Here is a 121874-nt window from a genome sequence, read left to right on the forward strand (position 1 = left end):
TCTAGTCACAGCACCTGTTAGGCTCAATCAATCTCTGATTCTACAGCAGTTTTGCAAATTTAAAGTGGCTTTCAGAATGACAAGTCCTGAGGCATTGGGGTATGTTCAAACACCAAACATTTCCTATTATGTTCACTATCCTGTGCTTTCTAAAGACTAAAAAGAGAACTGATGTAGACTAGAAATATTTTCAATAGAGTGGAAAGAAAAGAGTTTTCTGGGTAAGTTTCAATTTGTCAAAAATTCAGTTAACAGGAAACTTCTTATCCCCCTAAAAATCATGACAAATCTGTTATGATTAGAAGCTGAAATTGTTCTTATTATTAAATTTCCTGCAGATTCGCTGCTTAATTTTCTTTAGTCTCTGAACAAGTCTATGACCAATTGAACTCTGAACAGTTTTTCTAAAATAGTATTTATCTAGGTACTGCACATCCAAGAACTGTTTCTGGAATTACTTGGAAAAATTCAGAAGACAAAAGTTGCGCAAATTCAGCACATTCCTTGGACAAGTCAGATAGTGCTGGCTACCAGTTCTGATGTGGTTACATTTCTAGTTAAACCAGAAATTCAAAGTTCAGCTACTCGTTCTTAAAATCTGACATAGTTATTATAATGCTACTTGATGGTTATAGAGATAGAAAATATTGCACTTATAACAAATTCTCAGTTAATAAAATGAACATAAAATAATTACTTGATTATTAAACCAGCTAACTCTGCCTTTAGTGCACGGAATTTTGCACAACCTCATTACACATTCTCATTCCTAAAGTGCTTTTAAAATTCCAGTTTGGGACTTTTATATATCAGCTGACAAGCAAATACTTTGAGCCAAAGCTTGGTGGAGCTGTGTGCCAACCAACAGTTCAATTTTTTCAGTTTCTCCATCTTGCATATTGTTCTTTTCTTTTAACTTTACAACAGGTTTTTATTTTTTCTTTATTTATATTACAGTGTTTGAAACCTAAAGAAATACATTTTCTCTTTGAATTTGATGTGTATATAAATATCATTTGTCTGAACTCAGCACACTTTCTTGGCCTATGTCTGCTCTGAAATCAAGCTTTGTTGTCTACCCAGGGGCCCCGAGAACATAGAAAATAGCCAGAGTTTACAGTTCTTGGAAAATGAAAAGCAAATGAATTTGGAAAGGAAAACCAGTGAGAAAAAGGGTTCGATTCACCTTTGCAGGGTCTGTACTGAGAACCCAAACTGCTTTTGAAGGACATCTGGTTTGTCTTGGGTGGCTGGGACCTCACATCACCTTCGCTTCTGTAGTGGCTCATTCAAAGGCAGTTTCCACAAAAGTTGGCTAAAAGAGTCAATATCCAACTACAGGGCTTGAAGATTCTCATAGAGGTGGACTCTTGAAGGCGATCCTCTGAGCCAGAGGTTCCCAGTCTCAGGATCTGACGTTTGACTTCCTTCACTACCCCCAGCGCATGGCAAGATGTTCTGTCCTAAAACCCAGGGGCTGAAAATCTGACCTACACAGGTGAGCAGGGCCTTAGCATTTAGCAGAGGGGTTCAGGTATGTTCTAATGTAAATATCAGCAGTCCGGCTGGCCCAGAAATAGTGAGGTAGGCCCAAACTACACACTACCCAAACCTTTATAACACTACACAAACCTTTCTCCTGTGGTGTTCGGAGCCCAAAATTTAATGCTGCAAATAGCCCAGGCCTGGGGCAAAATGCCTCCGGAGGAAATATAACAGCTTTAATTCAGACTTGGTTAGTGCTGACCTCAAATTCTTCTCTTGCTATGGTCTTAATCTGGGGCTGGAGGATAGACAAAAGGATTACTGAATCATTTATGAAGGCCTTGGCCAAAGAGCAGCTAGTGCCTATGACATGAATCCCCACAGGGTCAAAATTTCAGCTTGTTGGTTTAACAAAAGAATCCAAAAGTTAAGACACAGAAAGAATACTAGCCAAGATTGGTCTAGAATCCTAAAACGGCTATGGAGGAAACTTACTCTGAGCAATTTCTCAGGCTCACACTCACTTCTAGGAAGATGATGCTACTGGTTATGAGCATTTTCCTGTGGTTCAGTGCATTGGGCGTTGCACCCTTCCCCAGCCTGCCAGGGAGGCAGGCAGTCACACACATTCCCGAGGTCCTCAGCCAGCCTGTTTACCCTACAGGTCCCTGTAGGGCCTATAAGGACCTGGGGAATCTGGCTTCCTGCCTTCAGTTGAGAATCCAGAATCTGAGTCCACAAGACGAATCTACACAGGAATACCCAAGATGATGGACACCAAGCTGAGTGAGTCTTGGGAGAGATGTAGCCCCAACATATGAGCTGAAGCATTCAAAGAGGGGTATGTGGTATGAGGAGGGAAGTACTGCCAGGCATTCATCTTCCCTTCTAGTATGCTAGAAACAGGAGTAACTCTAGGATGTAGGGGGAAGGCAGGCAGACACGAGAAAATGGAAATCCATTTCATTCTGTAGACCGTTTTTCCTTTTAAGCTGGTTTGGCTTAAGAGAAAAAGTCTGTGCCGGAGAGCCTGCTTTTGCTCTTTCTTGACTAATTATAGTAGCAGCTATAATCTGTGCAGTTCAGCTCCAAAAAATTGGGCTTCTGGAAAGTAGCTTCCAGGGCAAGGAGAATAAGTAGGAGGAGGTAGACCTAAGGGTCCTAAATAAAGGGGAACACCAAGAGCTCCTGAAAGCAGAAGTCGTTAACACCTGCTCCTTGGAATGGCCATTTTGTACCCAATGATCTAAGTAACCAGGCTGGCCAGCTGAGGTGGAATCCATGTGGTTCTATCAGAAGGTGCAGCCAACACCCAGGCCAGGTAGTCACTGGGATACCTTAGAAATGTGGGCAGGCTTCTAGGACAAGAGGCCCTGTTAGTACTGGAAGATGAATTGGGGGTGGGATGCCCAGAAGGGCTGGCAATAAAGAAAAGCTGGCACTGTTCAAAACAGTATTTGAATCCTTTAGCTAAGAAAAAGGATCCTTATTCCCTTAATCCACACCTAGAATTGCATATTGTTCTTATTTCATAAGAATATGAGTAAGCGAAAAAATGAAAATGCAGATTCTAGAGATAAATTGAGATTCACAAACTTAATACAATTGAGAAAAATGTAGAAATAAGATAAGTTGTTGGTCACAGCTTTATAAATGTTCCATACGTTTCTCTCAAAAGCAAAAATTTAGGTTCTTCCTTTCTGATCCACCATCTGTGGTGGAGTCACTGCCAAGATGTAGATTTTCGTGAAAACCCTCACGGGAAAGACCACTCTCAAGGTTGAACCTTCGGATACGATAGAAAATGTAAAGGCCAAGATCCAGGATACCAGGATAAGGAAGGAATTCCTCCTGATCAGCAAAGACTGATCTTTGCTGGGAAGTAATTGGAAGATGGACGTACTTTGCCTGACTACAACATTCAGTCTACTCTTCATCTTGTGTTGAGACTTCGTGGTGGTGCTAAGAAAAGGAAGAAGTCTTACACCACTCCCAAGAAGAATAAGCATAAGAGAGAGGTTAAGCTGGCTGTCCTGAAATACTACAAAGTGGATGAGAATGGCAGAATTAGTTGTCTTCGTCGGGAGTGCCCTTCAGATGAATGTGGTGCTGGAGTTTTTATGGCCAGCCACTTTGACAGACATTATTGTGGCAAGTGTTGTCTGACCTATTGCTTCAACAAACCAGAAGACAAGTAATTGTATTTGGGTTAATAAAAGACACAAACTAACATTTGATTGTTGAATTTTATTCCAGTGAATTTTTTTAAGCATCAAAAGTTGATGAATCAAATTAATAAACTATACGTTGGCAGAATAATTCCATTATATTTAATATCAGCTGTCTAGATAATAAACCAGATTGTGTTTCTGTCAAAAAAAAGCAAAAAAAAAAAGCAAAACTTTAGCTTCAAAAATGAGAATGGTGAAATTTCTCTCTCAGAAGGCAAAATGTTTTGCTTTCTTATTGCTACTAACCAAGCCATTTTAAGACAAATGTCAAGTATGGCTGGTGTATTTGTTTCCCAGAGGTGTTGTAACGAAGTACCACAAACAGTGGCTTAAAAGAACAGAAATTCATTCTCTTACTGTTCTGGAGGCCAAAAGCCCAAAATCAAGGTGTCAGTGGGGCCCTCTTCCCGCTGAAGGCTAAAGGAAAGATCCCTTCCTTGCGTCTGGTGCTTGCTGGTAGTCCTTGGTGTGCTTTGGCTTGCAACTCCATCACTCCAAGCTCTAACTCCGTTTTCACAGGCCTTCTTCCCTGCATGTCTTCTTATAAGGACACCAGTCATTGATTTAGGGCCCACCCTCAGTAGGACTCCATTTTAACTAATTACATCTGCAAAGACCCAGATAAGGTCACATCTGGAGGCTCCAGATGGACATGAATTTGGAGGGCACTATTCATCCCAGTAAAGCTGGGCTCATGGGTCATGGGTGAGATTTCATGAACTCCAATTGTTAACTCTAAACCAGGTCATTTGGAGGTTAAACTTCAGAAATTTGCTCAGATTAGCTCAAGTAAAAGGGATTTTTAGTGTAAGGACATAATTATGTGGAGTCCAAGGAAAACTGAACATTCAAGACAAAAATTAGGGCAACTCAAGTTTCCTCAGCATATACATATGTAGAGAGTTAAAGGTCTTTACCATTTTGCACTGTTATAATTCAGCTAAAAGTTCCATCTGTTGTTGAGTCTTCGTTCCCAGACAGCCTCTCTCATGATATTTTGTTTGGCTCAGCTCAGCCTGTGAATGGCATTTTCCTGCTTCAGGTATCACTGCAGGCTCAGTCAGCTCTGTGCGTGTGTGTGCGTGTGTGTGTTTGTGTGTGTGTGTGGCAGGGGGGTAGGGGGGGAGAGGGAGAGAGAGAGAGAGAGAGAGAGAGAGAGAGAGAGAGAGAGAGAGAGAGAGAGAATATATACATACAGTAAAGGGCTGGGATAGGAACAACTCCCTTAAAAGAGTTTGCAGGCCCTGGCTAGGCACAACCAATGAAAAAATAAACAAGTGGAACAACAAATCAATCTCTCTCTCTCTCATATCAGTAAATAATTTTTTTGTTGTTAATCCTCACCAGAGGAGATTTTTCCATTGCTTTTTAGAGAGAGTGGAAGGGGAGACACAGAGAGAGAAACAGCAATGTGTTGGTTGCCTTCTGCATGGGTCAGGACCAGGACCGGGGAGCCAGCCTACAACCAAGGTTATGTGCCCTTGACTGGAATCTGACCCAGAATCCTTCAGTCCACAGGCTGATGCTCTATCTACTAAATCAAACCAGGTAGGGCCAGTAAATAAAAATTTTTATAAAAAGAGTTTGCAGAGGGGAGACAATGATTATCCTCTCTAGTACATTTTGATAAATGAATCTCTTTTGCATTTAATGTAATATTTGTCATGTTTTACTTTCTTAATTAGTTTAATCATATAAAATAGGTTGACACCCCAAGCTTTATAATAAAAATACACTATAATGTGATTATTCAAAGTTTAATTACCCTGAAAATTCTTTCAGTCCTATGACTATTTATTGTCCTAACACTGGCAACTTGAGAAAGGGATGCAAAGTGGCATCCATATAAAATATAACTCCAAATAATTTCTCACTTTGCTAACACAATTAGAAAAAAATATATCGGAAGACTTTGGGGGATATTACTTCAAAAATATTAAAGTCTAATTTTTTTGGAAAATTTTGAGTTTGTCTTATTATTGTTTTTTCTCTTCTGGACCTCAGGTGCCCTTAATTGGATTAATTATAATCCTTAGGTTATAATGAACATATGAGAAGTCACTACTCTGCCCCAAAATAAAGCTTTAATAAGACTATATCAGCCGAGGCCGGTTTGGCTCAGTGGATAGAGCGTCGGCCTGCGGACTGAGGGGTCCCGGGTTCGATTCCGGTCAAGGGCATGTACCTTGGTTGCGGGCACATCCCCAGTGGGAGGTGTGCAGAAGGCAGCTGATCGATGTTTCTCTCTCATCGATGTTTCTAGCTCTCTATCCTTCTCCCTTCCTCTCTGTAAAATATCAATAAAATATATTTAAAAAAAAAAAAAAAAAAAGACTATATCAGCCCAGCTGGCATGGCTCAGTAGTTTGAATCCAGGTGAGGGCTCGATCCCCAGTAGGGGGCATGCAGGAGGCAGCCAATCAATGATTCTCTCTCATTGATGTTTCTATCTCTCCCTCTTCCTTCCTCTCTGAAATCAATAAAAATATATTTAAGCCGAAACCGGTTTGGCTCAGTGGATAGAGCGTCAGCCTGTGGACTGAAAGGTCCCAGGTTCGATTCCGGTCAAGGGCACATACCTTGGTTGTGGGCACATCCCCAGTAGGAGGTGTGCAGGAGGCAGCTGATCGATGTTTCTCTCTCATCGATGTTTCTAACTCTCTATCTCTCTCCCTTCCTCTATGTAAAAAAATCAATAAAATATATTAAAAAAAAAATATATATATATATATATATATTTAAAAAATATATAACTATCTACCCATGGCCCTGGCAGGGTAGTTTAGCTGGTTAGAGCAGTGGTCGGCAAACCGCGGCTCGCGAGCCACATGTGGCTCATGAGCCGCGGTTTGCCGCTCTGTTGACTAATGAGTTTGCCGACCACTGTCATATACTACCCTTTACCTCTTCGCACACAATATGCCACAATTGCCTAATGCTCACAGCTTCCAACTACACGGTAACATTTAGTCTAGTCCAGTGGTCAGCAAACTCACTAGTCAACAGAGCGGCAAACCGAAGTGGCTCGCGAGCCGCAGTTTGCCGACCACTGGGTTAGAGCATCATCCCGATATACCAAGATTGTAGGTTCAACCCCTGGTCAGTGCACATACAAGAATCAACTAATGGATGCATAAATAGGTGGAACAACAAATCAATGTTTCCATCTTTCTCTTTCTCTCTCTCCCTTCCTCTCTCTAAAGGATTATATTTACCCATGTATTCAGTTTCTTATCTTGTCCCCCTGTGTTTCCTGTTCCCCCTTGTACTTCAGGGTTAACCACAACCCTGAGCCTTGCTTTTGGATTTTACTATAAGCAGGTTATCATATTATGTCACTAAGATTTACCCATGTTGCTTGTACCTGTAGTTTCTTTCATATTTGAAAATATTTAGTTTTAGTTTGCTGCCCTTGCTTGTTAAATAATACTTAGCTTTGATTGAATAACTCTAAGAAAGTTAATATAACTAATAAAATATTTCAGACTTCACACTTTAAAGTGAAGAAAGATGGCTCCATTGGTTGGAGCATCATCTCATGCACCCAAAAGGTGGTAAGTTCAATTCCCAATCAGGCACCCAGGTTTCGGGTTCGATTCCCAGTTGGGGCACATGTATTGATGTTTGTCTCATTCACATCAATGTTTCTCTCTCCCTCCCTCCCTTCCTCTCTCTAAGATCAATTTTTTAAAAATTAATTAAAAAATAAATAAAGCCCTAGCCAGCTTGGCTCAGTGGATAGAGCGTCTGCCTGCAGACTGAAGTATCTCGGGTTCAATTCCGGTCAAGGGCACATGCCTGGGTTGCAGGCTCATTTCCCAGTGGGGGCCGTGCAGGGGGCAGCAGATCAATGATTCTCTCTCATCATTGATGTTTCTATCTCTCTCTCCCTTCCTCTCTGAAATCAATAAAAATATATATTTAAAATAAATAAATAAATTGAAGAGATATTCATGGAGACCAGGATATTAAACAGAATTCAAATAAAATCTTTAAATTACTATGACAAACAAGTTAATCATTAACATCTTAGTCACACTAGACCAAAATGATTCAGACTTTTTTTTTCTTTACCAATCATGTCATTTCATTCAATACAGATAGATATGTTATTATCATATGCCTAAATATATTTAAGTTTTAACAAATGTAAGCCAAGATGTCCGTGATATCTGGAACAACATTAAAATTAAAGTATAGCCGAAACCGGTTTGGCTCAGTGGATAGAGCGTCGGCCTGCGGACTGGAAGGTCCCAGGTTCGATTCCGGTCAAGGGCATGTACCTGGGTTGCAGGCAAATCCCCAGTGGGGGTTGTGCAGGAGGCAGCTGATCGATGTTTCTCTCTCATCGATGTTTCTAACTCTCTGTCCCTCTCCCTTCCTCTCTGTAAAAAATATCAATAAAATATATTTTAAAAAAAATTAAAGTATAATTTTTTTAGTTTCATAGTGAATATGACATATTGTTAAAATTTCTCTGTGACCAGAGTTACATGGATAATTCATATTTATAGTTTGTAAAATTATTCAGGATAGATTTAGCAAGTTACATTTCAAACTGAAAATCAAGTAAGTAATTTCAGAAAAATAGAATAAACACATTTTTTAAAATTGCTTTCAATATCTTAAATATTTTTGCAATTTTACCTGTTTGGTTATATTTTTACCTTAGTTTGCTTTCACTATAAGTCACTTTAGTCTCCTAGTACCCCAATTCAGCTTTTTAACCTATCACTGTGCTCAGTATCTATAGCATTCAATATGAACACAATTTATCTTCTACCTTTATCTTCTCTCAGTCACTACTATAAACTCTATACCCTAGAACTGCACTGTTCAATGCAGTAGCCACTAGCCACATATGGCTGTTTAGATTTTAAAACTTAAATTAAATTAAAACTTCAGTAGCCACTTTTCAAGTATTACAGAGTCACATGTGGCTAGTGGCTATTGTACTGGACAATGCAGGTATGGAACATTCCCATTGTTCCAACAATTTCTATTGGACAGAACTGCCCTAGAGTTTGGATCTAGAATTTCTATATGGTTAGAATTTGTGGTTAGCAGTATGGTTGAAACATGGGTTTAGGGATTTATTCTGAAACTGCATTAGATGTCATTCTGTACATAAATTGTATGTTTGGATGTGTGAATATGGGAGGGGGGCTGTTAGTAATTATGTGGGGGTATAATAAGGCTCACAAAGCCATTCCTTTATTCAATCATTGTTCTAACCACACCTAACTCCACACCGCCCCCACCTCTCGAAAATATTGCGCTTAATTTCCTCCAAGCCTTTGTTCACCTTGTGGTTATTTCCATTACCTATTGCCCTTCCCACAACAACTACTCACCAAAATAATTCACCATTCAAGGCCCAGCCTCAAATGATCCTTCCTTTGGGAAGCTACCATAGCATTTCTTTTCTAGGCTCACAGACAATGTAGTTCAAAACTCTATTATCTATCTATCTATCTATCTATATATATATATATATATAAAAGCCTAAGCGATAATTACAACCAAAGGACCGGTCAACTGGTTGCCATGATGCACACTGACCACCAGGGGCCAGACGCTCAAAGCAGGAGCTTCCCCTGGTGGTCAGTGAGCTCCCACAGCCAACTTCCCATGGTCCCTCCCCCAGCAGGCCGGCCCAATTGGTCCCAATAGGGACTGGGCAAGACAGCCTTGATCGGCTCTGATCGGTGGCCAGGCCAAGGGACCCCACCTGTGCACGAATTCGTGCACTGGGCCTATAGCAGAATATATTACAGCCTTGCCTCATTGTATGTGATTCCTCCTATAGATCCCAATCCTGTCAAGAGCAGGGACTTCATCTTTGTTTTTTAAATATTTCCCCAGTACAATGCTTTACCCCTTGCAGGAGCTCAGCAACTGTTCGTTAAATTAATTTTAAATAGCTTGGATGTCTAAAAGATATCCTAACACAAAATCTGCTGCAAGCATAGTCCTCCTCCTCTCAGTGGTTACTTTATCTTAGTTACTCAGGTCTAAACTTTCTAGGCACTTTACAAATGTTAACTTTTTCATTCCTCATAATGGCCCTCTGAAATAAAAACTTTCACAGATGAGAAAAATGAGGTACAGAAAGATGAAGAAATTTGTGCAAGGCTGTCTTAGCTCATAGAACCTAAATCATATCATGTCTCTTCTCCGTTTGAAACACTCCAATAATTCCTCATTTCAGTCACAGTCCAAGCCAAAGGCTTAAAAGGCTATATGTGATCTGCATCCCCCCTGCTCTATTTTCCTCCATAGCAATTTATTTATTTATTTACTTTATCTCTCCCCAAACAAATTAAGCTCCATCAAAGCAGATAGGGATTTTTGTCCCCTTCCCCATTGCAGATTTTTTTTCTCAGTGCCCAAAACAATGCCTTGAATACTAGGCCCTCTTAAAATAATTGTTGCACAAATTATTCTATTTCATTTACTGTAAGAGAAAACAAATGTTTAAGAAAAGAAGTAAAAACAGGAATCTCAAAATTCCTGAATTTTAGAATGATACAAATTTATGTGCTGTAATTCTTGGGGATTACTATCTTTTGAGTTCATAAAGTCAAACAATATTAACAAAAACAGTAAGTTGTATAAAATTAAAATTTGTGTGCCTGGTTGGTGTGACTCAGTGGTTGAGCATGGGCCCATGAATCAGGAGGTCACCGTTTGATTCCTGGTCAGAGCACCTGCCCAGGTTGCCGGATGGATCCCCAGTAGGGGTTGTGCAGGAGGCAGCTGATGGGTGTTTCTCATCAATATTTCTATCTCTCTATCGCTCCCTCTTCCTCTCTCCAAAATCAATAAAAATATATTTTAAACAATAATAATAAAATTTGTGTACATATACAAACTCCATTTAATGGGTAAATTACTTACTCCAGGAATGAAAATGAAAAGCATCACTCTTTTCTTAAATATATTTTTATTGACTTCAGAGAAAGAGGGAGAGGGAGTAATAGAAACATCAATGATGAGAGAGAATCACTGATCAGCTGCCTCCTGCATGCCCCCTATGGGGATCAAGCCCGAAACCCCGGCATATGCCCTTGACCAGAATCAAACCCAGGACCCTTCAGTCCGCAGGCCAAATCTATCCACTGAACCAAACCAGCTACGGCAAAGCATCACTCTTTATTAGCACCCCGCTGGTTAACCAACTGAGCTTAACCGACCACCCAACAAAAACATCACTCTAGTTATTTAAATTACATTAAAAAAAACACAACACAGTGAAAGGGACAGGCTAAAAAGAGTAGGTTTTGGGCAATTTAATAGTTTGGATAAAAACAATCTTGAATGGATTCTGCCTGCTACTCTATCTAAATGCCCAAGAACAAAGCACAGACTTTTAGGCAGAATTCTAGCAAATCAGCAACTGTATCAAGATCACTGTAATCTCCCTTGTGTAATACCGGAAAAACAATTCAGTGAGTGCAGTACCTTTAACATTTAAGATCCAGTAAAGGATGTGGGAAAGCCCAATGGATATCCATCCATAATAATTTAAATAAATAATCGCGTATCATTTTAAACTATGGCCGATGTCAGTTTCAAGAGCTGAAAGCTATTTCATCTTACTGTGGTTTTTCAAGACTGTCTTTTGAAATTATGTGCTGCTCAGGTTCATTTGCTCAACTTTTTACATTGAATTGCTCAAAGCCACTGCATTGGGTTTTCCTCTGGATGGAAGAAAAGGTTATTCTTTGGCATATTTATAACATTTTTTTAAAATGAATTTTTCCATATTCACGAGAACCATCTAGCTAACTTGTAAACCTGCACATGTCTGGGTTCTAAGGTTTGGGAGTGGAGCCCAGGAACCTACGTTTCAGACCATTCTTTGAGAACCACTCGACTCTGATATTTTTATATTTTACAGCTTTCAAAATATTACATTTAGAAATCTAAAGAGGAGAGGGCTAAACTCCCTTGGTTGTCAGAAGGCACAAGAATGAGCAGCCCACGTTGTACCGAGTTGCAAAACTTTTCCTCGGTTTGCAGACCTTCTGTCCCTAGGGAGAAAAGCAGTTTTTTCACCGAGTAATTAACCGTTTTCAACCAGTTCCGTCCACGTCCCTTAGGACGACCCCCAAAAGTCATGAACTCTTTTCCGCGCCCCAAGTTACAGCCCTGTCCGTCCTGCACGCCCTCACACGGCCGCGAGGACCCGGCGCTTCCCGCCACCGGGCTCGTCTGCTCGCCCTCTGGGCCGCGTCTTCCCCGAGGCGCTCGGCGCGGCAGGTCTTGGCGCCAACCGGGTGGCGGCGCTGTCCGCCCCACGCGTGGCGCCCGGGCCCGAGGGAGGCGGGGGCTCGGCGGGCGGAGGAAGGGGCGGGAGCGAGCGCGCGCCCTGCTCTCGCGTGCTCTCGTGACCGGCCGGCGTGTGTGCGCGGCGTCGGCTCCGGGGGCTCGGGCGGCCGGGCGCGCGCCGCTGCGAGGGGCGTCCGGGACCCGGTCCGGGTCGGCGGGCCCGGCCGGCACGAGGGGCGGGCGGGCGCGCCGCGGGGGTTCCGGGCGGACACACGCGCACACGGTCCCGGAGGAGCCTTCTCCGAGGCTGCTCTTCCCCGGCCGGACGGAGAGCGGCAGTGTCTCCCCGCCCAGCGCACACTCGCCCCGCGTCTCCCCCCGCGGCGGCGGCTCCTCCTCGGCACCGCCAGCCCCAGCGCCGCTCCGGGGCGGGAGGCGGCGGCGGCGGCGGGACCCACGGAGCCGCTTTGTGTGCAGCCCGACGAGGGGCGGCGGCGCAACCACCTGACAGAGGCCCGGGCGCTCGATGCACCTTCCGCCCGCATGAGGAGGAGGAGGTAAAGGCGGCGGCGCGGCTCCCGCCCTAGGCTGGTGGAGGGAGGGGACGGAAGGGGAGATCGGAGGGGGGGCGCGGGACCGAGGCCCGGCGGGGCCCCCCGGAGGTGCCGGTGAGGCCTTGGCGGCGCGGGACGGCGCTCAGGGGCCGGGGTCGACCGAAGCCTCTGGGGTCCCTTAGCCTAAGTTGAAGGAACAAAATGTGAAGTGCGGGGCCGCGTCAGCCTCTTCCCTGCGTGGGGCTCGGGGTGGAGGGCGGCTTGTTTTCCCCTCCCGCGGGGGTGGGGAGCGGGGCAGGGGAGAGGCAGCAGCGCGGCGGGGGCGCCGGCGGTCCGGAAGCGCGGCCCGGCGAGGGCGATCGTCCCCGGGAGCCGCCGCTGCGTGCGGGTCCGGTCGGGTCCCTAGTTTTGCGGCCTAAGCCGAGCCCTATAGGCCTCGCGTCTCCTTTCCCGAAGGCGACCGGCTGTGCGGGGACTCCGCGTTCCTCTCCGGTGGAGCCGGGGCCTCGGGGGCCTCGCCGGACTCCCGAGGCCGCCAAACTTCGGACCTCGGTGCTTGGAGATGGATTTCATTGTGAAAAAAGGAATGGGAAACTCCAGGCGCTGCTCGGCGCTCCCCCGGCCGCAGCGGCGGCTGCCGGGGAGCCCCGTGGGCCCGGGGCTAGGGGGCCCGCGTGGGTGGGGGTGGCGGGGCGGTCGCCGCGCTTCCAGCCCGGGGAAGGAGCGGGTGGCGGGGCTGCCGCCGCGTCCCGGCCTCCCGAGAGAGAGGGCCCTTTGCAGATTAGAGATTTTTGAAATGAAAAAAGAGGTTACAAAGTCGCCCCTTTCCCGCTGAACTTTTGTTTTCTGACCGATAGAGGCCGGTAGAGGACTGTGAGAGAAAAGTTGTCCCCCAGGATGGACTTCGCGGCGCAGCCCAAGCCTGCCACTGCCCTCTGCGGCGTGGGGAGTGCCGACGGGAAGATTGCTTACCCTCCGGGGGTCAAGGAGATCACCGACAAGATCACCACGGACGAAATGATCAAGCGCCTGAAGGTAAGCGTCTGGGCGGCGTGTCCACCTTCCTAGCAGTGAGGTGGGAAGTGCCCTCGCCGTGGTGTCCCCGCTGCTAGGCCTGCCTTAGTTTCACCTACCAGGTGCTTTTCTAGATAGTTTATCGCCTTCTTACCCGCCTCTCCAAGGTATTGTTCCCTCTTGGCTTATCTTCGTTTTAATGTTTTTGATTTTTTTGGCTTATCTTTGAATAATAAGTTGGGTGGGGGGACATAACCATTATGGGAAATTAAAAGGAGTGATATGGGTGTGTTTTTTAATCTTATTGTTTTTTTAAGCATAAGAATTCAACTTTAAAAAATTTTCCCCCCTAGGAATATTTATGAGAATACTGTTCAAAGTAGCTTGCAACCTTAAATGTAGGTAATAATTACTCTAAGAAGTCCCATTTTCATCAACTTCTGAAGAGACTTGATTTAGGTACGAAAGGTATTTTTTTAAATTGTCACAATTTTCTAATTACCACAAACTTAAGTGTGTATATAGTATGGTTAAACTTTGACAGAAGGTACTGACTTCAAAATTCAGGCTTGAAGTAAGGTGATGTTTTAGGTCCATATCTTCAAAGGGGTTGTAAGAAAAAGTATTATGGCTCCTTTTATAAAGAACTATTTTTATTTAGTTTAGCAAGGGGAAGGGAAGACCTTTTTCCCTCCCGAGGGCCATTTGGGTATTTATAACATCATTCGTGGGCCATACAAAATTATCAACTTAAAGATTAGCCTGCTATATTTGCTCAGATGTTTAATTAACTCACCGCCAGTGCCTTGGCAGGGCCAGACCACATGACTTCTCTGGCCAGATGTTCTCCACCCCTGGTTTAAAGCTTGGTGGTCTTAAGGTCCAGGGTGTAAGTTTCAGCTTTATGTTGGTCACTTTTTTGCTGTGTTGCATGGCTAGATTGTGGCCTCAGCCTTACAAAATAAGTTCCATTCTTGTTAAGGGATCAGCTTGATGCAGTAGTTCTCAACCAGGGCATCTTTGACCACGGGAGGACATTTGCCAATACTGAAAACATTTTGGTTGTCAAAATTGGGGCTAGATTGAAGCAGAGAATCCAGCTAGGAAACTGTTAATAGTAGTCTAGGTCCGTGGTTGGCAAACTGCGGCTCGTGAGCCACATGCGGCTCTTTGGCCCCTTGAGTGTGGCTCTTCCACAAAATACCGCGGCCTGGGCAAGTCTATTTTGAAGAAGTGGCGTTAGAAGAAGTTTAAGTTTAAAAAATTTGGCTCTCAAAAGAAATTTCAATCGTCGTACTGCTGATATTTGGCTCTGTTAACTAATGAGTTTGCCGACCACTGGTCTAGGTGAAAGGTATTGAAATCTTGAAGTAGGGCTATGATAGTGGGAATAAAGAAGTAGGAAATGATCCAAGAGACAATTCATAGTTAGAATCAGACTTGGTGGGAGGCGAGGAGAAGAAACACTATTGATAGTGTTTCTACCTTGAGCAACTTGGTGAAATGTATTTTTAAGGAATGATCTTGCCCCTTTGCTCTTAGAGCAGTGGTTCTCAACCTTTCTAATGCCGCGACCCTTTAATACAGTTCCTCATGTTGTGGTGACCCCCAACCATAAAATTATTTTCGTTGCTACTTCATGACTGTAATTTTGCTACTGTTATGAATCGTAACGTAAATATCTGTGTTTCCGATGGTCTTAGGCTCTACAGCAGCGCCGGCCTAAGACCATCGGAAACACAGATAATTACGTTACGATTCATAACAGTAGCAAAATTACAGTCATGAAGTAGCAACGAAAATAATTTTATGGTTGGGGGTCACCACAACATGAGGAACTGTATTAAAGGGTCGCGGCATTAGAAAGGTTGAGAACCACTGTCTTAGAGCTTAGTATAGTGCCTAGTAAATGTTTACAATGTTGTGAGTGTTGAATGAATACTTTAAGTATTCTTTTAGTTCATGTTTAAAATCTAATGATTTGTTACCTTTTTGGAAGGAATGGACACAATACCTTCCATTAAAACAACTCTTCCCTGGCCGAAACCGGTTTGGCTCAGTGGATAGAGCGTCGTCGGCCTGCGGACTGAAGAGTCCCGGCTTCGATTCCGGTCAAGGGCATGTACCTTGGTTGCGGGCACATCCTCAGTGGGAGATGTGCAGGAGGCAGCTCATCGATGTTTTTCTCTCATCGATGTTTCTAGCTCTCTACCCCTCTCCCTTCCTCTCTGTGAAATATCAATAAAATATATTTTAAGAAAAAATAAAAAATAAAAATAAAAAAATAAATAAAACAACTCTTCCCTGATCAGGTAGCTCAGTTGGTTAGAGCATGGTCCTGAATGCCAAAATTATGGGTTTGATCCCTGGTCAGGGCACATATAAGAATCAACTAGTGAATGAATTAATAAGTAGAATAACAAATCTCTCTCTCTCCCTCCCTTCATCCCTCTCTAAAAGTCAATAAATAAAAATTAAAAATATAAGTAAATAATGATACTAAAGATTATATATGAAGGTCTTATTTGATGTTTCTTTTTGCAAAACAAGTTATTTTAATGAAAAAAATGCAGTAGTTAGCGATTGGAAGTTATTTCCCCAATAAAATACTACATACCATAAAAGTAATGGACCATTTTCCTGCAAATGAAAGTGAAGGTCTTATTAGTTACTGAAACCACACATTATTGGGTTCCAACTTCATTTTAATTGATGTTTCTTAAGGTTATATTGAGTGTTTTGAGATGCTGAAAAATTATGAAATATAAAACTTAAGTAAAAAATGTGTGGACTTTTATTAAGAATAATAAAACTCATATTAAGAATATTAAAACTTGAAGTCTAGTGATGAATAATCTGGTTTAAAAGTTACAACTATATATTTTCCACTTGAAAATAGATTAAATATCAGAAATACTGTTAACCACAAATGGATATAGAATCAAGTCTAGAATGAGCATTGGGTTAGAATATCCATTATGAGTTATTTTGGAAGTTAAAATTGACATATATATTAACTAATTTGAATGTCCTATGCTAAAATTTTGCTTTTCTCAAGAATTCTTGCCCTGGCCAGTATGGCTCAGTGTAGAGTGTTAGCCTGCACACCAAAAGGTCACGGATTCGATTCCCAGTTGAGAGCACATACATGGATTGAGAGTTCACTTTCCATGGGGAGGCAACCAATCGATGTGTCTCTTTCACATTGATGTTTCTCTCTCTTCCTCTCTTTGAAAAAGCAATGGTAAAAATATCCTCAAGTGAAGATTAACAAAACAAAAAAAAGAATTCTGAAAATTTTGTTTTCCTCCCACTTTTCTAAGTGTATTTTGTTTTAGCACTATTTTGAGTTTTTAGGGATCCTTGTTTTGTTAAAGTGTTACTGTCTCATTTGAAGTGTGGATTTTTAAATAGTATTTAAGTGTGTTTTTGATAATTTGTGTTTGTTAGACCCTTAGTCATGAGCAAATGTTATAAATTCAGTAATTATTACATAGCAACAATGTCCAAATGCTAAATAAATACAAAGAGGGCTTAAAAACAAGTAAAATCATGGTCAATGCAATTCAGAGATATTTGGTCTAATTCTCTTCAGTTTAAAGAATAGAACAAGCATATTTATAGTGAAAACATAATTTTAGAGTAAGAAGGATCTTAAAAGAAATTCTGTAACTCCCCTGTTTTACAGAGGACAAAAAGGCCCAAAGTGGCCTAGTAACATTTACCAAGATCAATAGTCATAAGACAGTTTAGTGGCACAGCCAGGGCAATAGCATTATGTTTATTTTTATTCTTATAGCTGCCTTTGTCTAAGAAATCTAAGTAGAACTAAGAAGTTGTGGTTTTTATACCCTGGCTGGATGGCTCTGTTGGTTGGAGCGTTGTCTTGTACACCAAAAGGTTTGGGGTTTAATTCCTGGTCAGAGCACATACCTAGATTGCATATGGGAGGTAACCATCAACGTTTCTCTCACATCCATGTTTCTCTCTCTCCCTTCCTCTCTAAAAATCAATAAAAACATATCCTTGGGTGATGATTAAAAAAAAAAAGAAAGAAATTGTACTTTTTATTATGCCGTTGAACACACTAAAATGAAAAGAAAGGAAATCAATGAGAGTTACTTTGGTCTTTTGCAGGGAGATATAGCACAGCATTTTTTTTAACATTAGAAGAGAAACTATTGTGATGCTTTGAAGCTTCCTTGAAAATAACTCTTAGAGTGTGCCTTTGAAAAGCTAAGCTATCCTTTCATATATTGGAAGTTTTAATTTCTAAGGAAGGATTGTTCTGTCCAATCACATTGGCCTTCTGTCAGTTCCTTGAACATGCCATGTTTATTTCTGCCTAGATACATTCCACATTATGTAGGCCATATGTATCATTCCTCTCAGTTCATTTGTCATTTATTTGTTCTTTTTTGGTTAATCCTCACCCGAGAATTTTTTCCATTGATTTATAGAGAGTGGAAGGGAGAGGGAGAAACAGAGAGAAACATTGATGTGAGAAAGATATATTGATTGGTTGCCTCCTGCATACACCCTGACCAGGGCAGATACATGCCCTTGACTGAAATCGAACCTGGATCCTTCAGTCCATGGGCCAATGCTCTATCCACTGAGCCAAACCAACTAGGGCTATTTGTTCTTCCTAAGAGAAGTCTCTTAGATTTTCCATTATATACTCTTTTACCCCCTTCATATCACTTATAGTTGTGATATTACACTTATGCAAATGTTTGATTTGTTTCCCCAACTTCTCTGTAAGCTTCGTGAATACAGGTACCATATCTATACTTATTTTTGTATCCTCCCAGTGCCATGTTTAATGCTTGGTACATAATCAGGTGCTCAACAAGTATTAGTTAAATGAACAAATTAATACTTTGTATTAATACTGGATTAAATAAATATTTTTATTATTGAAAATGAAAGATAATTTGAAAATATTTTGAATTGCAGCTAAGTACCTTATCTGTAAATCAGAGATGATAACATACATACTTAAAATTTAGAACTAAAAGGTAGCTTAGAGTTTATTGGGTTTTGTTCTAATTTTCCACATGAAGAAACTGAGTCTGGGAGGCTGTGACCAACCCTAGTCACATAAAGCTGAAAACTGTCATTTACAGTTTTGTTATTTAGATAAGTTACAATTATATATTAATTAGAGTCCCAGTGCACGAAATTCATGCACGGGTAGGGTCCCTAGTGGCTGCTGGCTGCCGGACGGGGCCTCCCTTCCCACGGTTGGCCAGCCGGCCCCGCCAGTCACACTCCTGTTCGAGGGGACAATCTGCATATTAGGCTTTTATTGTATAGGATTGACAGAAATAACCATACTAAAATTTGTTGGCTGTTTGGAAGGACAGCAGACCATTTGCTACCAATGTTAGATTAAGTGTGAAGATCTATAGTTCACAAATAGCCTCCCTTTTATATAGTTAAGGATTCTGAAACTAATGTAGAGGTCATGTCTGATAGGTTTTGTAACATTCAAAATATACCTATAAACAGTGTGGTACAAAGTTCGATTAAGTAATTCTGCCCATAGTTTGTTATACACAGTCTATTTCTGATCATGTGCTATTTCAGAGCTATATGCCACACACATTCTTGTTCCTTCCATTCTTGCTGTTTCGGAGATGGGAGGCCCTTGATAAGCCTTGGTTTTTAGAGGGAGGGATGGACAGGGTGAAATTTGTTTCTGATATACATTTCTTATTACCTGGTTTCCGTTCAGTGCCCTAGACAGTTCTCTAGCCATAACTTCATGCCTAAATCAGCCGTATTTGTTCTGTAGGAGAATCAAATCAAAATAATTAGTACCTTGGTGCTAAGAATTAGGAAAGATAAAATAATAGGGTTTTATTTTTCTGAAAATGTCCTCCATTTTTCTCCTACCACATAGTGTGGTTTTTTGCATTTGTCTGTAATCTTTCCCTTTGTGTCAGCCATTCTTCCTTTTCCCCACATTCTCACTTTTGCTTTCTATAGTCTGGCCTGTTTGATAGTTTAATAGGAATTAGGATATGATGGGCTTGATTTTAAGGTAGAACATTCCCCTTTTCTCATCAAACCTAGGCTGGGAGAGGGGAGGAATAGGTTAGGGGCAAGAAGGCCATGAATTCTTTCCCTTTCCTTTCCTCCAGATGGACCCCAGAAATACTTAATTTGGTTGTAATTATTTTCACATTCATAAATGATTTTTATTTATTGCCAATGCAGTATGTTAATTTTACATAAAATTCAGTATGTAATTTCAACTCTGAATTCTGCTCATATCTATATATAAAAGCCTAAGTTACCGAACAACCGGTTGACTGATTGCTATGATGCACACTGACCACCAGGGGGCAGATGCTCAGCAGCTGCCCCCTGGTGGTCAGTGGGCTCCCACAGCCAACCTCCTGCAGCTGGCCAACCTCCCGTGGTCCCTCCCCCCAGCCAGCCGGCCCCAATTGGCCCCGATTGGCCCTATCGCCGGCCAGGCTGAGGGACCCTACCTGTGCATGAATTTGTGCACTGGCCCTCTAGTATTTTTTTTTTTTTTAAATATATTTTTATTGATTTTTTACAGAGTGGAAGGAAGAGGGATAGAGAGAGAGTTAGAAACATCGATGAGAGAGAAACATCGATCAGCTGCCTCCTGCACACCCCCCACTGGGGATGTGCCCGCAACCAAGCTACGTGCCCTTGACCGGAATCGAACCCGGGACCCCCCAGTCCGCAGGCCGACGCTCTATCCACTGAGCCAAACCGGTTTTGGCTGGCCCTCTAGTATTTTAATATTTGTATTAATGCAGAAGATTCTGCTAAGAATTGAGAAATTGAGAGGCAAGATTTCTTAAAATAAAACCCTAAAATATAGCCAGTTTATACATATGTAATACCTTAATCAATAAAGAAATTTATATATATATATATATATACATATATATATATATATATATAACCAGTTTGTGTTTGTGCAGTAATACTTAGTGCAGCATAGTTCTTACTTTAGACATCCATTTGTGTAGAACTGTTCTGGTTTTCAGTTGTTGCATAACTATTCCCCAAATACAGTAGTTTAAAACAGCAACTTTTTAATTTAAATTTTTATTTGTTGCTTTGAGAGAGGAAGGTGGAGAGAGAGAAACATTGATTTGTTGAGCCTCATATTTATGTATTCACTGGTTGATTCTTGTATGTGCCCTGACCGGGGATCAGTCCCAAAACCTTGGTGTATCGGGACAACACTCTAACCAACTGAGCCAGGGCAACAGCAACTTTTTTTGTCTGTGGTAAATAAAAAATATATATATATACTTAAATATATAGAAATATTTATTAAACGTAATAAATATATATTTAAGTATATATATATTTATTAAATATACTATCCTATATAATAAAGAGGTAAAATGCAAATTGACCCTCATGCCTTCACAAGATGGCTGCCTACGACCAGGCCAGCAGAGCGGGTTAATGAGGGATGACCAAACAACTGAACAAGCAGGCTGCATGGGGCGACCAGGCTGGTGGGGCGGGGGCAGTTAGGGGCGATCACTCTGGCACACAGAGGCAGTGAGGGGCGATCAGGCCAGCCGGGGGGTGGGGGCAGTTAGGGGCGGGGCGACCAGGCAGGCAGGCAGGTGAGCAGTTAGGAGCCAGTGGTCCAGGATTGTGAGAGGGATGTCCGACCACCAGTTTAGGCCTATCCTAAACCGGCGGTTGGACATCCCCTGAGGGGCCCCCCACCCCGTGCATGAATTTCATGCACCGGGCATCTAGTATTATATATAGTAAAATTTACCATTTCAATCATTTTTAAGTGTGCAGTCTGTGGCATTCACATTGTTGTACAACCATCACCGCTATTCTCCTCCAGAACTTTTTCATATTTCCTATCTGAAACTTTGTACCCACTAAACAATAACTTTGTGTTGTAGTCTTAGAGCTTCTTTACATGATCTCTCCAGTAGGGTAGTTGGATTCAGGGCTCTAAGACAGTATGGAGGAAGTTGCCAGTTCTTTTAATGGCTTGGTTCAGAATTGGCAGTGTCACTTCTAACTTACTCTACTAGTTAAAGTAGTCATAGCCCAAAAAAGTTTTAAAAAGACAAAAACAAGCAAAAATAGTCATAGCCCATCCCACCTTCAAGGGAAGAAAAATTAACCCTACTTCTTAATCTAACAGGTAGGAAAGAATTTGTAGCCATCTTTTATCTACCATTGGAACTCTCATGTCAAGTCAAAGTATACCTTTTTGTAGAATACTTAAAAACTTGAAAAACATTTAATTTCCAAAACAACAGTATAGCCTGGCCGGTGTGGTTGAGCGTCAACCCAATGAACCAAGAGATCCCTGGTTCAATTCTCCCGTCAGGGCACATGCCCGGGTTTTAGGTTTGGTCCCCAATATGGGGCGTGCAGGAGGCAGCCAATCTATGTCTCTCTCTCATCCATGTTTCTATCTCTCTATCTCTTTCCCTACCCCTCTCTCTAAAGTCAATAAAAACATTTAAAAAAACCAATATATATTTGCAACCAACTGGCTAGATTTGTAAAATTTATTTTAAAAACTGTAAGAAAAACATTGTAATACTTTTTTTATGTGCTAGTTAGGAAAAATTATGGGGGAGGCTTATGATTTGATCTCAGAATTGTTTCTTACAGTTGAATTTTTATTGAAAATTATTACTGGCTGATTATAATTACGATTTTTTTCATCCCTTTTTTAAAAAAATTGTTACTCTCTCAGCTTTTTATTTTTGAGACTTTTTTCACCTCTAGAAAAATTGGAAAAATTTTACCTTTAAACACTCATATCCTTTTACTCAGATAACATTTGTCAAGTTTGCTTGCTTTTATGTTTCTACACACACACACACACCATACTTTTTTGTTTGAGAGATACTTGAAGACAATCAGGACATTTCACCTCAGAATGCTTCAGCATTCTTCTTAGAACCAAGGATATTCTACTTGGTCACCATCATCATTATCACACTCAAGAAATTTAACATTGATTCAGTGGCATCTATTATACTGTCTATAATAAAATTCTCCCAGTTGTCCTTAAAAAAGTTGTCTTCCAGCATAGGATCACATGCTTTTATCATGTCACTTTAGTCTTCTCAATCTAGAAAGTCTTTTCACTTTTTGGGGGGTGGATGCGGGTTGTTCATAGCATGATATTTTGAAGCATTTGTCTTATAGGAGTTCCATAATCCTTTATTTTTTTATTTATTTTTGGTCTCATTTGCGTATGCTTAGATTCAGGTTGAACTTTTATGGGGGCAAGTATACTATGCAAGTCGTGGTGTATAATTTGTTTCCTTTGCATTATATCATGAGGCACATAATGTTATTTTGTCCAATTGGTTACGCTAAGTTTTATCACTTGGTTACAGTTGGCCTGTACTTTCCATTGTAAAGGTACCTTTTCCCCTTTGCAATTAATAAGTAATGCTTAAGGTGACAGTTTGTAAAAATAACTTGTTTTTAAACAATTCATAATTAACCATTTTAACATCCACTCTAATGATTATAAAATGTTGACTTTGTTTATTCTATCATTCCTTCTACATGTACTAGCTGACATCCTGTAAAGAAGAGCCTGCCCCACGTCCTTGCTGGTTTGGCTCAGTGGATAGAGCATCAGCCTGTGGACTGAAAGGTCCCGGGTTCAATTCCAATCAATGGCACATGCCCTGATTGCCCTCTGGATCCCCAGTAGGGGGCTTTTTGAAACCACCCAAAGACTGAAGGCTAGTTGCTAATAGAACCATCAATGGGCAATGATTTAATCAATCATGACTGTGTAGCAGAGCCTCCATAAATACCCAGGAGAATGGAGTTCAGAGAGCTTCTGGGTTGGTGAATACATTGGAGATTCACCAAAATATCATGGGGCATGCAGGAGCTGGCTGATCAATGATTCTCTCATCATTGATGTTTCTATCTCTCTTTCCCTGTGCCTTCCCCTATGAAGTCAATAAAATAAAAGAAAAAAAAAGAAGAAGAGCCTGCCCCCATTTAAAAAGAAATTACTCGTGGATTCTTCATTCAGTGTATTATTATCCACTACTGTCTTTTGAGAGTCATATTGCACCAAATGAGCATGCTGGGTTTGGGTGTCTTTTTGAAACTTCTTATATCTTTTTGATGTGTCTCTCTGAGTCTTTGAGTATTTCTTTGTTTTCTGGTACAAAATGGTCACATCATACTTCCCTGCCCCAGATTTGGATAGGTGATTTTCTCCAAAGAGCCCTAGTTCCATTTTAGTAGGGAGTGGTGTTTATAAACCAAGATCTAGGCATGGACATTGTGTTCACATTGTCACTAGGATGTGATTTCTTCAGGCCCTTTCAGTATATAGAGCTAGGAAATACACGTATATACTTTAAATCATGAGTTCGTTCTGTTACCTTCAATTGAAATCTAGCACCACAAAGTTTATCCTAAACTTCTTCCATTCCATATTTGTATTCTCCTTCTCTTACAGTGTAAACCCTGTTTATTTTTAACTTTGACAAATTTATTTATTTGTACAACCTACTCTCACGTACAAAAAAATTCAGACCTACTATACCAGTATCCCTTGCAAGATTTTTTTGTAGTTCTTTCTGTTTCATTAAGGTTATACAGAGCAGTGGTCGCCAACCTTTCGGATCTCACGGACCACCAGTGGTCCGCAGACCACCGGTTGGCAACCACTGCTCCAAAGGTTTCCTTAAAACCAACAGTCACCAACCTTTGGGACCTCACAGACCACTAGTTGGCGACCACTGATACAGAGTACCATGTTTGTTAGTTACTTGAATTTGAATTCTTTTGTCTGAGTGGCTATGTCATTAATTTATATGCAATTTATTTCTTTCTGTTTGTATTCTATCAACTCTTTATTTCCACTGACAAATATAATCCTTGATATTTTTATTGTAAAAACACATAATATAAAATTTATCACAGCCATTTTTAAGTGTACAGTATAGTAGTGTTTTCAGAGGGGTAAAAAGTCTATTTAGATTTTCCTAAAAACTCAAAAGAAATTGAGTGATTTTTTTTTTTTTTTTTCAGTTTAACAAAATGAGGGGGTGGAGATGGAGACAAAATGTTAGTAACATATGATGTTGAAATCATCAAGCCTCACCGAGGGTCTTAATTCAAGACCTTGAGTTGAATAGAAATTAGGTGAGGGCTTACTAAAAATAATATCTATATATATATATAAAAAGCCAGCGACCATAAAGACTGGTCGCTATGACGCCCACTGTGGCCAGTGAATCGCCTGATGGGGGGGTGGGACCGGCCAGCCAACCTCGCAGCCCCTCTCCCCTGCTGGCCTGCCCCTGATCAGACTCTCCCACCCCGATCAAGAGCGGGGCGGCCAGCCAAACACCCCCACACTTCCTCCCTCAACCCCCGCCAGCCCCACCACAATAGGCCCGCAGCCCCTCCCCCCAGCCGTCCGGCCCCTGATCACACCCCCCACCCCAATAGGGGGCGGGGCTGGCCAGCCAACCTCCTGAAGCCCCTCCCCCCAACCAACCACGCCCCTGATGGGCCCCCACCACCCTGATCAGCCCTCAGCCCTTTCCCCTGGCCAGCCCTGCCCCTGATCACCACTCCACTCCAATAGGGGGCAGGGTCGGCCAGCCCACTTCCCACAGCCCCTCCCCCTGGCTGGCCCCACCCCTAATCGGCCCCCACCCCAATAGGGGACGGGGCCAGTTGGCCAATCTTCTGCAGCCCCTCCCCCTGCCCGGCCCCAACCCAGATCGGCACCCCCCTCCATTCAGGGGCAGGGCCGGCCGGCCCACCGACCACAGCCCCTCCCCATGGCCAGCCCCAGCCCCAGTCGGCCCCCAACCCCAATCGGGAGCGGGGTCCCGCTGTCCAATCACCCGCAGCCCCTTCTCCAAGCCAGCCCAGCCCTGATCGGGGCCCGCCATCTCCTCCTCCTGACAGGCCCAGCCCCGATCCACCCCGATTGGGGCCAGGCCGGCCGGATCCTACCCGTGTACGAATTCGTGCACTGGGCCTCTAGTATGAAATAAGTAACATTGGCACGTAGAACACCAATAACATGATTTATTTTCCCTATATCAGAAATCTGTAGTTGTCCAAGGAAAAACTGACTGGTGCTCACACTAGGACAGTGGTCAGCAAACTCATTAGTCAACAGAGCCAAATATCAACAGTACAACGATGGAAATTTCTTTTGAGAGCCAAATTTTTTAAACCTAAACTTCTTCTAGTGCCACTTCTTCAAAATAGACTCGCCCAGGCCGTGGTATTTTGTGGAAGAGCCACACTCAAGGGGCCAAAGAGCCGCATGTGGCTCGCGAGCCACAGTTTGCCGACCACGGCACTAGGAGAACAGATTTAAGGACATTAATGAATTTTATTCTATTATCTTCTATTTTCAGAATTAATTGTTTAAGTTAAACACTACTTGAGCTGAGGTTGTTGGCACCTGGAAGTATGTCTAGTTGAATTCTCTGCTCAGAAAGATAAAATGAGTGGAGTTTACACATTATATGAAAACCTAACAAGTTTTTATTTGCTGAAGACAACAAATCAGGAAGTTTCTAGATAACAGTTTCAATGGAAGACCAAACAATCATAACAAAGCAATTTACTAAATTTCTTTTTCTTGCTGTTGGTGTTTGGTCTTTTACATTAAAGCAGAGCTCTTCCCAACTGGTGTGCTTCTACATAGTTATAGGTATGCCTAAATACAGAAACCCTCAGCCTTTGGAGGTTACAGATATATCATTTTTTGAATATCACATGGTAGTTTAAAAGTTGGGAACTTCCATATTTGTTGGTGTGTGTGTGTGTGCTTTATTGTTGTTTTTCATGTTATAAAATTATTTTTATACAATAACATTTAAAACTCTACTATAGTAGGGATACTATAAATGGTACTAATAAAGACAACTTTTATTTTTATTTATTTTTTATATTTTTATTGATTTCAGAGAGGAAGGGAGAAGGAGAGAGAAACATCAATGATAAGAGAGAATCATTGATTGGCTGCCTCCTGCGCAGTCCCCACACTGGGGATCCAGCCCGCAACCTAGGCATGTGCCCAGACCAGAAATTGAACTGTGACCTCCTGGGTCATAGGTAGATGCTCAACCACTGTCATGCGGCCAGGCTAAGACAATTTTTAAATAGCATTTTTAAAATAGTTTATCAGGGGAAACTGGATTTATACTAGATTAGCACTGAAATGGATTTCCATTTATATGAAGAATGTTTGAAATTATGTAAGTTAAATGCCAATTATGTGCTAATATTGCATCTGTTTCTTTGGATAAACAAATGCTAAGAATTTTGATGGTCAAGAAAAGTTTCATGGAGAAGATGACAGCTGGACTGGGATTTGAAGGCTCAGACTTTGATAGGCAAATGGGTAATAAAGCAGTCCAGACAGATGAATAGCAAGACAAAGATCGATAGGCCATAGCAGCTTGGTGTTTGAAGAAAATGAATAGAACAGTTTTGCTAAAACATCTTAAAAGAGAGTAGTTTGGGAGGAAAAAAGAGGATAGTACCTATGATACTAAAGTCTTTAAATGTCAAAGAAAGAAATTCAAATTTTAAAAAATCTCTCAGGTATTTGAACTGAAGAGTAACGTGTCTAAGCGTGACCATGCAGTTTCTTAAGCACATGAATAAACCGCTTTCTTTGTGGTTAATTTGTGGAGTCTTTTTATCCTTATGTCTAGACCAGATAGCATCTTCGGTTGAACAGTAATCCATTTCTAAAGGATACGGTGTGAAGAGTTTCATCACATGACACTAGCCTTGAAGGCTGCAGATGCATAAAATTTAAAAACGTGGTTAGCCCAGCCAGCATGGCTCAGTGGTTGAGTATCGACCTATGAACCAGGAGGTCATGGTTCGATTCCTGGTCAGGGCACATTCTTGGGTTGTGGGCTTGATCCCCAGTGTGGGTCATGCAGGAGGCAACCAATCAACGATTCTCTCTTATCTGACTAGAGGCCCAGTGCATGAAAATTCATGCACTGGGCGGGGGGGTGGGGGGGTCTCTCAGCCCAGCCTGCCCCCTCTCATAGTCCAGGAGCCCTCAGAGGCAGGGGGCGGGAGGCGACCCGGCAATCAGGGGAAGGCGACGCCCCATCACACCTCTGCTGCTGCCTCTGCCAGCAGCACAAGCCTCGGCTAGCCCTGGTTACCTGAGCCTTAGGTGGCCCTGGGCAGCTGGGCAGCTGCCATCTGAGGCTTGCCTGCACCTTGGGCTGGCCCTGGGCAGCTGGGGGGCTGGGGCCCTGGGGGCGGGCCTGGCCTTGCCGTGCTGGCGGGGCTGAGGGGACTGGGTGCCGCCATCTTGTGGCCGTGGGCACCACCATTTTGAGGGCGTGGCAGTAAATTAGCATATTCCCTCCTTATTGGCTGTGGGTGCCACCATCTTTGCAATGGCGTGAGGGTCAATTAGCATATTCCCTCTCTATTATAGATAGGCTGTTTCTATCTCTTCCTCTCCCTTCCTCTCGGAAATCAATAAAAACATATTTTTTAAAAAAGTCAGTTTGGATTCCGATGAGGATTGCATTGAGTATGTATGTCAGCTTGTGGATTTTTGCCGACTTTTAAAAATATGTGTTTATTGATTTTTAGAGAGAGAGGAAGGGAGAGGGAGAGAGAGAAACATCGATGTGAGACAGAAACACAGATCGGTTGCCTTCCATATGCACCCTGACTGGGGGTTGAACCTGAAACCCTGGCATGTGCCCTGATCAGGCATCCAACCAACAACCCTTTGGTGCATGGGATGAGGCTCAGCCAACTGAGCCACACCAGCCAGGGTGGGACTGTTGCCATCATAACAATGCTAAGTCTTTTGGTCCAGGAAGATGGGATTTTTTTTCCATTTATGTAGATCTTCTTTTGTTTCTTTCAACAGTGTTTTGTAGTTTTCAGAGTATAAGTTTTGTACTTATTTTGTTAAATATATTCCTAATTTATTCTTGGATGCTATTGTAAATTGAATTGTTTTCTTAATTTCATTTTCAGATTGTTCATTCCAAGTATTTAGAAATTTGATTGAGTTTTTGTATATTGATCTTGTATCCTGTAACTTTCCTAACTTATTTATCATTAATTCTAATTGGTTTTAATGGATTTCTTAGGAGTTTTTATATGTAAGATCATGTAATCTATGAATAGAGGTAACTCTTTTCTAATCTGGATGCCTTTTATGTCTTTAATATGCCTAATTGCCCTGGCTAGAACCTTCAGTATAACATTAAATAGAAGTGGTGAAAGCAGATATCCTTGTCTTGTTTCTGATCTTAGTGGAAAAGCAACCAATTTTCCACCATTAAGTATTATGTTGGCTGTGGGTTTTTCACAAATGCCCTTGAACATGTTGAGAAATTTTCCTTCTAGTCCTAGTTTCTTTTTTTGTTTTGTTTTGTTTGTTTTTTAATTCCTTATTGTTGAAAGTATTGCATATGTCCCCTTTTCCCCCATTGACCCCCCTCCAGCCTGCCCCAACCCCAGGCCTTCAGCATCCTATTGTCTGTGTCCATGGGGTATGCATATATGCAGACAAGGTATTTGCTTAATTACCTCCCACCCTCCCCCGCCTACCCTCCAAGATTCCACAGTCTGTTCCATGCTTCCATGTCTCTGGATCCACTCTGTTCATCAGTTTATTTTGTTACTTACATTCCACATATGAATGTAATTATGTGATACTTATCTTTTCTCTGACTGGCTTATTTCACTTAGCATGATACTCTCCAGGTCCCTCCATGCTATATCAAGGGGTAATAGATTCTTCTTTTTTACTGCTGATAGTATTCCATGGTATAAATGTACCACAGCTTTTTTATCCACTCATCTACTGATGGGCTCTTGGGCTGTTTCCAGATCTTAGCTATTGTAAATTGTGCTGCTATGAACATAGGGGTGCATACATTCTTTCTAATTGGTGCTTTGGGTTTCTTAGGATATATTCCTAGAAGTGGGATCACTGGGTCAAATGGCAGTTCCATATTTAATTTTTTGAGGAAACTCCATATTGTTTTCCATAATGGTTGCACCAGTCTGCATTCCCACCAGCAGTGTAGTAGGGTTCCCTTTTCTCCACATCTGGGCCAGCACTTATCATTTGTTGATTTGTTGATGGTAGCCATTCTGACAGGTGTGAGGTGATACCTCCTTGTCATTTTAATTTGCATCCCTCTAATGTAGTCCTAGTTTCTTGAGTATTTTTTATGGGCCCTGCCAGTGTGGCATATTGGTTGAGTGTCGACCTATGAACCAGGAAGTCATGGTTCAATTTCTGGTCAGGGCACATACCCTGGTTACAGGCTTGATCCCCATTGTAGGGTGTACAGGAGGCAGCTGGTCAATGATTCTCTCTCATCATTGATGTTTCTATATCTCTCCCTCTCCCTTCCTCTCTGAAATCAATAAAAAAAAATTTTTTTAAAGGGGCTGTTGGATTTTGTGAAATGCTTTTTCTGCACCTATTAAGATCATGTGGTTTTAGTTTTTTATTTATATGTATTACATTGATTGATTTTGAATGTTAAACCAACCTTGCATTCTTGACATAAATCCCATTTGGTCATAGTATCTAATTATTTCTATATGTTCCTAGATTTGGTTTGTTAATATTTATTGAAGATTTTTGCATCTATATACGTAAGAGATATTAGTCTATAATTTTTTTTTATTGTGGTATCTTAGTCTAGTATTGGAAACTGGTTAATACTGAACTCATAGAATGAATTGGAAGTGTTTTACCATCTTTTATTTTTTGGAAGAGTTTCGGGAAAATTGGTATTCTTGAAATGTTCAATAGGATTCAGCAGTGAATCTGAATTAAATCTGGGCCTACGTTTTTCTTTGTGTATAGTTTTCCTTTATAATTCTTTTTAGTAAGGTCAGTAATATCCCCTCTTTCATTTATTAATCTGGTCATTTGAGTCCTCTCTTTTTTCTTGGTCAACCTAGCTAAAGATTTATTTATTTTGTTGATGTTTTCAGAGAAGCTGCTTTTGATAGTTCCTTTCTCTAGCAGTCTTCAAGTTCTTCTGGGCAAAGGTATTTTCTGGCAATTGATACAGGGAACCTTTGCCCAGTTTCACTTCTCTGTGGCTGTCTACTCTTTCCCACCATTCCCTTTTCATCTTGCCCTTAGGGAATTTCCCTGGACTTACTTTTGCTTATCCTCTGGCTCTCACTGCTTTTGTACCATAATTAATTCCATCTGTGTTTCCCCCCACACATATATACACTTGTCTGCTTGAACCCCATTTTTCCTTTCCTTCTTTCTTCCTAATCCTAATTTAACCTCAAGAAAAAACAAAAAAGAAAAGCCAACTGCTTTTCATTGCATTTTTTAGTAAAGTAAAAAGACATTAAGTAATAAAGATAGATCATTTTAAGAGTAGGGCAAATGATCCACCTTTATCAAGAAAAAGGAAAGCTAGAACACTTAGCTAAATTAATATATTTAAAGGCATCTACAGGGTGTCCAAAAAACATGTATACACATTTTAACAGCTGATAGCTCAGTTATGTTTCTTTCTTCTCAGCTAGATTAAGCTTTGAACAAGGGAAATTCACCCTAAAACATTACCAGAAGTTTAAAAATGCAGTTGAAGTACAGACACTGCCTTTATAATTATTCAAAGTGTGTATACATTTTTTTGAGACACAGTGTCCCAAAAACAATATACACTCTTTAACAGCTAATAACTCACTTAATTTTTACTTCTTTTCAGATTTAACTGATTTGAAATAATGGATGAAAGCAGACTAAGCTTTCAACAAAGAAAATTTATACATTAGACTTTTTTATGGGGATACATAGAAGATAAAGTTTATGATACAACACTGGCAGTGGTCAACAAATTGAACATGGATGACCACGTAATAGTTACAGCACTTAAAAGTTATAGTACTATATAATATATAGCTCTATATATTTCTTATTATTTTTTTCTAGTCATTTTGCATTACCCCTTGTCCTACTATACTACACTATATATAATACAGGTTAAGAGTGGTAAAAGTAGAAAAGAGTAGTTATCACATCACCTGGATTTGATTTTTTATGCCTGTGAGTAATCTGCTTAGCCTCAGTTTCCTCATCTATTAAATGGGGCTGGTAATAATCGTCCCACAAGGAATCATTGTATTAGATGAATTAACAGTACATTTAAATTACTTGAAATATGTGTGGAACACAGGAAGAGCTCAAATGATATTATTATAAAAAGTTCTATTATAAATATTTCACCTATACAAAATATGGTTTCTGAATTGAAAGTTTTTTCTACAATATAAGGGTCAAAATGTAGAATTAATTCATTGTTTTACTTTGTCAAAGTTGCCTTCACTCGTTTTATCCTTCTACCTCACTAATACCCAAGTTAGAGAATATCTAAGGTTATGTTAAAACCAAAGTCAAAACCTCTGAAGCCTCAATGAAAGTGTTAGAATTTATAAAGCTTTAAGGCTACTCATAATTTTATGACCTCAGAAATTTCCCTTGAAGCTAAAAATAGCTTTTATGATGACTGTCTCTGTTGTGAGCAGTATTAACGTTATTTTTAGAACACCAATAGTACTGGTTATCTCTAAGGTAGAAACAAATGTGGTAAAACATATCCTCTAATTTAGAAACTTTCAGGAATTATTAAAATTATAGTTTTGTAGCACATACTTATTGAATGGTTTGGGGCTAATAGAATTGGGTTTGGAGTTCAGAAAGCTGATAGTGAATGTGTAACATCTAACTTTTCCATACCACACAACTTAGATAGGAAATAATAAACTTGCTTCATTAAAGAATACTAAACTTGACTATGTTAGTAGCGAAAGAAATTATATGTTCAGGTAGTCTCTAGTGGTTTATTAGAAAAATAGATTATTGAATTTCACCCAAAAATAATTTAATTTGTTGAAATGGAATGAAATAACTGTATTGAAGCTTTGCTGTTGTTTACTTGTTCCTCCTGTTCAGGTGCAGTGTTTCTTTGTTTCTTTTTGAAAATTATAAAATTTTTAATTTATTTAAACAGAAAAACAACCCATAAATAGTTTATTCATTTCTCCCACCCCTCACCCTCTGCCTCTATCAACCACCAATCTGTTCGCTGTATCTATGAGCTTGGTTTTTTGTTTTTAAGATTCCACATATAAGAAAGATCATACAGTATTTGTCTTTCTCTGTCTGGATTATTTCACTTAGTATAATGTCCTCAAGGTCTATCCATGTTACTACAAGTAGCAAGATTTTATTAATTTTTACAGCTGAGTAATAATTCAGTGTGTGTATATTCACTGTGTGTGTGTCTGTCTGTGTGTGTACTGTGTGTGTAAAGAAATACATCATTTCTTTCTCTTTTTTTTAATATATTTTATTGCTTTTTTACAGAGAGGAAAGGAGAGGGATAGAGAGTTAGAAACATCGATGAGAGAGAAACATCCATCAGCTGCCTCCTGCACACCCCCTACTGGGGATGTGCCCGCAACCAATGTACATGCCCCTGACAGGAATCGAACCTGGGACCCTTGAGTCCGCAGGCTGACGCTCTATCCACTGAGCCAAACCAGTTAGGGCGAAATACATCATTTCTTTACCCATTTATCTGTCAATGGAAACTTCAGTGTGTGTTTATATATTCAGTGTGTATACACACACACACACACCACAATTTCTTTATTCATTTATCTGTCCATGGACACTTAAAGAGTTACTTGGAAGTACTTTATTTGATTTTGAGAATTAAGGAAACTAAAATCAGGTCTGAGGTTAAAAGGGCCTAAACCAGGTGTGATGATAATGCAATGTAAGTTTTATCAGTTGTATTCAGTATGGAGCTAACTCACTTGAAATTAGCAGTCTGGGCCCTTAAGAATATTGGGGTTTTCTTTTTAAAAATTTACAATCTAGGTGCAGCAAAAAGACAATACTAATATTATTTATTTGGTCAGCAAGTCGCTTTATCTTTGAGCTGTAGGTCCAAAAATTGCTCTAATGTGTTGAACTCCAAAATTAGAATGTTTATTGGGTAGAGTTTTAAATTTTGTAATTTTAATGGCATATGCATTAACTGCCCCTGCTTCATCTGCTTCTCTTAGATTTCACCTCAAATGTATATTAGATAAAATAATTTGTTACAAATAATTATATGAAACTAGCAAGGATTATGTTTTGGCAAATAGTTCAGTGCTCATTCTTATCTGGCAGTCCATATGTATATACTTACCAGGTGTACTGGTTAATAATGCGGATTTTTTTCAATAGATGGAGTTACACATATGTTGATATATATGCAATTTGATATGTATGCTATTTTGTTGTATTGACAACAAGCTTCAAAACTTCATATGTCAAAATTTCTGAAGGTGTTAACATCATAGATATTTTTATGTAAAAATACCAAATTTCATCCCCAAAAAAGAGCATTTGCAGGAAGTTTTAATTCATTACTTTATTTTGAAGAAAAGTGCTGCTGAAAGTTACCGTGTACTTCGGGAAGCTTATGGTGAACATGCTCCATCTCAAGATACTTGTGAACGCTGGTTTAAACGCTTTAAAAGTGATTATTTCTATGTGAAAGACAAAAGAACATCCAGGTCAACCGAAAAGTTTGAAGACCAACAATTACAAGCATGATTGGATGAAGATGGGTGTCAAACTCAAACACAACTTGCAAAAAGATTAAATGTTGTTCAGCAAACAATTTCCGATCGTTTACAAACAATGGGAAAGGTTTTAAAGGAAGGAAAATGGGTGCCACATCAACTAAACGAAAGACAAATGGAAAACCGAAAAGTCATCAGTAAAATGTTGCTCTGCATTTGGTGGGATCAGGAAGGTATGGTGTATTATGAGCTTTTAAAACCAGTTGAAACCATTAATACTGATCACTAACAACAACAAATAATCAATTTGAGCCATGCTTAGATCATGAAACAACCAGAATGTTCCAGAAGACACAGCAAAGTAATTTTGCATCATGATAATGCACCATCACACACACTTCAAAACCAGTTAAAGACACTTGCCTGTGAAGTATTAACCCACCTGCTGTATTCAGACCTTGCTCCTTCAGATTACCACTTGTTCTGATCAGTGGCACACACACTTTCTGAGCAGCACTTCAAAACATACAAAGACATCAGGAGAAACCAAGATGGCGGCATAGGTAAGCACCTAAACTGCTGCCTCGCACAACAATTTCAAAACTACAGCTAAAAGACAGAACGGACACCATCCAGAACCACAGGAAAGCTGGCTGAGTGGAAATTCTACAACTAGAAGGAAAGAGGAAAGCTCACAGAGAATTGGAGGTACGGCAAAGGGTCTTTGTGTGCACAGACAGGAAGGGCGGAGGAGAGCCTGGCTGACTTTCTCTGGCGGGAGGGGGAAGGAAGGCCCCGACTGCACTAAACCCCAGTTCCGACTGCACTGAACCCCAGTTCCAGGCGAAACCCCGTGGACCCAGGCTCATACAGAGGGAGTCTGGATTGTCAGATAGAGAGAAAGGCACCTGGAGACTCGGAGACCCGGGGGAGCCCCGGCGGGCAGGGGTCTGGAGGTGCGTGCACCAGTGTGCACAAAGGCTGCGGAGGTTGCCACAGGCTTTCCCTAGCAGAAGGGAGTCGGAAGCTCCTGACTGCACTGAACCCCAGTTCTGACTGCACTGAACCCCAACTCCAGGCGAGCCCCTGGGGACCCACACTCTTGTGGGGGGAATCTGGACTCATGGGCGGAGACTCGGGAGCCGGGGAAGGCAGAGGTCTAGAGGCGCGCGCGCAAGGGCAAGGGCAAGGCTGACAGGAAGCCAAGACTGAGACTCCACCCCATCCAAGCTGAGCACAGAGGCTTTTGCAATTTGGCAAGTCTAATCCTATAAGGCTGTCTACAGCACCGAACTTCTCCCAGCGTAGACACAGCTGATCCTCACAGCCAACTGGCCTCGAGGTCAATTCCTCCCAGTGATACCAACAACAATCAAGACTAAACTACAACAAGGCTGTTCACACAGTTCACAAAGGGGTGCACCAAGAGTGTCCACCTCAGGTTAACTGGGGAGGCCGACCCACTGGGCCATATAGGAAACCTAGCACACAAAGCTACCCTACCAACTCAGGGAAGCAGTGAAAATGTGGTGACAAAGAAACAGATCACAAACGAAAGAAATGGAGGAAAACAAATGACTGGATATGGAATTCAAAACCACGGTTATAAGGCTTTTCAAGAATATCCTAGAAAAGGCCGATAAATATAATGAGACCCTCGAAGATATGAAAAAGGACCAACTAGAAATTAAACATACACTGACTGAAATAAAAAATATACAGAGACCCAACAACAGACTAGAGCAGGGGTGGGCAAACTTTTTGACTCGAGGGCCACAATGGGTTCTTAAACTGGACCAGAGGGCCAGAACAAAAGCATGGATGGAGTGTTTGTGTGAACTAATATAAATTCAAAGTAAAGGAGCAGAGGGGAGAGCAAGAGAACCCTCCTCTCTTTCGGCTCCGTGGGCCGGATAGAACAGTTGAACGGGCCGGATCTGGCCCGCGGGCCGTAGTTTGCCCACGGCTGGACTAGAGGAACACAAGAATCAAGTCAAAGAATTGAAATACAAAGAAGCAAAAAACACTCAACCGAAAAAGAAAAAAGAATCCAAAAATATGAAGATAGTGTAAGAAGCCTCTGGGACAACTTCAAGCATACCAACATCAGAATTATGGGGGTGCCAGAAGAAGAGAGAGAGCAAGATACTGAAAACCTATTGGAAGAAATAATGACAGAAAACTTCCCCCACCTGGTGAAAGAAATAGACTTACAAGTCCAGGAAGTTTACAGAGCCCCAAACAAAAGGAATCCAAAGAGGACCACACCAAGACACATCATAATTAAAATGCCAAGAGCAAAAGACAAAGAGAGAATCTTAAAAGCAGTAAGAGAAAAACAGTTAATTACCTACAAGGGAGCACCCATATGATTGTCAGCTGATTTCTCAACAGAAACTATGCAGGCCAGATGGAGTGGCAAGAAATTTTCAAAGTGATGAATAGCAAGAACCTACAACCAAGATTACTCTACCCAGCAAAGCTATCATTCAGAATTGAAGGGCAGATAAAGAGCTTCACAGGTAAGAAAAAGCTAAAGGAGTTCATCACCACCAAACCAATATTATATGAAATGCTGAAAGGTATTCTTTAAGAAGAGGAAGAAGAAAAAAGTAAAGATAAAAATTATGAACAACAAATACATATCTATCAACAAGTGAACCTAAAAATCAAGTGAATTAAAAACCTGAGGAACAGAATAATCTGGTGAATATAATAGAATCGGGGGCATAGAAAGGGAGTGGACTGATAATTCTCGGGGAAAGGGGAATGGGGGGGGCGTTCAGGAAGAGACTGGACAAAAATCATACACCTATGGATGAGGACAGTGGGGGGGAGGTAAGGGGAGAAGGTGGGGTGGGAACCGGGTGGAGGGGAGCTATGGGGGGAGAAACAATTGTAATAATCTGAATAAAGATTTTTTTTTTTTTAAAAAAAACATACAAAGACGTGGAAAATTGAGTCTCTGAATGGTTTGCCTCAAAACAAGAAAAGTTCTATTGGGACGGTATCCACAAATTACCTGAAAGATGGGGGAAATGTGTAGCTAGCGATGGACATTACTTTGAATAAAGCACTTTTGATGTTTCTCTTAAAATTATCATGTTTTCTTTGATTTTAAAATCCGCATTATTAACCAGTACACCTTGTAGTGAGTGAACCATCACTTAATATAAAAATTGTAAGGCTTATTAAACTCCAAAATTTACATGATTTCACCCCACATGGGCAGATTGTGTTGTTGTAGAAAGATTAGTGAACATTTAGAGATTGTCTGAAGTCGTTATTTCATTCATAATTCAATGATTCAAGCCTTCAGATGACTATAACCTTGACTAATTATACAATTTCATGAGAGATTCCAATCTAAACCCCCTTGCTAAGCCACTCTCCAATTCCTTTTCCACATAAACTGTGTGATAAATAAATACTTATTATTGTTTACTAGAGGCCTGGTGCACGAAATTCGTGCATTGGGGGGTCCACTCAGCCCAGCCTGCATCCTCTCCAATCCGGGACCCCTCGGGGGATGTCCAACTGCCGGTTTAGGCCTGATCCTGGGGATTGGGCCTAAACCAGCAGTTGCATATCCCTCTCACGATCTGGGACCAAGGGCTCCTAACTGCTCACCTGCCTGCCTGCCTGATTACCCCTAAGTACCCCTGCTGCCAGCCTAATCACCCCTAACCACCTCTGCCTGCCGGCCTGATCACTCCTAACTGCCCTCCCTGCTGGCTTGGTTGCCGCCAACTGCCCCCTCTGCCTGCCTGGTCGCCCCTCACTGCCCCCCCTGCTGGCCTGGTTGCCCCGCGCAGCCTGCTCTTCAGTTGTTACTGTGAGGGAGTCCTGACCAATTTGCATATTACTCTTTTATTAGTATAGATTATTGTTTGGAGGTGTTTTGTCACAAAGCAATAAATGACAAATACACATCTTTCGTCTTTTTAACTGACCAAAAAACCTTTTTTATGACTCTCTTATCCTTTGTAATCTTATTTAAAGCTCCTTTGTTGTAGCATTTAGTAGTACCATTTGCCTGTTTCACTTCATCTCTCACTTCTCTTACTCTGACTGCTTCAGAATACTTGGTTAGATGTCTCTAATGACTTGAAAGTCTTGCCAAATTACCGTTCATGGATCTATTAACCTTGTGAATGAGGCATTCCTTTATTGGCTACCTCTTAGCGGAAGATTAATTTTCATGAAATGCAAATCTGACCATATTATGGTATTGCTTAATAACAATTAAGTGGCTCTTTCTTATGAAATAAGGGCCAAATATCTCGGTTTGTGTGCTCTCCCCTTTTACTTTTGTCAACTTGCATCAGGATTTAAACTGATTCTTAGTTTACTCATCTGTAAATGTGAGTTTTGTTGGTTGAGGTTAGGTGAATTATGTCTGAGTAGAAGGGTTCTATATAAGATGATTTCAGGTGGCCTTGCTAGTCCTACCAAAGTGAATGTAATGATTATCTTTGATCTCTAAGAATTCCTAAGTTTCAGGTACTTATCTTCTATATCATTCTCTTTCTTTTTTTTTAACTTTTTAAAAAATATATTTTTACTGATTTCTGAGAAGGGAAAGGGGGGAGAGAGAGAGAGAAACATCTATGAATAGAGAGAATCATTGTTTAGCTGCCTCCTGCATGTCCCCTACTGGGGTTCAAGCCCACAATCCAGGCATGTGTCCTTGACTGGAATCGAACTGGGGACCCTTCAGTCTGCAAGCTGATGCTCTATTCACTGAACCAAACCAGCTAGGTCTCTTCTATATCATTCTTAATTCCAACTAGATAACAATCTCTACTAAAATGTTAATAGATAACCAAAATGTAAGGCTTACTAGCTATTAAATCTCACAGGGATGTTTGTAACTTAAAAGCAGACTCTCACAAACTGTGACTATGTAACTAAACCGAGATATGAAGCTACAACAGCAGAATGTCAGGGGAAGGCTTGATATTACTGATATTTCTATCTCCCTCTCCCTTCCTCTCTGAAATCAATAAAAACGTACTTTTAAAGAAATTTAAAATCATGAGGCAATGATCATGATTTGAGAAATGAAGAATTATGGGATGGTTATTTGCATCTTTACAGAGAAAACAAACCAGCATAAAATACACAAAAAATGTTAATATCTGTTATTTTCTGAGGCAGAGAAATTATGGATTTTTACAGTTATACTTTTTTGGCTTTTTAGAGTAATTCTAAAATGTGAATTTGTTAAGTTTTGTAACCGTAAGTAACAGCAGAGGTTTTTTTATAATTAAAGCTTTTAGTCAGAAGTACAACTACATAAAAATATTTAAACATGGCTTTCTATTGTGAATTGCAAAACTCTTTAAAGTGTGAAATAAAAGAGCAGTTTTAAGGAGCCTAAATGAAGGCAGCTTTGATAATAAAAGAAACATCAATAATATTGCAAAATATCAAATGAATTTGTTTGTGCACATGAGGCCCAAAACATTTTACCTGCACTAGATATAAAATGAATAATGAGAATCTTATATTCTTCATGAATCTGGTGCAAATGCAGATAATGTGTCTGTGTGTAATCCAAAAGTTGATACTTGTTCATGCTTTACCCAAATTCTTAAGTGGATATTTACAAAATGTGATTTTGAATACTCTGATACTAATTGATTATTCGATTCGTTTGTGTTGTAATGATAATTTTTTAAAAATATATTTTTATTTATTTTAGAAGGAGAGAGAGACACATCAGTGATAAGAGAGAGACTCATCAATCGGGTTCCCCCTTCCCAACCCCCACCCTGTATATGCGCTGACTGGGAATGGTACTGTGACTTCCTGGTTCATGGGTCAATGCTCAACCACTGGCTGGGCATACTTATAATTTTTTAAAAAGGTATGTCCACCACTGATTTCTAAATATAAGATGTTGATTATATTTTTCTTTTTTACATTTTTACAGATGGTAGTAAAAACTTTTATGGATATGGATCAGGACTCAGAAGATGAAAAACAGCAGTATCTCCCACTAGCCTTGCATCTTGCATCTGAATTTTTCCTCAGGAATCCCAATAAAGATGTGCGTCTCCTTGTAGCATGTTGTTTGGCTGACATCTTTCGAATCTATGCCCCAGAAGCTCCATATACTTCCCATGATAAACTTAAGGTAAATAAAATCTTTACAGAATTGGTTTACTTTTATAGTTTATCTTACCTTTAGGAACATAACTTTAATATTTTTCATCTTGTCAGAGTAAGATTATGTCATAAGCCCTCACCGGGTTGCTCAGTTGGTTTGAGGATCGTCCCAATACACCAAGGTTGCAGGTTCGTTCCCTGGTCAGGGCACATAAAAGAATTAACTGATGAGTGCATGGATGAGTGGAACAACAAATCAGTTTTTCTCTCTAAAAAAAATTAATTGAAAAAATTAAAAAACAAATATATTTTGTAAGTTGCAAAACAAGCTTTTAATTCAGTTACTTTTCATTGAATATCTATAAAAATGCCTGGCATTTTTGTGAGATGTTGAAAACATCAAAGCTAGTCCATGTTTGCTCATATCTAACCTTCAAGATTACCCATCACAAAGCCCAGATGGCTGAATTGAAGGGATAATAATGTATTAATGACACTTTTTAAAACAATAGTATAGCCCTACCCGCTTTGGCTCAGTGGATAGAGCCTTGACCTGGGGACAGAAGGGTCCCAGGTTCGATTCTGGTCAAGGGCACATGCCTGGGTTGTAGGCTGGATCCCTAGTAGGGGCGTGCAGGAGACAGCTGATCAATGATTCTCATCATTGATGTTTCAATCTCTCTCTTCCTCTCCCTTCTTCTCTAAAATAAAAACGAAAAAACACGCATACTAGTAATTAAAAAAACAACAATAATAGTATAACAGAACTTGCACATTCAAATGATTATTTTCCCTGCAAGTTATTCTACATGCAAAACTGTTCATCTTGGTGGTTCTGCCTTTGTTTGAAATGTTTGAGGAGCTCCTTTTTTGAATTAATCTTGAGCTGATTTCATGTTTTGAATAATTTTATTCTTGGCAAATTTTAATCCTCACTGCTTTCTTTGTGTGTGCGTGTGTGTGTGTGTGTGTGTGTGTGTGTGTATACACACACACATATTTCTTGATTTCGGAGAGGAAGGGAGAGGGGGAGAGAGATAAAAACATCAGTGTTGAGAGAGAATCATTGATCAGCTGCCTCCTGCACGCCCCCTACTGGGGATTGAGCCCACAACCCGGACATGTGCCCTTGACCGGAATCGAACCCAGGACCCTTCAGTCCACAAGCTGATGCTCTATCCACTGAGCCAAACTAGCTAGGGCCTGACTACTTTCTTTTAAGTAGTCCTAAAATGGGTTTTGTCCCATATTAATATTATTTTGGCTTAAAACTTCTAAAGAAAGCTTATTAAATAATGAAGCACTATCCTGAAAAGAACAACCTTTGGACCAATCTATTACTGCTTTTGTTCCACATAACTTTGAAGTCACACGTCAAATTCAAAAGTAGGTACTGAAAATTATTATTTACATGTAGGAAATAACGGACAGACTTGTGTCCAGATCCTCAAAGTGAAAAATAATTGTTTGCCATCATGCACACTACAGATAGTAAAATGGAAGTTCTGTTGTAGAAGAAGGGTAACAACACATAAACCTATGGTTCTGTCAGAATGAGAAAGCCTAAAAATTTGTAGTGGTAATAATATTTAATTTTTGCTTCTATTGAGAACAATATTTTTATTAGTCATTTTTGTTTACAACTTAAATTCTGGGATTTCAGAATTAACATTCTTGCCTGTGAGCTTATAGACACCAGAAAAAGTTTCAACCTTGTGCTCCACATTGTTCTGCTGGGCTTTATCCAAATGAACCTTTAATGAGCCAGCTGCCATCCAGTTTCATGCGAATTCTCTTGCCCACAATTTCACTTGGGAAAACCAAGTCCTCCAGGATCGCATCATGCATGGCTGTCAAGAGTGCAGCTCCTGGGATGTTTCTGCTTATTCTTTGTTCAGCTTTTTCGAGTTGGCTTAGGCAGAATTCTCCTCTGAGTGATAAAGACAGTGTGCTTCCCACTGAACTTTATCTCCAACTCTCATACCAGCTGGACTTGGACTTTTTGGAAAGACTTCAGTTGAGGAACCAGAACAAAGATTATAGCTTTCCAACTGCCACCAACTTCAACATCCTTACTCACTGTGATGTTCAGCTCCCATAGCTGGTCCTTGAGGTCCAAGTTTATCTCCAGCCTTAGCAGAGCTTGGGAGCTGCTGGACATGAACTCTTCTGGTTTATTGCCATTGGGCTTCATGATCTTGGTGCTCACACTGAACATGGCCTTCTCCCTCAGTGAGCTCTGGCTTGAGAAGAGGCCTACATCTCACGAGTTTATCAAATATGCTCTTTGTTTTTGCTTTTAAAGGATGTAATTTTACATGATTTGCTCTTTTCCAGTTATTTTGAATAGGCTAGTCTCAAGTCATTTGGCCAAAGGGGAGTTTTCTTTTATTGTAGTTTGTAAGAGAGAATAAACACACACACACACACACACACACACACACACACACACACAGTGTATTGTGAAAGAATGATATGTATTTGTGTCTAAATTAATATATTTTATTATTTTTTTAACAGGACATATTTTTGTTTATTACCAGACAATTAAAAGGTTTGGAGGATACAAAGAGTCCGCAGTTTAATAGATACTTTTATTTATTAGAGGTAAAAAAAAATTTTTATTTTAAAAATGTCACCCTGTTTCACATAGTAGAACATTTTTAATAATAATTTTGTAATGTTAAGTGAATCTTTGTTTTATACCAAGCTCACTTAATAAAATGTCTTTTATTTTATTTTTTTGTTCCTCATGTCCTGAAAAGATAAAGTAAATTCCACTGGGAAAACTGTTATATTATTTGAGACTTTATTTTCATACTTCTCTATTTATTTTTTTCTAATCCAAAAAGTGATTAAGTTGAATTAATTTTCACTGTTTTTTATATTTTGTATGTTATATATGTTTTAACAATTTAGTATTTTTCAATTAGAGAAGGTTAATGCCAAGGTTAATGTCTTTTTAAAAGTCAGAGTACATGACGACTTTAACAGTTGTAATTTTGTATGTTGGACTTTTATAAGCTTTAAATAGATTTTTAATTCTAAAAATTAAGTTTTATTAACGAGTTTGCTTTTGTGTAGCTTTTGTATGTGTAAATAATTTTTATTTCTTTATTTAAGAATTTAGCTTGGGTTAAATCATATAACATCTGCTTTGAATTGGAAGATTGCAATGAGATTTTTATTCAGCTTTTTAGGACTCTCTTCTCAGTGATCAAGTAAGTTATTTTTTAAGCATTTCTGTTTGACTTTTTTCTTGCTGTGCTTATACACTAAGATCTTTTAGAGTTACAAGGAAATGTTTTTCTTGGAAGACTTAACGTGAAAATATTTGGAAGGACATGCAAAAGGGGTGTCTTTCTGAAAGTTATAGAAAACTGTATCTAATGACATGACAAATTTTCCACCAACATTTAAATTTTTCATCTGTACATTTTACCACTAAATGCACAGGATGTCTATTATACATTATTTCAAATTAAATTTTTTTTAATTATAGATGAGAAATACATAAATTATATTAAAATTTAATTTGGCCTTTTTTTAGATATTTTTATTGATTTCAAAGAGGAAGGAAGGGAGAGGGAGAGAGAGATAGAAACATCAATGATGAGAGAAATCATTGATCACTGCCTTCTGCACGCCCCACACTGGGGACCCAGCTCACAAGGTTGACACTCAACCACTGAGCCACACCGGCCAGACTAACTTAGTCTTGATTTAAATTTTCCTGTATCTATAGCGGTATAACTAAATTATAACATTTCTCTTGATTTGTCTTTGCATATATATTTTGACAAGTGTGAAAATGGACAGGTCAAGTCTTTAGTTAAGATGCAGACATAAGGAGAGGTCTAGATGTTCTGCTAGTTAAAACATTTTTTTAGTCAGTCTATTTAGGTAAGCTTGTATCAGCAGTAGGCATATTTATTGAGGACTAGTTGACTCTTCAACTGGTTAAGGAAGCAGGACCAAAACTGATTCTTGGTTTTATACCTTGTTGATTTTTTTTGATTGTTTGAAATTCTTTGAGAGATACCAGGATGACATTTTTAGAACCTTCTAGTCTATGTTCCCATAAGCATTTTATATCAACTTTCAATTTTCATTATTGGTGAACTAAAACTTCCAGTGGCAAATGTATACAGCACAACTTACTTGCATGTAGTTTATGACTTAGACTTTTTTGTGTGTTTATTGTTTTATTTTGGGGAATGTATTAAGATCTAAAAGGATGAAAAGCTCTGCCTTCATTATCTTGTAATATTTTTGTTTTCATACTTAAAAATTTTTTAATCTGGAGCCATGTAAACATAGGTGGTCTTTTTTTTCAAGTTGACATTTTTGTTTTATGAATTTAACTCACTGTTTGAATCCTAATTGTGTAAGGACTTAAATTCATCTTAAAGTTCTTTGTTTCTATAAAATGCTTTACAATAACTTAGGACTATTGTAATAATCAACAGAAGGAGAAAGTATATAGAGCAGCCAAAATTCCTTTGCCAATATTGGCATGGTTCCTTCAACTGAAAATTCTTATCTATCTGACACAGTTGTTTTAAATTGGGAAGTTTTAATTTTCTTTTTGTATGCTTGGATTTTTTATCTTTTGTTTCTTCCTCTTTGTTAGCAATAGCCACAATAAGAAGGTACAAATGCACATGCTAGACTTGATGAGTTCTATCATCATGGAAGGTGATGGAGTTACTCAAGAATTATTGGACTCCATTCTTATTAACCTCATTCCTGCACATAAGGTCTGTATATATGAAAATATTAAAGGTTAATATTTAAAGGTAGTACTACCCATAAAACAATTATTTTCACCATTTGCCATCCCACGAAATTATCTCTACTATCATTATCTAGCCCAAATAAAATGGAGTGACACATATCAGTCTTGGAGCTATTATTGTTTTTAGAAGATACATTGATTAACATATTTTCACTCAGTTTAAGTGCTACCTATTTTCTTGAAAATTAAAAATGTTTCAAATTCACTACTCACATCTAATCTGGGAATTATAAGGGGTTAGAGTACTGTCTTGGTTAGTTTGTTGTTGTTTTTTAAGAAAGAAAATGTATTTTCTCCTTTGTAACGTAGGTGTGGAGCATAGGAATTTGTATTTTTTCTTAGAACCTATACCCTACATTTTTCTTAGGCACTTGCAGAAAAAGATTTGGGCAGAAGCAGGAACTATGGATAATGTTAATTATCGTTATTAACATTAGTGGGGGGATGTTTTTTGTTGTAGTAGTAGTTGTTGTTGTTTTTAATATATTTTTATTGCTTTCAGAGAGGAAGGGAGGAGAGAGAGATAGAAACATCAATGATGAGCCCTGGCCAGTTTGCCTCAGTGGATAGAGAGTTGGCCTGCGGACCAAAGGGTCCCAGGTTCGATTCTGGTCAAGGGCACATACCTTGATTGCAGGTTCCTCCTGGCTTAGACCCTGGTCAGAGCTTGTGCAGGAGGCAACCAATCGATGTGCTTCTCGCACATCAATTTTTCTCTGTCTCCCTCTCTCTTCCACTCTCCCTAAAAATCAGTGGAAACATATCCACAGGCAAGGATTAACAAAAATAAATAAATATACAAACAAACGAACCTGATGATGATGACGATGATAGACAATTATTGATCTGCTGCCTTCTGCATGTCCCACACTGGGGATCCAGCCCGCAACCCAGGCATGTGCCCTTGACAGAATCAAACTGTGACCTGGTTCATAGGTCGATGCTCAACCACTGAGCCACACCAGTTCGGCTTAACATTAGTTATTAACATTAACTGTAGATAATGTTAAGGAGAAAGGATGATTCACAGGTGTGTATTCCTCCCTGTTTCCTTTTTTGGTTTCTCTCTGTTAGGTCCTCCTAAGGAATTGAAGAATTTAGTCCCCACAAGCTCCACCACTGGGCTATACTTAGGCCTACCCTACTAATGATATTTACCCTCCTACTTTTTTCTCTAATGGTTCACTTAACTATAATCAGATGTTAGATGTAATTCATTATAAATTCTTTCTCTCTTGACTCTCTGATTCTCTAAATATCATTTGCATTTTATTGATTTAAATGAATCTGTAATTGGTCAAATTTTTGAGTGTATGTTAGGCAAAATAAGAGAGGAAAAACTGAGAGAAATAGTGCATTTGGTGTTTATATTCTAGTTAGTATTTTTTTTTTTTAAAGTTTTAAATTTTGTTGATATTCTATTTATTTATTTATTTATTTTTGTTGCTTATCCTTTCTTTTTTTTTTTTTTTTTTTTTTTTTTTTTTTTTTTTAAATATATTTTATTGATATTTTACAGAGAGGAAGGGAGAGGGATAGAGAGCTAGAAACATCGATGAGAGAGAAACATCGATCAGCTGCCTCCTGCACACCTCCCGCTGGGGATGTGCCCGCAACCAAGGTACATGCCCTTGACCGGAATCGAACCCGGGACCCTTCAGTCCGCAGGCCGACGCTCTATCCACTGAGCCAAACCGGTTTCGGCTAGTTAGTATTTTTATGAGTAGGAAATAATATACCATTTATTTTATTTTATTTTATTTTTTATTGATTTTTAGAGAGAGGAAGGGAGAGGGGAGAGAGATAGAAACATCAATAATGATGAGAATCATTGATCGGCTGCCTCCCGTGCGTCCCCTACTGGGGATCCAGCTGCAACCCAGGCATGTGCCCTTGATTGGAATTGAACCTGGGACCCTTCAGTCCACAGGCCAACGTTCTATCCACCGAGCCAAACCAGCTAGGGCAATAATATACCATTTAAAGAAATATAAAGGTTGCCTTAATTTTGAGCTAATCTTATCCTTTTGCCAGTAGAATAAAAGCCTGGAGCAAGGGTTAGAAGTCTGGCTCACTGCCTATTTGTGCAAATAAAGTTTTATTTGAGCACAGTATGCTCATTTCTTTTTATTTTGTCTATGGCTGCTTTCACCGTACAGCAGCAGAGTTGTATAGTTGCAGCATTGACCATATGGCTTACAAAGCCTACAATTTTTACCATCTGGCTCTTGGCATAGTTTCTTTTTGGGAGAGATGAAAATTGATGTTGAATGAATCTCAGTTTGGTCTAAAACTTCAGAGTATAGAGATGTTAATAGGTACTCTACAAAACAAGAATTTCATTTTCAGTAAGTTTTTAAATATTAAGTGTGTGTTTTTTTCTAGTCATTTTTCTACCCTTTAATATTTTGTAGTGCATTGGGAATCTTGAAGCGTGAACATAGTATTCAGCATTTCAGAATTATAATTTATTGGCAATTTTACTTGGAAAACTTTCTAGAGCTACTCTTCCTCATAGCACATGTTGATCAGACAATGAAATACTGAGATTATGAGTTAGAGAGGGTGTGTGTGTGTGTGTTTAGGATACATGGGTGTAATTGCCAATTTAAGTTGGTTAACAAAACCAAAAGCCTGTGATTTTGAGTTTAGTAAAACTAAACTTGATATAGTTTATGACTAACTAATGTACTATTTTAGTTTTTTATTCATAATTGTGCTATTTTCAAATTCTGCATTTAAGACCACTTGACTAACGGATATTGGGTAAAACCTTAACTGGGATTCAATCGCATTTTTAAAAAATATGTTTTTATTTATTTCAGAGAGGAAGGGAAAGGGAGAGAGAGAAACATCAACGATGAGAGAGAACCATTGATCGGCTGCCTCCTGCACACCCCCTACTGGGGATTGAGCCTGCAACCCACGCATGTGCCCTTGATTGGAATCGAACCCATGACCCTTCAATCCGCAGGCTGACACTCTAACCCCTGAACCAAACCAGCCAGGACCCATTGCTTTATATTTTGTATGTTTGAAGACCGTAGTGTTCTAATGGTGCTAGGATAAATTCACCAAATCATTTGTAACTTTGCATATTTGTATTTTTTTCAGAACTTAAATAAACAGTCCTTTGACCTTGCAAAAGGCCTATTGAAAAGGACAGTCCAGACTATTGAGGCCTGCATTGCCAATGTATGTATTTCAGCCTGTATTTATTCCATAATTGTGTAATTCTTAATCCATGTACTAATTTATTAGAAACTTTCACATATATGTTTATTTAGCCTATAAACCGCTTCATTTAGAACAAAAGTTTGTTGCCTTTCAAAACAAGTATCTTTTGATGATACTACAGAAAAGTATATGCTTGTATCAGTTGCATACAACTTCCTCTTTCGCATTTTTAAATTTAATACTTTTTTTTCTAAGGGTGTATGTGTTGGTAGGAAATGAGGTTTCATCTAATTGTGCTCTTGACATTGTATTCTTTTTGTTTTTTTCCTAACCTTTTTTTAAACGATCAGTTAGCTTTTCTGTCACAACTTTTCCTTCTCTTTGTCCTGTGACTCACAATGTATTTGACTTTTTCTGAGTATTTAAAAAAAAAAAACTTATCACTACCTTTAAATAGTCTTTATTATTAAAGTCATGGGAAAATTGGTCACACTCAAATAAAAAAGATTAAGACAGAATTTTTTCTCTGCTATTAGGAAATTTCTCTGTAAAGTGTTCTATGATGAATTACATACACTAAGTTCTGTTTTAATGAAAATTAAGATTCCCACAAATGTCATTCTAATTTGAAAGAAAGCTAACAATCAGGTTTTTTTTGCCTTTCTCTTCCATGTAACATTCATGATTTGATGTGTATAACTTAATTTCATCTGTTTTGGTGACTGTCATATCATATATTGCTTGAAATATCTGTTCTGTTTCATCCCCTTCAGTTGTATATATAATGCCTAATTATATAGTTTTTTAAACCCATGTTTATTAAAAAAAACCTATCTACGTTTTTAAATGAAATGGATATTTTTGTTTTAATATCTCCTATAGTTTTTCAATCAAGTCCTGGTGCTTGGAAGATCATCAGTAAGTGATTTGTCCGAACATGTATTTGATCTGATTCAGGAGCTTTTTGCTATAGATCCTCACTTATTATTATCTGTCATGCCGCAGCTTGAATTCAAACTGAAGGTAGGACTGACTATAATTTTTAAGCCTTTTAAACTTTAAGAAAAAAATATATATAACTTAGTTTTTCTTTAGCTGTAAAATATGAGTTCAATTTATCCTTTTAATAATTAGTTAAGGTATATATTTTGGAATCATTTGAATACAGCAGTATCTCTTATCTGGGTCATAGGAGAATATACATTGCAATATTATAACTTACCTAGTTGTTAAATACCTGATGAACACAGTGACACAAATAATAGATATGAAATGTAGAGTATTCCAAAAACTTATGATACATGTTATTAAATGGTATTTAGTGTTAGATATGATTTGTTTATTTTTTTATTTTTAAAATATTTCTATTGATTTCAGAGAGGAAGAGTAAGGGAGAGTGATAGGAACATTAACAAAGAGAGAGAATCATTGATTGGCTGCCTCCTGCACACCCCCTCCTGGGGATGAGCCTGCAACCCGATCATGTGCCCTGACCAGGAATGGAACAGTGACCTGGTTCATAGGTCAACGCTCAACCACTGAGCCATACTGGCTAGGCTAGGTATGTTTTAGAACATCAAAAGATTTCAAATTAAGTGCTCACGGGGTCTTGATTACAACTATTTTACCCTTTCATAGTATAGAACAAGGACAAAAATTTTACTATATGACTTGGGAGTGTATATTTTTATAACTAAGCAAGAAATTTATAACTCCTTAAAAAAGATGAAAAACTTGACACTTGATCTTCTAGCTTACACAAGATAACACCTTAAGTTTGCTTAATGTTCTAGACTTTTTGAAAGGCTTTTTATATACAATATCTTATTTGATATGTAAATAAAGCTATAGTATAATTAGTACCAACATTACAGTTTATATTTTTGAGATAACAAGCATAAGATAAAATGTTTTGCTCAGTTATACAGTTAAAACAGGTAAGAATTGTCCACACTATCTTTATTACAAGCATTTGTTATCTATACATATAAAAGGCTAAGTGTCCATCTGATTAGTAGCTATGATGCGCACTGACCACCAGGTGGCAGACGCTCAACACAGGAGTTGCCATGACACGCAATGGCCATTTAAAAACAAATAGCACCATGCCAAAACCGGTTTGGCTCAGTGGATAGAGCGTCGGCCTGCGGACTCAAGGGTCCTGGGTTCGATTCCGGTCAAGGGCATGTACCTTGGTTGCGGGCACATTCCCGGTGGGGGGTGTGCAGGAGGCAGCTGATCGATGTTTGTAGCTCTCTATCCCTCTCCCTTTCTCTCTGTAAAAATATCAATAAAATATATTTAAAATAAAAAAATAAAAAATAAAAATAAATAGCACCAGGTGGGGGGCAATGGGGAAATAAGGACACATATGTAATACCTTAATCAATAAAGATAAAAAATAAATAAATAAATGGCACCATGGACCTGGTGCCAACAAACCAACACTCGGATTCCCCCAAGTGGGACATAGGCCGTGATACCCCACCGAATCGCAGCTACCAGTACCTCATGGCACAAAATGCGGCCCACAGCCCAGCCCAGCCCAGTAACGGTGGCTGTGGGCACCGGGTTATGACATCACGTAGCAATGCCCAGCTTCCTCTCCCTGGTGACTAGCCTCCTTGCAGTTTCTTCAGCCCAGGAACCCAACTTGCTTTATAGCCAGGTGCAAGCATTTTACACTTGAACCTAATATCTGTGAAGCATTTTCCCATGCCTCATCTCATTTGATCCTCACAGAAGTCCTGGAGTAAGTAGATAGGCAACTCGGTGGAATCATATTTTCTTTTCATTAGCCGGAAAACGGAGATTTAGAAAGTTTAGAAACTTGACCCGACTGAAGAGAAGAAAGAAATGGTGGAACTTGAAAATGACTTCAGGTTTTCTCACTGCGCAGAATATAGTCAAACACTGCTACAGTTAAATATTTTAACCTTTGTTCTCCCTGCGTGATCTACGATAATAATCTGCTTTGTGTTGGAATTTACTGCTGTGTTGCTGACAATTACCTGAAATGAAAGTTGGGGTGCTTCACTGGGCTGGAAAAAGTTTAGCTAAGTCAGAAAGCAGGTCTAATTAAGCAAGTTTATTTATGTATATAAAAGACTAAGTTGACTCACACATGCACGATACTTAGAAAGCTCTTGCGCCAGTCGCATGCGTGTGTTTTGATCTGTCATCGTTGATCGTGAATTTGGTTGACACTTCTATTATAGAGAAAGGGCGAATAGTGATATTAAAATATTCCTTCTAATTAATTTTCTTTCAATGTGCACGAATCCGTGCACTGGGACACTAGTTTAGTATAAGGGACATTGGTACCAGGCTTCTAAGAAACTCTGTTGTGGAAAAATGTTATATAGAGAACATGGTCTTATTTGTTTATTTTAACAACAGCCTAAAGATGTTTATGTGCCAAGTTATTTCTAGATATAAAGTATTAATATATTTTCTCCCAATGTCTGAATATGAAAAGTCAAGCCCCTTTAATCCATAAACAAGATTGCCATGATAGATGATGGGAAGAATTTAGAAACTAAACTTTCAGATTTCCATGTATGGACTTAATGTAAACTGAGGGAAGCTAAACTGTAGTGGTTGTTCATACCACATACTTTTGTAGGTTCATTTAATATAAAGCAGAGGTTGCTAACAAGCTGAGTCCAGCCTGAAAATAGGTCTATTTGATTTTTTTTTTAATCTCATAACAAAGACTCTTCTCTCTTTAGTTACTAACATTGAATGGATAAGTAAGTTTAAAGGTCAAATTTTGTTTAAAAGTTCAGATGTATGCGTTTTCTTTTATGAGGAACATCTGTAATAGTAGCAACAATAAAAAAAATCTTGGCAACATTGGGTCCATATTTCTATATGACAACAAAATGGCTAAAACTGAGCAGTAACACCTTCTTAAATGAATTATGAACTCAGTTTACCACAGTCCCCAATTATTCTTAATTCTTTTTTTTTTAATTAACACTGTAGTGAGTTAATGTTATTTCTGTTGTAGTCTGTTTTAGTACCATATATATAAAACAAAGCCATTGATTTTTGTTTTACTATGTTCATAAGTAAATTTATGTCTTTTTAAACTTTATACTGAACTATCTACTGTGTCTAGATAATAGTAATGATGGAATATTTGTTTATTGTCTTAAAACAGGTGCCATCACCTGTGTTCTTATTTGCTCCTGGCTGCAACCCTAGACTGTACCAGTATTACTTTTCTCATCCTGAATGAAGAAACTGAAATTCAGAGTAGCTTAGGTACTATCTATATATAATTAGGGTGCCCCTTTTTGAGTTACCACTATTACTGTGGTGATTTTTCTGTAGTTATATCTCTGAATATAGCTACAACTTTTAATAGTTAAGAGTCACAGGTTACAATTTGTTTGATTTTACTCTGTACTAGGCTACTTCATACAACTATATATACTGTCCACTGCATGGGTCCATGCAGGGCTATTCTCTTATATTTTAGGGGTACCCAGGAGTTGTCCTACTTAACAGTCTTGGCTGTAGTTATCATGAAATTTGCCACTTTTTACATTTAAGACTTTTTTCATGGCACACACACACACAGAGAGAGAGACATTTACAGAAAGAGAGAGAGAGACATTTACATTTATTTCCCAAATTTAAAAGTACTGTAAAACAGTTACTATACTGCAGTGGCCAGTGTTGCTCAGTTGGTTGGATATTGTCCCATGCACTGAAAGGTTGCTGGTTCGATTCCTGGTCAGGGCACATGCCCAATTTTCAGGCTCCATCCCTGGTAGGGCCTGGTGCAGGAGGCAGCCAGCCAATGTTCTGCTCTCACATCTCTCTCCCCCTCTCCCTTCCTCTCTCCTTAAAAATCTTTTTTTTATATATATATATTTTTTTATTGATTTTTTACAGAGAGGAAGGAAGAGGGATAGATAGTCAGAAACATCGATGAGAGAGAAACATCAATCAGCTGCCTCCTGCACACCTCCTACTGGGGATGTGCCCGCAACCAAGTTACATGCCCTTGACCGGAATCGAACCTGGGACCTTTCAGTCCGCAGGCTGACGCTCTATCCACTGAGCCAAACCGGTTTTGGCCTTAAAAATCTTTTTAAAAAAACACATCAAAAACCCAGTTACTATTACCTTATTTTGGTTAGAGTGAAAATTTTCAGAGAATTATTCTGAATCAGTTAGAGTTAGTTGCCTTTTCTAGCTAGGATAAAAATAAATGAAAACTACGAGCAGCCTTTTGAGGTGTGTGGGTTTTTTGTTTTTTTTTTTTTTAGAAAGTCACTGGCAAATTGTTAATGCAAAATCTCTAATATTTGTTCACTGTTTTAATTATTAAGATATATATGTATTTATAGTCAAACAATGTATTATGCAATACCTTAATGAGATAATTTTACACTTTGGGATAGATTAATAATATAGTTATACATCATTTTTGCATCAAAAAATTATACCATCACTAAAAATTACATTCCAACTTCACTCAAGGAATTTATTTAAAATTTTGAACAGTGTGGGGCTTTTTTAATTTTAAAAAATGTTTTATTTAATTTAGGGGGGGGAGGGGGAGAGAGAGAAATATCAATTTGTTGTTCCACTTATTGATGTATTCAGAGTTCTCACATATTTTTATTTCAGTAGTTAAATATATAGATGTGAAATGTAACATCATTTGAAATAATCACTAAGCTACTAAAGTAGTCACTTGCAAGTAGAATAAGACTTACCCTTAATCTAGTGTTTGACATTTAAGAGATAGATTGATTTCTTTAAAAAAATAAATCATGTTGGCTAGTCAATTGTACTTACTAAAAGGCAACACTAATCTGCTTGTCACATTGCTTGAGAAAAACTTTGCTGAAGTAAGTCATTTTGTGATTATAAGTGTTCAATAAAGCTTGATAACATTTTCATTTTTACATGTTTAATACGTGTGCCCATTTTATCCATAAAATCCCTATTCCTGAAAGTGAAGTTACTCATAAGGAAAAGATGATATCTCATGCTTCTTTTTCTTTTTTAACTTACTGTCTTTTCTCATGAATATTTGTTCATTGGATTTCTGGTATTGCTTTAAACATTGTATTTGAACATTTAAAAAATCAGCAATTGCTTTTAATCATTGCCTTTATTTTCCCAGTGACTATCTGATTTTTTAAAACTCCTTATGGTTTCAGAATAACTTAATTTATATTAAGACATGACATCAATAGTGAAATTGGAACAAAATTTTCATAACATATTGATTCAGGCCAAGAAAATAGGAAGCCCCTATCAAAAACAACTTTAAGTTTTGCTTTTTTGTAGTATTCAGTTTAAGATCTTTTTAACATTCTTGTTCTTCTATTAAAATGAGTTTCCCTGAGTTATGACTTTCTTCTGTGTCTTATTCTCCAGTCAGCAGAGGATCAATCCTTGTTTAAAACTTTACATATCAAAACCTTGATTGACATGGGTTTATGTTGGAGCTCAAATTATAGGAATGATTTCTTGTAAAAAGGCTTATTAGGATGGGAATTATTTATAGCTTCTCCTTTCACAGAATTTTTTTCTAGGAGCCTTAGGGAATGTTCGAATTGAATGATTACCTACCTTATTTCTGTAACATCTGTGTAGACTGCAAACAAGCAGTGAAGTGGGCATATATTAGCAGTTGGGAGGGTTTGAGTAAGAGCAAAGAACCAGATAGGATCTAACATAGAATCAAAACAATATCGGCAAATTAAAGGAGAGCATGTATTTTAAAGTTCTCATATCACTATAAGCAGAATGTAAAATTGTAGCTTTTGGGGTATGTTTCATTTTATTTCCTATGATGTAATGAATAAATTGCCAGATTCATTTATTTTCTCTTTTCCCTTAGAGCAATGATGGAGAAGAGCGATTAGCTGTTGTTCGACTTTTAGCTAAATTGTTTGGTTCTAAAGATTCTGATCTGGCAACACAGAATCGTCCTCTTTGGCAGTGTTTTCTTGGACGGTAAGAGAACATACAATTCTATGGATTCTTTATGTTTTGGAGGCCAGTCAATATGATCCACTAAAACCACACATATATCAAAACTTTAGTTGATAAGTATTTATTTCTTTAGTATCTTTGTTGCTATCTTTCTTGGCGAACAAATTAGAAGACAGATTTTTATGAAGAAAGTTAAATCATGTAAGTGAAGCCATGCTCATGCCATTTTTCAGTAAAGCAATTCATTTACTAGTGCTTATCTTTTAGGTCTGTAGCATGTCTAAGTGCATGGTGTATGTTTTGAACTAATTGGGTATTGTCTGATTTTGAAATTGAAAATACCATTCCTCTTCACTCAAATAGTTTTTAATGTTTCTTCTCAAGAACTCAGAATTATTACATTCTATCAACTTGATGGTAAGGTTGAAAAAAATATGTGGAATGTATTAAATTCCCCCTTGCACTGAAATTGTCCCATGTACATATTTCATGTACATATTTCTTTGTTTCAAAATTTGATTCAAAAGTAAATTTTAACTATTAGTATTCTGTAGAGCATTTGAGATTAACCATTGTTTAATTCAGCCTATTCAGAAAATGGGCTCAGAAATTTTCTTAAAGTAAATTCGATATAATACTCCTTGTAATAGTCTTAGGTTAAACATTAAAATATAACAAACAAATCAGAAATTTCAGACACTGACAATGATAACTTACTTACATTTTGAAGGTCTTAATAGTATTAAGTAATATTTAATAACTAAACTTGAATTTATAAGAATTAGAGTAGAAAGAATAAAGCAACTGTATTTGTCGATATGTAGAGGAGCGATTCTGTCCTTGAGATTGACATCAGTATTTATAGCAAAACGAAGTTCAAGAATCCTTTTTTTACCTGTGTTACTTGTAAAAACTAAACCATAAGAGTTTTCTTTTTTTAAAAAATAATTTTCTTTTTTTTTTTAATATATTTTTATTGATTTCAGAGAGGAAGGGAGAGAGAGAGAGATAGAAATATTAGTGATGAGAGAGTCATTGATCGGCTGCCTCCTGCACGCCCCACACTGGGGATTGAGCCCACAACCCGGGCATGTGCCCTGACTGGGAATCGAACTGTGACCTTCCGGTTCATAGATTAACAACCAACCATTGAGCAACTCTGGCGGGGCAGAGCTTTTTTTTTTTTTAAATATATTTTATTGATTTTTTACAGAGAGGAAGGGAGAGGGATAGAGAGTTAGAAACATCAATGAGAGAGAAACATCGATCAGCTGCCTCCTGCACACCTCCTACTGGGGATGTGCCCGCAACCAAGGTACATGTCCTTGACTGGAATCGAACCTGGGACCTTTCAGTCCGCAGGCTGACGCTTTATCCACTGAGCCAAACCGGTCTCGGCTGGGCAGAGCTTTCTTTATAGTTTTAGATTCACTGCTATTTCCAGCAATGGGTCTCTGATTCATAGAAAAGTATTAACAGTCTGTTTTACTGTATTATTTTCCTTAATTATTTAGCAATAAGTATTTTGATACTTTGTAATTCACTTGATCACAAATAGCATTTTTTAAATATATATTTTTATTGATTTCAGAGAGGAAGGGAGAGGAAGAGAAAGATAGAAACATCAATGATGAGAGAATCATTGATTAGCTGCCTCCTGCACGCCCCCTACTGGGGCTTGAGCCTGTGCAACCCAGGCATGCGCCCTTGACCGGAATCGAACCCGGGACCCTTCAGTCTGTAGGCTGATGCTCTATCCACTGAGCCAAACCAGCTAGGGCAATAGCATTATTTTTATTTTTCTCTGGCAGTTAGAAAATTATAAGCCCTAAATGCAAGAGATTATTAAAATATGATTATCTCTGGGTAAGAAAGTAGTCATGGACATTCAAATTAAAACATTTATTAAATAACTTTAGTTTAATTGGTTGTGGGTGTGGTTTTTTTTGTTTTAATGTATTTTTTTGTTTGTTTTTTGTTTTTATTACTGATTTCAGAGAGTAAGGGAGAGGGAGACAGAAACATCAGTGATGAGAATCATCCATTGGCTGCCTCTTGCACTCCCCCTAGCGGCGATTGAGCCCGAAACCCGTTCATATGCCCTCTTGGGAATCAGAGGAATCAAACTGTGACCTCCTGCCTGGTTCCTAGGTCCATACTCAACCATTGAGCCACACTGGCCAGGCTAATTGGTTGTTTGTGAGATCACTTAAAAAGTAAAAATATTTCCTGCTATTTAAAATCACATTATTTATAGGTAATAACTGTTTTTCAAACTGCCCAAAATTTTTCAATTGAGTTATTCAGCTTATCCTTATTTTATATGCAGTCTTTTTTTGTGCAGTTTTGAATTCACATGTGGTATTTCATAGGTGTTGAGCTCTTACAATATATTATACCTTTAAAAGAGCATTTTAATGTTGGTCCTATCCATATGAAACTTTGTTTGTGAGGCAGTATGACACGTGCATTTCATGTATTCATCTTTGAACTTCTGGATCTGCCTCATACATGATTTCCTTTCTACCTCACATCCCCCTGGTATTTTCGTCATAAAAAAAATGTTTTCAAGTAGATTTTGTGTGTTTCAAATATTTCTTCTTTTGTTTGTTTTATAGAATAATTTTAAACTTAAATTTTGGGCTCTATAAAGTTGTTGGTAGTGTGGGTTGGGAGATGAGTTTAGACTGCTTTTTGTTTTAGAACGGTAAACAAATTGTTTTTGTGAAATAATTGTTTTACTTTATATTCTTCAGAACATGTTAACTGTCATAATAATCACACTTTCTAATTAGTAATTTCATGTTTATAGGCATTTGCATAATGTTAGATATGTGTACCTTATTTGAAAATAATTGTTTTGCCTTACAACTAATATTTGCAATCTTTTCACATGTAGATTTAATGACATTCATGTTCCTGTGAGATTAGAAAGTGTGAAATTTGCCAGTCACTGTTTAATGAATCACCCAGATTTAGCAAAGGATCTTACAGGTAAGGTAGCTGCTTTATATTTAGATGTGGCCTTTACCCTTAACTTTAGTTTTTGAATTAGATTTTAATTCTGGCAGGCACTATTTCAGGTCTGTATCAACCTTGGACTAGTAAATGATTTCATGTTAATATAATAAAAGTATATTTGAAATCTTCATATTGTAATCCTCATAGTTTGAGGAAGTAGGCTTTTATGATATATTATGAAATCACTATACCTATGTGAAAATTAAACATAGTAATGTCAATTAATAACTAAGAAAGTGGTTACCTTCTGGACTAGACTAGAATTTCTCATTATTCATTTGAACGTAGAGCATTTGAACCTATTTATTTGGTAATAGCAAATAAATGGCTTCTGTCAAAATGCTGTTCACCAAAAAAGAGGAAGTAACATTTTTTCGTTTTGATTTTGTTTGTATTGTAAATATTTAGGAATTTTTTATAGGTCATAGAATGTTAATTCTGTTTTTATATTGTATAATGTGCAGATATATACCTATCAGTAAGCCTTTTTTACTGTTTTTCTTTTTTCAGTCTTAATTTGTATTGTAACTTAAATTGTAATCTGTTTAATCCAATACTGTGTTGTGATTTGACTTTTCCAGAATAATTGATGTAAAATACATTATTTATTAAGATATGATTGTGCAGTAGTAAATACTATGGCGTAGTTTATTTGTGTTTACATAGGGTATTGCTACCTCAAAAATAAAATGCTTTAAATTTATGCACATTTTATAAACATTGTGGACAAAAGCTTAAAGCATTAGTCTCTTCTGTCATTCTGAACATGACAGATATGATAGCCAACATTTATTTTTAGTTTTTTCTCTTATTATAGAATATTTGAAAGTTAGATCACATGACCCAGAAGAAGCTATTCGCCATGATGTCATTGTTACCATAATAACAGCTGCCAAAAGAGACCTTGCCTTAGTAAATGATCAGCTACTTGGCTTTGTAAGGGAAAGAACACTGGATAAACGGGTAAACTCTGAGGAATCTTATTCTTTTCTAGTGTACTTTGTTTAAATTGTTTACTAACTGCAAAAGAATTTATTTTCTATTATATTTAAAGCTTTTTTGTGTGAAAATCAAATTAATACACTGCCAAATAACGAGCTAGTATTTTGTATTTCTGTGTATTTTTAAATTACATTCATAAATGAATACACTGTTTTCTATAGCTTTTCAGATCTTAGGCATGCATGGTTTGCTTCTAGCTTACCTTTTTAAAAAGAATAGCTAGCCCGGCCAGTGTGGATCAGTGGTTGAGTGTCAACCCAAGAACCAGGAGGTCACAATTTGATTCCCAGTCAAGGCACATGCCCAGGTTGTGTGCTTCACACCCATTAGGGGGCATGCAGGTGGCAGCCGATCGATGATTCTCTATTATCATTGCTGTTTCTATCCCTTCCTCTCTGAAATCAATATAAATATTTTTTTAAAAAGCTAAATTAAAGTTTTATTTTACCTTTTCACTTGCATGATGAGTTCTGAAAGAGTTGTGATTATCTATATTTATTACCTATAGTTAGTATTTTCAAAAGAGACTGTATTTTATAATTTAGGTGGATATGGCTGTCATTCATTTAACTAAAAGATAATCATACTTTCTCTGACTATGATGTTTTCATACAGGTATGCCAATCTAAGGGCAGAAATCACAGTTGTATGTTTATTTGCTCTTTTTGTGTGGTTTCCTCCATGTGGAAGCAGTTAAAAACATAGGTTGCCCTGGCCAGGTAGCTCAGTTGATTAGAGCGTCATCCCCATGCGCCAAGGTTGTGGGTTCAAACCCCAGTCAGGGCACATGTAAGAATCAACCAAGGAATGCATAAATAAGTGGAACAAAAAATATCTTTCTCTTTTTCTCTCTCTCTAAAATCAATAAATATTTTAAAAATTAAAACACACACATGTGGGTTATATGTAAAAGTAGTATTAAGAACAGCAATAGCAATTGCTGAGGCATAGTGTCATCCATGAGCAAAAGACAGACATGCAAGACAGGCTGATTAGACGTGCTACTTATTAACGTCTTTAACAAAGGTTTGCCTTTGCACTGTGCTATTTTATTGGGGCATAGTTGAAAACCTGATGTTCTCCCAAATCCAGTGTAGTTTAGGTACAATTTCAGGGTAGCAGTAATATTTCTTGGTTATGAAATAAAGCAAGCTGTATTCTTTTTTTTTTTTTTTTAATATATTTTATTGATATTTCACAGAGAGGAAGAGAGAGGGATAGAGAGCCAGAAACATCGATGAGAGAGAAACATCAATGAGCTGCCTCCTGCACACCTCCCACTGGGGATGTGCCCGCAACCAAGGTACATGCCCTTGACCAGAATCGAACCCGGGACCTTTCAGTTCGCAGGCCGACGCTCTATCCACTGAGCCAAACCGGTTTCGGCGCAAGCTGTATTCTTTAAGTTCTTTTGAAATAGTCAAAGAAGGCAATTATGTACTAGTAGCGTAGACACTGTTTAACTTGTTCAGCTATGTCAGTAATTCTGACTTTGAAGAGTTTTTCCCCTTGACTTTAATTTAAATGAAATGATACTCTCCCTAGTGGTAACTTGATAATTAGCCCACACATAACCAGTTTAAAGTATTGCTGTTTGTTTTATTTCCTCTTTTTAGGAACATTTCATTCCTATTTCTCTCAGTGTTTGTTTACAGTTTCAGAAAGAGTGACTGAATGAGACTGAATGATGTGATGTGCTCATAATAGCACTTACCGGATATTTTAGGAAAGGAGAGGGAGAGAGAAATAGAAACATCAATGATGAGAGAGAATTATTGATCGGCTGTCTCCTGCACACCCCCTACTGGGGGTCGAGCTCACAACCCGGGCATGTGCCCTGACTGGGATTCAAACTGTGACCTCCTGGTTCATAGGTCAACACTCAACCACTTTTTGGATGTTTTAGATGTAATAAATTAGATGGCCTTGGGTATAGAATTTCTGAAATGTGTTTTCTGTATACTAATCTTAGGTTTTACTGCTTAAATTACTTGGTTTTGTGTAAGAAATGTTACAAACCATCTATTACCTGTTGTATGGGAACAAAGTTTCATTCTGTCCACTACAAAAATTTCATTAGGGAGTTTTAATTTAAACTAAGGATAGTATTCTCTGATTTGTTATTGAGACAAATATATTTTTTGGTTATTGCTTTATTACATTTTACTATCATGATTCTAACTATGTTTTTATAGTCTCCTTTTCTTTCTGTGCACCCTCCTCCAACTACCTTTCTTTCCAACTAGTAAACCATCCCAAACTCTAGAAAGTCCCAGAGTCTTTTATTATCTAGGATGTGGCTAAGTAAATCATTTGCCCTCTTAATCTCTAAGGTAGGGAAGTTCACCTAAGAAGATGTCCAAGGTACTTTCCAACTTAGCAATTCCAGGATCTTGGTATTAAATTTTGCTCCTGTTCTGAGCTAACATCAAATGGGATGTGACTAGGATAAACCATTCCTTTTTTGTGTACAGAGTGCATTTCATACTTTATTTTTACCCTTTAATTGCTTCTAAAACTTGGCCAAATTTTTTTTAGACAGAATTGAATGAAATCTTTGTAAGATTTAGAATTGCTTGGCTTTGAGGAAAATAAGTTGGCAGATGATTTAGCAGAATTTGCATTGGATAATTTTTAAAGTAGCCTGATTTTTAAGTCAGAGCATATTCAAAATTGTGGGTTAAACAGTTTGTCTGCCTCTTATGAAAAATATTGTGCTGTTTTTGTACACATAAGTCTAATAGTTCAACCTAGTAAATAATTGGCAATTTCTGCATATTGGTATACTAAAGTTTGGTATCTGGCTCATTGAATAAACTTTATACTTTCTAGTGGCGAGTAAGAAAAGAAGCTATGATGGGTTTGGCTCAGCTTTATAAGAAATACTGTCTTCATGGTGAAGCAGGAAAGGAAGCTGCAGAGAAAGTCAGCTGGATAAAAGACAAACTTCTGCATATTTATTATCAGAATAGCATTGATGACAAGTGAGTAATATGTTGCTAGAATGAATATAAAGGTGCTTTTAATTTCTAAGAAATATAATTCTGTTTAATTTTTTAATAACTTCTAAGTCTAGAAACTGTTTTCCATATATTTATGCATGCTATACCATATAATAAAAGGCTAATATGCAAATTGTCCCCTCGACCAGGAGTTCGACCAGGGGGTGGGGCTGGCCGGCCAGACCCCACCTGTGCACAGATTCGTGCACCGGGCCTTCTAGTGTTTGTATATGACTCTAGCCAAGATTGTAAGGTAGCATAATAATAGTGAAATAGGCATAAGCTTTGGAGTCAGACTAGATACTAAATGTTCATTCTGCCCTTTATTGGGTGTGTGCTCTTGCACAACTGACAACTTCTGTGCCACTTCAGTTTTATCTAAAAAGGAATAATAATAAAGCCTTCCTTAAAGAATTGTCATGTGGATTAAATAAAATAATGAATGTAAAGCCCCCTAGCTCTATGCCTGGCAATACAGCACCATTTAATAATTATTATTTTTCCTTTTTACAACACCGTCAGTACCAATAGAAGTATTACTGTGTTGTTTTTTTATTGCAGTGTAATTGACATAATTATATACAATATACCAGTAGTGCTTTCATCTTTGTATATATTGAGAAATGATTGCCACACTGAGTCTGGTTAACATTTGTCCCCATACATAGTTATTTTTTTCACGTTATGAGGCCTTTTGTCATTTTTATTGTCTGAATGTTACCTAGTATTATTTTATATTGGATTGTAATAATGATTTTGGTTTTTGTAAAATACTTGGTAATGTGTTATTGAATTAAATTGACTACATTGCATCACTAGATATGTATTTTATTGGTTAATGAAGAGCCCTTGTATTATCTTATCCCAATGATATTGAATAATAAGCTTAGCAAGACCATGGAAAGAAGAAATATCAAATGTATACAGGAAAAGCTAAATTTTCAGGAAATAGTATGAAGGTAGAACCCCCTGATTTTTTTTTTTAATGACAACGTGAGAAAGGAGCTGAACTGTAATCAAAGGAAATTAATGTGGGGTTTTGGTAGGGGTTTTGTTTTTGTTTTAGAATTAGCTATTCTTGAGATCATAGCTTTATATATTAGTATTAAGTAATTTGTTATAACTGCAGACCAGTGGAAGAATAGGTAACCTAGTACCCTAGCACCCTGTATTTAGGAATGACATACTATCCTTTAGAACACCTATTTCATACTGACAAATTAGAAATTAAAGCCACAAATAGCTAGCATAGCTCTAAATATTAAAAAAATAAAACTATCTCCAGGGAAAAGAACTGATCACATACTGATCATTTTCATTGTATTTACACACATACATGCTACCCTTGGTATGTTATCTTTGCAGTTTGTGGTTCTGATACAAAATGACTATTTTTAAAAAGAACTGTTATCTGGGAGGTTTTTGTTTGTTTCATAGACTATAGAGAAAAATCTCTAAAAAGTAGAATAATTGTGTTATTGGGGGTTTGTTTGTTTCATAGGCTGTTGGTAGAAAAAATCTTTGCTCAGTATCTTGTGCCCCACAATCTGGAAACGGAAGAGAGAATGAAATGCTTGTATTATTTATATGCTAGTTTGGATCCAAATGCTGTCAAGTAAGTTACTTTTTAATGATTGTTTGGATTATTTCCTGAAAATTTCATAAAATCACTTTATCTGATCTAATTAATTGTTCATGATGGGGTTATTGCTTCTGGTTGAATCAAGAACCTCAGATAAATATATAGAGAGAAAATTTTTATAAGTTCAGGTTTAGTCAAAAGCAAGAATATGCCTATATGCATAGGCATATTTGGCAACTGAGTCAGTAATATGGTTTTGGGGATTCAATTAAGTCCCCATGTCAAAATTACCTATTGTCTACCTGTTGACTGAGGTGTGAATCACACTGTTGGAGCTTTACCATACTAAGCCTTAGACTGGTTCTTTGTCAGGCAAGTATATTCAAATCACCTCTATGTAGAATGTCCATATACATATTTCTTCTTAACCATTTGGAGTAATTTGAAGACATTGGATTCCTTTATCCCTAAATACTTCAGTCTATATCCCCTAAGAACAAGGATATTCTCTTATATAAACAGAGTACCCTTATCAAAATCAAGAGGTTTAACATTGATACACTATTATTTTCTAATCCAAAATGTATTCATTCAGATTTCCTCCATTGTCCAAATAATATTCTTTATAGATATTTATTTTCTCATTGTAGGTTTACACATTGCATAGTTGGTTGTCATATCTCTAGTCTCTTAATGTGGAACGATTTCCTTGGTCTTCTTGAATATTGAGCTTGCCACTTATTTTGTAGATTGTTCCTTCAATTTGGGTTCGCCTGGTATTTATTAGATTGAGATTATGGTTTTTCACCAGAAATTCCACAGAGGTAACATTGTATTCTCAATGCATCATGTTAGGAGGCATTATCTTTTCTAAAAGATTTGCAAGTGGTTCCTAATAATCTAGGTAGTAAACCCCTGAACTAAAGTTTGGTCTCTGTTTATATTTCAGAATATTTGGCAAAGAATACTTAGAGTTAGACTAATTTCTGAGGTCCTCTGGGCACCTGGAATTATGGAGTGGGTTTATGAGAGAAGAAAATTTGCTTCATTGAGAGAAAAGAATTCTGAATCAACACACTCCATTTTAAGTGTGGCATCTCAAATCTACATCATTTCGGAGAAATTCATATTTTGAAATAGTCTACTGACCTTTATGCATATCTCCTTAGCCTGGCATAAAAAGGCCTTCATCATCTCATCCTTTTCCGTAGTATATGCCATGCATTTTGATAATATTTTATCTTTATACCAGAACATTCTAGCTATCTCTGTTTAGAATGTCTTTCAATTCCTTCATTTACCTGTCAGATGCTGTTTATCCTTCTATATTTTCTCTCATAAGAAGCCTTATATTTACCATTTTACATTAAACTATCTTAATAGTAATAATTACATTTTCTGGTGCATAAAATATTAGGTAGATGTAGAAGAATGATGCATCTATATCATGCAACAAGAAAAAAGTAATGAAGTTAAATACTTACCAGTATTGTTATATTATGCACTTTTTTCATATGTATAACTTTATTTACAGAGCTCTCAATGAAATGTGGAAATGTCAGAACATGCTTAGAAGTCATGTACGAGAACTCTTGGATTTGCACAAGCAGCCTACAGTAAGTTCATGATTTGTTTAAATTAATTGTTACAGTCATTATTCAGATTTTCTGTAGTTATATATAATGAAGCAAATAGGAAGTACCTCAATTGTTCTATTTACCAAATGTCAGTTAAACATAATTTCTGTAGTTATCCAAGCAAAATTTCCATTTCAAATTAGTATAACAAAATCTTATTTTCCACCACAAGGAAAGAAATAGTGTTTTCTCATTTATCAAGTATTTAGACACTAATATATCATACATAATTTATCAAAATGCAAATAATTAGAATTAAACCTCAAGATAAAATTAATCAAAAAAGATGAAGTAATCATCTTTTTTACTCCATGATTTCTGGTCCTTCAATGGAGAGTCACTGTCAAATCAGGTATCAATCCTATAAATAATGCCAAATTCAAATTAACAAAAGAAATTCTATCCAACATTTTCTGGAAGGTGGAGTAAAGAAACTTAATGATCTCTTAATACACTTCTAAATGTGTTTGCTAGAATACATGTTCTTTTTTAAAAATATTTTTTTTTAATTTATTTCAGAGAGGACGGGAGAGGGAGAGAAATAGAAATATCAGTGATGAGAGAGAATCATTGATTGGCTGCCTCCTGCATGCCCCTCAACCCAGGCATGTCCCCTGACCCGGAATTGAACCATGACCTGGTTCATTGCTCGACACTCAACCACTGAACCACACCAGCCAGGCTAGAATACATGTTATTAATCAGGGAACCATAGACTGAAACCTTTCAAGGGTTCATGGACACTAAAGCAAGAGTTGACAGACTTTTTTTTGTAAATGACTAGATAGTAAAATTTGGGCTTTGCCAACTATTCACTCTGTGGTGAACTCTCAACTCTCCCTTTTTAGTGCAAAAACAGTTCTAGACAATACGTAAATAAATGGTCATGATTGTGTTCTGGCAAAACTTTAACAAAAACAGGTGGTCCATGGAACCATAGTTAACCAATTTCTGATCCAAATTACTCAAGTTTCATACAAATTTAAGTCATCTTTTTTGTACAAATTTTGGAGGGGAGGTGATTTTCTGAGGTTATTTAAGTAATAGGCCACACAGAAGCTAATAGAATTCTATTCAGGAGGAAAACATTTCTAGTCTTCACATTATTAATTTTCTTTGTTGTATGGTTTCATAGTAATTTCCATATAATTGCTTTATATCAAAGTTATCCTGTTCATTCTGGCAAGATAATTTCCCTATGAAAATTATATATTCTAAATTTTTAAATACCTGTTCCTGCTGACATCTCCTTTCCTTCTGTTTGTCCTAACTTAATAATTGTTGCTAGTACACAATTATTTATTATCAACTTAGGGTGTAGATATGATAATACTAGATATGGTAATATTTTTAACTTAAAAAATATAACCCTGAGCATAGATTTTCTTTCAGAAATTTAATAGCACATATCACTTCTTTTGTTTTTGTTTTAAATTTCAGTCAGAGACTAACTGTTCTGCCATGTTTGGAAAACTGATGACCATAGCAAGTGAGTATGTTTATTCACTCTGTAGATATATAATAAACATCAAAACAGACAAATAATTTACCCAATGGGACTATCAATTTAAATAAGGAAAAATTACCCTTTCCTTAGTACTTAGTATTTCAAAGTACCAGTTAGGCTCATATTCTCTTGCTGGCTCAAGAGATGGAGGGATAGAGATATAGAAACATTGATGAGAGAGAAACTTCATCTATCGGTTGCCTCTGGCATGCCCCCTACTAGGTTATTGAGCCTGAAACCTGGGACTGTGCCCTAACCAGGAATGGAACCAGTTGGTTCCTGGGTTGATGCTCAACCACTAGCCACACCTGAGGGCGCTCAGCATTATTTTTAAGACAACTTTCTTTTAGCTTAGTAGAGTAGTTTTTTTAATGTATTATTGACGCTCTTTTAATTTTATAGAGAATTTGCCTGACCCTGGGAAAGCACAAGATTTTGTGAAGAAATTTAACCAGGTTCTCGGTGATGATGAGAAACTGCGGTCTCAGTTGGAGTTATTAATCAGCCCAACCTGTTCATGTAAACAGGCAGATGTTTGTGTGGTTAGTAAATTATACTTTTACATTTGTTCTTCTAACTTTGCTTATAGAAATTTATATTCTATTAAAATCTGCTTTACAGAGATTATTTTAGTTGTGTGAGTTTACCACTATTGTGAGCTCTGAATTATCTGGGAAATATATCTGTGGTCAACTTAGTTCTCTTTACTTACCACTCTTCAGCCAAATTCCAGGAAAAACACTAGAGAACTAAGCCAGGGAGATTGGTCCTAGGAACTGAGCAAGATAAAATGCTTTGTATTTAGTAGACATTAAGTAAATAAGAATTTTCTAAATGCTTGTTTGTGCATACATTTTCTTCTACCATATATTAGCAAGAAGAAGCCCTTGTCAAGAAATTAGCAATAGTTATATTGCTGTATATGTATTTATAGATAAGGTAATTCCTATTTAGGTTTCTGTCTTCATTCTATTCTTGGACTCTTTATTTTATAGAAAATCGGTATCATTGAAAACTTCATTCATTTATTTAGCATTTTATGAGCCATGCTGGCCAGGTGAGCCTCATTTTTCTCATCTGTAAATTTTAAGTTCTTTATACGGTTGTTAGAAGATTTGTTTTATTTATACACACACACACACACACACACACACACACACACACACACACACTAGAGGCCCGGTACACACACACACACACACACACACACACACACACACACACACACACACTAGAGGCCCGGTACACACACACACACACACACACACACACACACACACACACACACACACTAGAGGCCCGGTGCACGAAATTCGTGCACAGGGGCGGGTCCCCTCAGCCCAGCCTGCACCCTCTCCAATCCGGGACCCCTCGGGGGATGTCCGACTGCCGGTTTAGGACCGATCCTGGGGATTGGACCTAAACCGGCATTCGGACATCTCACAATCCTGGACCGCTGGTTCCTAATCGCTCACCTGCCTGCCTGGTCACCCCTAACTGCTCCCACCACCCCAGCCCTGCTGGCCTGGTCGCCCCTCACTGCCTCTGCATGCCGGCCTGATAGCCCCTAACTGCCTTCCCTGCTGGCCTGGTTGCCCCTAACTGCACCCCCCTCCCCCGCCAGCCGGGTCGCCCCTAACTGCCCCCCCCCCCCTTGCCGGCCTGGTCACCCCTTACTGCCCCCCCGCCTCGCCGACCTGGTCGCCCCCAATTGCCCCTTCCCTGCCGACCTGGTCGCTCCTAACTTCCCCTTTTGCCGACCTGGTCGCCCCCAACTGCCCCCCTCTGCCTGCCTGGTCGCCCCTAACTGCCCACCCCCACCCCTGCCAGCCCAACTGCCTCCCCCTGCTGGCCTGGTCACTCCCAACTGCACCCCCCCACCAGCCTGGTCACCCCCAACTGCCCTCCCTGCTGGCCTGGTCGCCCCCAACTGCCCCCCCTCCCCCCGCCAGGCTGGTCGCCCCACGCAGCCTGCGGTTCAGTTGTTCAGTCGTCCCTCACTAACCCCCCTGACGGCCTGGTTGCCCCACACAGCCTGCTGGTCAGTCGTTTGGTCGTCCCTCGCTTACCCCCCTGCCGGCCTGGGCATAGGCAGCCATCTTGTGAGGGTGTGGTGGTCAATTTGCATATTACCTCTTTATTATGTAGGATAATCTCTTGGCAAAATAATGCCCTCAGGGGCAGGAGGCGACCCCATCACACCTCTGCTGCTGCTGCTGCCACTGCCAGCAGCGCAAGCCTTGGCCAGTCCTGGTTACCTGAGCCTCGGGTGGCCCTGGGGGACTCGGGAGGCAGTCGCCCTTGTGGGGCTGAGGGGACTGGGTGCCGCCATCTTGTGGCTGTGGACGCTTCCATCTTTGACAGCTTGGCAGTCAGTTAGTTTATTCCCTCCTTGTTGGCTGTGGGCGTCACCATCTTTGCGACAACGTGATGGTCAATTAGCATATTCCCCTCTTTATTAGATAGGATATACCCCTATCCCTACACTACCCTTTAGGATTTAAGTAAATTGTATTTCTGTGGTATTACACATAGATAACAACTACTATGTATGGGACCAACCCTTAATAGATGAAAAAGAGAAAGAAAAATTTAGATATTTATGTCTAACTTTGTTCTAGAAAAAATAAGGATGGAATAATTATTTAAATATGTAATAAGGTCTAAGAACTATAATATATGTTTACAAAGTTGTTTGAGAGCATGGAGTAGGTATTTTTTTATTCAGTCTAGGGTTATAGGGCATCTAAGTGGATCTAAAATGACCAATAATTATTTCTAGTATTATTGTTTATATACATAGTTATATTTTATATAGCCATGATGATATGGAAGCAACCTAGGTGTCCATTGATAGATAAATGGATAAAGAAGTTGTACACACACTGGACTATTACTCAGTCATGAAAAAGAAAGAAATCATGCCCTTTGTGACAACATGGATGGACCTAGAGCAGGGGTGGGCAAACTTTTTGACTGGAGGGCCACAATGGGTTCTTAAACTGGACCGGAGGGCCAGAACAAAAGCATGGATGGAGTGTTTGTGTGAACTAATATAAATTCAAAGTAAAGGAGCGGAGGGGAGAGCAAGAGAACTGGATAGAACAGCTGGATCCGGCCCGCGGGCCGTAGTTTGCCCAAGGCTGACCTAGAGGGTATTATGCTAAGTGGAATAAGTAAGAAAAAGACAAACCTTTATTGTTTCACTTACATCTATACTAATAAAAGGGTAACATGCTAATTAGACCGGACATCTTCCAGACGACCTTCCGGACAAAGCCACAGTGGTGGAGCTGAGGCAGAGGCAGTTAGGGGCAATCAGGCCGGCATGGGAGAGCAGTTAGGGCGATCAGGAAGGCAGGGGAGAGCAGTTAGTGCGATCAGGCAGGCAGGCAGAGTGATTAGGCAGGCAGGTGAGCGGTTAGGAGCCAGTGGTCTTGGATTGTGAGAGGGATGTCGGCAGTCGGACATCCCCCAAGGAATCCCAGATTGGAGAAGGTGCACGCCAGGCTGAGGGACCCTCCCAACCCCGTGCATTAATTTCATGCACCGGGCCTCTAGTCCTATATAATAAAAAGGCTAATATGCAAATTGACCGGACACTATGACTAACACTGACCACCAGGGGGCAGATGCTCAATACAGGAGCTGACCCCTGGTGGTCAGTGCACTCCACTGGGGGAGCACTGCTCAGCCAGAAGCTGGGCTCACATCCTCCAAGGGCTCCTGGACTGCGAGAGGGCATAGGCCAGGCTGAGGGACACCTCCCCCCTCCACCACCACCCCCTCCCCCGAGTGCATGAATTTCGTACACCAGGCCTCTAGTGTAGAATATAAAAAACTAAACAAATTAACAAACAAAACAAAATAGACTCATAGATACAGAGAAGAAACTGATAGTTGCCACAAAGTTGGGATGGTGGGCAGATGGACAAAAAGGTAAAGGGAATTGTGAGATACAAACTTTTAAGTCATGTGGATGTAAATACATCATAGGGAATACAGTCAATAATATCCCAATAACTATACAGAGACAGATGATTACTAGATTCATGATGATCATTTCTTAAGGTATATACATTTCAAATTACTGTGTTGTACACCTGAATCTAATATATTATTGTATGTCAACTATAATCTTAAAAGAGCTCTACATTTAGAATAAGCTTATAGAGTTACTGCTTTATAGTTTGAACACAATGTGTTTATCTTCTCAACTAAAATTTACAATTACTCATCAGATACGCAATTAAAAGGCTTGTCATTAAAATAGATTTCTTTTTCCAGTGCCCAGTATATTGTAACTTTCACCTTGTCTTTAAGTGGGTCAGTCTCTATAATCATTAAGTGATGTATTCTTTAGACATTTACAGCAATGTCTTTTCTTTGTAGTTTCTATTTGATGTAATGCCACCATCTTCAACGCAGCTCTGTTTATCCAAAAATTAAAATCTTTTTTTTTAATTTCTTTATTGATTAAGGTATTACATATGTGTCCTTATTCCCCTATTACCCCCCACTTCCCATTCATGCCCCCACCCCCCTGTTGTCTGTGTCCATTGATTGGGCTTATATGCATGCATATAAGTCCTTTGGTTGATCTCTTCCGCCTTACCCCATTTATTTCACTTAGCATAATGCTCTCCATCTCCATCCATGTTGTTGCAAATGGTAAAAACTCCTTTTTTACTGCAGTGTAGTATTCCATTGTGTAGATGTACCACAGTTTTTTAATCCACCCATCTGCTGATAGGCACTTAGGTTGTTTCCAAATCTTAGCTATGATGAATTGTGCTGCTATGAACATAGGGGTGCATATATTCTTTCTGATTGGTGTTTCTAGTTTCTCGGGATATATTCCTAGAAGTGGGATAACTGGGTCAAATGGGAGTTCCATTTTTAGTTTTTTGAGGAAACTCCATGCTGTTCTCCACAGTGGCTGCACCAGTCTGCATTTCCACCAGCAGTGCACGAGGGTTCCTTTTTCTCTGCATCCTCGCCATCACTTGTCATTTCTTGATTTGTTGATAATAGCCATTCTGACAGGTGTGAGATGGTACCGCATTGTTGTTTTGATTTGCATCTCTTTGATGATTAGTGACTTTGAGCAGGTTTTCATATGTCTCTTGGCCTTCCTTCTGTCTATTCTTTTCTTTTTTCTTTTTTCTCAGTTCCTTTTATTTTTTTATTTTTTATTTTATTTTATTTTTTTTATACTTTTTTAAAAAATAAATCTTTATTCAGATTATTACAATTGTTTCTCCTTTTCCCCCCCATAGCTCCCCTCCACCCGGTTCCCACCCCACCTTCTGCCCTTACCTCCCCCTCACTGTCCTCATCCATGGGTATATGATTTTTGTCCAGTCTCTTCCTGAACCCCTCCATACCCCTTTCCCCCTGAGAATTATCAGTCCACTCCCTTTCTATGCCCCTGATTCTATTATATTCACCAGATTATTCTGTTCCTCAGGTTTTTAATTCACTTGATTTTTAGGTTCACTTGTTGATAGATATGTATTTGTTGTTCATAATTTTGTCTTTACTTTATTCTTCTTCCTCCTCTTCTTAAAGAATACCCTTCAGCATTTCATATAATACTGGTTTGGTGGTGATGAACTCCTTTAGCTTTTTCTTATCTGTGAAGCTCTTTATCTGCCCTTCAATTCTGAATGATAGCTTTGCTGGGTAGAGTAATCTTGGTTGTAGGTTCTTGCTATTCATCACTTTGAAAATTTCTTGCCACTCCCGTCTGGCCTGCATAGTTTCTGTTGAGAAATCAGCTGACAATTGTATGGGTGCTCCCTTGTAGGTAATTAACTGTTTTTCTCTTGCTGCTTTTAATATTCTCTCTTTGTCTTTTGCTCTTGGCATTTTAATTATGATGTGTCTTGGTGTGGTCCTCTTGGGATTCCTTTTGTTTGGGGTTCTATGCGCTTCCTGGACTTGTAAGTCTATTTCTTTCACCAGGTGGGGGAAGTTTTCTGTCATTATTTCTTCAAATAGGTTTTCAGTATCTTGCTCTCTCTCTTCTTCTGGCACCCCCATAATTCTGATGTTGGTACGCTTGAAGTTGTCCCAGAGTCTTTTTACACTATCTTCAACTTTTTGGATTTTTTTTGCTTTTTGCTTTTTCGATTGAGTGTTTTTTGCTTCTTTGTAATTCAATTCTTTGACTTGATTCTTGTGTTCCTCTATTCTGTTTCTGGGTCTCTGTATAATATTTTTTATTTCAGTCAGTGTATGTTTAATTTCTAGTTGGTCCTTTTTCATATCTTCGAGGGTCTCGTTATATTTATCGGCCTTTTCTAGGATATTCTTAAAAAGCCTTATAACCGTGGTTTTGAATTCTATATCCAGTCGTTTGTTTTCCTCCATTTCTTTCGTTTGTGATCTGTTTCTTTGACGCCACATTTTCACTGCTTCCCTGAGTTGGTAGGGTAGCTTTGTGTACTAGGTTTCCTATATGGCCCAGTGGGTCGGCCTCCCCAGTTAACCTGAGGTGGACACTCTTGGTGCACCCCTTTGTGGACTGTGTGTACAGCCTTGTTGTAATTAAGTCTTGATTGTTGTTGGTATCACTGGGAGGAATTGACCTTCAGGCCAGTTTGCTGTAAGGATCAGCTGTGTCTATGCTGGGAGAAGTTTGGTGCTGGAGACAGCCTTATAGGATTAGACTTGCCAAATTGCAATAGCCTCTGTGCTCAGCTTGGATGGGGTGGAGTCTCAGGGCGGAGCAGACAGTCTTGGCTTCCAGTCAGCCTTGCCCTTGAGCGTGCGCACACACCTTCAGACCTCTGCCTTCCCCGGCTCCCGAGTCTCCGCCCGAGAGTCCAGATTCCCCCCTTAAGAGCGTGGGTCCCCAGGGGCTCACCTGGAACTGGGGTTCAGTGCAGTCAGAACTGGGGTTCAGTGCAGTCAGGAGCTTCCGACTCCCTTATGCTAGGGAAAGCCTGTGGCAACCTCCGCAGCCTTTGTGCACACTGTCGCGCGCTCCTGCAGACCCCTGCCCGCCGGGGCTCCCCCGGGTCTCCCTAGGGTCTCCAAGTCTCCGGGTGCCTTTCTCTCTACCTGACAGACCAGACTCCCCCTGTATGAGCCTGGGTCCACGGGGTTTTGCCCGGGACTGGCGTTCAGTGCAGTCAGAACTGGGGTTCAGTGCGGTCAGGGCTTCCTTCCCCCTTCTGCCAGAGAAAGTCAGCCAGGCTCTCAGCTGCCCTTCCCTCTGCGCGCACAAAGACCTTTAGCCGTACCTCCAATTCCCTGTGAGCTTTTCTCTTTCCTTCTAGTTGTAGAATTTTCACTCAGCCAGCTTTCCTGTGGCTCTGGATGGTGTCCGTTCTTTTAGTTGTAGTTTTGAAATTGTTGTGCGAGGCAGCAGTTTAGGTGCTTACCTATGCTGCCATCTTGGTTTCTCCCTTCTGTCTTCTTTCGATAAGTGTCTATTTAGATCAGTTGCCCATTTTTTGATTGGGTTGTTTATCTTCTTCTTGTTAAGCTGCACGAGTTCCCTGTAAATGTTGGAGATTAACCCTTATTGTTGATATCATTGGCAAATATGTTCTCCCATGCAGTGGGCTTTCTTGTTGTTTTATTGATGGTCTCCTTTGCAGTGCAAAAGCTTTTTATTTTGATGTAGTCCCATTTGTTTATTTTCTCTTTAGTTTCCATTGCCCTAGGAGCAGTATCAGTTAAAAAATTGCTACCTTAATAAAAATTTGGAAAAAAAAAATATAGCAAATAAAAAAAAAAATTGCTTCGACATATGTCAGAGATTTTTCTGGCTGTGGATTCCTCTAGTATTTTTATGGTTTCTCATCGTATGTTTAAGTCTTTGATCCATTTTGAGTTTATTTTTGTGTATGGTGTAAGTTGGTGGTCTACTTTCATTTTTTTCCATGTATCTGTCCAATTTTCCCAACACAATTTATTGAAGAGACTGTTTTGACTCCATTGTATGTTCATGCCTCCTTTGTCAAATTATTAATTGAGCATAGTGATTTCGGTCAATTTCTGGGTTCTCTATTCTATTCCATTGATCTATATGTCTGTTCTTGTGCCAGTACCAGGAAGTTTTGAGAACAGTGGCTTTGTAATACAGCTGGAAATCTGGTATTGAGATCCCATCTACTTTGTTCTTCTTTCTCAGGATTGCTGTGGCTATTTGGGGTCTTTTTTTTTTTTAATATATTTTATTGATTTTTTACAGAGGAAGGGAGAGGGATAGAGAGTTAGAAACATCGATTAGAGAGAAACATCGATGAGAGAGAAACATCGATCAGCTGCCTCCTGGACGCCCCCTACTGGGGATGTGCACACAACCAAGGTACATGCTTTTGACTGGAATCGAACCTGGGACCCTTCAGTCCACAGGCTGACGCTCTATCCACTGAGCCAAACAGGTTAGGGCCAGGGTCTTTTTTTATTCCAGATGAATTTTTGGAGAGTTCTTTCTAGGTCTGTGAAATATGCCGTTGGTATTTTAATGGGGAGTGCATTGAATCTAGAGATTGCTTTGGATAGTATAGACATTTTAATGATGTTGATTCTCCCAATCCATGAACATGGTATGTTCTTCCATCTGTTTACGTCTTTATCTCTTTTTTCAGTGTCCTGTAGTTTTCTGCGTATAGGTCTTTTACCGCCTTAGTTAAGTTTCTTCCTAGGTATCTTAATTTTTTTGGTACGATGGTAAATGGGATTGCTTTTTTAGTCTCTCTTTCTGTAAGTTCACTGTTAGTGTATAGAAATGCCATAGATTTCTTGGAGTTAATTTTGTATCCTGTTACATTGCCGAATTTATGTATTAAGTCTATTAGTTTTTTGATGGAGTCTTTCGGGTTTTTTATGTACAATATTATGTCATCTACAAATAAGGACAGCTTTACTTCTTTTCCAATTTGGATGCCTTTTATTTCTTCTTCTTGTCTAATTGCAATGGCTAATAGTTCCAGTACTATGTCAAACAGGAGTGGTGAGAGTGGGCATCCCTGTCTTGTTCCTGTTCTTAGGGGAAATGGTTTTAGTTTTTGCCCATTGAGTATGATGTTAGCTATGGGTTTATCATATATGGCTTTTATTATGTTGAGGTATGATCCTTCTATTCCCACCTTGTTGAGAGTTTTTATCAAGAAATTGTGTTGGATATTGTCAAATGCTTTTTCTGCATCAATTGATATGACTGTGATTTTTATCTCTCAATTTGTTTATGTGATGTATCATGTTTATTGATTTGCGGATATTGTACCATCCTTGCATCCCTGGGATAAATCCTACTTGGTCATGGTGTGTGATCTTTCTGATGTAGTGCTGGATCAGATTTGCTAGAATTTCATTGAGGATTTTGGCATCTATGTTCATGAGGGATGTTGGCCTGTAATTGGTTTCATTGATCTTTTGTATTGTTTTGTGTGTTTTTTTGTCTCAATGTCGTTTATCTCCACTCCGATCTTTATTATTTCCTTCCTTCTGCTTACACTGGGCTTTTCTTGTTGCTTTCTTTCTAACTCTTTGAGTTGTAGAGTTAGGTAATTTATTACCATTTTTTTTTGTTTTTTACAGTAGGCTTGTAGAGCTATGAACTTCCCTCTCAAGACTGCTTTCGCTGTGTTCTATAGATTTTGTATTGTTGTGTTTTCATTGTCATTTTTTACCATGATGTTTTTTATTTCTTCCTTGATCTCTCTGGTAACCCAGTCATTGTTTAATAACATGCTGTTTAGTCTCCAATGTGTTTGATTTTTTGGATTGTTTTTATTGTAGTTGATTTCCAGTTTCATGCCACTGTGATCTGGGAAGATGCTTGATATGATTTCTTTTTTCTTTCTTTTTTTTTTTAAATATATTTTATTGATATTTCACAGAGAGGAAGGGAGAGGGATAGAGAGCTAGAAACAGCGATGAGAGAGAAACATCGATCAGCTGCCTCCTGCACACCTCCCACTGAGGATGTGCCCACAACCAAGGTACATGCCTTTGACCGGAATCGAACCTGGAATCTTTCAGTCCGCAGGCCGACGCTCTATCCACTGAGCCAAACCGGTTTTGGCTGATATGATTTCTATCTTCTTGAATTTGAAGAGACTTTGCCTATGACGCAACATATGGTCTATCTTTGAAAATGACCCATGTGCATTTGAGAAGAATGTATATTCTGTGGCTTTGGGGTGAAATGTTCTGAAGATGTCAATTAATTCCATCTGGTCTAGTGAGTCATTTAGGATTGATGTTTCTTTGCTGATTTTTTGTTTAGAGGATTTGTCCAATGGTGATAGTGGGGTATTAAAGTCTCCTACTATGATTATATTGCTGTCAATCTCTCCTTTGATATCCTCCGGGAGTTTTATGTATTTGGGTACTCCTGTATTGGGCGCGTATATGTTTATCAGAGTTATTTCTTCTTGTTGGATTGCTCCCTTTAGTATTTTGAAGTGGCCTTCCTTATCTCTTGTTATGTCCTTCACTTTGAGATCTATTTTGTCAGATATAAGTATTGCTACCCCAGCTTTTTTTTTCATTTCAATTTGCCTGAAAAACCTTTTTCCATCACTTCACCCTCAGTCTGTGTGCGTCGTTTTTTTTCTGAGGTGGGTTTCTTATAGATAGCAGATATATGGGTCTTGTTTTCTTATCCAATTCGTTACCCTATGTCTTTTGTTTGGGGCATTTAATCCATTTACATTTAAAGTTATTGATAGGTACTTGTTTGTCGCCATTTTTATTCTTTACCCCTGTGTTCCTTCTTCGCTTCCTGTTTCTGTTTTTTTTACAGCAAACCCTTTAGCATTTCTTGCATTGCTGGTTTGGTGGTAATAAACTACCTTAGTCCTTTTTTGTCTGTGAAGCTCCTGATTTCACCTTCAATTTTGATTGATAGCCTTGCTGGGTACAGTATTCTTGGATTCAGACCCTTCCTTTGTATGACTTTGTATATTTCATTCCATTCCCTTCTGGCCTGATGTGTTTCTGTTGAGAAATCATTTGCTAGTCTGATGGGGGTTCCTTTGTAGGTAACTTTCTGTCTCTCTCTGTCCGCTTTTAAGATTCTTACTTTGTCTTTGGTGTTTGCCAATTTAATTATAATGTGCCTTGGCATCGGTCTTTTGGGGTTCATTTTGCTTGCGACTATGTGAGCTTCTTGGATTTGTGTGGGTTTTTTCTTCCTATATCAGGGAAGTTTTCTGTCATTATTTCTTCAAACAGGTTTTTTATTCCTTGCTCAGTTTCCTCTCCTTCTGGAACCCCTATTATGCGGATGTTGTTTTGTTTCGTGTTGTCCCAAAGTCCCCTTAGGCTCTCCTCCTGCTTTTTAATTTTTTTTTTCTAGAAGCTGCTCTACTTGGGTATTTGTTACTACCTTGTCTTCTAGCTCACTGATGCGGTCCTCTGCTTCTTCTAGTCTACTCTTGATGCTTTCTATTGAGTTCTTTACAGCAGCGATGTCATTTTTAATTTCTTCTTGGTTCTTCTTCATTTCCTCTTGGTTCTTACTCATATTGTCCAATTTGTCTTCCATTCTTTTCAGCCACCTTATGACCATTTCTTGGAATTCTCTCTCTGACAGGTTGCTTGCCTCCATTTCGTTTACTTCCTTTTCTGGTGATGCCTCCTTTTTTTTCATATGGGGGCTGTTTCTTTTTCTCCCCATGGTCTCTCTTCTCCAGGTATCTCATTATGTAGTTCTCTCTCCTTATCCCAGGCGAAATCTGACCTGTCCATGGTGGAGCGTAGAGCTCCTCTGAATCCACATGTTTGGCCAATTGGGGTCTGGTGCTCTGGGGTTCGCAGCTGTTCAGTGGGTGCCGCAGTTGTAGATTTTCAGGCTTCCAATAACATCCACTTTCCCCTTCAAGATGGCGCAGTCTCCACGTCCGTCCGAGCCGCTGGCTCCGGGAGAGAACCCAGCCACAGTGGGGGCTGCCCGGTCAGGGGAGCCCCGTCCAGCAGTCCCCCACCTTCTCCTGGAGTATAGCTGTCCCTTAACTCACCAACAGACACTCCCCGTGCAACCCTCAGCTGTTCTATCTGCTCCGGGACAAGGCATGGGACACATCTGTCTATTCTGCCGCCATATTTTCCCCCCCAAAATGAAAATCTTCATAAATATTTATACACTTATGAATCTCTTTTTAAAAAAACAAATTACTGACCTAAAACACATTAGTCTGTCAAATTATGAAATAAGCCAAAAAACTTATCCATGAAAGTGTACATTGTTTTGTTTTACTTTTTCAAAAGTAAAGCATTAAAAATTGTTCATTAAAAATTTGATGGGAGAAATATGAGACAAAGTCATAAATCACACCATATTATTTCCGTTTTGTTCTCCACAGTCCAGATTTTGCAGTGATTGCCTAAGGAGTGTGTAATTTCAGTCAGAGTCTAAAGCAGAAGTGTGTGTGTGTGTGTGTGTTTGTGTGTGTGTGTGTGTGTGTGTGTGTGTGTGTTTTACTTCTGCTGGTTTTGAATCTTGAAATGCTTTTGATGCCTATAATCATATTTATTTTGAAAAACATGAAAGTGAATCATACTTATAGTAAAACTCTTTGCTTTTTAGAGAGAAATAGCTCGGAAACTTGCAAATCCTAAACAGCCAACAAATCCTTTTTTAGAGATGGTTAAATTTCTGTTGGAAAGAATTGCACCTGTGCATATTGATTCCGAAGCCATAAGGTAAGCTAGGAAATATATTTATTCAAAATAAAATGTAATCTGAAACTACAGTGTTGTAAATTTAAATTATTGGTTCCTAAGTAGACCTGAAAATGTTCCCTGTATACCTTTCTAATGGAAGCATACAGTACATCATTCAGGTTGAAAGAAGGGCCTGTTTATTTTCCAGTCTTTGGCTTACTTCAATGCTTTTTATTTTTTAACAGTTCCTGTGTTTATTTTTAGTTTATATGTGCTCATTAAAGAAAACCTAGAACATAAGAACAGAGAAGAAAATTTCAATCTATAGACTGTCAATCAGTCTTTGAGTTTTCTTTTTTTTAATTTAAAGAATGAAATCTTATAACACCAAAAGCCAAAACACAAAAGAATCACAGATTTTACTATATAAACATCTGTAACTTCTATATGTTTAAGCAGATAAAATAAACAACAACAGCAAAGAAATCTTTAGAAGTTTTTGGGAGAACAGAACTTGGGGCCAGAGACTCTATTTTTTAATCTTCACTGAGGTTATATTTTGACTGATTGAGAGAGAGAGAGAGAGAGAGAGAGGATTGCGGGGGAGAGAAATACCAATTGGTTGCCTCCTGTATTTGCCCTGACCGAGAATCAAACCCACAACCATTTGGTATACGGGACAATACTCCAACCAACTGAGCCAGTCAGCCAGGGCTATCTTTGGGTTTCTTTTAACCATTTTAATGATTATATGATATTCTTTAGTATGTATTACATCACTGTTCACTTGAGGTATGTGAAAACAGAATAATGTTTTGAAAAGAGCACAAGATTACCATCAGACTGCTCTGGTTTTAAAACCTGTTTAATATTGCTTTGTGGCTTTGGAAAAAGCCCTCTAATTTACCTGAGTTTTTAATTTATTTTTTACCTTAGTGTGGGTGTATATTTCCTTTGGGTGATTGTGAGATTTAGCGATAACATATAAAAAGTAAGGAACCTGGCCCTGACTGGTGTTCCTTAGTGGTTAGAGCTTTGGCCAGTGGACTGAAGGGTCACAGGTTCAATTCCAGTCAAGGGCGGATACCTCGTTTGCAGGCTTGATCCCCAGCCCAGAGCACATGCAGAAGGCAACCATTCAATATGTCTCTCTCACATTGATGTTTCTATCGCTTTGTTTCTCCCCCCTCTTTCCACTCTCTGAAAATCAGTGGGAAAAACATATCCTCAGGTGAGGATTAACAAAACAAATGTAAGGATCCTGGCATAATGGATAGCTGTTTTTTATTAACTGTTCCCATAAATTCATACATTCCAGTTGTTTCTAATGATTTCCTGTTGTACTTCTGTGAGTACTTTCCCCTTGCACTAATTACTAGTATTTTTCTAGTTGATAAGTTGTATACTATGGTATTACTAATTTAGATTTTCTTGTATTAATAGTGCACTGGTAAAACTGATGAACAAATCAATAGAGGGGACAGCAGATGATGAAGAGGAGGGTGTAAGTCCAGATACAGCTATTCGTTCAGGACTTGAACTTCTTAAGGTATTTTTGAAACAATTTTGTCTCCAGCATTTCAGTAATCACTATTTTTTTATTAAAAACTTTTCATGTTGACATTATTACAGATCTTCCCCTTTGCCCACCTCTACCTATCCCTATCTCCCCCTTTTGACCTTCACCACACTATTTTCCATTTCCATGGGATATACATGTATATGTTCTTTAGCTAATCCCTTCAACTTCTTTATCCAGACACTCCCACCACACCTCCCCTCTGGCTCTCTCCTGTCTATTCCATGTGTCCATGCTTCTAGTTCCATTTTGTTCATAGGTTTATTTTGTTCAGTAGATTCCACAAGCAATCAAAATTTGGATTTTATTAAGGATATCAAGTGTTAGGCCTTATTTCATTGGAAACTATTCAAAAGATTTAAACTTTTTGAAGTGATCATATTTTATAAAAATACTAGAGGCCTGGTGCATGAAATTCATGCATGGGTTGGGGGTGCGGTCCCCTCAGCCCAGCCTGCACCCTCTCCAATCCGGTACCCCTCGGGGGATGTTTGACTGCCGGTTTAGGCTCAATCCCAAGGATCGGCCCTAAACCAGCAGTCAGACATCCCTCTCACAATCCTGGACCGCTGGTTCCTAATCTCTCATCTGCCTGCCTGGTCGCCCCTAACTGCCCCCCCCCCGCCAGCCTGGTCACCCCTCATTGCCTCTGTGTGCCCACCTGATTGCTCGTAACTACCCCCCACTGCTGACCCGGTCGCCCCTCACTGCCCCACCCCACCCCTGCTGTCCTGGTCTCCCCTAACTGCCCCCCACCCCCTGCTGGCCTGTTCGCCCCCAAGAGCTACCCCCCCCAACCCCCCCGCTGGCCTGGTTGTTCCTCATGGCCCCCCCACCACCACCACCACCAGCCTGGCCGCCCCATGCAGCCTGCTGTTCAGTCATTTGGTCGTCCCTCACTAACCACCCTGCCAGCCTGGTCACCCCACACAGCCTGCTTGTTCAATCGTTTGGTCATCCCTCACTAAACCCCCCGCCAGCCTGGTCGCCCCACACAGCCTGCTTGTTCAGTCGTTTGGTCATCCCTCACTAAACCCTCTGCCAGCCTGGTCGTAGGCAGCCATCTTGTAAGGGTTAATTTGCATATTACCTCTTTATTATATAGGACTAGAGGCCCGGTGCATGAAATTCGTGCACAGGGGGCTGTTTCTCAGCCCAGCCTGCACCCTCTCCAATCTCAGATCCCTCTCATAATCTGGGACTGCTGGCTCCTAACCACTTGCCTGCCTGATTGCCCATAACCCACTTCTGCCTGCCAGCCTGATAGTCCCCTAACCGCTCTCCTGCTGGCATGATCGTCCCCAACTGCCCTCCCCTGCCAGCCCGATTGCCCCCAACTTCCCTACGGGGCTGAGAGGACTAGGGGACTCTGGCTGGATGAGGCGGGGCTGAGGGGACTGTGGGACTGAGGCTGGATGAGGCGGGGCTGAGGGGACCTGGCCGCTGTCATCTTTGTGAGGGTGTGGTAGTCAATTAGCATATTCCCTCTTTATTGTCTCTGGGTACTGCCATCTTGTGAGGGTGTGGTGGTCAATTAGCATATTCCCTCTTTATTAGGATTATGTTTTTACATTTATAATAATGTAATTATTTTACATTATAAAATAACATTTTTGAGCCCTAGCCTCGGTGGTTAGAGCGTTGGTCTGCAGACTGAAGGGCCACGGTTTTAATTCTGGTCAAGGGGACATACCTCGGTTGCAGGCTCAATCCCTGGCCCTGGTTAGGGTGCATGCAGGAGGCAACCCATTGATGGATCATTTGCATGTCTATTGTGCTTGTATAGTACTAGTATATGTTAAATGATCTAGTACCTTTTAAAGAACCTGCATTTGGAGTAGTAGGATTGCTCATGGGAATATTATATGACAACATATGTCTGATCCGGGAATTTTTAAACAATTGGTAATTGTAATAGATGCCAAAATATTCAGAGAATTGAGCCAATTAGTAAGGTCAGGCAAGACTTAGTAGAAAAGATATGACTTAATCTAGGAAAAAACATCATCATCAAAGAGAATAATTCTTGGCATATTTTAGGGATCATTAGGAAGCTAGCCTGACTAGAGAAAAGGATTTCTTTGGGGCATAATGGGAGACAAGATTGGTTCCAGATTGTGGAGTGCCATTGACGCAGAAAGATATTATCAGGGCTTTTTTCTTTCTTTTTTTTTTTTTCTGTTTTTTTTTTTTTTTTTAATCTATATTTTTATTGATTTCAGAGAGGAAGGGAGAGGGAAAGAGAGATAGAAACCTCAGTGATGAGAGAGAACCATCATTGATCAGCTGCCTCCTGCATGCCCCACACTGGGGATCAAGCCCACAACTTGGGCATGTGCCCTGACTGGGAATTGAATAATGACCTCCTCGTTCATAGGTTGATGCTCAACCACTGAGCCACCCCGGTTGGGCTTATCAGGACTTTTTAACCTTGCTTTTAATATGATATCAACATTTGATAGAGCTTTTATTGGATGGAGTAAAGAGAAGAAATTGAAGTCAATGAAACATTTAGATCACTACAACATGTAAACTAAGGGAGAAGATACAAACCAGTGCAATCAATGGACATTAGAAAAGAGGGTTGTGCCCTAGCCAGTTTGGCTCAGTGGAGAGAGTGTCGGCCAAAGGGTTGCAGGTTCGATTCTGGTCAAGGGCACGTACCTTGGTTGCAGGCTTCTCCCTGGCCCAGGACCTGGTTGGGGTTTGTGCAGGAGGCAACCAATTGATGTGTTTCTCTCACATTGATGTTTCTCTCTCTTTCCCTCTCTTCTTACACTCTCCCTAAAAATCAATGGAAAAAGATCCTTGGGTGAAAATTAAGAAAGAAGAGAGGGTTGTATTGGAATGGTCTTAAATATTATATTATGGAAAGAATTGATATGCTTCATGAGAAATGTTTTAATTATACTTTTAATAATGGTTATATTTTTTAAATAGTTTTAAGAGTAAAATCATCTTTAAGATAGGCATTTTTTTAAACTTTTTTTAATTGATTTTTTAGAGAGAGAGGGGAAAGGAGAGAGAGAGAAAAAAACATCAAGGTGAGAGCAAAACATCGCTCAGCTGCCTCCTACACACCCCCTACCAGGGATCGAGCCTACAACCTGGGCATGTGCCCTGACCAGGAATCAAACCAGCAACCTTTCGGTACATGGGAGGATGCCCAAAGATAACATACAAATTAAGGGGAGAAGAGACAAACCAGACACATTAGAACATAGATTGTTTGATTTGATTTTTCAAATTTGATTCTCCATTTTTCTGTGAGTTATTAAAACCTCATAACTAAATATTATCACTGTAAATCTCATCAAATGAGACAATCTCTCCACTTTATCACCCATTAAACAAATGATTATTGTATAAGCTACTGAAGACTACTCCATTTTCCCATCTCCCTGCCTCTCAACTTTAACACTTATACTATCTAATAAGAGTAATATGCAAATTGACCATCACTCCAACATACAAGATGGCCACCCCCATGTGGACACAAGATGGCCGCCACAAGATGGCTGGCAGGGGAGGGCAGTTGGGGGCAACCAGGCCTGCAAGGGAGGGCAGTTAGGGGTCACCAGGCCGGCAGGGGAGGGCAGTTAGGGGCAATCAGGCTGGCAGGAGAGGGCAGTTAGGGGCTACCAGGCCTGCAGGGGAGGGCAGTTGGGGGCGACCAGGCCTGCAGGGGAGGGCAGTTAGGGGCAATCGGACCATTAGGGGAGCAGTTAGGCGTCAATCAGGCTGGCAGGGGCGTGGATAGGGGGTGATCAGGCTGGCAGGCAGAAGTGGTTAATGGCAATCAGGCAGGCAGGCAGGCAGGCTAGCAGTTGGGATCCAGCAGTCCTGGATTGTGAGAGGGATGTCCCAGATTGGAGAGGGTGCAGGCTGGGCTGAGGGACACACACCCCGTGCACAAATTTTGTGCACTGGGCTTCTAGTTTCTAATATTATGCTAACTAAATTGTTTCCATAACATGTAACTTTGTAGACATGTCTAACTTGCTGTAAAGTCCTTAAGGATAGGCTGGAACTTAGGTCATAATAAATAGGGAATAATTATATGTTTGTAGTCATGATTAAAAGTTATCAATAATCACCTTAGCCAGTTTGGCTCAGTGGATAGAGCATCGACCTGTGGACTAAAGGGTCCCAGGTTCAATTCTGGTCAAGGGCACATGCCCAGGTTGCAGGCTCGATCCCCTGTGTGGAGCATTCAGGAGGCAGCCAATCAATGATTCTCTCTCATCATTGATGTTTCTATCTCTCTTTCCCTCTTCCTTCCTCTCTAAAATTAATACTAAAAATATATTTTAAAAATGGGAAAATCCCCCCCTGCATTCGAAAGTGATTGTGGGCTGCCCGTGCCCTGGTCATTGATAGTGCAGGGAGAGCAGTTGCTGGAAGCATTTCCCCGTGTTTGGAGGGTCCACCCCATCCCTTGCAAACCCTGGAGCTTTCACACACCACAAAAAATAAAAATAAAAAATAAAAAAATGGGAAAATACTTTTTAAAAAAGTTATCAGTAATGGCTTGTTTATAGTTATGATGAGTGAACTTTTTGTGATGGATTTCACTTAAAATATTTCCTTATAGAGTATCTTTTGCCATGAAATAAAGCTCTTGGTGCCCTAACCGGTTTGGCTCAGTGGATAAAGCGTCGGCCTGCGGACTCAAGGGTCCCAGGTTCGATTCTGGTCAAGGGCATGTATCTTGGTTGCAGGCACATACCCAGTAGGGACTGTGCAGAAGGCAGCTGATCGATGTTTCTAACTCTCTATCCCTCTCCCTTCCTCTCTGTAAGAAATCAATAAAATATATTTTTATTAAAAAAGCTCTTGGTTAGCATTTTGTTCACATCATAACATCATACACTATGAAAGAGGAGCCACATTTTCTGCATTCCCAGTATCAGAATAGACTCTAAGATAAGAAGAAAATAGTGCAAGGGCCAGATATCAGCTGTCTTAAGGAATCTACTTCACAGTATTTCTATCATTGTCTTATGAGCCATGCCTAACTACTAGATGTAAATCTTAATTCTGTGTAGCCAGCTTGTGCAGCCCATAATTTTAAGTCATATTTATAGTTATCTCTTTTAATGGATTAAAACCATTGTCTCTACTTCTAAAGCTATATCTGTTCCTCCAGGTTCTGTCTTTCACACATCCTACCTCGTTCCACTCTGCAGAGACATATGAGTCCCTGTTACAGTGCCTCCGAATGGAAGATGACAAAGTAGCCGAAGCTGCTATACAAATATTTAGAAATACAGGCCACAAAATAGAAACAGACCTACCCCAGATACGATCGTGAGTATATTTTTTCTCATAGAAAACACAAGAGACTTCTAAGTGTGGGAGCCATAGGATCTTTGTTTTCCTTTCACATAGGAAGACAGGTGAGAGGAAAGACAACTTGTATTTAGAAGCTACTTCTCTGAATTCTTTGTTTCATCTTTTCTCTGCCTCATTTCTCCCCTACCGTTGGAATATAGGTAGAGGAAGAAACAGAAACTTTGTTTATAACAATATGATTTTTTTTTAATATATTTTATTGATATTTTACAGAGAGGAAGGGAGAGGGATAGAGTGTTAAAAACATCAATGAGAGAGAAACATCGATCAGCTGCCTCCTGCACACCCCTTACTGGGGATGTGCCCGCAACCAAGGTACATGCCCTTGACCGGAGTCGAACCCGGGACCCTTCAGTCCGCAGGCCGACGCTCTATCCACTGAGCCAAACCGGTTTTGGCATAACAATATGATTTTAAAATACTAATATTAATGGTCAAGAGTTACCACAGAATTTAGAATTTGTGGTTAACATATTTTTCTAACCTATGTTTGTTCACCTTTTTCTCTCTAACTGGTTATAAATTCAATAGCTCCTACCTTCATATCTCACCACAAAATGGGATAATCAAGTAGTGAGCTTAATAAAATACTTCCTAGTTGCATGGTTGTTGACAGAGGTGCTTTTTATTGTTTTGATCTCTCCCTCTGGATTACCTCCCTTCTCATAAGAATGACGTACAGCCCTAGCTGGTTTGGCTCAGTGGGTAGAGCATCGGCCTGCGGAATGAGGGGTCCTGGGTTCGATTCTGGCCAAGGGCACATGCCTGGGTTGTGGGCTTGATCCCCAGTGTGGGGTGTGCAGGAGGCAGCCGATTAATGATTCTCTCTCATCATTGATGTTTCTATCTCTCTCTCCCTCTCCCTTCTTCTCTGAAATCAATAAAAATATATTTTTTTTTTTTTAAAAAAAGAATGATGTACATTTTGTTTCACTTTGGTATCTTAAAGAGGTTTCTTAGGATCAGAATTGTGCTGAGACTATATTTGGACATAAGATTTAGGAGATAAATTTTGGAAGAAGAATACTATTGCAGATAGCTATTGAATCACATGTTCAGAGTATATGCAGATAGTTTGGGGTATATCCAAATCAAACCGGTTTCTCCTTATAGAGTAATCATAGAACAAGAAGCCTCATGACTCCTAAAGTTTTTATTAAATTTGTGAGCTTATGGTTAAATTTGAGAAATAATTAAATATTTATTGTACATTTTCTTCATTGTCAGTGCTGTACTGGCTAATATGAAAGAATTACCACAGTCAGTCCCTTCCCTCAAGGAGTTTATAGTCTAGAAATAATACTCTTTATATTTGTACATTATGGAAAAAGACATGGAAGAAAATAGAGCAAGGGCCAAATATCAGCTGTAGGATAAAATTTTTCATGTGTTTCTGAAAGTAGGAAAATCTATATATATTTCTTAAGGTAAAGGATTTCTTCATGAAGGAATTCTATCCCAAAGGAAGCAGTGGAAAAATCAGGTGTGGGTGGAAGAATTAACTTTGGACACAAGAAATAAAACCTTTTTTTTTCTAAAAGACTAATGGGGAAGGAAGGAGAGAATCACTGAGAAGCACAACACTATAGACCTCAGTAACAACCCTGATGCATCATAGAATTGTAGCACACCAGGAAAGCAACGAGAAAGGTTAAAGTTGACTTATGTATCATCATTTTATGAGGCTAAGAAGAATTAATAATGCATTTAACAGCAATTGGAACAACACATCTTCCTTTGTTACTTGTATTATTTACAGGAATTGTTACTCTGGTAAATTATTTTGTGAAGGAAAAGACTTAAGCAGTACTCTATCAAAGAGGCTCTTTGGGCATAGAAATCCCTCTTCCAAACTTGCATGGAGAGAAAAATATGGCATATTCAGATCAAATCAGACCTATAGTGACCAGCATATGTTCCCATTTTGTTGATGAGGTGCATGACATTGAGTCTAGCCTCCCATTACTATAAGAGGACCCTTTGTCACCACTGCATTTAATACCACTGACTTATAATCTATAAAATAGGATAATTGCATTACATTTAACTATGACAAGTATCTTTCCTTCAATTTTTATTTTTCCTTATAGATTTTCTAATTAGAAAAATACTTTATTCTAATTAGAACATTGTATTGTAAATGTTCATTGTAAAAAGCTAAAACTTTAAAAAATATAAAGAACAAGTCACTATTAATATTTTTTATGAAACGTTTTGTCTACTTGATGTGTATGTCTATTTTTTATAGGTTGATACAAACATGCTTCTTTCTTCATTCCACTTGTTTCCCATATCATCAACATTTAATACTTTAAGACTAATATGTATTTCCACATTGTCCTATAAAAAGATTTCTTAATTTTGATCTTCATTGTCAATATGGAGGTTAAATATAGGGATTTTTGGAGCAGAAATGCTTATCTTCAAATCCCAACTCTACCATTTCCTAACTCTGTTACCTTAAGAAGCTTAAATAATATTTTTGTGCACTGGTTTTTTTCACCTGTTTATTGACTGTAATAATTAATCCTCTTTGAGTGATTTGAGGATTAATCCATGTAAAAATACTTAGAATCATAATTGGCATCAAGTACTCAATCATTGTTAGATATTTCTATTACTCTTCTACCAATATATATATGTCTATGTCCTTGCATACTTTTCTTTCACTGATGTGATAATTTCAGCTTTTTGATAAAACTTGGTCTTTTGCTACTTGTATTCCTTGAATCATACTTGGGAACTGAGAAGGAACTTTAGATCTTTCTATAAATCTGGTAGTTTTTAAGACAGACTTTTCTATTAGGATACATCCAAATAGTTATGGAAGAGAACATAGGAGGTAACCAAAAGAACTACTTGTAGCTTATGGGCTTTTGTTTTGTTTTGTTTTTTTAACTATGATATTATTTTTTACAGGACTTTAATTCCTATTTTACATCAGAAAGCAAAGAGAGGTACTCCACACCAAGCAAAACAGGCTGTTCACTGTATACATGCCATATTCACAAATAAAGAAGTCCAGCTTGCACAGATTTTTGAGGTATATATAATATGTAGGGTGTCTTTATGTTGATTTTTATTTTTATGGTCTGTGAAGGTAGGTTTTTTGCTTGTTGTGGGTTTTTTTGGTGTTTTTGTTTGTTTGTTTGTTTGTTTGTTTGTTTTTTAGGTGTGTTTTTTTATCCCACCCTAGTATATAAATTCCATGGGAACAGGGACTCTCTCTGTTTATTCAGCAATATATTGCCAGCCTTTAGGTCAGATTATATATTTAAATACTACATATGGAAGGGTGTTTGTATGTTTGTGTTAGACATTTTATTTAATTGGGTCAGTGATCCATTTAATCCTCAAAAACTATTAGTTAGATAACTTTGAACCACCAAGTTAAAAGTACCTGACACCCCTACCTGAAAATTAGTCCTGTTGACCTTTCCTTATGTATGATTCTTGGCCTGATTCCGTTACTAGAAAGGTATTCCTATTACCATAAAATTGGATATAATATGAACAGAACCCGGTGATGTCTGGTTTTTTTATGATTCAAGGTCATTTAAAATGTTTCCACAGGATAAAAAATCCACTAACATAACAAAACTATTCTTGTACATGGCTCAAAAATAATGCTGATTTGATGATACAGAAATGTTCTTGTTTTCACTCCTACCTTTAATTGGGCTTTATTTTTTTCTATTATCTATTTTCTGCATTCTTCAGACTTGTTAAATTTTAGTAGGTGAAATAAGAGTCAAGTGTCTGATATGGCTGAAATTACTTTTGATCATATCATTAGAACAGTTTTGTTTGAGCATGATAAATTCAGGAGGACTTGGGGACATTTACTCTTTCCGTAGAATGTCTAGCTGTTTACAAAACAAACTGGTAATTTTGACTGTTTTATTTTTATAGCCACTCAGTAGGAGTCTGAATGCTGATGTACCAGAACAACTTATAACTCCATTAGTTTCATTGGGCCACATTTCTATGTTAGCACCAGATCAATTTGCTTCCCCAATGAAATCTGTAGTAGCAAATTTTATTGTGAAAGACCTGCTAATGAATGACAGGGTAAGTTTCTCATTTAATTAAATTTAGAATCATGAGATTAAGACTATTACCTATCTACATCTTTATCACAGAGTAAACATTTCTGCTTCTTTAGATACAATTCTTTTTAAATTATTGTATGCTTTCCCTCATTTATTTACTTAATTTTCAAATGACATTCTGACTTCTGTTTAGCTATTACTAGATATTAACATTTAAGAAAGAAAAAATGAGCCCTAGCTGGTTTGGCTCAGCAGATAGAGCATCAGCCTGAGGACTGAAGGGTCCCAGGTTCGATTCCAGTCAAGGGCACATGCCCGTGTTGTAGACCCCACCCCCAGGAGGCAGCTGATCAATGTTTCTCTCTCATCATTGATGTTTCTGTCTCTCTCTTCCTCTCTGAAATCAATAAAAAATACTATTTTTTTTTAAAGAAAGAAAAAATGAGAACATGAGGTGGATAAATTATGACATAAAAAATATAAGTCAAAGGACAATTTATTTGAGTGCCAGAATTTTGTTTTATTAAACATTGTTAAAAAGTGGAATTGAATTTGACTAGCATTTTGAAATATAATTACATTGCACTTTGGCCCTAGATTTATGTATTCTATTTTAGTTAATGAATTGTGTGTGTGAGTATGTGTGCTCGCGCACGCACATGCTAATTTATTAGCTCTCAGTTGGAGTCCAAACACACTTCTGATTAAGAATCTCTACTTTAGTGGGGCGGGGCGGGGGGGGGGGTCATTCAGGGAAAAAGGAGACATATGTAAAACTTTAGACAATAAATAAATAATTTTTTAAAAAATCTCTACTTTATTAAATGTACCTAAATTAAAAAGTTATTTAATTGATTTTAGAGCTAGAGGAAGAGGGGGAGAGAGAAACATCGATTTGTTGCTCTACTTATTTATACACTTATTGGTTGCTTTTTGTATGTACCCTGACCAGGATCAAACCCACAATCTTGGCATATGAGGACAAACCAGCCTTACCTGCTGGATCATTGTGGGTGCCTTTCCGTTCAGTGCTGACTTCCACATGGTCCAGTGGTCTTCAGGTCCTCAGTTTCTGAGCTTAGGTAGAAAGATACTTGGCAGTGGCTCGCTCCTCTTTTCCCTCCCCCACTGGGATGTAATAGACAAGGATGGAAGAGCATGGCCAAAGCCTCATTCCTATTCCACATTCTTGTGCTGTTTTTGAACTGTTGCTAGATGTGGCTGGCAACAAATATGAAATTTAAGGCACCTCTTGGATGATGACTTAATTGTTGATGGATCCTAATTTAAAATGGCTCTTTTTTGTGTGATAAAATAAACTTTGCCATTTTTACCATTAAGTGTACAGTTTGCCTATGCTATATTCACCCACATTCTTACTCTTTTTGTTGGATGTTTTTGTTTTGATTCATTTTTAAAAACAAAAAAGTTTAATCACATATATATATATATATCCTGTATACTAGTACATGGGAGATACTCAGGAAAGCTAAGTAACTCATCCAAAATGGCCCAAACTACCAGCTAAAATATGCACCCACATTGTTGTGTAAGAATCACTACTATCTACTTCCAGAACTTATCATCTCAGACGGAAACTGTATTCACTAACCAATGACTTCCCATTGCCTCCAACCCCTGGTAAACTCTGTTCTACTTGCTGGCTCTATGAATTTGCCTTTTCTACATACCTCTTATCATACAGTATTTGTTCTTTTGTATCTGGCTTATTTCACTGAGTATAATGCTTTCAGGGTTGTGTTATACTGTAGTATGTATCAGAACTTCATTTTATGCTAGAATAATAATCCATTGTGTGTGTAGCCTACATATTGTTTATTCATCTGTTGATAGACACTTGGATTTTTTTTCTACCTTTTGATTATTATGAATAATGCTGATATGAACATTTGAGTCCCTGTTTTCAGATCTTTGGGGCATATACCTAGGAGTGGAATTCCTGAGTCATATAGTCATTCTATGTGAAACCTTTTTTTTTTTAAAAAAAAATATATATATATATTGCCGGAACCGGTTTGGCTCAGTGGATAGAGCGTCGGCCTGCGGACTGAAGGGTCCCGGGTTCGATTCCGGCCAAGGGCACGTGCCTTGGTTGCGGGCATATCCCCAGTAGGGGGTGTGCAGGAGGCAGCTGATAGATGTTTCTCTCTCATCGATGTTTCTGGCTCTCTATCCCTCTCCCTTCCTCTCTGTAGAATATCAATAAAAATATATTTAAAAATATATATATATATATATATATATATATTATTAATTTTTTACAGAGAGGAAGAGAGAGGAGAGGGATAGAGAGCCAGAAACATCGATGAGAGAGAAACATCTATCAGCTGCCTCCTGCACACCTCCCACTGGGGATGTGCCCGCAACCAAGGCACGTGCCCTTGGCCGGAATCGAACCCAGGACCCTTCAGTCCGCAGGCCGACGCTCTATCCACTGAGCCAAACTGGTTTCGGCTATGTGAAACCTTTTGAGAGATCACCAAACTGTTTCCCACAGTAGCTTTGTATTCCCACCAGCAATGCACAAGGCTTCCAATTCCAATACATCTTTGCAACACTATTCTTTTCTGGGTGTTTTTTTTATAATAGCCATACAAGAAGCATTATCTTGTGGTTTTGATTTATGTTTCCCTAATGACTAATGATGTTGGGGATTTTCTTTTATGTGCTTTTTGGCCATTTAAATATTTTCTTTGGATTTTCAAAGTCCTTTGCCCACCTTTAATTGAGCTGTTTGTCCTCATTGTTGAGGTGTAAGAATTCTTTATATAACCTGAATATTAAACCTTTGTCAGATATTTGCTAAATCCAAGATCATAAAGATTTCCCCTTATCTTCTTGAGAGTTTTATAGTTTTCTAGCTCTTAAATTAGATCTTGGATCCATTTCAAGTTCATATTTTATATGATATGTGGTAACAGTTCATCTTTATTCTTTTGCCTGTGGATATCTAGTGCCATTTGTTGAAGAGACTCTTCTTTCCTTAATAATTGATCTTAGTACCCTTAAAAAAATTAGTTAAACATATATATTTGAGGGTTTTCTGGTTTCTCCATTTCATTGGTCTAAATGCCTATACTTACATCAGTACCAATCACATTATCTTGATTACTATAGATCTCTAGTAAGCTTCAAAATCAGGAAGTTTGAATTCTTCAACTTTGTTCTTCTAAGCTATTCTTGATGACTTTCCTATAGCACTGCATTGTTCAGCATGAAAAATTTGATGAGCAAAACTATAAAATTTTTTCTAAAAATTAAATTTATTCAATTGACTATAGTCAACAGGTGAGAAGAATGGAAAATTGTGGTCTCCAGATGAAGAGGTTTCCCCAGAAGTACTAGCAAAGGTAAATTTGTGTAGGTCTTGATAACTTTTATGTTGAAATAATAAACATTCATAGATAACCTTTTTTTAACCTAATAGTTAAGAATCAGTTTCAAATGAGTTGCTTTATTTTTAAATCAAAAGTTGTGTGTTTCTCAAAGAAACCATAATTTTCACTGAGTTATTTATATATAGACTAGAGGCCCAGTGCACAAAATTCATGCATGGAGGGGAGGATCCCCTCAGCCCAGCCTGCACCCTCTCACAATCCTGGACCGCTGGCTCCTAACCGCTCACCTGCCTGTCTGCCCAATCACCCCTAACCGCCTCTGCCTGATGGCCCCCAACTCTCCCCCCCTCCCCCCCGCCAGCCTGGTCGCCCCATGCAGCCTGCTGCTCAGTCGTTTGCTCGTCCCTCACTAACCCCCCTGCCAGCCTGGTCGGTTGTCTTTCGGTTGCGATAGTCACTTAGGCTTTTATATAGATAGATAATATATCTGCATCTTACGTAGACTTCCTGCCAGCTAAAACATTTTCAGTGAGGCTGTTTTTACTCAAGTGACTGTTTGCAGAATGTTGATGCTCAAAATCTAGATCTCAGATCTAGCCTCACCACCACTATCTACCTACCTATAAGCATATTAATATTAACTTGGCAAAAACAGATGGCTATCATCGAATTGGTAACTTTCAGTAGATATAAATTGTACCTCATAAAGCTAATTTTTAAAGTGGTAGTGTTGGGATTTAAAACAAGACTTCTCCATTATCACTTTCCTTGATAATCTGATTCACCTTGTGTAACTTCAGAGTCATTATGTATTCCATCAGTTCCTTTTTCCAGGTTGTCAATAAATATATTAAATAACACCTCGATCCTTTAGCTAGTGCTTTCACGTATGTTGGTAGCAATCTTTTGAGTATAAGCTTCCAAGTAATTATGACCACAAATGAAATCTCCTAGTTGTTTGTTGGTTTTTTTTACCCAGAATGTTAACTGAGATTGAATTAGACTTGATGGTTTCATCAAAATAGTTTTTCAGTACTACAAAGAATATTAGTGTATCTAAATAGTAATAGTTATTTTTAATCACTATAATTGGCATAGTTTAAATAGTCATTTTGAACAATATATTTTCACATACTTTGAAAACACTGGGCAAGTGTTAGGGTGTGAAAGGCCTGAGTTCAGGAGCCACACCTTGGGCAAGTTATCTGTCATAATAATGTCTCAGTTGTCTTACTGTGGAGATAATATTTCCCTCATAGAGTGGCTTGGAGATTAAATAAGTTAATACATTTACAGCCCTAGGAAAAGTGCCTGGTGGCAGATTAAATGGAATAAATATTAGTCCTTATTGTTATTATTCTGCAGACTTCTTTAATAAAACATGTCTGCTGGCAATTAAGTAAGCTCACTTATCTAACTTAAATTAATTTTCCGTTTAATTGGAATTTTAGGTTGCTTTCTTTTTTTAGCATGTTAATATTTTATAGGTACAGGCAATTAAACTTCTGGTAAGGTGGCTGTTGGGTATGAAAAACAACCAGTCTAAATCTGCCAATTCAACTCTTCGGTTATTATCAGCGATGTTGGTTAGTGAGGGTGACCTGACAGAGCAGAAGAGGATCAGGTGAGATTTTTCTTCGTTTTTAATTTTTTTTTTTTAGCTCAAAATGTTGATAGAGCTTACATAGGAATTATTTACCTAATTAATATTGAATGTTGTAATTGCGCCATGTACTTTGGAATCAATTTTCATGTACTCACTTGGGTTTTACATCTCAATAGTGATGTTATATTTTTCTTCACTCCTAAAGACTAAACTCTTCCCAGTAAATTTTTAATCATTATCACTGTAGAAATGTTACAGTTATCATCAGCATTTGTTTCAACTAATCGATTATCTGTTGAATACTACTCTTTGCAAAACACTATGAAAAACATTGCAGCTCTAGCCGGTTTGGCTCAGTGGATAGAGCGTTGGCCTGTGGACTGAAGGGTCCCAGGTTCGATTCCGGTCAAGGGCACATGCCCAGGTTGCAGGCTCGATCCCCAGTAGGGGCGTGCAGGAGCCAGCCGATCAGTGATTCTCTCATCATTGATGTTTCTATCTCTCTCGCCCCTCTCCCTTCCTCTCTGAAATCAATAAAAATATTTAAAAAAAAAGAAAAAAGAAAAAAAGAAAAACATTGCAGCAAAAACAGGTAAGATTCAGTTCTTTCCTTCAAGGAACTTACTTTGTATAGTATAGTGATTTAAAAAGTGGAGTGACTTGGTAAAACAAGGAATAAAAATTTCAGTGTAGGTTCCAAAAAAAGAAGAGTTGCAGCCTTCTAGTGGATTGCAGAAGACTACAAGGTCCCCCAAATGCAAAATAAGTTTTCATTTCTACACATTCTTGCTCTTCAAATCTGTGAAATTATCATCTCTACTTTCTGTTCTTTCTAAGATGAAAATAAAACCCAAAGTTTTTATGATACTAGCTTATTTCAAATTCTTGATGTACTAGATTTCGAAAGCAGTAACAGAAATAACTAAAGAATCCTACTTGTGATGCATCCTACTTTAAAACCGGTGTTAGAGGACAGATTTTATTACTCATTTATGCATACAGTATTTATTGAGCACTCTCATATCAGGTACTGCTATGCTTTTTAAACATACAAAAATCTCTCCCTCCAAGGAATATGCATTCTGGTGGAAGAGATAGGAAATGAGCAATTACAGTAGTGATGCTGAATGTTTTGATAAACTGAAGAAAACCATCAAAAATTATTTTTATCATAGAACAAGCCAAGGGCAGCTTTGTATGAACACATTGAAGATTAGAGCCGAGTTAGGAATAATGAGAAGTTTCAAATTTAGGGAAACTATGTACAGTGCATGGCAAAGGCTTAATAAAAGGAGCTTTTACAAATCAATGATAAATAGGCAGGATCCCCAGAAGACTACGTACCAGTTTACCTTTAAAAATGTTTAACATGCCCTAGCCGATTTGGCTTAGTGCAGTGGTCTGCAAACTCATTAGTCAACAGAGCAGCAAACCGCGTGGCTCACGAGCCACAGTTTGCCAACCACTGGCTTAGTGGATAGAGCATCAGCCTGTGGACTGGAGGGTTCCAGGTTTGATTCCGGTCAAGGGCATGTGCCTGGGTTGCGGGCTTGATCCCCAATAGGGGGGTGTGCAGAAGGCAACAGATCAGTGATTCTCTCTCATCATTGATGTTTCTATCTCTCCCTCTCCCTTCCTCTCTGAAATCAATAAAAATATGTCTTTTAAAAAATGTTTAAGCCCTAACCGGTTTGGCTCAGTGGATAGAGCGTCGGCCTGCGGACTGAAGGGTCCCAGGTTCGATTCCGGTCAGGGGCATGTACCTTGGTTGCGGGCACATCCCCAGTAGGGGGTGTGCAGGAGGCAGCTGATCGATGTTTCTAACTCTCTATCCCTCTCCCTTCCTCTCTGTAAAAATCAATAAAATATATTTTAAAAAATAAATAAATAAATAATAAAAAATGTTTAACATCACTACAATTTAAACTTAAGTGATACATCTTGCCTATTAGATCAGCAAAAGTATATATTTTATATATTTTAATGATTTCAGAGGGGGAGAGAGATATAGAAACATCAATATGAGAATCATTGATCAGCTGCCTCCTGCATGCTCCCTGCTGGGGATCAAGCCTGCAACCCTGGCTGTGCCCTGACCCAAATCGAACTGTGACCTATAGGTCAACGCTCAACCACTGAGCCATGCCAGCTGGGCAAAAATATATAATATATATTTTTTAAAGGAGTAGTTCCATGGGATCAGGGAAATGAATTCCCTCATTATTCCAGTAAATATATATTGGCACAGTCTTGTCAGGACAGTTTGGCATTTTTTATCTAGATCCTTAAAAATGTTATCCTTTGACTTTATTTTTATGCTCATGAAATAATAAAAGAATCATGCTCTTTCCAGCATTTTTTGTTATCACAAAAAAATAGGGGAGTGGTTAATTATGGAACACATATATCATGCAATATAGGTAGATTATAACTTGATATTACATACCTGTGGTATAACTTGGGCTGTAGAATCAGAAACTTAATACAATTATATAATCTGTTTACTAACTGTGAACTTACATCACTTTTCTAAGCCTCAATTTCCTCATCTTATGGAATGAAAATTAAATGAGATCAAGCCTGTAAATTGTTTCTCTTGCTGCCTCAGAAGCCATTTAAGGGTCCCTCATTGTTACCAGTGCTCACTTTGTTTTGTTTTAAATATATTTTTATTGATTTCAGCAAGGGAGGGAGAGGGAGAGAGAGAGATAGAAATACCAATGATCAGAGAGAATCATTGATCGGCTGCCTCCTGCATGCCCCCTACTGGGGATCAAGGCTGCAAACCGAGCATGTTCCCTTGACCAGAATCGAACCCGGGACCTTCTGGTCCGCAGGCCAATGCTCTTATCCACTGAGCCAAACGAGCTAGGGTGCCAGTGCTCACTTTGACAGTCCTGTTACCCAAGAGTGCCATGCTTTCTCCTCTTGTATGCTAAACCAGCGGTCGCCAACTGGTGGTCTGTGAGGTCCAGAAGGTTGGCGACTGCTATTCTAAATAATAGTCCCTTATGGATTCTGACCAGATTTTCACATTTCCTACAGTCTTCAAAGCCATGCTATGTTTCGCATGGAAGTTGAAGTGAGAAGATCGTCCTTTCATCCCATTCAGTGTCACTTTTTACTATTTAGGATCGGGAGTAGGGAACCTTTTTTCTGCCAAGGGCCATTTAGATATTTATAGCATCATTCACAAGCAATACAAAATTATCAATTTAAAAATCAGCCTGCTATATTTGGTCAAACATTTCATGGACTCACACCTAATACCTTGGCAGGGCCAGACCAAACGATTTTGCAGGCCTTATACAGCCTGCAGGCCAGTCGTTCCCCAACCCTGATTTAGGTGATAACAGTCCACTGGGTGAGCCTGCATGGACCTCCCAGTTTCCCTTTTAAAACTGATTAATGGTGCAAAAGAAAGTCTCCTCAGAGATTGGTACTTGAGATAGACTGGTTCTCATCTCTATAGCCTTTCCTTTAAATTTTGTTGTTAATCCTCACCCGAGGATATTTTTCCCAGTGATTTTTTTTTTCCCCAGAGAGGGAGAGAGAAAGAGAAACATCAATGATGAGAGAGGATCATTTTGATCAGCTGCCTCCTGCATGCCCCCTACTGGGGATCGAGTCTGCAACCCAGGCATGTGCCCTTGACCGGAATCAAACCTGGGACCCTTCAGTCCGCAGGCTCGGCGCTCTATCCACTGAGCCAAACCGTCTAGGGCCCAGTGATTTTTAGAGAAAGTGGAAAGGAGCAAAGGAAAGAGAGAGAAACATCGATGTGAGAGCGAAACATCGATCAGTTGCCTCTCACATGCACCTGACGGGCCAGGGATCAAACCTGCAAACCAGGTACGTGCCCTTGACTGGGAATCAAAACCTCAACCCTTCGGTGCTTGGGCCAGTCAATGTTCTAACCTCTGGGCCATGCCAGCCACGGAGGTATCCTTTCCTTTTAGATATTTGATACCTCCCCTTTTCTGGTACAAATCATTTCCTAATTTCTAGCCCTTCATTTCATCAGACAATAGGCCTAAGCTAGAATTCTATTAAATGTGTGATACAAGCATGTGCATTTAAAAATTGTTGGAAATATATTTTAAATAATAGGTGATTTTAATTTGGTGGTTTTTTAAATCAGATTTTCTACAATGAACGTGTATTCCTCTTAAAATGAGAAATATAGTTCCTAATGTTCTTCCAAGAGCTGCAGTTAGTGTGTTTGTGATCGTAAGCAGAGTTTATTGGCTGTGGTGGAGGATCTAAGCTAGACCATAACTAAAAATGAAGGCATATAAATTTATTATCAGATAGTCACAATGATTCGAGCCTTTTTACCTGTATTGAATTCAAGGACTCAAAGTAGCTTTCCCATATTTGTACATTGTCATTTTAAGCATAAATTGTGCTGAATATCTTAATACTCAAAAAAGGGATCAAAGTATTTTTATGAATGATAATCGTTATAGGAAATGTTTATTTCTTTTTTGTTTATAGTAAATCTGATATGTCTCGCTTGCGATTAGCTGCTGGTAGTGCCATAATGAAGCTTGCTCAGGAACCTTGTTACCATGAAATTATAACCCCAGAACAGTTTCAGCTCTGTGCACTCGTTATTAATGTAAGTAACCATCTTATTTTTGTCAGTTACTTAGCCTTCAAAGTTAAATACATAGAAAGTATTCTATGGGTATAGATCCATTGTAGTATGGGTATGTGCACAAAAGAGATGGTATTTTTAAAGTATTTTTGGTTTTGTGCTGCTGTAGGATGAGTGCTACCAAGTAAGGCAGATATTTGCTCAGAAACTGCATAAGGCCCTTGTGAAGTTACTTCTTCCATTGGAGTATATGGCAATCTTTGCCTTATGTGCCAAAGATCCTGTGAAAGAGAGAAGAGCACATGCACGACAGTGTTTGCTAAAAAATATCAGTATACGCAGGGAGTACATTAAACAGAACCCTATGGCTACTGGTGAGTCACTTTGAAAGTTTCTGGTGTGCAAGTATATCCTGTCAGTATGTCATTGGGGGAGTATTTTATGTATTTCTCATTGTAATTTATAATAACACTGCCATTTTTATAGAATGCTCTCTTTGCAATTATGATGTACCTAAAATCTAAAGTTCTGGTTTCTGAGTCCTCTATAGTGCATGATACTGTTGGAGGAAACTGCATTTTTCTTATGGGGTCAGCAGTACGGCTCAATTAGATCACTTTGCTCAAATGTTAGTGAGTAAAGAATTATTCTAGCTTTGCCAGGGACCCTCTATATCATCTAATTTATTCTTTGGTTTTATAGCATTTAAAATAGAAATAAAAATATTTTAATATTGGGTTTGATGTTGCCTGTAAATTAGAATAACTGAGGGGGAAAATGGAAACTGAAGAAGAGGGATTTTAGAAAAGCTACCTTTACTGTTGTTAATAATAATGTTTTCACTTTAGAGAAATTATTATCACTGTTGCCTGAATATGTAGTTCCATACATGATTCACCTGCTAGCCCATGATCCAGATTTTACAAGATCACAAGATGTTGATCAGCTCCGTGATATTAAAGAGTAAGTATGTTGATTTTCACGAATTCTTAAAATTATTTTTACTTTTAAAAAAATGCTTAATTTTTTCTCTTACTATTCCCATTAGAATAAAAACCCTTTTATGTTTTGTTATTTTTGCTGTTTATATTAATACATGCTTCAGTTACTTAGATTGACAACTTAGAAAGCCATATAGTAAAAATTTCTCTCCTTTAAACAATCTTTACTTTCAACCTCAAAAGATAATGCCTAAAAATATGCGTGAACATACAAAATATTCTGTGGCAAGACTGGGGTAATACAAAATTAGATTTGTTACGCCAGGCACATATTTGTCTCTAGAGGAAAGACAGGCAAGTCACGATTACAAAGTACTGGTTCCGAGAGTATTCTTTATGTGAACTGGAATTTGGTGTGTGATGCAGGGTGAATAAGTGAGAGATGGCCTAGGATTGTCTACAAATGGCCTCAGAGAAACTTTAAAGCGATACTTACTTTCTTTTCCATTGCTGGCTTTATACTCTTTGTTTTTTTAATCCTCACCTGTGGATATGTTTATTGGTTTTAGAGAGGGGAAGGGAGAGGGAGAGAAACATCAATGTGAGAGAGATATATCTGTCGGTTGCCTCTCATATGCATCCTGACCGAGGATGGAAGCCGAAACCTAGGTGTGTCCCCTGACTGGGAATCGAACCCGAGACCTTTCAGACTACAGGACAACACTCTAACCATCTGAGCCACACCAGTCAGGGCTAGAAGGAGTCTCCCCCCTTCCACCCCCCCAGAGAGGAAGGGAGAGGGAGAGAAATAGAAACTTCAGTGATGAGAGAGAACCATTCATTGATTGGCTGCCTCCTACACGCCCCACACTGGGGGTGTATGCCCTGACCGGGAATCAAACTGTGACCTCCTGGTTCATAGATCAACACTCAACCACTGAGCCACGCTGGCCGAGCTAGAATGAGTCTTTATGTGCCTCATGAAACTGTCATATTTTCTCATTAGCTGTCTTCATTTTTAATATTTTGGTCATTTAATTTTCCATTTGAATTTAATATTAATAGGATATTTCTATTAATCATTTGGGTTTTCTTTATATTTTACTTTTTTTATTTAAATTCTTTATTGTTTAAAGTATTACCTAAGTCTCCTTTTCCCCCCATTGTATATTTTGCTCTTATTATATTCAAGTATCAGAACTTTCCAAAAAGATATTTAATCCATTTAAGCAGAAACACCTACATGTAGTCTCTATAATAGGTGAATAATGTTTACCATTTAGGTGCCTATGGTTCATGCTTGAAGTTTTAATGACAAAGAATGAAAACAATAGCCATGCCTTTATGAAGAAGATGGCAGAGAACATCAAGTTAACAAAAGATGCCCAGTCTCCAGATGAATCCAAGACAAATGAAGTAAGATATGTTGGCCCAGTAAGATGTCACAGGAAAAAATATTTTTGCCCTTGTCCCACTTGTTTTTGCTATTACATAATACATTGATTACAGAATGTTTGTGCAAATATATATTTATAGTCAGTTTTTATTGTTTTGTTACTGTTGAATTCTATTATTTGAGACCTGTTTATTACTCTGAAAAGACATTAAAACTTCTCCAGAGCAAGGAGATGAGAGCTTATAAATTTTACAACTGTACTGTCTCAAAAACTTTTAGTGAGATTTACAGACAAGTAGATCTTATTTTTTTCTGTTTTCTTTGGTTTACTTTGATTTGGTTTGTTTGCTGTTGTTTAATGCATACTTGGCATTCATGTTAAATGAGTTTTTTTGTTTAACGGGAGGCTACATAAGAATAAATGTCAAATACAAATGTGAAATGTTCAAGGAATAAATAATAACCACACATTCTTCTTTTGATTCTATTTTATGCATTGGGTAGAATTGGTTCTTGTAATTACTTTGCACTACTGAAAGCTATATATGACCTTTCTTTTTTTTCTCCCTAGAAACTCTATACTGTATGTGATGTGGCTCTGTGTGTTATAAATAGTAAAAGTGCTTTGTGCAATGCAGACTCACCAAAGGATCCAGTACTTCCAATGAAATTTTTTACACAACCTGAAAAGGTAATTTTCTTTCCCTTCATTTTTCTTTCTTTTTTTTTTTTTTCTTTTTAATATATTAATTTTTTACAGAGAGGAAGGGAGAGGGATAGAAAGTCAGAAACATCGATGAGAGAGAAACATCGATCAGCTGCCTCCCGCACACCTCCCACTGGGGATGTGCCCGCACCAAGGTACGTGTCCTTGACCAGAACCTAACCTAGGACCCTTCAGTCCGCAGGCCCACGCTCTATCCACTGAGCCAAACCGGTCGGGGTCTTTCCCTTCATTTTTCTACCACACAAATTGATTTAAGATTCAGTTACCATCAACCCTAGTGGCAAATATTTGATTGTCTTGACTGTAGGGTAAAAAAAATGCTCTGTGAGTTTATGAAGCAATGGGGGCTTGTCTTCCAGAATCCTGAACAGTATCATTCTCACCTTACAGAGTAGGAGAGTACAAATCCTGCTCGGTGGTAGTGTTCTTAAGTGAGCTTTCTGGATGTTTCTAGTATGTAATGTTTGACACAGAGTAATACATTTATTTCATATACTGTGTGTGTGTGTGCGTGTGTGTGTGTGTGTGTGTGTGTATGAAATAAATAGTTAGAATTAATGGAATTGGCCTTGATAATTGATAGACCTGGATTCTAATCAACCACTTTTTAAAATATATTTTTATTGATTTCAGAGAGGGAGAGAGAGATAGAAACATCAATGATGAGAGAGAATCATTGATTGGCTTGCCTTCTGCACGTCCCCTATGGGGGATCAAGCCTGCAACTCAACCCAGGCATGTGCCCTTGACCAAGAATCTAACCTGGGACCCTTCAGTCCACAGGATGATGCTCTATCTGCTGAGCCAAAACAGCTGCTAGGGCAATTCATAGTACATTTATTCTGCTATGAGCAAATTAAGTTTTTCGTGTAAATAAGTTTTCCAGCTAACTCAATCTCCTTTACGTTTCTCTAGCTAACTTTTTTTTTTATATATTTTTATTGACTTCATAGAGGAAGGGAGAGGGAGAAAGAGATAGAAACATCCATGATGAGAGAGAATCATCGATCGGCTGCCTCCTGCACGCCCCCTACTGGGAATTGAACCAGCAACCAGGCATGTGCCATGACCGGGAATTAAACCATGACCTCCTGGTTCCTAGATTGACACTCAAATACTGAACCACTGCAGCCAGGCTCTCTAGCTAACTTTTTTTTAATTAGTCATATCAGGGAGAGAAAGAATATTGAGTAGGGAATATTTTTTTTTCTTACTATTGCCTTTAATAATGATTCAGTGTTAACATTTTTAAAAACTCTTAATCCTTTATTTTCTGCTTTAAGGTGGTATTTTGAAGTTTAATTTTCCTGTGCTTTGTAATAAAAAAAAATACAGTACTTAAAATTTTTTTACACATTTTTAAACCTGAAGATAGACTTTAGAGTAATATCTTCCCCTCCCCCCACCATACACACACAGTACTTTACAGAAGAACATTCCAGGAAATAAAGCTTCCTACTTCAAATGCCATACTTTGACAAAAATTTTAATCAGATTTTCTTTAATGATTTAGTATTTGGCATATATTGTGCCTGTTTTTTTTATTGGAATAGTAAGGATTACAAAGTTATTTGCCCTTTAATTTAATTTACTCACCTTTACAAATATTCTTAAGTGAGCTCTTGAATTTAAATTTACTTCGTTGTTAACCCAGAGCTGTCATGACTGGAATAGTACCCAAATAGAATATTCATACAGTAGTGATCCTATTCTCAATAATTAAATTGTTTTGTCACTGCACATAATTTTAATAGTTTCTTAATTTGATATTTGAAACTTAGTGTTTTTTCCCTTCTTAATAATATCTGGGGGTTTTTCTGTTTTCAATGGACAACTTTCCTCATTTCCTTTTCTAATATGTTGCTTTTATTTTATTTTTTTTTTTTAATATATTTTATTGATACTTTACAGAGAGGAAGGGAGAGGGATAGAGAGCTAGAAACATCGATGAGAGAGAAACATCGATCAGCTGCCTCCTGCACACCTCCCACAGGGGATGTGCCCGCAACCAATGTACATGCCCTTGACCGGAATCGAACCTGGGACCCTTCAGTCCGCAGGCCGACGCGGACTATCCACTGAGCCAAACCGGTTTCGGCTAATATGTTGCTTTTAATCTGATATAATTGAAACACTGGAAAACTTAGGCCTATTGAGATAGTACTAGTGAGGCTATAGTATTATCTTCATGAATAAAATAAATGAACTTTGGTGCCTAGGCCTTGTAACATGTAATTTAGCTACATAAAAGCCTTTGTGCAAAAAGAAAAGAAAAAAGATACAGCTTTGCCTAGAACACATGTCAAAAGTTATTTCTTTATGGGCACATGTAAGCTCGCTGCTCTTTCCTGTAACACTAGTATGAAGGTAAACATAATAAAAGAAAATGTTACTTTAATGAACTTCTTGATTGTAGTAAAGCATTTTGTTTCTTTGACACCACTGTGGATTATTTGTGTGCTGTTCCAGGATATGTAACAGAAAAGCATGGAAGTATCAAATTTGAGCTCTAGATATAATTTATAGGAAAGTATCTTCAGTGTCCACATTTGCTTTAATTCGCTTAATTATATTTTGGTGGTATATTGACCTTTTTGATTTGGACAAAATCAAAACATGAAAAAATGCAAGTGTTTCATTTTAAATATGATTTAAGTAATTTATCTCTGATATTTGCCCAAGTCTTATGTGCCATGGATTTCATTTTAAAGCTAGACTTATGGTATGGTTCATTAAATATGCTTTATCTGATTAATTGATATGTAAACACAAATGTAATAAAAATACACATGTTCACTTTGATTTTTTTTATAGGATTTCTGTAATGACAAGAGTTATATTTCAGAAGAGACGCGAGTACTTCTGTTAACAGGAAAGGTATAATGTACTAGATAACTTGGGGATCTTTATTTCATGTATATATTACTTCTGATACTCTGAGATATAACCATTAACTGTCCCCCAGATTTTATAGTTTTTGATTCTAAGGGATCATGTCATGGATTGTAAGATCTAAAGCATTTGTTCTCTTGGGCTTTTTTTTTTTTTTTTTTAGAGAGAAAGGGAAAGAGAGAGAAACCCATCGATCAGCTTCCTCCTGCATATCACCTCCCCCCTTTCTGGGGATCAAGCCTGAAACCCCTGGGCATGTGCCCCGAACGGGAATCAAATTGGGGACCTCTTTGGTTCATGGGTCCATGCTCAACCACTGAGCCACACAAGCTGAGCTCTGGGGCTTTTATTACCATTAACCATGCTTTTGAATTATGATCATGTGTTCTCATCAGTCCTGATTCTAAAGCTTAGAATCCACAAAGCAGATTTTTCTGAAAAGTAGTATAATAATTTTAGATGTGTAAGATATAACTGGCCCTAGCTGGTTTGGCTCAGTGGACAGAGCGTCGGCCTGCAGACTGAAGGGTCCCAGGTTCGATTCCGGTCAAGGGCACAGGCCTGGGTTGCAGGCTCGATCCCCAGTAGGGGGCGTGCAGGAGGCAGCCAATCAATGATTCCCTCTCATCATTGATGTTTCTGTCTCTCTCTCCCTCTCCCTTCCTCTCTGAAATCAATAAAAATATATTTAAAAAAAAAAAAGATATAACGGGAAGAAATAATTTCAAAGTATTAATGAGTTAGACAGCTTATATAAAAGTAATAAGACCCCTAAAAGAGCAAAAGTAAATTTAATTTTCATTTAACACTATCTGAACTAATACTATATACCCTCAGTTTATTGTAATACATTTTATTATGTCTTATTTATTATATTCACTGTGTTTATGGGGCCCTTTTATTTCAATTGAGCAGTAAGGAATAATTAAATATTGCCTGATTATTATTAAGTGTAGGTAATACTTGATTTGTAATTACTATATTCAGATAAGTGTAGTTTCATAGAATTGTCATTTCTAAGAAATTTAGGATAGACTTTCTAAAATAACAATATTTCCTTGGCTTAAGCTAAACAATATTTCTTACATGTACCTAAATGTGTATATTCCTTTCAGTAAGGTATAAAATAACATGTATATTTAATTTTAGCCAAAACCTACTGGAGTACTAGGTGCAGTAAACAAACCTTTATCAGCAACGGGAAGGAAACCGTATGTTCGGAGCACTGGAGCTGAGACTGGAAGCAACATTAATGTAAATTCAGAGCTAAACCCTTCAACAGGAAATCGGTCAAGGTAATTTTCCCCCATTTGTTTTTATTTCACAACTCAACTTATCTTTTAATTTTTCCTAAAGCACTATATCATAAAAATAGTCTTTAGGAAATATTTTGATACAAAATAATAGTGCTAAATTAGCACTAACGATGTAAATTGCAAGTGTAGTATAGCATTCTAAGTGTGTAGAAAAGTTAAATGGAAAAAACACAAGGATTTATAATATAACTAATTTACATGGGAATGTCTTCTCTGTATATCTATATGTGAAATTTTAACATAGGAAAATATAATTCTTTTTTTCCTTTTTTTTATTGATTTCAGAGAGGGAGAGAGAGAGATAGAAACATCAATGATGAGAGAGGATCATTGATTGACTGTCTACTGCACACCCCACACTGGGGATCGAGCCTGCAACCTGGGCATGTGCCCTGACCGGGAATCAAACCATGACCTCCTGGTTCATAGGTTGACACTCAGTCACTGAGCCACACCAGCCAGGCGAAAATATAATTCTTAAATAAATTGAATTTATATGCGTGAGTTGAGTAAAAATAACCTTTCCACTTATAAAAATATTCCCTGTTTATTTTAACACTAGAGGCCTGGTGCACCAGCGGGGTCCCTCAGCCTGGCCTGATCAGGACTGATGAGAACATAAGACCTTTGGTTAATCTCTTCCCCCCTCCCCCTCCCCTCTGGGATTCATCAGTCTGTTTCATGTTTCCATGCCTGTGGTTTCCGCTCCTGCGTTGAGCATCTGCCCCCAGGTGGTCAGTGCACATCATAGCTTAGGCTTCTATATAGAGAGATTGTTGGGTAAGTTGTGGTAGTTTGTGTGGTTTTTGAGAAATGAGTCCATTTATACATGTTGTCAAACTTGTGTGTACAGTCAGCCAGTTGCTTAGGCTTTTATATATATATACTAGAGGCCCGGTGCACAAAATTCGTGTACGGGGGGGGGGGGGGGTCCCTTAGCCCGGCCTGCACCCTCTCCATTCGGGGACCCTTGGGGATGTCCGACTCCCCCTCGCAATCCTGGACCACTCGCTCCTAACCGCTCACCTGCCTGCCTGCCTGATCGCCCCTAACCACCCTGCCTGCCTGCCTGGTCACCCCTAACTGCCCTCCCTTGCTGGCCTGGTCACCCCTAACTCTCACCCCTGCCAGCATGGTTGCCCCTAACTGCTCTTCCCTGCCGGCCTGGTCGCCCCTAACCGCCTCGGCCCCCTGCCACTGTGGCTTTTTCCGGAAGGAAATCCAGAAGGATGTCCGGTCTAATTAGCATATTATCCTTTTATTGGTATAGATGTCAAACATTTGCTATTGTAGCTACTGCATAAGAATTTCCACCTCTTATCAACACTAAATATTGTGGCTTTTATTTTATTTTTTTTTAAATATATTTTATTGATATTTTACAGAGAGGAAGAGAGAGGGATAGAGAGTTAGAAACATCGATGAGAGAGAAACATCAATCAGCTGCCTCCTGCACACCCCCTACTGGTTATACTGGTTATGTGCCTGCAACCAAGGTACATGCCCTTGACCGGAATCGAACCTGGGACCCTTCAGTCCGCAGGCTGACGCTCTATCCACTGAGCCAAACCGGTCAGGGCAATATTGTGGCTTTTAAAGATTTTATTCTTGATTGTGAAATTTTAAAAAAAAAATTTTTATTGATTTCAGAGAGAGGAAGCGAGAGAGAATTATCAGTAGAACCCCAAATTATAGAATAAATTAATGTGAAATCTGTGGTTGCTAGAGATGGTAGAGCTCAATCACCCCCTCCTGTGGCCTCTTATAGCCCCCACCTTTGCAAAGCATTAAGAACACAGACTGCAGACAACTATCCTGGAGACAATGATAATCTATCATTATATTTTTGTTTAGTTTTAGGATTTTTTTACCCACCAGAGATAGGCTTAGAATAGATGTGTTGTTTTGTTTTTTGATAACTAATCTTTCTCTCAGGTGGTTTTAGATAGTCATTTCTGTCTTATATTAGTAAGATTAAATGGAAATCAATAACCTTACTAATAAGAGACCAGTGAGTGGTCTGTAACCACAGATCTGAATCTTGCTAACATTGCTTCTTCTAAATCAGCCTGAACCTTTGTTTCTCTATTGATATGGTAAGAGCGCAAACTTCCTATTCATGTGGTGACATAAAGAAGCTTTGGTTTATTTTTCTAACACAGGGAGCAGAGTTCAGAGGCAGCAGAAACTGGAGTTAGTGAAAATGAAGAGAACCCTGTGAGAATCATTTCTGTCACACCTGCAAAAAATATTGACCCAGTAAAGAATAAGGTAAATTTTAAAATTTAACAAGTAGATTTCTCTCATGAAGATTCTTATTATAAATTTCATGGTAGGGGTAAGAAACCCACAGTCAAGAAGTTAATGTATACTACGTCTTTTACATGTGTGTATACACCCCTTGCTGTATTTAGTATGCTTCCAGTCTCCCAAAATGATTCTGCCCACATCGCCTGACTTCATTTTACAGTGGTCGCCCATTATGGTAATGGTATCCTTCTTCCACACTTCTCCCAAGCCTTAAAGACTAGGATTTGACTTTTTAAGGTCTAACTTTCATAAGTTTATTGACTCCTGCCGGGTTGCCATTCTTTTGTATCTATTTTATTTTTAAAAGTTAAATTTATGAACTAACTTTTTATAATGTGTTTGAGTTTTTGTTTAATAGCTGCATTCTTTGTTGTTGACCTTTTAACTATGGCACCAAATTTTTTTGGTAGGATAGAAAGGAGTAAAATATTGGTAGGATCATCAGACACACCTGAGTCTGAATCCTGGCTCTGCTACTCGCTGGCTATGTGTTTACTTGGGCAGATTGCTTGATTTCTAAGCTTCCATTCAACTATAGAATGAAATTAATAACATTCCTCAGTAGGAATCGCATGAAGATACTATTATTTTTCTTCACACAGATTATAGTCTTGAAATACTTACCTTTGTGTTGCCCACCATATATTTATGGTATTTATCAAAGTTTTAGGAATTACCTTTGGGGACATAAAATATAGGACTATACAGTTATCCCATGGTAGCTGAATTTTTTTCTGTCCAGATTCATAGTGGTTGGACATTTATATAGTTAACTAAGTGATCCCCCACAAGGATACATTTTAGATCAGTCTCTCCTCCAAACTCTTGCCGTTTGCTGTATGATATTCACTATGTCAGTGAATTTAACTAATATAAGGAATCTCTCAAAATTCTTGGAACTTAGAAAGCAATAGATTTGAATATTATTGGATCCTTATATAGAATTAAACAGTCTTAATGTAAACAAATTTAGATGCAAAATTGCATGTTGCCACAGTCATTCAGTGGCAACAATAAATATTACAAGGTAGTACAGGTACAAGTGTTTAGTCAAACCGCTAGCCATAATCTTTCCAGCCTCATTGCAAAATTCTATATAAGATAAATTGGGCATTGAGTTCTAATTTCTGAGAGACTAAAATTTTAATTTTAATTTTAATTGATTTGTAATATTATATTCTTCCAAACCTTTATTTTAACTCTTTCACACTTTCAAAGAATGCTTTAACAAATGCAGTGTAACCTGAGGAGATGGATTGGTTATATTTTGACAAAAGCCCAATAGATAGCTCCTTATCAGGTCTCCCATATGTTGATAGGGACATTTCTTTTTAGGGTCTGGTCCTCAGTCTTGTAGGCTCAAAAAACTATACTGTTAGTATACTAAAAGAAGATAAAGATCTAAGGGAGTATTTCTTGCTAGCAAATTTCTCAAAGAGATTGATGCATAAACCAGTTTTTTAGTTATGTATATAAAAATTATTTAGCAAACTGAATATGCATAGTTACACATCAGCACATTCTCTCTTGATATTTTCCTATGAGAGAAATCAAACTGTAATATGAAGGATGAGTAAGGGAGATGGTTAAAAGAAGAACGAAGACACATCTCTATATTTAGGCAAAGCAGTACTGCCAATGTCACCCTTCAGGAACCTTCTTATTTGTTGTTGTTGTTGTTAATCCTTACCCACGGATAATTTTTTCCATTGGTTTTTAGAATAGAAGTGAGGGTGGAAGGGGAATAGGGAGAGAGATACGTATGGATTGGTTGTCTCCGGCATGTCCCTGAAGGGGGCCAGGGATGGAACCTGCAACCCCGGTACATGCCCTTCCTTGACCTGGAATTGAACCTGTGACCTCGGTGCATGGGTCAACGCTCTATCCATTGAACCACACTGGCCAGGGCTAGAATGTTCTTTTTCTTCATACCTGTAGCTAACCAACTGGTTTCCTCTTTATTTGGCTTTTCCATGAATTTTTTTATATATATGCATATGTACATAATGTTCATGTATATGTGAATATGCTAATTTGTGATTTTTAATGCAGTCTTTCTCTTTCCTTTTAAACAGCCTTATCTCTGTGTTCATTTTTTTCCTTTACAATGTTATTAAATTACCTTCTTATTGACTAAACCTCTGATGCTGTAGTAGTTTTTACCTTCTTGTTAACATTCTTGACCCCTTACAATCCAATCACCACATAGGAGCCAATTTGATCTTTTAAAAATGTAATTTGGCCCTGGCCAGGTGCCTCAGTTGATTGGAGCATCAATAAAAAGGACCTTTTTTTTTTTTTTTTCTTTTTTTCTTTTTAGGTTAATCTTCACCTGAGGGTATTTTTCCCATTGGTTTGTTGTTGTTGTTTTGTTTTTTGTTTTTTAGAGAGAGAGAGAGTGGAAGGGAGGGGAGAGACAGAGAGAAAGATCGATTGGTTGCCTCCTGCACACCCCTGGATTGAGCCTGCAACTGAGGTATGTGCTCTTGATCGGAAATCGAACCTGTGACCCTTCAGTCCAGGAACAGGGGCTCTAACGACTGAGCCAAGTTGGCTAGGGCAAAAGGACCTTTTCATTTAGAATGGGTGTGGTAGCAAAACTGAGTAGATTTTCTGTTTTATATTTACCGCCTGTGCATTGCATTTTATTCATTTATTCATTTATTAATATATTTTTATTGATTGCAGATAGAAAGGGAGAGAGAGAGATAGAAACATCAATGATGAGAATCATTGATCAGCTGCCTCCTGTACGCCCCCTACTGGGGATTGAGCCCACAACCTGGGCACATGCCCTTGGCCGAAATTGAACCTGGGACCCTTCAGTCCGCAGGCCAATGCTCTGTCCACTGAGCCAAACCAGCGAGGGCCCGCCTGTGCATTTTAAATAAGCATCGAGTACATTATATGTGTCAAGCACCATGGTAGATACCACCTTCAAATCTCTACCCTCAAGGACTTTACATTCCTCATGGGCTGCAGGTAGTTAATAAGAAGCTCTGGAACTCCAACCCCTTTCAAATACATTCAGGATACGTCTTTCTACTACAGATTATTGGTGTTTAAAGAATTTGTGTTCATAGAATTGTCTTGTGCTCTTTTAGGAGATTAACTCTGATCAGGCCACCCAGGGCAACATCAGCAGTGACCGAGGAAAGAAAAGAACAGTAACAGCCGCTGGTGCAGAGAATATCCAACAGAAAACAGATGAGGAAGTAGATGAATCGGGACCACCTGCCCCTTCAAAGCCCAAGAGAGGACGTCGACCCAAGTCTGAATCTCAGGGCAATGCAACCAAAACTGATGATATCAGTAAACCTCTTGGCAAGGGAAGGAAGAGAGCCGCGGGCAGTCAGGAAGGCCCTGGCGGTCTGGAAGCAGGTAATGCCAAAGCACCCAAACTGCAGGACGGAGCCAAAAAGGCAGCACCAGCAGAGAGGCAGATTGACCTGCAAAGGTAACCACGTTGTTCTTCCTGAACCTGTCCTTGTGCTTAGTACCTGTCAGTCACCCCCAAACACTTGGCACTGAGGAGTGTACACAGCCCTTGGTTTCCTGAGTAGGTTATGGTGGCATTTGTTTTGATTTCATAACCTCCAGGACATCAATTTGAAAAGATCGCCTTTTTCCCTTTGGTTCATTTTTAATTAAGATATGGTATTTTGATATTTCTGTATATTAGAAAGAATAGTATAATCTTTTGCTTGATGTCCTTAACATACTTGCACAGGGTTTCCTTAAAATAAATAGCTACCGCCCTGGCCGGTTTGGCTCAGTGGATGGAGCGTCGGCCTGCGGACTGAAAGGTCCCAGGTTCGATTCCGGTCAAGGGCATGTACCTTGGTTGCAGGCACATCCCCAGTGGGAGGTGTGCAGGAGGCAGCTGATCGATGTTTCTCTCTCATCGATGTTTCTGACTCTCTATCCCTCTCCCTTCCTCTCTGTGAAGAATCAATAAAATATTTTTTAAATAAATAAATAAATAGCTACCTTTTAGATATAAAAGTCCCAGAAAGGAGAAAGTAGTAGTCTTGACACATAAACAAGGTATATGCCTACTCTTTAATTCCTCTTGTTAGTGTTAATTTTAATATAAATCAACTTCCTCTTCCCCGCCTGCCCCAATGAAACAACCTCACAGGCTGCTCATCTTTGATCGTTCAAAGATGATTCCTACTTATATAATTTACTGACTCAAGAATGGGTATTTTATTCCACCAAACATGGATTGTATGTACAGAAATTTGCTGGCATAGATTTTACTTCTTAATCTGGGAGTTGATGCTGAACGTTTTAAGATGTCACCTTAATTAGAATTTTTAGATCCTTTTGGATTTTTATAGTAAATGTGTTCCCTTAGCTACTTATTTTGTGTGTGTGTGTGTTCATGTGTATGTTCCAATAAATGTTACTGTTTATATTTTGGGCTGCATTTGGTATTGTTAACTTATGAGAAAATTCCTTGAATTCACTCTATACATCTATAAAAATCAGCCATTTGTATAGTATGGTCAGGAAACAATATGTGTAGTGATGGGGCTATAAGTAAAAAACTCCCCTATTTTTCTCTCCCAAGTTTGAAGTTGTTGAGGAGACACAGTCTTAATACTGATCTGGCTGATTTCAAGTGCGGAATTGCATAGGCCAGGTGGCTACTAATGACTTGCCCTTAAATTGGACAGTTGCAGGCAGACCAGAATCACAGTTTGGGAGCAGAAGAGAACACATCCAGATGAGGCCGTGCCCCGTGTGTCCTGTTCCTCACTCCCTCACCTATTCGATGGGCCCTCCAGAAGCATGAGAGATTCTGCTAACTTAACAGAATTAACCTAAATTTTCTCCTTGTTCTTTGAGTATGCTAAAATTTATTTCTTTGCCCAGTTCAGGAATCAAAACTTATTCTGCTTTTTATAACTGATTTTGCCATAGTATCCAGTAATTTTCTTCCATAACAATACCATTTTGAAAGTATTAATTAAAAAATAACAATTATTTCAGATAACAGCTTTTATTTTGTTATTGTAAGCATATCGGACATTGGGTAGCAGCACTTAATAGTTGAAAAACTTCTTCATTGGCATTTTGTTTTTTGATAGTTAGGGAAATACTCCTTAAACCAAGTAAAGTCTCAAGTGAAAAGTGAAAAATATATTTTTTCAGATTTTAGCTTATAACTATAGAAATGAAATAATTCCAGTTTATTTTCATGTTTACATATTTTCTAACGTTGCTTTCGTCTGTCCCCAAGGTAAAAAGAAAACTCATTTGCAAAGGGAGAAAATGAAGGCCAAACAGAAGTAGCTTCAACTTCTGCAAAAAATTGGATTCAAAGTGTCCCTGAACAGAAAACGAAGTTAACTTCAGACACACTCTCTGCCTTGAAAACTGAAAGAAACTATTACTTCCTTTTCTCATGACCACAGTCCTCTGGTGGAAATGTACAGCAGAAACTCTTGAGAGAGAGAGAGGCTAAAAGGAACTCTGTTCTACACCCCCTCCCCCCAGACTTTTCTTATGAAAAGTCAATAATTAAGCAAATTGCTTAACACTTGGTTCCAGTTCCTGCATATCTGGAGTTTAAAGGCGTAAATACACCATTAATTTCCATGCTGCATATTTTTATGTTAAAGTAACAGGATGTCCTTATACTGACACTGAAAAATTCATCAATTTTAGAGCCAGGAATTCCCGTGTTACACAAGAAAAAAAGTAGAAGTCTACTGAATTAATTTTTTAGAAGAAAAGAGATCAGATGAAATATTTGTCTTTCCTTTTGGAAACTTTTATGTATAATTCTTTCTGCCTGCCTACTTTTCTGCAAAAATGAGATGTACAGATTTCAGTTCCCTGCTATGAAAAGTGATGTGGTGGCAATTTTATAAATGTTGATTTCTGATTTTTATCAGAGTGAGAAAATAATTAAAATTATTAATGATTTCATATCACTTCATATTTTGATTTCCCCCCTTCATTTTAGTTTAATATAATTTGCAATAAATGTACATATTGTTGTTTCATAAAGCATATCATTTTAAAGTGGTTTTTACTCCTGTGATTATGTTGGAATATTTGAAATTTTAAAGGAGTAAAGACTGTCCAGCATTTGGTTTTATAATGTTTGTCACCATATTTTTATTGATGTAAAAAAAAAAGTCAGTTTTTTAAACAGTTGGGTTTGGGCAGCTCTGTGAGGAAGCTGGAGGTGTAGGATTGCTGTTGATCTCCAGCATTGTGCTATTGGGAAAGAAGTGTGTTGCTTTTGTCTGGCAGTCTGGGCTCCATTTTAACGTTTATTTTAGAAGACAACTGTTGCATCGATATATTGTTTCTTGGTATTGTTCAGCATAGGTAATGTGTGCACTTCTGTGTACACATAATCATATTTAAGTTTTTTGCATAAAATAAATGCTTCTAGATGTCATATGGTAGTCTTTTTTAATCTTACGTTGTGAAATTTTTTATGTGAAAGGGCTAAAGTCATTAAAAAACATGATTACAGTCAACTCTCCATTATCTATATAAAATAGTGACTGTGCCTCAGGTTTTGAATCTTGTAGTGATCATAAACTTAAAACAATGAAGGCATGTTATAAGCAGGAAATCAGAAGAGACTAAAAGCTTGTCCTTTCTCACACTCAGAGGGGGTCCTGAGCCTTCTCCACGTGAGGCTGGGCCCAAAGCCCTTGCTGAATGCGTTCACCCAGGCTCCTCATCCCCAGCGTGGTTAGAGGACGTGAACAAACTGTGCTCTGACTTGGTCTTGATAGGCTGTGGCCTACAGGGGGTGTAAAACAGTGAACGTGAGCTGTGTACCAAAAGGATGATTATGTTAAATGTGAAATTTACTTGTAGTAAATGTCACTGAGGTTCTAACAGATAATCCAGAGTTGGCTGTATATTGACTGAGTGAAAGATGGGTAATTCTTTTAAATATGCATATACACACATTTAGGTATCAGATGATGGTTAGGGAACAATGGATGCCAGTGATAGAAAAATATCTTAAAAGGGCAGAAAAAGCCCTACTCTTCCTTATTGCCTCTTTTTATAACCCTTTAGAAATAACGTATAAAATATTGCCTCCAACATGCTGAAAAATATCTATGCATAAGCATCAGAGAAGTCCCTCAAGCAATCAGTGGGCATGTTCTGTTGAGAAAGATTTTAAAGTTCTCTTAGCATCAGACAACTTGATTCTTAATGCCATGAATTGGTCACCATTGAAAGCACATTGGGTAGGGACCTCCTTTCTCTCCACTCCTCCCGTGAACTTACTCAGTATCACAGCCAACTAGATTACCTCGTGTTGTCCTATTGAATAATGAAGCATTTGCATCAGCTCTGCCTGCCTAGATTTTTGCAGGAGAGGAGTTAACTGAAAGGCTCTGGTCCGCAAACGGAAGTACGTAATACCCTGATTTGTAATATCATGCAAGTGTCTGACACTAAGGGAAGGGACAGTGGGATGGTAGAGAGGGAGCTGATGGGGAGGGACTTGTGCAAGGGACGTTTGTCAGTTTTCCTTTGAAAAAGGAAAAAGGAAAATCCCTTAGGAATTTGGTATTTACATCTCAGAGAAATACAACACAAAGTGCAGACTTATATTTGAGAATTAATGTTAATTAACCCTTTGTGTCTAGTTTGAAGCTTCTTGTATTTGTCTAAAACTACAAGCCAGAATTTTGTATCTCCTTTGATAAAAAGTGTGTATAATGTAAAGTAGTTTTGCATATTATTGTGCTGCACATGGGCCGAATTTTTAAAATTTTTTTAAAGACTTGAAGCAGAACCTTGTAATTTGTGTAAATGACACGTGTAAAATCCTACCATAAAATGCTAAAAAATATGCATTGTTTCAAATAAAATCAAGAAATGCAGCATTATATAGTAGTGTGGAACCCTGAATATTCATGTATTTGCTGGTATGTCACAAGCTGGTGAAATGTCTGTGTATTTTCTATTTAGATTCTGGAGTGTACAGATCTTCCTCAGAAATTAAATGCCACCTTCAAACTTCCTACAGTGACTGAGGGAGAGCATAATAGATGATAAATTCTGATGAACATTTGGGAAACTTTAGAAGTTGCTTTTAACGTAAGAACTTTGAAGGACTCACAATAGAGAACATTAGGACAACACAGGTAGGAGTGACTTCTAGGTGATACATCAAGTCTGTACTTCAGACCCCTGATAGATGCTTTTAGAAGCAGAAAAATCCCTACCTTTTCGATACAGAGAAGTGCAGTTTTGACAATTGTGAGTGTAGGTCTGTCCCTAAAGAAAGTGGGCTGAGCAGGTGCCACCTCAGGGATGAGCTGGACCAGATGCAGGACACAGGTCTCCAGGTTTAGGGCCCGCTGGGTAGAGATGATCATAACGGTGGGCAAACTCCGGCTGGGGAAATGGAGAAGACTGCTACTTCAGCAGCACAAACCCTGCTTGAGCACTCGCGTGTGAAGCATCGCTCTACTCGCAGACTAGAACACCTGGTCCCAGCCTCCAAACTTTTTGCTCATCCACCATCCCGAGTGCACCCCATCCCAAGCACAAATTTGGGTATGTTGATCATTCCTGTGGCTTCTTTGGACAAACTGTACATCTAGGGACTTACTGGACTTCTCCAGGAAGCAAGTTTGTGGGACTAAGCACCTATTTTAGTCTTGCTGAGGGCCTTTTATTTATTTATTTTTTTTAATATATTTTATTGATTTTTTACAGAGAGGAAGGAAGAAAGATAGTTAGAAACATTGATGAGAGAGAAACATCAATCAGCTGCCTCCACACCTCCTACCGGGGATGTGCCCACAACCAAGGTACATGCCCCTGACCGGAATCGAACCTGGGACCCTTCAGTCCACAGGCCAACGCTCTATCCACTGAGCCAAACCGGCTAGGGCGCTGAGGGCCTTTTATAGAAGATGTTCACCCTGGTGGCCACACACCACCTCCCTCCCCCTCACCCCCTGCTGAACTCTTTTCCTCAGGAAGGTTTGGGCCGTTTTGCCATCCGGTTTCCCTTGCCTGTGATGGAGTGTACCCTCCAAGAGAAAGGTCAGCTGCAAAGACAGACAAGGCCCTGCCCTTTTTCATCCCACTTCAGGCTGCGCACTGAAAGGCAGACCATTCCTACTGGGCTCTCACAGTATGTGGAATCGGCCCAGGACGTCTGGGGCTCTGCTTTATTAACTGTTCGGCAGCTCGGCTTAGAATTATGTGCAGCAGATCCCGCTGCCTCTTTTTAGAAGTCATGGCTTATCGGGATCCAAACTAGACAGATCACTTTCTCTTCTCACACCCACTTAACGGGGATCTTTTCTTGCTTGCCAGGGATCCACCACACCACGGCAGTCAAGCGAACCCGTCTCCAAAGCTGACCCTGAGGAAAACTTGCACAAAGATTTTATAAACTCAAATGTTAGACCATCTCCGGTTTCCTGCTAGCCCCACGTTTTCCTAACAATGACAACATAAATGGCAGTGGAGTGTTTATTGTCTGAAGGCCTGATCTTCGTTTGTGCATGATTTCTATCTTACTGATAATCATGGCAGGGGCTGAGAGTGACCTGAAGTTCCAGTTCCTCTGGCAGGATGAAGGAAATCACAAGTTCCCCACAGATGGAAGCACGGAGAAAGCTGCTGTGCACATGCACATCCTTCATTGCCCTTTGACCTGGGAGGACAGGGTTCTGAAAGTGGGAAGGAGCAGATCAGAAAAATTTCTGCCTGAGTTCACTTTCATCTTAATACCTCTGCTTATGATTAATATTCTCCAACAATTACAATTGAGAGAGAGGTTCAGAAAGGGCTGGAATTGCAACTCGATTACCTGCAAGTTTTAGAAAAACTGAATCATGAGAGCACAGATTTCTCAGACTCAAGAGAAAGATTTGCTCTGTGAATTCAGACAGAAAGCCTGGAAGGCTTGGCTTGAGTACCTCCCAGTGTCAAGTGGTAGCAACCAGGAGGCGATGGAAATGTGCCTTAAAATAACGCCGAGTCCACGACCTGGCCAGTGTGCCTCAGTTGATTGGACATCATCCGGTTTGATTCTCAGGGCACATGCCCGGGGTTGTGGGCTCAATCCCCAGTAGGGGGCATGCATGAGGCAGCCAATAGATGTTTCCCTCTCACATCGATGTTTCTCGCCTTCTCCCTTCCTCTCTCTCACTCTCTAAAAATCAATTTTAAAAACTTAATTTTTTTTTTAATAATGTAGAGCCCACGATGCCAAACATGGTTTTGCTGGAGAAAAGGGTTTCCTGAAGGCCTTAACACATCTCCTGGATGCTCAGCAGGGCAATGCCCCGAGGGAAGCCCAGGAAAGGAGCTCCAGAGGCTGTGAAGGGACCCCACCCTGTAGGTGTGAGGTTGGCACACAGGCCTTCATTTGTGTTGGAACTGGTTGATTGTGTGGAGATCAGAATATTAAGAGTTGCTTCATTGAGCCTGGCTGGTGAGGCTCAGTGATTGAGCATTGCCCCATGCACCAGGAGGTCGCTGCTTTGATTCCCAGTCAGGGCACATGCCTGGTTTGGGTTGCGGGCTCAATCCCCAGTAGGGGGCATGCAGCAGGCAGCCAACCAGTGTTTCTCTCTCTCCCACTCCCTCTCTCTGAAATTAATAAAAAACATATTAGAGGGAGAAACCAAGATGGTGGCATAGGTAAGCACCTAAAGTGCTGCCTCACACAACAATTTCAAAACTACAACTAAAAGATAGAACGGACATCATCCAGAACCACAGGAAGGCTGGTTGAGTGGAAATTCTACAACTAGAAGGAAAGAGAAAAGCTCACGGAGAATCAGAGGAGCGGCAAAAGGCTGAGGTACGGAGACACGCGTGCAGAGAGGAAGGGCAGCTGAGTGCCTGGCTGACTTTCTCTGGAGGGAGGGGGAAGGAAGCCCCCGACTGCACTGAACCCCAGTTCTGACTGCACTGAACCCCAGTTCCGACTGCACTGAACCCCAGTTCCGACTGCACTGAACCTCAGTTCTGGGCGAAACCTCGTGGACCCAGGCTCATACAGGGGTAGTCTGGACTGTCCGGTAGAGAGAAAGGCACATGGAGACTCGGGGGAGCCGCGGCGGGCAGGGGTATGGAGGCGCGTGCACGAGTTCTCGCAGAGAAGACTGAATGCAGAGGTTACCGCAGGCTTTCCCTAGCGGAAGGGAGTCAGAAGCTCCTGACTGCACTGAACCCCAGTTCCGACTACACTGAACCCCAGTTCCAGGCAAGCCCCTGGGGACCCACGTTCTTATGGGGGGAATCTGGACTGACAGGCGGAAACCCAGGGGAGCTGTGGAAGGCAGAGGTCTGGAGGCACGCGTGCAAGGGCAGGGCTGACGGGAAGCCAAGACTGTCTGCTCCGCCCTGAGACTCCGCCCCATCCAAGCTGAGCACAGAGGCTTTTGCAATTTTGCAACTCTAATCCTATAAGGCTGTCTCCAGCACCGAACTTCTCCCAGCATAGACACAGCTGATCCTCACCGCCAACTGGCCTGGAGGTCAATTCCTCCCAGTGATACCAACAACAATCAAGACTTAACTACAACAAGGCTGTGCACACAGTCCACAAAGGGGTGCATCAAGAGTGTCCACCTCAGGTTAACTGGGGAGGCTGACCCACTGGGCCATATAGGACACCTAGCACACAAAGCTACCCTACCAACTCAGGGAAGCAGTGAAAATGTGGAGACAAAGAAACAGATCACAAATGAAAGAAATGGAGGAAAACAAACGACTGGATATAGAATTCAAAACCACGGTTATAAGGCTTTTCAAAAATATCCTAGAAAAGACCGATAAATTTAGCAAGACCCTCGAAGATATGAAAAAGGACCAACTAGAAATTAAACATAGACTGAAATAAAAAATATTATACAGAGACCCAACAGCAGACTAGAGGAACACAAGAATCAAGTCAAAGATTTGAAATACAAAGAAGCAAAAAACACTCAACCAGAAAAGCAAAAAGAAAAAAGAATCCAAAAAGTTGAAGATAGTGTAAGAAGCCTCTGGGACAACTTTAAGCATACCAACATCAGAATTATGGGGGTGCCAGAAGAAGAGAGAGAGCAAGATACTGAAAACCTATTTGAAGAAATAATGACCAAAAA

General features: G+C 38.9%; 1 protein-coding gene and 1 pseudogene across 4 annotated transcripts; one reads left to right on the top strand and one right to left on the bottom strand.

The window, feature by feature from the left end:
* The first annotated feature begins 12338 nt into the window (after nucleotides 1–12338).
* On the top strand, nucleotides 12339–117641 carry PDS5A (PDS5 cohesin associated factor A). Of its 3 annotated transcripts, XM_080645656.1 has the most exons (33): nucleotides 12339–12547; nucleotides 13402–13579; nucleotides 40128–40331; nucleotides 42824–42910; nucleotides 43427–43524; nucleotides 44937–45063; nucleotides 48216–48296; nucleotides 49161–49301; nucleotides 55150–55265; nucleotides 58144–58238; nucleotides 59083–59228; nucleotides 62100–62251; nucleotides 63771–63884; nucleotides 65386–65467; nucleotides 66929–66977; nucleotides 67398–67537; nucleotides 79549–79664; nucleotides 81069–81174; nucleotides 86354–86514; nucleotides 89479–89602; nucleotides 90472–90630; nucleotides 93914–93982; nucleotides 95458–95594; nucleotides 100074–100197; nucleotides 100346–100550; nucleotides 101025–101139; nucleotides 102401–102533; nucleotides 103085–103204; nucleotides 106055–106117; nucleotides 107282–107427; nucleotides 109611–109719; nucleotides 112863–113215; nucleotides 115007–117641. In XM_080645656.1, the coding sequence occupies exons 2-33, from the start codon at nucleotides 13442–13444 to the stop codon at nucleotides 115008–115010; spliced, it is 4014 nt and encodes a 1337-aa protein (XP_080501782.1). In that variant the 5' UTR covers nucleotides 12339–12547; nucleotides 13402–13441; the 3' UTR covers nucleotides 115011–117641. The 3 variants fall into 3 exon arrangements, 2 of the variants coding, with proteins under 2 accessions (XP_080501782.1, XP_080501783.1); XM_080645657.1 differs by lacking the exon at nucleotides 90472–90630; XR_013959248.1 differs by lacking the exons at nucleotides 101025–101139; nucleotides 102401–102533; nucleotides 103085–103204; ... (3 more) ...; nucleotides 112863–113215; nucleotides 115007–117641 and having other exon boundaries at nucleotides 100103–100197; nucleotides 100346–100374.
* Nucleotides 41941–42521, bottom strand: LOC308246259 (small ribosomal subunit protein eS7-like; annotated as a pseudogene). Its single transcript has one exon. The product of its transcript is annotated as a small ribosomal subunit protein eS7-like (transcript).
* Nucleotides 117642–121874: the final 4233 nt, after the last annotated feature.

The sequence above is a fragment of the Plecotus auritus genome (assembly GCF_963455305.1).
Source record: "Plecotus auritus genome assembly, chromosome: 1".
Classification (NCBI taxonomy): domain Eukaryota; kingdom Metazoa; phylum Chordata; class Mammalia; order Chiroptera; family Vespertilionidae; genus Plecotus; species Plecotus auritus.

What these genes read in the sequence shown, in the direction of transcription:
- PDS5A (XM_080645656.1), top strand. Translation starts at nt 13,442, where the DNA reads ATGGACTTCGCGGCGCAGCCCAAGCCTGCCACTGCCCTCTGCGGCGTG. An exon ending in CAGAATAGCATTGATGACAA is followed by an intron (nt 62,252 to 63,770) that starts GTGAGTAATATG and finishes TTTGTTTCATAG; the next exon opens with GCTGTTGGTAGAAAAAATCT. An exon ending in AAAACTGATGACCATAGCAA is followed by an intron (nt 66,978 to 67,397) that starts GTGAGTATGTTT and finishes TTAATTTTATAG; the next exon opens with AGAATTTGCCTGACCCTGGG.